We start from the raw sequence: 138,970 nt of genomic DNA on the forward strand, positions 1-138,970 counted from the left end.
TTTTCCTGCTCCCTACCTGTCCGATGCTTCATCGGATGAGCTTTTCTCTCCTTTTGCATTTGCAACCATACCTGATGCTATTGGGAACATAACATTTATGTGGATCTTGCATCCTTTTAACACTCAAATAAAGTCTTGGGACATTATTGGGATTTATTAGCTTGGGAACAGACCTTCCCTCTGTTCCTCTGCTCCTCTCCACTTCTGTCACTGCCTTGTGCAGAGCCTGTAACTGCTTGGTTAGAGGGGCTCCACGGGCTCATCTCTATTACAGTCTAAGGAAAGACGGTGCCCTACCAGCAGCCCCCTGGTTGAGGCTTTGGGTTAGGCTGGTGGGACACCCTGCGTGAGCAGGGGTTGGCCCAGACAACCTCCAGAAGCCCCCCCCCCCCCATTCTGGGATCCTGCGTCTCTGGTACAGGCATCTCCTGTTCCTAAAGCCTTCCACCGATGGGGAGGACCCAGGGCTTTGGAGTCTGCTCCCGCACCTCATTGCATTTAATCTTTTTTATTCCCACTCCTCCACCTGCCTCTTCTCCCCTGCTGACGACTTCTGCACCCGAGCCCTCCTTCCCCGTTTGCTCTCCGTGTTGAATCCCAGCCCATCGATTTCCGGACGTTTCTTCAATTTGCCACGAATTATTTGAATGCTAATCCTGCCATCTGCAGCACCGGTGACCTCAGGCAGAAGTTTTATTAGCTCCTCTTTGTCTCATTATCCGAGTTGTTAATTAAACTATCGATCGGTGCCAGAGACAGGACAGACCCTTGTGAGATTCTGCTAGATAAATCCCTTTGGGTAGGCAGGAAACTACCCGTAACCCCTGGAAGGGAAGCTTCCCAATTATGCCTGCTCTTTTCCTCCTCTCTGCCTGGTAATTTCTTATGGCTGATAATTTTATGAGAATATTTTGGGGTAGGGTCAAAATCCTTACTGCAGTCAAGATACTTCCCCAGGTGGGTCAGCTGCATGCCCAGGCGAGAAATTAAATGTTTGATGTGATCTCTCTGTGGCAATCCATGGCATTATTCTCCAAGTGCTTGCATGCTGATTAATTACTCCTTCATTGTATTTCTGGTGGTCAGGGTTAAGACGGGGGATCTGCATCTTCCTCATTTCCCAGTTCTCCCTTTCTAAGATCCTTCAGGAACCCTAACCTCTGTGAAATGTGGGGTTAATTGATAGAAGTTCAGTATTTGCTTCGCTGGTCTTCACAGTATCCTAGTGGGAATTTACGAGAACCTCCTAAACCGGGTGTTCCTCCCTTTCAGACACACGTTTATATCCTCTGCCTTCCTCCTCCCCTGATCTGGGACAGGGTTTTCTCTGGCTGCTTGCCCCCGTACCTAGCAATGCCCAGGTGCTGGGATTCTCCGTGTTTCTGCTACAAACCATTTTTTCTGATGAGCATTTTCCAGGAGCACATTTCAGGTTGCCAGAGGCAGTGTGAATAAATGCTAATGGAAACACTCAGGGGGTTGATATGGGATTATATTATTTTTTTTTGGTATTTTGTGAGCAGTGACCAAGCCCACATGGGACCATCCGTATCCCCCGTGATGGAAAACCCGCTCCTCTAACAGCAGCAGGCGAGCAGGAGAAATCCCCTGGGCTCTGATTGCCGCGGGGAGGTGGCCAGGAGCACCGCGGGGGGAGAACCAGCAGGGGTAAACAGACCGAGGGGGTGCTGGGTTATTGAAAAGCTCCAGCTTTGCTCTTTTCCAGAAGAATGAGCATCGTGCTTAGCTATAAGTAGCTCTCAGCTCCGTGAGTGCCTTGGATCAGCTCAGACAGCCAGCGAAGAACCAGGTTCACTGAACCTTTGGCAGACTCTGCTGATGGTTTTCTCCTCCTGATGCTTTCCTCCTCCAGCCCGCAGGGACTGGAGCCAACAGTGACTATTTGTGGGCTGAAGACGACAGCCTGGTGGACAAGCTATTTAGTGGGAAGGGGTTAAAACGCCATGGATGGCACCAGTGCTGCTGTCCACAGCATGCAACTTGTTGGAAACCCTCACGGAGGTGGAGGTTTGGGGTGTGGGTTCCCCTGCTGCAAGCAAGGGCTTTAATCACAGGGAAATTGGTTGAAATTGGAGCGATTACTGAGTTTGCTGCTGCATTGTGCTGCTCCCCACAGCCTCTCTCATCCCTCCCCTGTAGTCGAGCAGTGCCATGGGCATGGTGCCACCGGGTCCCCAGACTGATGGGGGCTTGGAGGCGAAGCTGTGCCCGGCTGGGTGCTGCACATGAAGAAACCAGAGGGAGCCCGGAGGTGGCAGTGGTGGATTTATTAGGTTTAGGAAACATAAGCCTGAGCGAGAGGTTGGATCTGTTGGGTTGGCTGACTCCAAAAACAGGGGAAGGCCAAAGGGTGATAGATAAATAAAAATAAAGTTGTTGTCAAGAGGAGAACAACCAGGTTTTCCCCTGTGTCCCCCAAGGAAGGGCAGGAGGAAGTGTGCTAATTTTGCAACAGAGATTTGAGCAGGCTGGTCAGCCTCATCTCACAGACAAGTATGCAATCAAGCCAGAAATCTGTGGAAAGTTCATTTCCTGGGCTAAAATAAAACCACTCAGAGGTATGAGCTGGGAACGGCCTGGGTGAGAGGGGACCCACCAAAAAGGATTACAGTGCATGCCAGGTTGAATCCAGGCCAGCAGAGCTCTCATAACGGGAAAGGCAAACCTCACGGGGGATGGTTTGTCCCCTGTACTGGCCCAGTGAGACCACGCCAGGGATGTGGTGGAAGTTTTGGGGCCCCCAGTTCAAGAGGGATGGGGAAGATCTGGAGAGGGTCTGGGGAGGACCTGGGGCACACGGTTGGTGAGAAGAGGTTGAGGAGCTGGGTCTGTGTAGGGTGCCCAAAAGGATGCTGAGGGAGATCCAAAGCCACCTGTGGCTGCCTGAAGGGCAGTGACAGAGGTGGAACTGAACTCTTCTCAGCCTCAGCAGTGGGCATGGCAGGGGAAAACAGCCACAAGGGGGGTCTGGGAGGTTCAGGAGGAGCCCTTTTCACTAGAAAGGGGGTGCAGCCCTCATCCAGTGCTGGTGCTGGTCTTGCCAGCCAGGTCTCTTACAACAGCTCTCTGATTCCTGGTCCTCAGCTGAGCACTCGATGGGCTCCTACGATGCTCTAGTTGGCAGTTATTAAAACTGGAAACTGCATTGCACTGGACGCCAGCCACTGCATTAAAAACATATGTAAAAAGAGCGTCACCATACGATGAGAAGATGCTGTCTGTAGACCACAGACGAATATGCAAGGGATTGACATAAACAGGGTGATTTAGTGGGGGTGACTCTACAGAAAAGCAGGTCTCAGCCCTGGCAATGTTCTCCTTCAGAGCTACCTGTCTCTGCTCACTGCTTTGCTGCCTTTGCTGGAGCCTGTGTCCCGTGACAGCTTCCTCCTACTTGGCAAAGCTTTCTTCCTAGTTGGGGAAATTGTCTTCCCTCCTGCTTTAAATCATCCTCTTGCCCCTGTGCAATCCTCGCTGGCCCAGGAAGCTTCGTTTTACCTTCAGGTCTGCAGCCCGTAGTGCTACAAAACACCCAGTGAATCTAGCTCCTGGTCTGGATGGCTTTGCTATACCTGTGTTGTTATAACTGATCACCTTCAGCCTCCCTGGAGCACAAAGGAGCGAGACCTGAAGTCAGTGGAGCTATGGCACAGCTGGATTGACTTGTCTTATCCTCCCCTATGCATTTTTTGGCTGCTGCCTAAGGTAGGTCCTTAAGTGGCTTGTAAATCTCTTTTAAGCCAGCTCCAGGGGGAAAACTCTGGGGAGGAGCTGGCAGAGCACAGCAGCACAAGCCCCAGATGCTGCACCTCACTTTGCTGCAAGCCCCCACCTGCTGCTTGCGCTGCATTTGATGTTCCTCCTCCTTCTCCTTCTCGTCCTCCTCCTCCTCACCTTGAGCACCTTGGCAAAAGCACCTTGCTTTTACCTCCCTCCCACTAGCAGCAGGATTGAGCCTTTCCAAGCAGCCTTCCCTTTATCTTCCCTTGCAACTCAGCCACTTCCAAGACATTTCTTAAAGAGCTCAGAAGAAAAGAAGGGGAGAGGTGTTTTTATTTCTCTTTATAGAGCCTCCAGCCCAAATTAATGGAAATTGCAGCAGAAAAAAAAGTAAAAAAAAATAAAACTAATAATAGGCCTACAGCTGATCACAAAGCTGAGAGCTGCTGTTTGCAAGTGCCTTGGCTGCTCACCCACAGAGAGCTCTCCTCTGATGGAGGGGTTATGAAGAAAGTCAGAATTTTCTCTGTACTGGACTGTGCATTGCTTGAGAAAAATCTCTGTAGGGTGTGAAAATATCGATATGATGGCCTGGCCATCGTGTGAGGGCCTTCTGCCTGCCCCAGGAGCCCAGGAAGCCTGGCCACCGCTGGGGCCGAGGGTTGGACTGATCCTTGCAGCGTGGGATGCAGCTGAAGAAACGAGCAAAAGGATGGCAGAGATGTTGCAGAAGGACCGTGCTGGTGGACCAGGACTCCTGGACCTGTGCGGTGGCCTCTGGTGCTCCCGAGCATGGTCCACAGGTGGGTGGGAGGTGCAACCTTTTGGGCTCCAGCCCCTGCCCAAATGGTTCTCCCCCCCAACCCAGGGGTACTCCTGGCTCAGCACAATGCAGCCCTCAGCTTTTCACACTGTATGAAACAAACGGTGGTGTTGTTAGCTTGCTCTGGTTTGGAAAGTACCCTGGAGCAGCTTGAGGTTGGGCTGAACAAGGCAGGAAACCGCCTGCAAGCCGAGGACTTGCACTTAGCCAGGAAAGACCCTTCTCCTCCGCTGGGTGCAGGGAGGGTGCCACAAACTCGCGGGCTGCCAGGAGCCAGAGAAACCACTCTGAACATCGTGGTCTGCCTCTTCCCTCCTCCTGTCCAAAAAAACTCATTCCTATTCCACACCTGCTGACAACTTTGGTTTGGAAGCTTGTTTTACCTAGTCATGACCTGAAAACTGAGAATAGTGCAGACCCCCCCCCGATTTTGCTTTTTGATGCTCGTGGTCAGAATCACATGGTCATGGAGCAGTTCACGTGGGCAGTGGGAAAGGTGAATAAAACCTCACCAGAGCCCAAAGCCAGGCAGGAAAGCGGGGGCTAAGCTGAGAGCCTGGAGCGGAGCCATGGGAAGGGAAAGAGCAAGAATCTCTGATAGAATTACAGAAGGGTTTGGGTTGGAAGGGACCTTAAAGCCCACCCAGTCCCCTCCTGCCATGGTCAGGCCCCCTGCCCCGAGCACACCCCAAAACGTAGTGTAGGACCAGCTGCCAGGCTGTGAGAAGTTAATGAATTTTCTCCACAGTTTATTTCTTTTTCCCTCTGCATATTTGGGCTGAACTTAGAAGTTTTGATTTTGCTACTGAATTCCAATCTGGAGCCAAAAATTACAAGGTACCAATGGTCTGTGATGGCACGCTGATGGGATCAGGCCACCAACACAATTACTCTCGGGTGGAAAGGAGCCCTGAGATGGAAAGAATGCAGAAAATAGGGGAAGCTGCACCAAAATAATACCAGGCTTGACCTTTGCCCTGTAATTAGTGCTGCCTCTGACAGTAACCCCTTCAAGGAGCACAGCCAGGCTGTCTGCTCTGTGGGCAAACACATTAACCACAGGCTCTGCCCAGTCTGCAAAAGGGCTGGACTCCCCTTCTGGTCCTGCACCCCTGGGCAAAGTTCTGCCTTTCCCAAACCAGAAGATGGGAAGGAACCTTAATGCTTATGTACTTCAACAAGGTACTGTGGCAAGCATAGATAATGCAAAAATAAGAGTTATTATTATTACTGCAAAATGCGGCTATGCTGCCAAGGTGCTATAAGCCTGCAGCTGTTGATTTTCTCTCCTGGGCTGGATCTGAGGTTCCTGCTAGTGCCCACCCATCCCCAGCACCCTCATCCCTGCCCCTTATTACACATCTACTCCTGCCAGCAAAGCATCTCCCACACAGCAGCCTGGTGAGGCACGGCTGCTGGTCCTTGCAATGGTACATAGCCTAGGCAAAAACCCCATCAGCATCATCTGGAGGTGGGTGAAGCCTTCAAGGATAGAGAACAGCTTACAAGAGCAGAAGGAACAAGAATAATTACCATTTGGGGGAGCAAGGACAGACCATCATTCAAGGGCTCACTACAAAACACTTTTTGTAAAAACCATTTATTTAAAAAAAAAAAAAAAAGCCAACAACTCTCAGGTCTCAGGCTTATGGTCAGTGCTGGCGTCATTGAGACTGTCAGCAGGAACAAACACTTTGGAGGACATAAATCCAGAAGACTGCAGTGTCCAAAGGTTAATGTGCGTGGACTACCCCACGTGAAGGTGCCACCTGCACCACTCACGTGGAGACGGATGCAGGACAGCGCGTGGACGGGCTCCCGAGGCGCTACAGAGGAAGGTGGGAAGCAGCCCCGTTGCCCATCGCTCCAAGCATCCGCCCTTCACAGTTCGAGTGCGGGGTGATTCACACAGCTTCACCTCCCTGGGCATGGATCACAATTCACATTTTTGGCATCAGACTTTGGATTCTGGGCTCTTTGTGGTGCTTTCTGCCAGTTTCTTCTTCTCCGGGTCTGTCTTTGTCTCTGGTACATTCCTGGCTTCCATCTCCTGCCTCCTGAGGATCATATACACAGTCACGAAGCACAGGAAAGCGCCCACCTCAAAGAAAAACTGGAGACCAAGATACCTGTGGTGTGGAAACACAATCAATCAGGGCGGGAAGGGCTTTGCTGTGTGCACCAAGCACCAAAACCTGACATCCCCAGGCAGCCAGAAGACACCAAGCATGGAGACGGGCTGCTCGGGCAGAGCTGGCCCCACTCAGCTGCAAGCTGGGCTCCTAAGAAGGATGGCAGAAAGAAAAGGAATAGCCATCAACCCTCTTTGGTGTTGGGTTAACAGATCACATCTCCTGGTAAAAAGGAGGCAGATAAAAATATGCCTTGGGGTTGAGGGTGAGTAGGACTTGCTGCACCTACCAGGCAAGGACTCGTTTAACAGGGGTGAATTTGCAGTTTGAATGGAAAAACACCTACAGCTCCCTTCCAGCCCCTCCAGGGTGCACAGGTCAGTTTTGGGGTCTTCTGTGTGTCTCCCTGTTGGAAGACGGACCCTAGGGTGCAAAGTATCCTACAGGGACCCCGCACCAGTTTGCAGTGTTGAGTGGTGGCGAAGGGGTTGGGAGAGGCATGGTCCTTGGCATGGTTTTGGCTCATGCTAATGACTTCCCTCGAAGCCCAGGGAATTAACAGAGGACAGAGGGATGTGAGGCCCCTGTTTGATTACCAAAGAATCAAACAGAACAGCTGCGAGTGACCTACAAAGACCATGAAGTCCAACTGCTTGACCCCTTCAGAGCTGATCATAAGAGCATCTTATTAAGGTCACTCCCATGGCATAAAAGGCCGCGTTCCCCCCACCCCTTGTCCCCACCACCAGCCCTACCTGTGCCTGAAGAGGTTGTTGTCATAGTATCTGCAGGCTGCGTTCCTGTCGCACTTCTTCTCCCAGAGGATGCAGGTGGTGTCGATGGCGCTGCCGTACAGAACGGGTCCCGGCATCCACGCTGCAAGCAGAGTGGGCTTTGTTATGGTACAGGAATGTCTGTTTGGGACAGAGCCAGCCCCATCTGGCTGCAGTTCTGGGGGCCTCTGGGTGAAAATCAATCTCACCACATGAAAAATAACCAGTGGGATCAGGGGACGTGATTTGCAGCCACCCTGATACGCAGGGGCAAACATCAGAGTATTGACACACGGCCAGAGGCTGTCCTCCTGGACCCAAACTCATTCCCTGCCCTCTTTCACTTAGCCACATAGATGCACCCCGATGGAGATTCCTCTTCTCCTCCCCACCACACACAGGTTGCGAGGCTTAGAATAGCGTGAAACTCTGAACTGAGAACGTTTCTGCAGCCCTGAGGTGGCTCAGGGATGAAATCCACATAAATCCCAAAGAGCTGCCATGATTTTCCAGGGTGGCATTTCAACGGATTTAAATTTACCTAAAATTCTCAGCAACATGAACTGTATCCCAACTGCAAACGATTTGTCTTCAGGCTGGATGCTCCTGAAAAAAAAAAATTAAAATAAAAAAAATTGAAAGCTTGCCCTCCTGAACTTATGCATGGATAATTCTCTCCCTGGCATCGCACCAAGTACAGCGCCCCCACCCAGGAAGTCACCCTCCAGCTCAACCACCAGGAACCCAGGGCAGTTCCCACTGAGGTCAGCAGAGAGGACGTTGGTTCATTCATTAGGGCTGGAAGCTCACCACAGCCTTTTCTTGGCCTGGAAAACCTACCCAGCCCTCCAAGAAACAGGGAGGAGCTCAGCCAAGTATTTTTGCTTTTAATTTAAAGAGTCTGTATGAGTAAAACCCAAACATTATAGCCACTGTCTCTGCCGAACAAGCAAAACAAGGATGGCTTTCTGTAACTGAACAAGTGATTTTCCCATTGAGGATGTGACTTTCTTTGTGATGTGTTGTCCCAGGGTATATTTTGGTGGCACCCCAGTTTTTTTCAGCCCATTTTGGGCTGTGGTTCCTGCTGGGGTCACACCGAGAGGACCCCGGGCGGCAGCACACCTTTTCCTCTCTCTCTGTCATATGCAGAGCTCACTCATGGCATAAATAGTGATTTAATATCGCCCGGGGGTCGAGGTAAAAATAGGCTTTAACCACAGCTCCTCCCTAAAAAGCAACTGTTCTGAGTGCATTAACCATGGAAATGGGCTTGAAGGTATCATTTATATATGATATGCAATTAAACCTCCTAGCTTAACACAGAGCAGCATTAAAAAGTGATTAATTAATGGTGTAGCTCGTTACTGAGGTATCAGCCATAGGTGGGGAGAAGGAGCAGGAGGGCTGCAGGACCAAAGGGGGAAGATGGACTGCCACGTGCACGGCCAGATGAGAGGAGCAGGGAAGCCCTGCTCTCCCCTAGCCCCACCAACATGTGCTAAAACCCCATAAAAACAGCAGGAGGAACTGCTCACCCCGTGCTCTGGGGGAAGCAGGGCACAAGGTGCAGTACGGGGGTGATTCGACCATCCAGTTCCCCAGAGAGACCCTTCCTCCCCGCTCCTCGGCTTCCCCAATTTCTCCCTGTCCCCAGAGGAGCACCCAGAGGTTTCACCCAGCCCCAGGCCACCCTGGTGTCCCCACCTGAGGATGAGCATGAAGGACGGTGTGTGGGACGTGCTGGCGAGGATCCCCGCCACGCAGGAGAGCACCACGAAGGGCAGGAGCAGATGGGAGCAGCCGGTGCCGCAGGTCCCGGGCTTGGCGAAGCCCCCCGGCCCGTTTCTGGAGATGCAGCTGCAGTGGGTGTAGTTCTGCAAAGAGGAGAGGAAAGCCAGAGGCTGCTTATTTGATCAAGGCAGTGGGGATGCCAGGGATAGCTGCCAGCTGTCAGAGGGAGGGCGGGTGTTTGGGTTTTGTCTGTAAATAATTAGTGGTAATTAGCACTCAACACTACTGGGAGCAGGGAAAGAAAGAGAAATAATGAATCTGACAGAGGATAGCAGACCGAGCGGATGAGGAAACGTGTTTTCCCATCCCCACATCCAGCTCCCAGCATGCTGCCTCCTCTGGAAGGCGGTCCTGGTCCCACCAGGCCCCATGGGCATCACTAGGACGTCGCAGGCGTGAGCTCATTTGGCTGATGGGGAAGCAGAGCTGGGCCCACAGTGGGGCTTTGGTCCATGTCTGTGCTTCCAGAGGCACCTGGATGTGCTCCCAACCCAGACACATCCTTGTCTTGTCCACATGAGCCCCAGCAATGCCTCCCTACCCCTGCAGTGATCCTTCTGGGCTCCTGCTCCCAGTCCTTTGATCCACGCCTGCTGTGCACTGAGGATGCTTAGGCGCAGGTTTATTTAATGCCATCATTTGTCAGCTGAATGCTTCGGCATGGTGAGTAAATCTGGACTCTTGGCACGGAACAGTCTCACCAGCAGCTGATAAAACACTCCAACCTGACGTGAGCTCACTGGCTTGCGTTATATTTTTTTGGGCAGAAAGCTCCAGGGGAGCAGCCGGGCACCATCCTGCATCCCCAGTTTGTGTCCTGCAGGGGGGTCTGGCTGTGAGAGCCTGCACCCAGGGCGATGCTGGGCAGGGCTGGCAGCCGAAGCGGGCAGAAGAGCAGCCCCCCCGCAGCTCCCAGGAGCTTTACACCCAGGCTCAGCACAGTGTTAAACCAGGAAAAACCTCCTGGGAGAAAATGCAAAACCTCACCTTTGAGAGAGGGTCATAAATAAGCAGCACTCCGTTTGCAAAGGGAGGATGCCCGGGGCAAGGCATAAGATTTTCTTCTATTTCTCCAGCTTTTAGTTACAATTCTCGTTCTTTTTTATTTATTTACTTGTTTATTTTCCCAGAAAAAAAACTCATTATTTGGAAGAGACCTTTAAATAAAGAGGGCATGATCTTGGAGTTCCCTGAGGGGAACAGACTTCCCCGCTCCCCATCGCTGCCATGCAGCATGACCAATTCCTGTACAAGGGATCCGCAAGGATCTACTCCCTGCTGAGAGCAGGGGGAAGATTTGGGATGAAAGGGGACACAGCTCCTCCTCCCACCTCCAGTAAAGAGGATTTAATATTTCAAATTAAGACTGGGATTTATCTTCTCCAGACATCGGAAGCAAGCTAAACCAAACCAGGCTCCTTCTGCAGTCATCGAGGGAGATGTGGGTCTCAAGAGGACGATCCATCCCCTCCATAGATAAGTGCCCATGATAGGAGAGATGAGTTTGGGCCAAAGCCGTTAACAAAAATGCAATTAGATAAATTAAAGCTCTTTTGATCTGTGTGATCACCACCTTTTCCAGAGAATCAGTCACAACATTTAGGGCACTTGCATAAATATAAATGGAGAAAAAGGGCTGTAGATGACTGGAGTGGAGTCCCAAAGCCATGCTCTGCCTCTCTCATCTGAACCCTCGAAGGATTTCAGAGCAGGGAGCGTAAGCCCAGCTGCAAAACCCTCCAAGCAGTGGGGAGAAGCCACAAAGCCACGGGTGGCCCATCCCCGTGAGAGTCATCGTCTGGGATGTGGTGCCATGAGGCTGCTCTGTCTGCTGGGACAACCACCGGGGCAGTGGGATGAGGAGGAAAACCGAGAGCATCCCCACAGCAGGGCTGTGAATCTGGGCAGGAAGGGGCTGCTGGGTGGCAGGCGGCCAGCCCCGGATTTGTCAGAGTGGTGTGCCCAAAAAAACATCGGGCAATTGTTTTCTTAAGAGACAGAGAGGCTCCCATCCAACTGTGCATGCTTCTCTCTTTGCTTTTCTTTATCCCCTGCTCAGACCCTGCGGCCATTCACATTTTGGGATGTCCACTGACCAGCTGGCAGTGGAGGGATGTCCCTGCTGCCACCCATGGCCACGCGTGACGGGAGCAGAGTGGGGCTCAGAAGGGCTGTATGAGAGACAAACCCCATGGCACAGAGATACCCTCAGTCCTGGGTATCATTCATGAACGACCTGGATGGCGGGGCAGGATGCACCCTGAGGGAGTCTGCAGGTGCTCAGGACTGAGGTTTGCTCTGCAGATGCCTGAGCTCAGCTCCGAGTCCAGCATGGTAAAGGAGCAGAGCCCAGCATCTGCAGCCACATCACTGCACCCCAGGGACATGTAGCACGGTCTGGATTCTCTGTGCTGGCTCAGGGCTTGGCATGTGTAACCCACGCTGGGGTGCAGTCACTCTGCGGAGGAAGCTCTCACAATTGGGTCAAGGCTCATCAATACTTGGAAGGAAGGTCTGGCAAATGATCTAAGTGCTAAAGGAGGGAATATCGCTGGCTTTCCAAAAAAGTGTTTGCATGGCACCGTAAAGGGAGCCCTTATTTTGTTGTAGCACGTGGCTATATGCAATAATACCTAAAATGACTACAGGACTGGGTGATGTTCAGGAGCAGGGGATGTCAAAGGGCTGGAGATGTCTTTCCCAAGGAAGAAGCAGTTGAAAAGGATCTGCTGTACAAAAGGCAGGCACAGGCGTGCATAAAAGCACACTTGGGACTAAGCTCTGGCAGAAAATGTAAATGTTATTAAAATGAAGTGTTGTTAATTAACAAAATGCAGCTAAAAAGTGCCCAGCCGGTCCCATGCTGCTAATATATCCTGTGCCAAGAACACGGCGGAAAACCATTTACCATATATGCATTGCTAACATTTTTCAGCTAGGTTTTTGAACTGGCAAAGATTTCCTTATTATGTATTCACTGAGCCGTATTGCCTGGAGACCCAACAGGCAATGGGCTCAGTGGAAGCCCAGCCGTGGGGGGGTTATGGCAGCGGGCAGGAGAGGGGGGCACAGGGCAGAGGAACAACCTGGTCAGGGCTGCAGCCCGAGGGGAGCCAAGAGCAGAGCACACTTCTCTGCTGAACCTCGTGCACCTGACTCGACCGCTGGAGTCGATGGATAGGATGCGTGCTGCAAGGGGATCACAGCATCTTACACTGCAATCTGCAAGCAGAAAGGTGGAATGATGTTGCCCTCAGGAGGCCCTCCTGGAATGTTCACTGAAGGTCTAAACCTAACCACTTGTCTAACACCATCCTTGAACTCACCACTTTATTTCTGTTTCAGTGCCATGGCTAATTCAGCGTTGCTGGTCCCCAACACCATATTTAGCTGTGATATGAAAAGGATAAATAAAAGACAAGTCTTCCTGGCCTGAAAGTGGGAGAGAAACCATGCTACATGTCAATGCTATGTGAGCTGGAGCAATGGTCCCTCTGGATTTGGCCTGCCCAGAGCATACAGAATTGCTACCTGAGTCCCCAAAAGTAAGATTTACCTCCTCCCTTTTCATCCCTATACACGATCTACAGGTGCCTGATGTACGGTGTAGCATGCAGCACCACTAAAAGAAGTTATATGATGGAAACACCCAGGCCATTTTTCCCACTGTAGGTTTCAGCTGTGTGTTCTGGGCTAGTATTTCACCCCTACACTTGAGGGGGGCAGTCTGAGCTAAGAGCAGTTTTGCATTTTGCTACATAAACTCCAAAGCCACAATGGCCTGGGTCAGTCCAAGCATGGTTAACATGGGTGTGCTGCACAGTTGCTGACAGCATGAGGAGAAGAAACAGAGCTAGACAGATTATTTGAAAACTCATTCACTCTAATCTTTGAGCAGCATTTTGTGTCAAGCCAAAGAAAATAGTATTGGGTAAGTCTGGGTGATACCTGCTGCAGGAAAGCAGAGGTACATGAAATTGTGCCACCTGCGTTGATATTTTGCCTTCACACCTTGCAAAAATGGAAACACTTGGACCTCAACCTGCTTCAGAGAACTTGATGCCTGAATTAGGAGCCTGGTTTCCATAGGTCCCTACTCAAGGAACACAGATGAGCCAATTCACAGCAGGAGCCTGGTGGAGGTGGGCCAGCTGACCCCATGGAGAAAGCGTCCCTCGAGTACAAGAGGTGTCACACTGGGTGACCAAAGTGCTTAGCCCTTCCCTTAGTGCACATCATCCTATGTCACCGCAGGACACACAGCTAAAGGAGGTGACCTTGTTGGTCACAGCTTAGGGTGAAGGGAAAGCAGAAGGTCCTTGTGTCACCTGTGCAAGAAGTCCACTCAAGCTCCTGGATAACAAGGGAGATGTTGCAGCTGGGTCCCTGGTGCAGAACCCGAGCTGGGGTGAAGCAGTGGATGGGCAAGGACACCTCGATGTCCTCAGAGGCTGGGTATCTGGAAGCTCTCTGCCTGCTGGTATCATCATGGGTTGTGCTAGACAGGAAAGTGCTAAGAGACACTGTCTGCAAGGGGTTTTCCTGGGACATTCTCAACCTTCCCCTGCTCATCCCACGGGGGTGACACAAACCCGGTGCAATGCTAATGAACATCAGAGGACCTGATGGACCTGGGTGCTGCACTGCTCGTCGCTCATCAGCCGTCCCAAGCCAGGACACTGGCTCGCTGGGAATGACTCACCAGGACTGAATTGTCGTCGATATTCACGACCTCGCAGCCAGCGTGGCAGGGCGAGATGTACTCGATAGCGTCAGAGCCGCAGATGGGGTTGTAGGCTTTCTCGGGGCATTTACAATGGTGGCTGCACTCCAAGGTGTGGAGTCCAATTTCAGAGCTACAACAGAAAGAACACATTAATGCGTGGTACTGAGCATCATTAACATGCATCTTATATGGGATATATACTGCATTTACATGGGGATTAGTAAAGAAACATTGACTGTTTAATGCTCCCCCATAAAAAACGACACATAGAAATTCCATTATAAACCATAGAGCCTTTGCTCAATGCCCAGGAAAAATATCCTGACCACCAATAGTCATCGGAGTCGCCCACTTCCTTCATTCTGCATTCCCAGCCCTAAATGCGGGGTGTAGGGCAGTGATGCCTCGCTGTGGGAGGTGGAGAGCGGAGGGCTGGAGCCAGCTCCCACTGCGACCATGGGATGTGCACAGATCAGCTCACAGAAACACGGATCAAGCCTTCGGAGAAGGCAGGCAGCTCAGGGAAACAGCCCTGGCTCTGAGGGTACGCTCCTAGGGCTGGCCTCTGGCCACGTTACTGGCCTCATGAGTAGCACGCCAGACTTTCCAAGATGAAATTTGTAGCCTGCACTATTCGTGCCAAAGAAAGCATTTACTCGGGTTTCACAACCAGTCAATGAAGCTAGAACATGTAAGGACACAGCAGATTCAGGCTTTATTCACAAAAATGTTAATTCCTAGCCTTGTTCTATCGCTGTTAAGCGTTTTGCAGAGGGAATAACCCCAGCCCTGGGTATATATAACCCCCTAACTCCCATCTCAGCCCCCAGGCATGCAGCTGGGGGGGTGGGCAACAGTGATGCCCCTGCCACCAGCAGTGACCCGTCCCAGCCTTGCTGGCGCTGTCAGTACCTCTCGCTGTAGGTGACACCAGCGACCTTCTGCGTGGGGCAGCCGAGGAAGAGAAGGGGGAAGGCCATGAGCAGGCAGAGCAGCATGCCCAGGACGCACATGGCGCTGCACTGCCTCAGGGACACCTGGAACCTCTTCAGGATGGCACCACCCACCACGATGCCCACCATCGCCCCAGGGATGTTCACGGCACCTGGGAAAAGACAAGTCCTACACCTTGGTGTCCATCCTCCAAGCCTTCTCAGTCCCAGAGGATTTATTGTGGGTTTTCTATTTTTCAGCATCACTGATCTGGAGGGGACCAAGGGTTTTGCAGAGAGACTGCTGGAATAATGCTAAGGTCAGAAAGCAGCTTTGCAAGGACAGTCGGCTCCCGCAGAAAACAGGCTCTGTATTGGTGCATGGAGGAGATGGAGGAGCTAGTGTAAAGCTGTAGTTAATCCAGCAAACGTGATTTTTTTCAGACAGGAGGAAATAACAAGTAAACCCAGAGAGGATATTTAATTTCTGCATAATGAAACCATTGATATAATAATGTGCCTGCTTCTGTTGTCATCATTACAAGACTCTGAACGTTTCCATGACGGACTTGGAGTTTTGAAAAACCCGCTTAGTATTGGGATACTAAAGAGGTGCAATGTGTTCAATTCATCACAAGATCAACAAGGAGGTTGCCTGCAGCCCATAAATACCCACAGAAGGAAAGGATTTCCAACTACAGAGAGCTTTTTGTATAACAGAGAACGATGAAGCAGTAGCTGGGAGAGCTACTGGATAGATCCATATGAGAAATACAGTGCACATCTTTAACACGTAACACACTTTAAAGGGTAAATCAAGCCAGGGAACCACTGCTTCAGCATTTAATCTTCCGATCTGCTTACGTTCTTCGGATTTATTTGTTAGAGACCTTAGAAGATTCTTACTCTGAGGATGCATACTGTTTGTTTAAAAATACATTTAAAATACTTCTTCGTCTGTTGTCTAGACCTCAGAATGCTCCAGCGGATCGCAAGCTTCATATTTGTGTTACCATGACAAGCTTGCACAGGCAGGTCCGAGCCCAGAGCCGTACATTCTGGGTATTGCAATGCAAGTTAAAGCAGTCTGGTCTCAGGAGAGCATATCCAGCTTACAACTTCTCCCTTTCCTTCGTAACAATGCCAACAGCAAGAAATTAGCCCAACTTTTATGAGAAATTAGTCTACTAGCAATAGTAAACATTTTGAAGAGCTTAGAGAAGATTAGCTGGTCTCTTGCTGCAAAGTGTCTCCAGAATGCATGCATGTATTTTTGTTGTTTTTCATTTTATTTGCTCTCTACTTTTTAAAAGAACCTTAACTAATGATCGATGTAAAGTAATCCCTTCCACAGAAATATGCACAACTCAAACGCGATGTTTCTTTGCTCCTTTAATGCAATGAATTCGTCTCCTCTCCTTGAATATAGTGAACTATAGATAAACATTTCCCAGGTCTTAACAGGTTTTATTTGAGCAAGGCCAGGTGGGAGGTAAAGGAAGGAAGGTAGCTAGTGCCTGAGAAGTGAGACAGGCAGGGGCCTCGTGCTGTGTCTCTCTGGAGGTGATGGAAGGAGACTGGCAGCTCCGGAGGGAGAGGTGCTCCTTCAGTCATCTCCAGATGATTTTTTAAGAGGAGCTCAGAAGCTGGCAAGCCCCTGAGCGTGACAGCAACACTTACCAATGATCATGTTGGCAAAGGACGCCGTGAGGGAGAACTGTCTCTCCAGGAACTTCCCCATGAATGTTGCTAAACCAGCGACCATGGCTGAGAGGTTGACCTGAGCCAGCACCACCAGCAGGAAGACGGGGTGGCGGAGGTTCCTCAGCAGGACCATAGGAAAGTCTGAAAGGAAAAGGGGAAATCTGCTGCATCCAGGAGAGGTGAACGGCAAAATGTTACTCTGTGGAACGTAGCAAGGCTTTGAATTTCCCTGAAATTTTTGTGCAGAATTAACTATTTAAGAGGAGTGAGCTCTTCCAAAGATTTCATTCATAAAAGGTCAGAATGTGCGCTTTCAGGGTTTGTCATTCCAGGGCTTGTGTGACAAAGTGGATACAAAGAAGTCAGGCTAAAGCTTCAGGACACTACAGAAACTGAACGCCCAAGCACTGCAAAACAAAAAATGTGGAAATTCTCCAGTTGAAAATGTTGATAAAATCAATCCTGTCCTGCACGGCATTTTGGAGTAAACAAATGAGCCATTTCTAAGGGAAAACTCTTCCCATCAGAGCATTTTTGGCTGCTTCTAGTAATCCAATAGCAGCCATAGCAAAAGCACAGCTTCGGCTGAAGACAGAGACGCAGACAAGCAGACACAGTGGGATCATTTGTTACACATAGGACAGGGACCAGGAAATCCAGTCAGCCCCCCAAAAAGAGTTTTCTGCAAATAAAGCAGCTTCCCTCTCAGCTAAGAGCAGCCATCTAACAAGACGTGTCTTGTGGGCAAGGGCTGGAGGCATCAGCAAGCTCTGAGTGAAGCATCTTGACCCAAGAAAACTGATAGCTGACCTCAACGCTTGGGCGATGTGCTCGAGCAACCCTGAGCATCTGCTAATGCAGAGGACAAATCTGTAGCAATACCTCCTGCCAGGCTCTTATTTAGAGCTGCCAGGGACCTGGGATGCCTTAGGAGGAAACCAAGTGGCTCTGGGGTAGCTTTTCAGCCTCAGCTGAACCTCTGTGCCTGTGTCTCCTGCCTCTAAAGGGCGGGCTGTCCTGAGCAAGCTGAAATCTGGATATCTGTCCCCCACTGCCCATGGGCAAGTCCTGAGGGCTGCGGCGTCGAGTGGCTGCACGCATGGCCCAAGTAAACACGGCCTCAGCTCCTTTCCCTGAAACTTTCTGGCATGGCTTCTTGTAAAAAAAAAAAATGTATGAAAAGGAGCTGGGAGGTCATTAGGAGTTAATTTATTTGTTTGCTGTGGTTGCAGTTTTAATGTCCTTTCAGTTTCAGTCGCAAAGATGCATTTTTTTGATTACAGGCAAGACAAACACCAGCAGATTCCCCTGTGGCTGAACCCTCACTGCTTAAGCAAAGACCTCTTCAGCCTGCTCCTCAAAGGCATCCACCCCGCAGGATGAGGGTTGCTGAGCGCTGACACCCTCCAGCTGCAGCTCTCCAGCCTGGAGAAATTTCTCCTTCGTGCAGAGCCTGAGCCCCCTTTCTGCTCGTGCCTCTGCTCCCCCTCATTCTGTGCCTCCTCCGTGCTCTTCATCTGGCTTTGCAGCACGCAGGCAAAGGGCAAGCATAAAGGCAACTTCCAGACAAACAGCGGATGAGCTTCCCAGATGAGGGCTCTGGAAGCCAATATGCTGGAGCAGAGATAAGGAATTAACGGGGAGGATTAATGCGAAGGCCTGCCGTAAATTAATGGTGTTAACTCTCCGCAGCTCACAAACAATTGGGACAATCTTTCTATCTGCTCCAGCAGAGGCTGCGGCAGGGAGAACCATCCGGTGCTCGCCTGGGAACTGCCCCAAGCTGTGTGTTTGTTTTAGCTCTTTTAGTCCCCAAAAGTCACACGTAGAGCAGAGACCCATTGGTGGCTGCAAGGGAATGACCCGCAGGCAGAGGCAAAGCTCATGTTTGTAGGGGCGTCGTGTCCCCAGCTCGGCTCTCTGTGCTCAGGGTTAGGCAAACAGCTCAAGGCATTGGGGAGCAACAAACCAAGGGCTCTAGGGAGGGTCCAAGGGTGCAAGGTCCAAGAGCCAAGGACCCTGAAACACCAAGATGCTGGAGAGCTGGGGGCTCTGCTGTCAACCAGGGAGGGAAGGGGCTGTGACAATATCCCAGTGCTGGACCGATGTGGACCTCAACAAAGGGAGGTGATTTTACTCTGAAGTATCAATGAAGTCTTTGGTTTTTGAAGCATATTTCCGCCTAGTTTGCATACTGGAAAATCTTACATGTATTGCAAGTATGAGACCTCCACTTGCTTGCTGAAAGATCTCCAAGAGCTAATTCAGCTTTCTTTGTGGAAGAATCATCTACAAAAAGTTTTATTTTTACCTAGAGTTTTCCAGTCTTTACCCTGTGGTCACCAGAGCAGAGCTGTAAGGCTAGGACAGCCTGCAGGTCTCCCACGGCACGGTGGGAGGCAGCAAGGTTGCTGTCCTTTGCCATCGCCCTCTTGTTACAAATTCAGTCTGTCTTATAGCTCTGGAGAGGAAGCTGGCCAGATACTAAAAGCAAGTGGAAAAAATAGTTCTAAAAACTTTAAAATAAAAAATAAAAAATCCTTGAAACCTTCTTTAGGCATCTTAGAGAAACAAACAAGTCACAAGCCCCGGGTTTTAATTGCTTTGAAGATCACCTTTAATGGATTAATTCCCAGTGTGTGCAACAGAAGCTGAACATCCTCCCAGGTGTTTTCAACAGAAGCCTAAAAATTAGCAATGGAAATGACTTCTAGCTAGCTAAATCCCACTTTCCTGATTGCTGTGAGCAGGGCTGCAGAAGGAGCACGTTGTGAGAACGAGGAGCAGGGTGCAACCCAATGTCACCCGGCGCATCTGTGCAAGAGCCAAGCCCATTCCCCACAGTGCTTTGACTTTTCTAGTTTTGAATAACTCCAGCAAGCGGAGCCTGCTCACTTCTCAGGTAATCGACCTCATTGTTTGGAAGGGTCCCCAGTGCTTTGCCTGAGTATTTATCCAGTACACAGCTCCATCCTGTTATTGCTGGTTGTGGAGGTAAAAGCTCTTCCTGTCCTTGAAGCACAGTTCCCAGGGCTTTGCAAAGTGCTCTCGCTGCTCATCACACCTTGTCCCAGAAAGATTTAAAGCCCAGTGGCTTGCAGAGAAATGGAGAACACGAAGCACCTCCTGGGATGGGCTCTAACCCATCCTCGCTTTGTTCCCAATAATATAAGTGGCAAAAATTCCTTGAAGCCTTATTTTGCTCTGTTATCTCCGTGTGCACTGAAGCAACAGAACAAATGACAAAATGCATTTCCTTCTCCATAATCATGCTCCATTTTGCATCATTTAAGCTGAACTAAGTGACTAAACAGCATTTCTGAACATCTTTCTCCTCCAGGTCAGCTTAGTAACTCAGTGCTTGCCTCTGCCAAGCCTTAAGAAAGTGATGAACTCTTAAAGGCATTCCTCATCCTTTCACTGCTCAAGGAGGAGCTTCAAGTGCTCTGCTGAATCACAGCCTGAACAGGCAGTGTCTGCCTCACCTGGAGCTTCCTTAGCCTTGGGCCAGGTTTGCAGAGGGAGCTGCATTTTCAGCAGGGGTATTTTACAACCTGCTTGTGGAGTTCAGAAAACAAGCGGAGGGAGGACTCTGTACGAGGGATGCGGGGGGAACAGGACTGAAATATCCAGGGGAAGACACGAGATGCAGATTGGAGGGCACCGCGGCTGAAAGGGCCTGCAAATCTGCTGAGCTCCATCAGTTGTCTCAGCCTGCAAAGGGAGTGTCAGAGCCAGGAGCTCGTGAAAAAATCCTGGGTCAAAAAGCACCTTTCTGCAGTCCACTCTGATGGGCACAAAGTCTGAGTCCTGCCATGACAAATGCTAGCAGCCCTTAAGAGCTCTGGGACAAACACTCGCTCCTTTATGCCTTTCCCCATGTCTCAGTGAGTCCCAGCCCTGAGCTTTATCATTGCTGCTATTAGAAAACCCAAGGGATTTCAGCAAGGTTGCTCTCCTGGCCAAAATTACAGCCACGTCATCTTTTTCCGGACTGGGACTTAGGGGATAAATTCTCAGAAATAATGAATTTATTAGCACAGCCCCGATACAAACCCTAAGCACAGGTATTTCCTTCTCTGCACCGAGGTGCAGGGAGCTCATTTTTATTCATTTTTTTTTTCAGTGGCAGAGAGCAGAGTGTTGGTGTGAAAATCCCATCTGAACACTATTAATCTGTTCCCACGCAATAGCTTCCAGCACCAGTGTGCTCGGCATGCAGCTCGGCACGCTGGTTTGCTAAATGATGGTGCAAGGTCGGTGGGGGAACAGCCTCCTGGCTTGCTCCTTTAACTCAGCATCAGGCTGCGATGAGTAAATGGTGTAAACAGCAGAACAGAAACCTGCCCACGCTTGTCTGGCCGTGCCTGCCCTCCACCGACCTTACTAAATAAATGAATAGGAAATATGGAGGAAGCTGACATGGATCGACTTTTTTTTTTTATATCCCAATAAATGAAAGGAAATATGGAGGAAGCTGACATGGATCGACTTTGTAGGGCTACTTTTCTTAAGTAATTGCCAAAGATCCAAGTATTTATTTCAAACAAATCTGACCCTTTGACATGGACCAAAGCCCAGCTGATTCCTTTCAGCTCTGAGACTCCCTGAGCCCCCTGATTTCCAGACAAGCTCATTGCACCGGATTAACACCACTCTACACAAAGATGCAGCTGATTTTAGTTGCTCCAACCCTGGCTCCAGGCAGCACTGGCCATCCTCAGCAGGACAGGCAGGGCAGCCAGGCTGTCATATCGTCACCAGCCTTGAAGGACAGGACCTGGAGAGACTTTTTTTTTGGGATTAAGAGCTACCAGGGCTGCTGGGGTGGGATTGTGAATGCCTGGAAGCTGAGCAATAGCAGCTGGTTGTACCCAAGCTGCAAACCCTGCTCTAGTTGTGTATCTGGAACGGGATCATCACTGTCCCAGGCTACCCCAAGCAGCTGGGGGTACCCCAGCCCTGGCAGTGCCCAAGGCCAGGCTGGATGTGGCTGGGGGCAGCCTGGGCTGGAGGCAGGGCATCCTGACCATGTCAGGGGGGCTGGGGAGGCTTTAGGGTCCCTTCCAACATGAATCACTCCGTGATTCTATCAGAGATTCTCTCTCTTTCCCTTCCCATGGCTCTCTGCTTGGCCCCCACTTTCCTGCCTGGCTTTGGGTTCTGGTGACGTTTTGTTCCCTTTTCCCACTGCCCACGTGAGCCACAAAGCCACGCAATGTTGAGCACTACCACTCCCAGGTGGGGAGACGGTGCTGAGCTCCCCTCGAAGGATGCTTTGATCAGCACAGGGTGCAGTCTGGGCTGTGTGCAGACCAGGGACAGAACTGAAGGTTGAATGTAACCCAGCACTATTCCCAAACTGTGTCCCGAGGGCTTATATAGGAGAAGACTAGCATTGCAACCTGCCCATTGCCAGGATGGATGGGTGTGCAAGCAGAAAAATCGTTGAATAATTTAGGTTGGAAAAGGCCTTCTAGATCATCAAGACCATCAAACAACCTGACCTACCGAGTCCCACCACTAAACCATGTCCCTCAGTGCCACATCCAGACATCTCTTAGATACCTCCAGGGACGGGGACTCCACCTCTTCCCCAGGCAGCTCGTCCCAGTGCTTGACCTTACTTACTGAGGGTGCACTCAGTTCCCTCACCCAGATCATTACCAAAATGTTAAAATCTCAGCGAAGCAGGGGGATGCACAGACTTACGTTTGATGAACTTGGTTAGAGAGAGGTTTTGCACTTGTTCAGACCTTGACCTGAGCTGGCTGAGCAGATCCTCGCTCTTCTTGCTGCCACTCTCCTTCCCACTTGTCACCTGGGGACAGACGAGAATTTGTCACTGCCAGCCTTCCCACTGAACTCGCTTCTTCCGCAGCTGCATTGCTGGAAGAAGGGAAAATCCCCCTCCTGAATCACGGCCTGGCTCTCTGCTGAAGGGAGAGGGGCAGACAGCAGCCCACGCTTCTTGCAGACGGAGCTTACAATGTCCTGGGCTCTGCCAGCAGCATCTGTGGCTTCTGGGAGAAGCCAGGCAGATGCCCTACCTCCTGTGATGCACGGCTGCTGCGTCCTGCCATCAGGATGAGAGCATCCACACAGACGTCTGGGTTACAGGGGTAAGAGCCAACTTTCTCCCCTTTCCACACAGCACTGAATCACATTTCATAAATACCCAAGGACACAGAAACTCAAGGAGAGGTGCACCTGGACCGCAGGAGAAGGTCCACCTAAAGCAGGTGAAGGACACTGCGGTTTTGGATGGAGGATGAGCATTTCCCCTGAGTCTCAGTGCTTACCGAGCTGTGCAAATGCCTTTGCCCCTGGTATCAGCAAGGAGAGCAGACTGCAATTACAAGGAAAAAAGGTGCAGACAAGGAGGGGGTCTGGGATGGAGACGCTGACACAGAGGCACCAGAGCAGGGACGTGCTCAGGGCATGGGGCAGTGCCAGGGGATTCCAGACCCCTCGCCTCTCCCAGCCCTTTTCCACGCTTTTAGATCCTGAGAATCCCAGCTGAATTCTAGCACCTCTGCTCTCTTCAATGCTTTTGGTGGTTTTTAGCCACAACTTTCCCTTGAAAAGCAGCAGTGTGGAAGGGACCTCCTGGAAGAGGCCAGATCCTGCAGCCTCCCTTCTTCCTTCTCAGGGGATCGATGCTTGGCAGCCAGAGGCCAGATGGGTCCAAGTCTGTGCTTACACCTCTCATTTAGCCTCTGCTGAGGGTTACAGCTCTGTAGGGCATCAATCCAGGTGCACCCCCGCTGTCCTGCTGCCACCTCTCCAAAGCAGAGAGGTGCTGGAGAAAGAGGAGAGGTAGAAGACGGGGATCCTGAATCACCTGAGCTCATCCCAGCCTCCTTAGGAGGTGAGTGCATGTCCAAGGGGAGCATCCAACCTTCCAGCACCAGCAAGTGGGAGGCCACGAGGGGAGTTTTTTTGGATGCATGTCGGTTCCCCTGTTCTGCAGGCTTTTAGGGGACTCACTGGGTGGAGGGCACTAACTAGATGACAAGTGATACTACACAACTATAATTGCATAGAGTGCTCAAGGGTAGTGCAGTTTTCATGGGGAAAAAAAAAAAAAAGGAAAGAAAACCCACAGTGCAATTTTAGCCAGCAACACTGAGCCAGCAGAGCCCTGTCTGACATCCCACATCAGCTCAGCCACCGCACTGCTGCAGCTCCTGACACAAACTTAACGTGAGTCAGATGAATGAGTTAATTCAATAGAAACTAGATGTTAATTCCCCCAAAGAACTGGACAGCTCATCAGCTAAAATGAGCTCTACTTCTCTGAAAACAAGAATGATTATCAAACACTGCAGAGGTCAAAATGTCCCGTGCTGTGAATACCACAATCTCTTCTCAAGAGCCTCTGCAAGGCAGCAGTGGGATTTTTATAACTCCTTTCCTGGTTGTCATTGGTAGAACTTGGAGATTCATATATATATATATTTTTATTTTTCAGATGCAAAGACAAAATCCAGCTTCCTTTCGTTTTTCCATTAGGGTGTCTCATAGGACCAGAAACGCAGGTGCTAAAACTGCAGTCCTTTCCAAAAATGCATTCAAGCTGTTACTGACTGCGGCTTCCTCAGATGCCAGCTGCTGGCATTTCGGAGGGGTAACAGCCTGCTGGGCACTGCCGGCACATGCAGGACACAACCCACATCCCCAGCACAAAACCCCCCCAGCTCGGGATGCCTCGGCATGAGCAGGACATCTCTGTGCGCATCTGCTGCCTTAGCACCGAGCAGCAGCTGCTCTCTGTGCGCGAAGCAAAGCCCTCGAGGAGAAGGCAAACTCCTCTCCCCACAGCGGCGTGGCCCCGCAATACATTTCCGCTGCCTGAATGGATCGGGAAATGCATTCCTGCAGGGTGAAGCAGGCATGTTTGGATGCTGGGAAAGCAAGCGGCGGAGGGAACGGGGTAAATCCTGCCCACTCACTGGGCACCGGCACGCTGCGCTCCTGCAGCTGGGGATTTTAGCATTACTCTGTGCTGGTGGTTTGGCACACCAGAGTCGGCAGGTGAAATAGCACCACTCGGTTGTGCGTCGCTTCCCGGCCGTCTGCGGCAGCGTCTTGTCAAACGAAAACAAATGAGTGTGGGAAGCGCCTTGCAAAACGCCCGCGTGCTTGGATTTTTCAGCATTGTTCCTTGGAGGGTTCAATGAAGGGGCCCGCACCGCATTCCTGGTTTTTGCAATCCTTTTTTATCTAACGCTCTCTGGATACATTCGGGGGGGGTGGAGGAGGCACGCTGGTTTTGGGGAGACCTTATTTGGGACCCCGAGGAAGCACCAGCCAAAGCAGATGTTTGGGAGGCTCCTAGCCTGCAGAGTCCCCCCAAGATGTGTGTCCTGGGGCCTGGTGGGCACTGAGCTGCTGGGAGCCAGCTGGGGGCCTGGAGCACCTCTGCCGTGAGGAGAGGCTGTGAGAGCTGGGGCTGCTCGGCCCGGAGAGGAGGAGGCTCCGGGGGAGCTCCCCCGCGGCTGCCGGGGCCTGCGGGGAGCTGCGCAGAGGCCGGAGCCGGGCTCTCGCCAGGGGTGCCCAGGGCCAGGAGCAGAGGCCCCGGGCCCAGCCTGGAGCCCGGGAGGTGCCCTCTGGGCCCCAGGCAGCACTGCTGTGCCGGGCGGGCGCCGGAGCCCTGGCACAGGCTGCCCGGAGAGGGGCTGGGGGCTCCTCCGCGGGGTCTCCAGCAGCCGCCGGGACGTGGGGCTGGGCGAGCGGCTCCGCGGGGCCCTGCTGGGGCAGGGGGCGAGCGGTGGCACCCAGGGGTGCCCCCAGCGTCAGGCTGCGGGGCTATGATCACATCTGGATCATGTTTGACATTGGAGGCACCTCTGGAGATCGTCTGGTCCAACCTGTGCTTGAGCAGAGCCTCCCAGAGCAGATCCCTTCCTGCAGCGCCTCAAGCACCGGGCTTTGCATTAGGAAGAGCATCCCCAGCCTGACCTTGAGTGGGGGAAATCCTCCACTTCCAAGCACAGACATGAATAAATCAGCTACAATGGAGCAGGGCTGGGAGCCAGGGGAGGAGCAGGACCTGCTCTGCAGGAAAGGCGGATGAAGGTGGCTCGCCTGTGAGCCGGGATCCTGGCTATTGCACCTGCGACAATGGCAGCATGGTTTAATTCATGTACACCACAGGAAGAAGGGATAAGTGACCTGCTCTGTGACAGAGAAATTTTCTTTGCTTGATTTGGGGATTCTGCAGAGTTCCCCTCTGGCTGTGCAGAACCTCGTGCTCCAGGCTCAGTGAAAAACAAGGTCAGTGAACCCATTTTTGTATTAAACAAACAAAATGCAAAACCTCATAGACCGAAAAAGGACTAATTTCCCTCCTGACAAGGTCGTGCTCCCTACAAACGCTCCTTTATGCCTCTTCCAGCGCATGTGGGTCCCACCAGGGCCCCTGTTTCCTAGCGTGTTAAAATAGCCAGCCCACAGCCTCGCTCAGGCAAAACTGGCTATTTTTAGCTGCCGTTTGTGCCTGTCTTTAAAGCTCCCTGGAGAAAATCTGACCATTGAGACCAATCTGTTCCAGTAAGGCAGGCACCTGCATGCCAGTGCTACTTGGCCTCCAGATGCTCCCCAGATTGTCTTTCCAAGCTGCTTTTGCCAATGCTCTGGGGGCTTTAACAGGGAAGCCTCAGAGCACCACAGCCCCGTGGCACTGAGGACAAAGCTTTCCGATAAACCCTTTGATTTCCCCACCCCAGCTCTTTAACCATTCTCCAACAGGCAGTAACACAAAGAGGAGCAAACTTCTAAGAGTTCCCTGTGGGATATTTTCCTTTTGGCTTTCCGTGTGCCCTGGGAGCATGCCAGGTCACTGCTGGATCAATGTGGGAGGGTTCGAATAAATGAGGACAATTTGTCCCAAGACAGAAACTGAAGAAGTTATTTTCACTTCCTCTCCCCAGAACTGTTGCACAATGTCCCTGCTGCACAGAAGGGGCGAGTCACTGCCACCCCAACACATGGGACCTGGGAAGTTCACACAGAGTCTGAGGCCACCGCCAGGCAGAGCTGTCGGCTGTCTGCACCCTGCAGGTACCCTCGGCGGGCTGGGGAGCTCCCAGCCAGCAGGACAGGAGGCTGTCAGCTCCTTGCAGGTCTGGGCTCACCTGTACAATCCCCTTGCAAGGCCCAGAGCAGCACCAGTGCCCATGGGGCATCTTCAGGGCGGTGCTGGCTGTGTTCTACCTGTGGGAACGTCTCCTCATCACGGACCTTCTGCTTCAGGACTTGAGGGCAGACATTCCCAAACCTCGCCAAGCAATGTCATCCCAAGCTCCTGCGGACGTCTGTAGCCAGGACACATTTTCAAGGTTTCTCCATGCACTCCCTGCTGCTGCCACCATGCAGCAGGTGCTTTTTGGGATGAAACAAGTTGATGCAGTCTGCAGGCTGCTGTCCTGGATCTGCCAGCTACATTCCCCATGGCATGAGGTGCTGCCTAGATGGATGGGTTTATCCATGGGAGACGGGGGTGACTTCCTAACCCTCTGCTCTGCCACAGAGGTCTCCAGATTGCGGCTGAAGGTCCATCTTGGTGCTCCCTTCTGTCCCCAAGCATCTCCTCAAACTATCTGGGGGTAATTAAAAGCAAAACCTGGAGAGATGATCAACAGGGGACTCATCTGCCCTAGAGACAGAGTCAAAATCCCAGGAGATGCACTTTGGGGGCCACCACAGAGCCATTGTGTTGCTGCATGCCCTGAGCACTCCTACATTTCACATCCCTTCAGCCCCACAATGAAATGTCCCCCAAAATCTGCTTCTCCATTCTGCAAAGGATTTAATCCATTGGCCATTTCCATCCTCTCCACCCTGTCTTCCAGGCGATGGACCTGCTGGCAGCAGGACGGTGCCTCCATCCACCTCTAGCAGGAGAACACAAGTGGTGGGTCCTGAACAGAAACCACGGAGCACAGTGAAGCTGTCTGTGGAGCTGAGCAGCCCATAAACATAAATGCACTGGATTTGCTGAGTTAGATGGAGTTTGCACGGATGTACACTGAGTGGTCTTCAGCTGTACCGTGAGGTTCCCTTTGGTGGCTTTCCTGTGACGTAGAGGCATGGTTCTTTTCATGTTTGTGCTTCCTTTTAGCCTTGTCTTTGCACTTCTCCAAGCCAAAGCACCATATGTGAAGCCTTGATGAAGAAGGACCCAACACGAAAGAGATGTGAACCCATTCATCTCTTCTGGTTTGCATCCCCGTGTCCCCATCTGGATGGGCAACCTTGGGTTAGGGTGGATGGATCTCAGCAGCCTGCTCTCCCTCTTCAACAGCACCCGTGTTTAAATAAGCAAAGGGAACCCAGTAGGTCTAGTCTCTCTGTGCAGCACCATATGGGAAAACAAGAGTTAAACTGGAAAACGTGAAAACTTGGAGACTAAACACAACATTGCTAAATAGGAGAAGAGGACAGAGCATCCCAGAGGGATGGACTGAGCTGCTGTGAGGTGCCAGTGGCTTCCTTAGTGGTTCAGTGCAGAATCCCCAGCTATTTTCAGCAATCCCCTTAGCACAGTAAGAAGACTTGTCATACTTCATCTTCAGAGGAGAAGGCAGATGGGAATTGTGCATACAGGAGGGGCTGGTATACCAAGCAGGAAAACCTAGGCAACTAGAGGGCTGCAATAACAGAAACCACACCTAACTCTGTGCAAAGAGCATAGCCATGTACTTTAGGGCTGAAAAACAGGAATTTCAGCTGCACGTCTGGAAATGAGGACAACAACAAATAGCTCGGGTCCATCTCCACAGAAACGTATGGTGCAGCCATGGAACACACAAGGGTGCAAGTTTCTGGAACTGTGTTCTCGGAGGTCTGGGGGTGAGCACTGGTGTAATGGACCATTATCTGATGGGGACTGAGTGACAGTAAACCAGAATTGCCAGGGCTTGGACACAACAGGGACGTGTCGACCTGCTTCCCATAAAACCACCTGAGCTGTCTCACAAAGCCTCCGTTTGCATTTAATGTGTGCTGGCATTGCAGGGGAGGCTTTGTCAGGGCGGCGAGGCAGCGCCAGCCACCCCCTTCTCACTGTGCCTGGGAGATGGTTGGCTTTGCGTGATGGCTTTGGAGCCACAAAACGAAACCCAAACAGGCAGATAATGGAGTGTGCAAGACAGGTCTTGCACGCCAGATGTACTGAACAAGGGTAATGCCTCTGCTTTTGTTCAGGGTGCTCCATATGGCACTTTTCCCTCATCGAACCCAGGTATAGATGACAGAGCACTGAGCAAACTGGCTGCGCAGGAAAATACTCAAAGGCTGTAGTTCCCCACAGTCCAGGACAAAACCCTGAGAAACGGTTCAGGATCATGGAGACGGCATTAAACTGGAATTATTAGGAAAAAACTGGTTTTGACTGGAAGCAGTTTGTCCAATAAAAGCCTGTTCCTCTTATCCTCCACCCGAGATCCTGACAACTTTATAGCTTTGCTGTGATTGTCCTCAAGTCGTGTTATTCAGGATATTTTGGTGCTAGAAACTTGCTGACGAGTTTCAAAGCAGAGGAACAAAAATGTTTGGAGTCTGGAGTGATTGATTTGTGAGAAAAGGTCAAAAGAGGGGTCTGGAGTGATTGATTTATGAGAAAAGATCAAGAGAGGGGTATGCAGTGGTTGATTTATGAGAGGAAAGATCAAAAGACTGAACTCTGTTCACATTAAGTGCAAAACGTGTTCATGTGAAGTGCAAAAGTCATTGCAGGAACTTCAAAGAAAGAAGCTGTAAAGTAAAGCCAAAGCTGAAATGTGGTTGTAGAATAAATAATATAGATCTTGGCTGATGGGAAGAGACAAATAAATCTCCAAAAAGACAGAGTTATCCAGTTTGCTGGATGATGCCCACTGAGGAGGACAGAGACCTTGGTTTGGAGAGACCACCAAGAGCTGAGCTGAGATACAACGAGTGAGCCAGGAGAGAGAAAGGAAAATGAAGGTGGGATGGGAATCAGAGAAGAGAATTAGCACTTTCAGCAGCCAGAAGGACAGAGCCACGGGCCAGCCTTTGCTACGGTGATCTTGCTTGGTGGGCTCTGCCATGGGGAAAGGTACCAGCAGCTTGCTCCCAGGCAGTTTCATCATCTACAGCCACGTGCACAGTCTGCAGGCAGCAAGCGGTGCAAGGACAGCCTGGCCGGGGGTTTGAGGTTCCCTTCTGGCCTCTGAAAAATGAAGCCCACAACAGGTGGTGCAGAAACCCCTGGGCTTCACCTTTGGCAGAGCAGAGCTGTGCTTTTCCCATGTTTTATCACGGCTGCCGTGCCTGGATGCATTGGCTGTGGGTGAGATATTGTGCCGGGGCTTTGCAAACATGGGGAAAAGTCCAAGCTGATGCCTTCAAATGCTTGCAAGTCCCACACAACTGGCAAAGCTGTTCCAGTTGGGGCAGACAAAGGCAAACCTGGGGTCAATGCTTTATTAGCATCAACCTTTGCCTGGAGACACACGTTTCCTTTCCGTGACAAATTTCTTCCCATCTCTGCCCATCCTTCCTGCAGTACATCCCCGGCTGATGCTCTGTTGTAGGGGAAGTGTTTCTCTAATGAGCTCAATGATGAGTGTAGTAATTGGGTGGCCTTAGAAATGCTGCTGCCTCCAGCTCACTGGGGAGGAAAGGTGGCTGCCCTTTGCGACAAAAAAGTGATCGTGTTTTACCTTTATTGCAGGGGCAAGCAAGTGAAAACAATATTATTATTTTTTTCTGCAATAACTCCAGAAAATCTCCCATGCAAATGCAGAATTCCTACAGAGCTCTGAACGCTTCCACAGCAGATAGAGGTTTTACCCACAACAGCTTCTGGGAAAGTTTCTAAAAAAGCATTTTTTTAAAGCAGAACCCTTTGCTGCTGCTGGCAATGCTGAGACCCTGATGGGATGGGCACAAGCCCAGCTGCTGGGTTCACCAGGCCCTGGCATTGCCCACCCTGCAAGAGGGAGGCAGAACTTTGCCATCACTTAGAGTATTTCTTTATATATCTTTTTAAACTCTAAGCAGTTTTCAAAGGCTTTCTGGGGGAAATGGTAAAATGAGGAGAAATTCAAGTAAAACCTGGGCTACAAAGAGATAAATGGATGCTCAGCCACGTGGGAGCATCCCTTACAGTTAGCAGCCAGTAGAGTGAGTGGATGTCCTGCTGGTTTTGTTGTTGTTTTTGTTTGTTGTTTGTTTGTTTTCTATATCACTATCCAGCCAATCTCTGGAAAACTCCGAAAAACTGATCACACTGATCAGAGTGCAGCACTTGTAAAAGTACAGTTGGTTTAGTATGAAGCACGTTATTTTCCCCCAAGAGCCATCCATGAAATTAATATTCTCAGCAGCCCTAATAAAGAACCTTTCTGCCAATAAGGAGTACACCCCTATTGCACACCGAGCAGGTTCTGCTAATATAGATCATCCGTAACGATTTTAAAGTGAACCAAGCTTCACAAGGATAAATCAGGCCCATTGCATTCAGTGTCACCCTCATCCTGCAAAGGATGATTTTCCACCCCGTTACCTCGCAGGACTGCAGCTGTTAGAGGAACCTGACCGCGTGTAAAACCCAGGGGTGGATCACCGTATTCCCCAGAAGTGCAAACGGTACAACAGGTTGCATTGTACAAAGTAGGTGAACCTTAAATCTTTATAAGAATCGCTCATCACTGCAGAAATTTCAGAGAAATGAGGAATTATTGTGCACCAGGCAGTGCATGTACTTGTTTAGACAAGAAAGTTTGACAGTGTTCCAAAATAAAAGATATGTGAAAGGCAATTAGACAGGCTGGAGCATGGCCAAGACATCGAGAGGAACACAGTTGCACCAGCTAAGCGCATCCAAGGAACTCCAATAACCAACAGCATTCAAAGCCTCCCTGCAAAGAGAAGGCTTCTCTAGAACAACAATTTGTTTTGAATTATTCTCCACAACATGCCATTTGCCAGAAAGGCAGGACCCGCAGCCAGCAAAGCGCTTGGGAAGCTCACGAGCCATTTCGCGTGCTGGCACAAGCCCTAACACACTCAGCAGGACTCCAAAGAGATCAAGACCCTGGTAGAAAACACAGAGGTGATGGGCAAAGCTGGATGGTGGAGCCCCATGGACAAGTGAGTGTTGAAAAGGGTTGTAGTTTGTTTTGTTTTGTTTTTTGCGGTGGAAATGAAACAAACTATCCACCAGCCTCAGTATTTCAAACACCCCCTGGCACAACCCACTTCTAAGGAAAGGCTGGTGTCCTATATGCACTATTCATATTTCCTATGAAATGGGACTGATATCCTCCTCAGGCACATGTGATCCTCCTGAAGGGAAACAAGGGCCAGCAGTGCAACAGCTGCCACCAGCTCCCAAACGAGACAAGGCAGAAGGAGCAGGACCATTGCTTCCCCAGGGAAGTGGGGAGTCCCATCTCCATGTGGGCCAGGAGAAGGCAGGACGTCCATCTGCATTGGGTTTGCCTGGTGCTGAACATTCCTACACTTCTGTGCTATTTTGGTGTGCCACCATGCAATTATCACATCCCAGAGATGAGACCAAAGCACAGCTCACAGCTGACTTTGAGGAACGCTGTATTTGAGTGCAATGCCACAAGGGCAACCCGCAACACCTCTCCTACCTCTTTTGGCATTTCCCGTGGGAAGAAGAAGTAGGGCACTGCAGACACGGCCACAAGACTGGCTGCCACCAGGAAGCCAAGCCACCAGGCGCCGACCCACCGCGGGTCCCTGTTCGTGAGCTGGACCTCATCTGCAACGCAAATGGATAGAACAGCTTTTAGTCAAGGATGACCAGAGGGACCCCAAAGGGATGTTGCTGGGTGGCCCCAGACACCCAGGACATCCGTGTGCTCCATAGCAGTGGCTCCCAACCTGAGGATCATCAGTTTTGGGGCCTGAGCAGCATTTGCACCTGGGTCATGGCATGCTGCTAAATCTCAGTTCATTTTTCAGTGTCACCAGCGTGTCTAAAACCTCACTCAGCCCTTTGGATGGGAGTAACTGGGACAAGGATGTTGTAGAGCTTCCCACTTCTTCACCCTTCAGAGGCTGATATATATGATTCTAGAGGATCTAGATGAAGTCCATCCTGGTTTCCTGCTGTCAGCTCAACAGGAGAAGGAATCCCACTCCCTGCTGCTGCATGTGGCCTGGGGAGAGCTCATCCATCATCTCTGCAGAGATACAGCGTACAGGTGTGGTGGTGAGCTTGCAGTGAAAAGCATGGCACAGTCCCAGGCAACTTTGTAAGGGTGGCAAGGGATAAGTGAAAGATCATGCCTTATAGTAAGTTTGCTTTCCCTAGCACAGATTTCCTTAGTGCATCTGGGGTTCATGGCCAGGAGTCTTCACTTGTCTGGACTCCAGAGACCTCTCTGAGGTTGACCAGCCAGTGAGGAGGATGTATTACTGCAGTAATAAGCTTGGAGGTTTTCTGATAGGAGGAGGCATTGTAAACCATGTTCTTACTTTGTAAACATCATAAAAATATAAAATCATAAAAACATACAGTGACAAAGTCCAGGTGAAGAAACCTCTGGTGGAATCCATGAGCAGGAATGAGCTTGAGGCTCCAAGAAGGAGCCAAAGCTTCACCTGCAGCACCAGCACCCACTGTTCATCCACCCTCTGCGCTGGTGCTCTGGTCACCACCCAAAGGAGCCTGTCAGTTGTTCTCTTCCTCACGTGAGGATATGCTGTATAATGTGTGTCTGCTCTGATAATAGCTGGGAAAGATCCACTTGTGCTCCAGACCAGCTTTCAACAGCAGCCAAAAAAGGAGATGACTACAAAATGTCTTGGTAACATGGTTCAGGGAGAGATAAAGCTTGTAAAGGAAATCCCTTTCATGCTCCTCTTCTGAACTACCTGGCTTTTCTCTTTTACTTATTATCACCTTCCTCCCATCCTACCTTTCCCTCTGCTTATTCCCATCTGAGTCCTGGTACCCATTCTCCACTCCTTGCCTCTTATTTCTCCCCTTCATCTTTCTCTTTCATGTTTCTCTCTGGTTTTTGCTTGTCCTCCACATCCCCCCTCCTCCCCAGTGCTGGTTGGAGGCAAGATGCTCCCACTGTTCTTTCTGGCATATGGCATAAAAATTGTAGAAGAGTGAAAATGAGGTCTGCTCTAAAAGCACAGTGAAAATGACCATCCCCCTAACCAGACCTGGCAGCAACCCAGGGCTGAGAGATCCTTTTGGGTCCCTTCCAACTCGGGATATTCTATGATTCTATGACCCTCAGGTCTGAAGGAGGAGAAAGCAATGATTAAATACAGGATTCCAGCAACTCAGGTTGGATGGGAAGGACACACACATCTGGGGCATCTGGGGCATCCACCCCAGATTTGATGAGACCTGTTCCAGAGCATCCCTGGGTGCTGGAAGCGATTTGCCAGGCGAGACAACAAGCAAAGAGAGCCAGAATATGCCCTATGGGTTGCACCCTCAGCCCCTGAGGGTCAGGCTGCCCAGCAAGGGGCTGGACTGCTGTTGGCTCAGTCACTGGGACGCAGCACGGAGGGTGATGAACAGCTCTCCAGGGGTGCCTTCACTCACCTTCGGTGACTTTGTCGATGTCGACGTAAAAACGCAGCATGGCAGAGCCCAGCATGAAGGCCACCCCCGGCCCGATGACAGTCACGGAGAACAAGATGCCTGTAGAGATCAGAGCAGAGAGGGGCTCAGCCACACATGAAGGGACCACAAGAGACACGAGGTGGCTCAAGGCAGGACCAGGGTCCACAACACCTGCCTCCAGTGTGGGCTGTTTCCCCAGCAGCTTTCTGGTCTGTCTCCTATGGGGATCTATCCTATCTATGGCAATAACAACCCCGTGCTTCCCGGGCTCCCTTTGCAGGAAAGGTTTTGCAAAACTCAGATTTTTACTGCTACTTTTCTCCAGCCTCTTAGAAAAGCTGAAATACACCCAGAAACAAGATGTGCCCCTTGACATAATAAATCTGGGAAACACAAAGTTGCTCAAGGAACTCATCATGCTGTCTGAATCACTTTCTTCAGTATCACAGTTTACTGACTCTTCATTACAGGGTAATGGAGATAAAAGTTATCAGCAAACTCTCCTATGTGAATTACTGATGAAGATATCAAACACGTTGAGGATTCCACTCCTATCTGACAGATGATCTGTTTAAATATGCTGAAAAGGTCTCCAGCGCGTACTGGAGCAAAATTTGATGTGGTACTTCCACTTTCTTAACGGTAATGACATGCTTTTGAGCCACCCTTGCTGGTCCGTTCAGTTCAAAAGGCTGTCACAGACAGCAGCTGGAAAAGAGCTCGAAGGACCTGCAAGGGCCATCTCATCCATCCCGCCACTCTGGAACATCCCTCGCAGGCTGCCCAAGCTGTTCTCCAGCTCCCCGTACGCTGAAGGATGCTTGCCCACCTCCCAGATGGTCGGTCCTCCTGATTTAGCTTCCTACCATTTACCCCATCCCTAAACAAAGTTTTAATTTCTGCATCTTAAGCCCACAGCTGCCTTCTGTGAACACAGGGAGGAGATTATTTCATTTCTCCTTGTTGAAGCCTTTTCATTGGACACGGTTGTTGTGTCTCTCTCTGGCTTTCACTCACAGGCCAAAAATCCCAGTAATCCCAAACTCTCCCCTAAATCACGTTTCCCAGCACTGGCGTCTGCAGTCTGTCCAAGCTTGGAGCAAATCCACTAATTTGGAGAAACCTTCCCGGTGCTGGATAGAGCAGAAGGGCTAGAGCAAGCTCTCATTAGTGCAAACAAGTGCTATCTGGCCTTGCTACAGAGGGCTAATTCTGGTTTCCCCTCTTTCTCCAATGTCCCCCGCCTTACCCAAATAGAGGGGGGAGTTCTGCTCGCTGGCGAAGTCATCGATGTAGGAGATCCCAAAGGGCTGGATGGGGACGCCGCCGATGCCCAGCAGCGCCTGGGCGATGAACATGACGAGGAGAACCTCGTGGTTCTCCCTGGCGGTGTGGGGGGCACAGCCAATGTCGCTGAGGTTCCACTGGGACTCCGGCCCCTCAGGCTGGCACAGGTCGGTGATGTTGCTGAACATGCCTGCAGGGACAAGGGGAGCAGGTTTAAGAGGCTCTGTCAGGAGAGAGCAGGTTTTCTGGAGACAGCAGCAAGCACATGGATGTGCACGCAACAGATGTCGGGTGGGAAACGTCGGTGAAAGGAAATCCCAAACCAAATAGACACCTATGGACAGGGAACTGGGTAGGGTCATGATGAAAGGGCACCAATGCAAAGGTTACTCTGCAGATGTTCGCAGCGAGACAGATGTGTGTGCCATGGAAAGCTACCTCCACTGAAAAAGCAGAGCTGAGATCGCTTCCAGGTTCTCTGATGGATATCACAATAAAGTGAGGAAAACTGGAGGTTTTGTGACTCACTGCTCAGGAAATGAGAACTCATTTTACCCAGAAATGGATTACAAAACTGCCTGAGTGATAGCACTGATTAGGAATCATGTAGCATCCCTATCTCCCTTAAATACCCAAGGGGAAGTGTCTATAGCAGGATTTCCATGGTTATACCCCAAATCACTTGTAACTCTGAGTGCTTGACACAGGGCCACCTGCACGAGCCACTCCTAGAATACATGGCTAATTGTTTCCAAGCTGTTGTTAGCATCTGACCCCATTGGCATCTGAGAATTATTCACCTATTAAATCTTCCTTTGTTGGCCATAGCTGAGCAAAGCAGCTGCTCTCTCTCTGATGAGCCAGAGAAAAGCCATTTATTGGAGGCTTCTAAAGGATTTGCAGGAGCTGCATGGCAGGATTTGGGGAGTAACATGAGAGATGTTTCCTCCCTCCCTCCCTTCTTTCTTTCCTTCTTATCTCTTCACCTTTCAGGAATAACATCCCAAATCTACCCTGCCCCTGTTCTCCATGAGCAACATCTACCTGTGTGTCTCCCATGAGAAGTTGATTTTTGGAGGGGGTCTAAAACTTCAAAGCTCAAGGAGATCTCAGGTGCACAGGGCAGCCAGGGGAGATGCCCCAAAGCAGGAGGGGGTGGCTGCGGGATTGCTGCTCCCTGCTGAAGACAGTGGCCCTTCACCCCTCCACTGCCCTGCTGGGTCAAGTTGGGCTCCTTGCACACCTCTTCTGATTCCTTCCTGTAAAAGGCTTCGGGTGGTAACGTTCACCACACCTTACTGAGGTCATGGAAATGAAAATAAGGAAGAAGCTGACATGAGTGAGGTCAGCTTGGCACAGCTCGTGCGAGATGAAAGCCCTGAAGTCTTGGGAAAACCGTCCTGCTACCCGGAGCTTGCCTGTAGCATGAAGGTGCAAAAGACAAGGGGAACCAGAGGCCTGTTTAATTCTTGGAAAATTAAAACTTGTTGACATTAAACCTGCAGCTGGCAGCTCCTGACACCTCAAGAGAAGATCATTTCCATTATCTGTCCCAAAAGGCATAAAATAAGTTCCTAGAGTACCTACTGGCAACGGACTGGTCGTACTCGTAGGGCCCTGTGATGAAGTGAGGGAGCGACATGAGGAACCCGGCCAAGGAGACCAGGATGGCGCCGCAGCCGATGAAGCGAGGCCTGTGCACTCGGCTCCCGAAGTAACTGATGAAGACGATCAGCAGCGTGTTCCCAACCTGCAGCGGGACACAAGCCAGAAATGCTCAGAACATTTCTGGTTTGAGGGACACAGACCTCAGAAATGCTGGGCGAGGGAATGACAGGAGGGCAGGGAGAGCGTCTGCTGGGTGGACAGGGGAAGCAAGCTGGTTTTCACCTCGTTGAAGGAAGCGAGCAGCCCTGATGTCTGGCTGGAGAGGCCGTATCGTCTCTCGATGGTGGAGATGGAGCTCTTCAGGTAGCCGGAGACCAGGAGCTGGGAGAGCTGCAGGAGCCCATGGCAGAAAACAAAGAACTGCCAAGACAAAAAGAAAGCACCCAGCACGATTACTGCAAGCTGCAACACCGTCACAAATACGTTTCCATTCAAGAAGGCCAACAGCATCCTGGCCTGTGTCAGGAGTAGTGCAGCCAGCAGGAGCAGGGAGGTGCTCGTCCCCCTGGGCTCTGCTCTGGTGAGGCCGCACCTCGAGTGCTGGGTTCAGCTTTGGGCCCCTCACTACCAGAAGGACATCGAGGCCCTGGAGCGTGTCCAGAGAAGGGCCCCGAAGCTGGGGAAGGGCCTGGGACACAAGTCCTGTGAGGAGCGGCTGAGGGACCTGGGGGGGTTTGGGCTGGGGAAGAGGAGGCTCAGGGCAGACCTTATTGCTCTCTGCAACTGCCTGAAAGGAAGGGGTGGGGAGCTGGGGGTCGGCCTCTGCTCACAGGTAACCACTGATAGGACCAGAGGGAACGGCCTCAAGTTGTGCCAGGGGAGGGTCAGGCTGGAAATGAGGAGACATTTCTTCTCAGCAAGAGCGGTCAGGCGTTGGGACGGGTTGCCCAGGGAGGTGGTGGGGTCCCCGTCCCTGGGGGTGTTCAAGGCAAGGCTGGACGTGGTGCTTGGGGACATGGTTTGGTGGGTGACAGTGGTGGTAGGGGGGTAGTTGGACCAGATGGTCTGGGAGGGCTTTTCCAACCCTAATGATTCTGTGATTCTATGATCCCTTACACAAAAGCATGGTTATGGAATACAAACTTTTTAAATACTAGCCGCGCTCCTGCCAGTGGTGGTCATCTGAAATTAGGTCACATCATTAAGTAGCCTTCTGCCAAAAGTGACAACAGGGTTAGTGCTTGTAAGGAGAGTGTAATTTCTTCAGCAGAAAAAGGCTTTGGATAAACAAATCATTTCACTTAGGCTGCTGCTAGTTTGCGTTGGCCTTGATCTGAGATCCAGCAGCAGCAGTGGAAGGTTGCACAACCTCCCCGCTCTCATCCAGCCCAACATCGGCAGCCGCCCTGTACTGGCAGATCTGCTGGGACAGGAACAAGCCCTTCCAAACACAGCAACAAACAGCATCTCTAGAGAAAGTCAGGAGAAGGTCAGGGAGGAAAATTCAGATTTCTGTTTCCTTTTTTTTCTTTTTTTCTTTTTTTTTTTTTTTTTTTACTTTAGCTCTTGCAAAGATCTGGAAGCAAAGATGTTATCTTGTACTGGAAAATGTGAGAGTTCTTCACTTCCAGAAGGAAAACTTATCAAAGACTGTCAGCTCCCAGAAAAAAAAAAAAAGAAAAAAAAAAACTGACCTCATCTCCTCCATTGTTAGGGGCATATTTTTGCATGCTTAAGTTAACGTGTGGCTCGAGCCACACAGCCTGAGGGCAGCATCCATCATCCTGCTCCTCGCGCAGAAGCATTTCTCAAGCACTGAATGAGCTGGCCCAGGAGGTATGGAGACCCCTTGCCCTTCATCCACATCTCTGCAAAGTTCTGAGCAAGGGAAGGGAGATGACAAGCATTCTCCTTCCCCGCTGCCACATGGCTCACCACAGGCATCCTTCCCTATCCTCCAAAAGAGTTAAAATAAGCTAACCAACCCAAACTGTCGCAATGCCCTAAGGAGACGGATCGCTCATCCCCCTGCAGGACAGCCTGAGTGTCCCTGATCCTTACAGACCTGCTGCCCTGGCCTTGGACACTCTGCAATGCCACAGGGTACTGCTTTTGGCAAACGTTTTCCCAGTTGTTGTGCATTGCTCTGGCTCTGCTGGCTGTGCAGCCAGCTCCCACCAGGCAGGAGTTTCACCAGACAAGCTGCTCAGCCTGGCCTGGGCTTCTGCTGTGTCTCGATCCGATCCAGGGCTGAAGCGAGGCCTCTGCCAATTTGGACTGCTCTGTGAACCAAGGGAACATCTGCAGTGCAAAAAGGGAAAAGGAGGATGGTCCGGCCCTGTTGGCTCCCTGGGAACCAGAGCAGCAGGGTATGGGTACCACCACCTTCAGCGATGTGTTATCATCCTGCAAGCAGGGTGCAAACCACGACCTTCCCCTTCCAGACTCACCAAGGGGCGCACCGTGCTGGGGCTCGGAAGATGTCACCCAGCCAAAGGAAAACCTTTCCAGAGACAGCTTCACTAAAACTCCTACAAATTGCTGGCTATGTCCAGGCACTGTTTTCTGCATTCATGAGCTCAGCTGAGAATGTCGAGGCCAAATTCTTTGTTTCCAGCTCACAGCCCAGCGGGTGTCCGAATCCAGGATCTTCACAGCACTGCTGACATCAGCTCCCTGCTCAGCAGGCCCCCAGCACTGCCCCACATCTTCAATCCAGGAGGGCAAAGTGGCTGGGAACCTGGTATTTTATTATTCCCTATCTGAAGATGGGCAGAGTAAAGCACAGAAAAGAGGGAAAAAAAAAAAAAAAAAAAAAAAAAAGAGGCCTGCACAGGACTCGCAGTGGTTTGGTGACAGCACTGGGCACGGACCCCAGTGCTTCTGGCCCTGGGGCCATTTGCTGTTAGCCACCAGATCACAGCACAGCTGGTGATCTCCCAGAAGGAGAAGGAATGGGCTCGTGGACATCAGATCTGCTGGAGGGACACATGTCCCTACTACTCAGCTGCATGCACAGCGTTGCGTTGCGTCCTGCAGCAATAGCCACTTGTTTACATTTCTGTATCTGATGAAGACATCTGGCTCTCTAAATTGTATGGTCTGGAAAGATGCTCTTCACGCCTGGAAGGAGGGACTGCAGCGTGACCCTTGTAAGGGACAGATCTCCCCGAGCACTACCAGCTGCAGAGCATCAGCTCAGCTGTGCTCCAGGGCCAGAGCATCAATGCCTGCAGCAGCTCCAGTTTCCAGGGGCCATCTGCACAGGCACGCTGACATGCATTTCTCCTGTCACAGGAGATCTCAGCAGGGAAAACCCTGCAGACAAAGCCTCCTTGCAACTAAATCCTCCCCGGCCAGCAGAACCTGAGTCTTCATACTCCCAGCAGAAGCAGCAAGAAGCTGCAGACAGCAGTGCTCTTAAGAAGGAAGACAACGGCATTAAATTAACCTTTTTCTGTTTACCAGCTCCCAGAAAACAAACATCTTGCCCTAGCCCATCCCTTCACACCTCTCAGAACACAGGCTGTGATTCCTGAACTCATTACCAGCCTAACACAGGCTGGAATGAGGGGTGTGACGCCCAGCCCTTGTGTCTCCTCCAATCCAGCTCACGGCTGCAGGCTTGGGTTTGGTTCCATCCCAAAGGCAAAGTCTGTACTTGCAAACAAAACAGGCTGGGGGCCATTCTCTGCTGCCAACATCATTGCAAGCAGAATAACCTGCATCCATCCTCCCAAACAACCTAAGCCTACAGAAAAGGTGGTTTCGTCCAAAACTCTTGCTGGGAATGGTCCCCAACCCTCAGCTTCCCATTTTTGGAAAGCAGCAGCTGGCCCTGGGGCAAGCAATCCAGAGGACATGTGCCAAGGAGGTGCCCTGATACTGCCCGGGGTCTCAGGATGCAAAACATCCTCTTGCAGGAGCTAACCTGAGGAGCAGGGGCAGCATACCAGGCTGTGCCCCTGGCCAGGGATTTTCAGAGCTCCTGGAGTTCGACACCAGCGTGGTGTTTGCATTTCTATCTGCCTTTTGGTCCTGGAGTGTGCAAATCATCATAAACAGTAGTTGCAACATAATCAAGGTTCATATTTGGAGATATTGGGACTTCTTACTGACAGAGAGAAACATATTTTCGTGGTAGCATCTGAGAATGAAGGCAGCCTTTAGAATGGGAAAACACCAGCTTTCAGGTAGCTTGTGGGCTTGTGGCACTTGAAAGCATCATTTAAACAGCAGTGTTTTGCTGCTGCTTGCAGCTCCGCTCATCCAGACCAAAACTCAGAGCTGGAAGAAGGATCCTGCTCTTTCTGCAGCCCACAGACCAAACCTACGTGTGTCCCCGTGGTCTGCTCAGGCTTGGGGACATGCTCCGAGGGGGACAAAGAGCCAGATTTGGAATGCACAGAGCTCCCTCCCTGCAATCCACAGAGCATTTTTCTAGGCTTCTCCTTACGTTTTCTGCAAGAGAAATGCAGTACTGCAGGTCCTGGCTCCGTGCAAGGGTATGAACATCCTGAGGGGATTGCAGCAGCTTAAGGGACCCAGTGGGAGCTGCTGGAGGGGCCAAAGCAAGCCCCAGGCCCCTCGGAGGGAGCAGGAGCCATAGAAGAGCTATGAAGATGACCCCCCCCCAGCATGAGCCAGCAGGATGAAGCCAAGGGAAGGAAATCCCTGCAGGCTGCCCGGCAGAGCTTCCTGAGATGGAGGAATCGATAGCAGAAGGGCTCCTTTGGTCTTTAATTAAACATTTCAACCTCTTTTCTTAAACGCCTGCCTATTTTAACATGATTGCTAACAAAGACATGAGAGGTGCTCACGTCTAACATTTCCGCGCTGTTCCTGTGTGCTGAAGTAAAGAGGTTTACACAAACCTGGAAACCCGATTGTAACTGCTCTAGATGCTGCCCAAAACATTCAGAAAGTCAAAATCAAGGCGGAAATGGTTGAAAAGGAAAAATCAAGCAGGAATGTGAGGACCGTGGCCTGCAATTTCTCCAACTTTTGCAGCAATTTTAAGTCAAATTGTTCTGGGAAAAAAAAGAAAAAAGAAAAGAAAAAAAGCTCCAGAAAAACTTGGCTTTTTGCATAATCAGCAAGAATTTCTGTGCTTCCCGTTTCTCCACCATGGGGATTTACTTTTCTTTGGTAGCAAAGTGGGAGGTCGTGCAAATAAAGCTCTGCAAAGCCAAGTCTCCTTCTTGCTCCTCAGGGAGTCTTTGTGGGCACCCACCCTGACCGTGGGGCACTTTCAGGCTGGGGAAAATTTTAGTGAATGATAAACAGAGCTGGTAATTGCCAGTGTCTGATTCCCAGTTTGCTCCCTTGCAGCTGTGGTGATGCCGGTGGGCTGTGCAGCCCCTCCTCTGGGATCTCTCATGGTTTTTGGTGCAAAAGCCCATCAGGGTTGGACAAGTGAGGACCCTGATAACACCCTACAGCTTTCTCAGCTTTTCTCCGCACCATCCTTCTGTGCCATCTAGTTACTTTTCTCAAGGACTTCTTTGAGGCTTGGGTCCCTCCATGGGGAACTGGTGGGATAATCTGACATGGGTCAGATGGGCAGCAGGACTTTGATTTCTCTAGATTTATTATTTCAGGAGCTCAGGAAGCCCCGCTATTTCAATTTATACGAAATTCAGCTGAGATGACACTCCTGCTGCTTAAAGCCATCCTCAGAAGTGGCCCTAACCACAGCTCCTCCTGCACTGAGCGTCTGCCCCAGCCACAGCAGTGTCGGGGAGCTGCAGACCATCAGAAATTGAGCTGCAGGCACCATGTCAGCAGGACAGAGCCACAGAAAGGCAGGGGCAGCCCCAGAGATTTACACTCCCAGAAGCAACCCCAAAGCCAGCTGTTTGGCAACTCTTCCATTAAGGGCCAAGCCCCGCTCCCATCCAACCTCTCCCCTAAACTGGCTGCATGAAAACAATTTAGAGAATCCAAATGAATGCTTGTGTAAATTGTAGAACTGGGGATCGAGCACCAGCATCTTCCCTTTCAATGGTCTGCAAAAATCTTCTTAGAAGGCTTCTATTGTGTTTTTAGTGTTGATCACACCGTTTGACAGCAAATCCTCCACGTAAAGTCTCTGAGAGCCACACACAGGGTCTTCCCCAGATGTCACAGGGAAGTCCCTGTCATGCCGCTTCCATTTCTTTGGGAGCCTTTTGCTGGTATTTTAAGCATAGTTTTTGTGCCTTAGCACGTGATAAAATCCCATGCACAGGGCTGCGCTTGCAGAGGGGAGGAAATGGGTCTGGGAGGAATCAGCTCATTCCAGTTTAATCACAACCAGTGGCATGTAACTGGGTGTAAGGCTCCACTACTGCACAGAACGACTTGTAACACGGGGCAGGAACAGCTCTGGTTTGCTTTTAAACTAAGGCACAGAGCAGAAGACACCAAGGGCTGAAGCCAGGGTCAGCTGCACGACTGAAGGGCAGGCACTCCCTGAGGACTGGTGCATGGCAGGTCATTGCCAGGTGGGCAAGGAGCCAGCTGGTGGGCTGGTAGCTGGGATGGTGTGGCTCCTACCGAGGGAGAGTGTCCTCAGGAAGGTTCTCGATAGCTGCAGGAGGTGGGCACGTGCACGCTGTCCCCCGAGGAGGTGTGTTGGATCGGCAGCTGTGTCCGCAAATGAGCCCGGAGGCGACCCCTGGGACGTGAAGGTCCCTGGGCACATCCTCATGGTGCAGGATGGCCACGAGCAAGGTGTGGTGGGGGGAAAACACGTGGCTGTGGTACCGTGTCGTCCCTGAGGGGCTGCTCACCTTCCCTGGGGTTTCGTCGGCACCACCACGGGCACAATGCCTGCGGACACGTGCACCTCCTGGGCAGGGTGAAACCATTGAGCAGGGACCGCATCAGCAGCCCCAGCCTCCAAATGTCCAAGTAGCCTTTCAGTTGTCCGAGTAGCCTTTCAAATGTCCCAGTAGCCTTTCCAAGAAGCCTTTCAGAGGATCCCAGTGTGCTTCTCTACGTTTTGTGCTGCCCTGCAGGGAAGCAGCTTTTCAGCTGAGTGGCTCTTCCCAGACTCGAGCATTTGGCATTAGGTGCAAAATGCTGCTCGGAGCCAAGGCAAGATGTTGGACTTCGATGGAAGCAGCAGCAGACCTGACGTTATCTGTTCTGATGGACTGCAGGAATTAGTGTCAGATAGCTTTAAAGGCTCATAGCTCATCAGCCCAGAGTGCATTCCCCAGGAGGACAGTTTGAGTTAATGCCTCTCAGTTGCATTTTGACACACGGCAATTAGTTTTCATGCCCCAGTATCTATATACATATAGAAAAGGCATTCCTCAGCCACTTCAAATGCATAAACCACATTGTGCAATTGTTTTGTGTTTCTGCAAGAACCATTCAAACCCTGGTCTTGAAGTTATCTGTTCTAAGGAAGTCATCTATTCATTTAGAAACCGGACAGGGTGACCTAACTTCTTGAAAGCCAAAAAAAACCAACACACACACACACACAAAAAAAAAAAAAAAAAAAAAAAAAAAAACAGAGAGAGATCTGAGGAAAACATCCTGTGCTAAGTACAATTGTGTACTTGTTGACATGCGTGGTCAGGTCAGCTCTGCCAGACGGGTTAGAAGAAGTCCTTCAGCAGTTCAGTGCAGAGCATAAAAGTGGAAGAGGCTTTGCTCCCCTTGGCCATGGGCTGCAGCCAGGGAAGTGCCTGGCTGTGGTTTTGTCGAGGTTGGTCCAGTGATTGCGGCTGTGTTTGTCCCTGCAGCCTTCTGAGGTGCTGCTCATACCTGAGGGGTCCGTCAGGGTTTCCCTGCTGTGCTTTCCAAGCAGAAAACCAGCTGAACGGTGCCCATGAGGAGCAGTAGTCTCCACCCATTTCCACCAAAATCTCTCACCTTCTGCCCTTCTCTGGGTGGGCTCCAGGCACCCCCCAGGAATATTTTAGCAAACATTGCCAGTTTGAGAGCAGCCCAGGTTTAACTTGCACTGATCCCTGCCAAAAGCCTCCCATCCGTCTGCCTTCACAGATGTCTCACTCAGCAAAATAGATGTGGACACTGCTCATAGACCCGTGCTGACGTTGCACCTCAGTGCCTTTAATCTTTGCCATTTCAAACCACTTTAAAATATCTTCGCAGGGAAAAAATCAATGGGATTTTATTTTTAAAGATGTTCTTGCTGGCATACAAGAAATAAAACTGCAGGGAGTCAAAAGAGGATGGGGGAGAAACCTCAGGACTGTGTGGCACCAAGCAAGCAGCGCTCCCCTCTTCCGTGCCTCCAGCCCATGCATTTCTGGTAACCCACTACCTCGGGGACTCTGAGCTCATTTTGCCTCTGCCACAAGGGAGGAGGGGGGTTAAATTCACCTACATTTATTAAAAAAATAAAATAAAATAAAAAAGAAACCCACAAAACTAAACAAATCTTCCCCACAAAAATGACAGAGAGATCTTAAGCCTTTAACACTGGCTGCTGCCTTTTGCTCTACAGCCTGATGAGACTTTAATGGTAATTGACTTCTAGCTACACTGTGTGTAGCCTTAATTTGGCAATAACACTATCGCTATAAGTAAGGCGCAATTATTCAGCCAGAGGAGCGTGAAGCAGGTGCTGAGTCCAGAGAGAGTTACACCTGGCATCTCACCAGGGTGCAGACCATGGTTCTGCAAAGAGGTCCTCAGCATGAGGACCTGTAGGAGGCACTGAGTCCAGCACAACATTTCGTTTCCAGAAGACTTCGAAGAAGCAAAGCTGGCTCTTATTTTCATTAAAATTAAATAAGAAAACAGTGCAAATTTGGTATCCCACCTGACCAAGTCACTACTGACTCTCCTAAGTCAATGATACCACTGATTCCCACACATGCTTGCAATGACTTGCTAAGAAAAGCTCATGTTAAATGATATGTATACATACTGCATGTGTACAAAGAAAATCCCCAAACCTGTGGCCACACAGTAACAGCTTGTTCTCAATTTATTCCTCCAGCAGACAGATTTCCATCTGCTGCCATGCTGCACCAACTTCAGCTCCCCCAGGCCTCTGTGTCTCAAGCACCCATTTTGTAGCCATCTGTTCCCCTAGCAAAAGTCTCTGTACCTGTCATCTCCATTTGTTTAAACAAGAGCGTCTTGAAAGTTGATCTTCACAAGCCCAATGATACACTCCTCTGAACACAGAAATTGCCATCCAGCTGGGCAAAAAGCTACCTTGGTTTTAGTTGTCTGCCTCTTTTGACATGTGAGGAAAGAGCACAAAACTTCCAACATGTCCTTTTTGCAGAAAAGGAGATAGAGATATGAACTGGTGCAAGGTGAGCACTCACTTTTTCCTGCATCACAGTGGTCTGTGATGGTTATTGCTTCCACTCTGCAGATGCTTGTCTTCTCTAAACGTTTATGCCTTTTTCTCTTTTGAGTGTCTTTGCACTGTCTTCTCCAACAGGATCTTCTCTGACAGTACCTTGTAGCAGACCACCAGTTGCACTAGTGGTACGATAACACCATCAGCGTCACATGGGATTTTTTAAACATGCCATTAGCTCTACACAAAGCAGAGGATTCCCCACCACCTCCATGAGCCATGGATCACAGCTCCTCCTTGTGCAAACTACTGCAAGCAACTTCACAAATAGGAACCGAGTAGCTCCCACAGTGCTGACACAGCCATGGGAAGGAGGCAAGAGGCAAGCCTAGGACAGGCCCCGTTGCCAGAAGATTTCAGCTTCTCCAACCTCACACCTCGTACCAGCTTCGAGAAGGGAAGAGGAAGGCACCTTCCACCAGGCTTCCCTGTGGCTCGGCACTTTGGGTGCTCCAGGGCAGAGGACACCTTGCTACCAGACACCTAAAGTTTGGAGCTTCTCCAAAGGGTTTAGGAAATGCCACACAGCTGGCTGCCTGTGCTGGGCCCCAGCATTGCTCTTGGTGAAGGTGTGGAGGAACCATCTCTTCCTTCCTTAGGAATAAACAGACAACAGCACGGCTTAAGCCAGCTAGAAGCCATTACTCACCCTTCTGCAGATGCCTCAATGGGAGCTAATGGGAGCCCAAGCTCTGCAGGCTGCTGTGTGCTGAGCCTCAAGAGCAAGCACCGATTCTCCCTCTCCACCTCTGCTGCCCCCTGTTGCGTGTATGCATTCAGCATGGATATCACAAAAAAGTTATTTCCATGAAGACTGAGGCTCGTAGCTGTGGGAGTTGTTTCTCCTGAAGGCCTGCAGTGTGCAGGGGGAGTTCCACTGCTGGGACAAAAACACTTCAAGACCTCAAAGCTAAACGTGCATCGCAGCGCTGCCGTCCCACCACGAGCTTTAGGGCAGAGGGGGCTGCTCCTCCAACAGCACGTCCACCACAGGGAGCACCCCCCAGTGCTTTTCACAGACGTTTGATAAGCGGAAATCCTCTCAATGCCTTCTGCAGGAACCTAACCTCCTCTTCTCCCAGCCAGCAACACAAAGAGGATTACTGAAATCAGGAGGTATTTACCTTGATACTGAGAAATGGGTTCCTGCAGAGTGTTTTCCTGGACCGATCCGGGTAGCTGCTCTTTGTAGCGGTACTCGTCATTCTGTCAGGTCTGCTTTATCGGCCTGCCAAAATAAATCATGCGGCACAATGCTAAGTGTCTGAATTCGCCTTGCTCAGCACAGCAAAATCCTGTCGTGCTTTGCAAACACCCACAGAACAGGCACATGGTCATCGGAAGCAGTTATTAATTATTCCTGTTTTTCATTTCTTTTAGCGCTTCACTTCTGCAAAGCAGCAAAGCAGCATGCAAAACACAAGCACGCGAATCCCAAGGGCACACTGGAGGTTCAGAATTATCAATTGTTTCACTTCAAAGCAACAAAGCACAAACAGCTTGAGTAACGAGAGCTGGGCCAGGATCCTGGTATCCCTGAATCCCAGTGGTACCAGAGGACAACTGGGGTCAGTGCTGTTTAACCATTATCTAGGCCAGTACTGATTAACATCATTATCAGTGACCTGGGTGAAGGGGCAGAGCAAGTCCTCAGCATGTTTACAAGTGACACGGAGCTTTGGGGAGCAGTTGAAACAGCCTATTGATGTGCTGGCCTCCTGAGGGATGTGGCTGGGCTGGGGAAGGGACTGCAGGAGCCTGGGGAGGCCCATCCCCATCCCAAGCGGTGCTGGGGGCACCCATCGGGGCAGCAGCCGGGCAGGAAAGGCCCTGGGGGCCTGGTGGGCACCGAGCTGGGGGCCCTCAGGCACAGAGGGCTGCGGGGGGCCTGGGTTGGACGGGGCAAAGCAGCGCCCACAGGGGCAGGGAGGGGATCCTGCCCCTCTGCTCCGCGCTGGGGAGGCCGCCCCTGGGGTGCTCCCGGGGCTAGAGAGGCCTGGAGCTGGTGGCGAGAGCCCAGTGCAGGGCCCCGAGGTGCGGGAGGGCCTGGAGCACCTCTGCCGTGAGGAGAGGCTGCGAGAGCTGGGGCTGCTCGGCCTGGGGAGGAGGAGGAGGCTCCTCCAGAGGAGGAGGGAAAATTTTACTGTGCCAAGCAATGGGGCTCTGCTTGCTCTGATTGCCCCCCTCATATCTTTGAACTCGGCAGGACATCCTCGCTTTTCTTCTGGCATCACCACACACTCTGATCAACGATCCCAATTAGTAACTGAATCTCCAGACCTCCCCTGGAGCACCAATCCCACCGTGAACACCAGCCACAAGGAGTGTCCTAGGGCCTTCATACAGTGCCTGGGGCACGATCTGGTCCCACCGTGCTCATGTAAATCCCCCCAGCCTTATGCTTCTTCCCATGGTAGTGCAGTTGCAGAAACTCCATTGCATCTCCTCCTCATTCCATACTGCTCTTGATCCCGTCAGCTTTCTAGATGTGTTTGCAATATGCATTACACAGTGACACTGTATTTGAAGATCAGTGCTGTAAAGCAAAAAAAAAAAAAAAACCACCCACATCACTGAAGAGATGGGAAGGAGAGGAAGAACATGGGTGAAACTTGTCTCAGCTCCTGAATGGTGCCGGAGCAGAGCTTGGCCAAGCATGAGGGACCTGCCTGGACACGACTATCGCAGCAAGGCAAGACCAGGCTCACCGGTTGCAGCACAGCACTGATATGCTGCCAGGTGTCCTCCTGGCCTCAAACTGGTTTCATCTCCAGCTGCCTGCACCAGGTGAGGTGCACCGAGGGGTGTGCGAGAGCCCAGGCAGCTTTGGAGTCGCTGCTTTGCAGAACTGCCTTCCCAACAGCAAGCTACAGACAGTCATTTTTCTGCCTAAAAAGGGTGGGTTTGGGGGCCCCCCTATGGGCTTAGAGGCAGGAGGCACAGGCAGGCCATCCCTCCATATGGTGGCTCAGTTGGATTAAACCTCTCCTCTCCTCCCTCTCATTTTCACCCAGTGTTTTTGCATCACACCTGGAAGCATCCTTCCCACACTCGCTTTCTGGTTACACAACCACCTAAATCTAACTGCACAAAGCAACACAAATCCATGGGAATCCATCGCCCACTCCCTACGCCACTGACCTCCCTCCCTTCGGACCAGTTCCTACACCCAGCACCACCCTCCCCACTCATTGGAGTGAGTGATGTGCTGCAGGCCGATGTCTTTGTGGGGTTTTTAGTACCCAGACTTCCTGCTCAGGAAGCTGCATTGTTTGCAGACATGTTAAACCCATTAGGCTTGGGCTTGTTGTTCAGTACAACCTAATAGAAGTTTCCATCTCAGTGAGAGTGGCATCTGCAAGCTCTGCAGCAAACGGGGTGAAAGGCTTTACATTATTATTTTTGTATAATTCTATTTTCCCTGACATGAGAAGCAAAGGAGCAGGTATCATAACCTCAAACAAATTAACAAATGTACTGGTCGATGTAAATTTGAGCAAGAAGAAGCTGTCTTAATTGTATGCTTATACAGCCCTCAAATGCACTGCACAGGAGAGGTAAATTCAAGAGCGGGACCTGCATGCCACTGACTTACAAGCTCCTTGGCATCCTCTGCAAAAAGCAATCTCTGCCCTCAGCCCCATCTCAAGAGACAAGATATTGCTACAGTGAAATACAGGATGGGATCAATAAAGTAAATCTGATCATAAATTAAAGCATCCGTGAAAAGCTCCCCCGAACCCCTGGAGAGTTAAGCAGTGCAGGAGCAAAAGCACCCGCCTGTCTCCGGACCTTGGCGTCCAATATTGCCTGTCTCACGGAGCAGCACCGTGATGAATTATTTACAGCCTCTGAGTTTGCTGCTGGAACCTCCCGAAAGATCAAGGGCGACACAGCAGGATTAAACAGGGTGCCAGGGTGGCAAAGATGAGCCCAGATTTCCGGCAGTGGGCACGGTCATGGAGCTGTTAACCACCATAGGCTTAATGCCCTTCTTTCCCTGGCTACCTCAATGTCTTTGCAAGTCCACATCACCAAAGATACACTCAGATCTACCTGCAAAGAGGGGATCCTGTGGTCTGTAGAAGTATTTTGGCAGATGCACAGCCAAGTCTGACTCTATCCCACCATACGCACCTTCATCTCACCTTCAGCAAGGTGTCCTACTTGCATTTCCCTATTCCCTTGCAGTGTGTGATGCCTATTAAACACGGTGAGCCACTGAGACCCCCAAGGGGAAGGAGGCCTGAAATGCTGCAAAATTTTCCAGCAGTTCAAAATGAGAAAAAGCTATTGCATTTAGAAACTGTTTACCAATAACGACTCTTTAAGAATAAAATGAAACAGAAAAACACTTTTATCTACAAAGGGCAACAACCAGTCCAAAGATGAAGGCAGATAAGACAACTGAAAAACCCAAACTGCTGATAGCAGCGTGCTACGATCCTGCAGGTGGGGGTGGCAGGGAAGGGAGCAGGGAAGGGACAGCAAACACCGGAAGACAAACCCACATCAGAGTGAGGAGAGGGGAAAGCAGAAAAGGGCAAAACCTAGCAGGGTTTGGGTGGTGGGGACTCGCTTGGATCCGGTCTGCAGCCAGCCCGAGCACCCTCCAGGGGCCAGGAAGAGGATGCACAGCCAGGAATTGTTATTGCTGCCCTGCTCCAGGTAGCCCTACTCATGTAACCACGGGCTTCTGCACAGGAGCATGCATGGGTAACATGATGGGAAATGGTGAGAAACAGCAAATCCCAGAGTGCCACCCCGTGATTTTGCAGGGGCTGACTCAAAGGCTCTCCCAGAGCAGCCATGGCACAGGACCGGGACCAGCTCCCAGCAAGCTGCTCCAATCTGTAAGCCTCAGTTTCCCCAAGAACAAGCCAGGGAACAGATACCACCTCCCTCTATACGGTGCTTTGGGCCCCCAGCCTGCCTGCAGCCACTGTGCTTGGTTTTCATGGTGGTGGGAGCAGGGACGGCTCCGGTGCCTCTCGCAGCTGCGGGGGGTGAGTAAGAGCCTTCCCAGAAAAGCATTTTGCAAGGCCTTCTTGCAAGCACCCGTGCCATGTCCGCAGCATTGCAATGAAAGAAACAGCCCCGGGTCTGCTGGAGGAGGCTCTGGCAGATGCTGTGCATGCAGAACACCAGAACCGTTTACAAACACAGCCATCCCACCTATCTCAATTAGTTATCCTGGAGCAATCGGGCTGTGTTTGCACAACAAGCTATGTTTATATGGTGAGCTTAATGAGTGTCACGTAATGCTGTTTGCGGGCAGGGGATGCTGTCTGGAGGCTGTCTGAAGGAGCTGTGCCTGCAGCTGCTCCCATGCACAGCCCCTGCACACGTTTGCACCCCCAGCACACTGTAGAGCTGCTATCTCAGCCCAGTGAGATATTTATTGTACCAAAGGCTTCTCTGTTGGAGCTCTCAGTGGCACATTTTCCCTTTTCTCCCCCAAATCACAGGAGTGTGAAACTCATTTTCCACGGAGATTAAACCACTGCAAGGACCCAGGGTGACAGCAGAGGCGGCAGGACCTATCACCACAGGCGATGTTGCTGGCCCTCACACGAAGACCTTCAAACCAACGCTGTGCCTTGATGAAGCAGAAAATTGCTTCCTCATACGCTTGCAAGTGGACTTGCAAGCATTTTGCTCCTTCCATAAGGCATGCAGGGACTTTCCATGCTCAGCAGCAGGGTTCAGGAGCCCAGCGAGGTGCAAGTGTGAGCAGGTCTGATGGGCAGATCCATCAGCTGATACTCTTCCAGCTTTGAATGAAGGGTTTGTCCTCAGAACCCACGAGATTGCCATTAATTACAGCCTTGCTTGCCCAACACCTCATCACCAGCCCCAGAGACCTGCCGAGTGGTTGTGGAGCCTGCCCAGAGACGTGCTGGGGTCTCCCCCTTGGAGATCTTCAAAAGCCAACGTGGCTCTGGGTGTCCCTCCTCGAGCAGGGCATTGGACCAGAAGGAGCCAGAGGTGCCTCCAACCTCAAGCACTGTGATGCAGGGGGCTGTGGTCTGGGGAGTAAGCCCCATCTGTACCGAGCTTCCTTAGATTATCTCATAGACCTCTGCAGCACAGCTTAAGATGTTCCCTCTACCCCCAAACCAACCTTTTTTTGAGACCAGGGCAGGAGAAGTACCCCCAAACCTCCCAAACATGACTGATTTCTCTAGGAATTGCACAATGATCCTGGCTGTGACAGCAGGGGACAAGGTCAGTGACACCCCAGTCACGTCCTGCTCCTGGGGACATAACCTTGTCCTAATGCCTTTATTCATAGCGGCACAGCTCTTGTTAGCTGAACGAGGGACAGCATGCACTGGGCTCGGCAGAGCTTCAGTAAATAACGGCGAATGTAACACAGCAAATTAAAGCCCAGCGGGGAGACCAAATGCCAGCAAATATCCCGTTATTTGTCTTCTTTCTGCTGAATTTCTAGACAATTTTCACTCAGCAGTGGTAAAACAGGAACAGTGTCAGTGTGCTTGTGAGTGTGCCTATGTTAGATGGGAAGCTGGTTCAGAAAATGTGGGTGGGAAGATGTTTTATAACACAGCATAAGGAAAAGGCATTGTGTACACATCATCCCCTCCTTGGAACAAGACCGAGGGAGGAAACGGATGTGTGGCTGCGCCCCAAAGCTGCATCCATCTTGCACCACGGAGCTAAAAGAAAGTGAAAATGAGATCAGCCCAGCCCAGTGATTCTTGTAATGGGATGTGTCAGGGATGACACATGGCAGAGAGCACCCAAGAATCAAAGATAAAAGGAAACGTGTTACTAAGAAGTACAGAATTTAGAAGAACAAACAGAAAATCTGTGCTGAAAGCTGAGACATGACCAGGGGTGCTGAGGGACCAGGCGGGTTCCAGGACCCAGCCCCATCCCCCTCTGACGTGCACAGGGTGACGCCCAGGTCCCCAGGTTCGTGACAAGGGGATGCTGGAGCCTTTTTGGAGGCTCCTCACCTGCCCCAGCACTGCAAGGCGTGGGGAAGGGCTTGGAGCTCGCCTGGTGGTACCGAAACGGAGACGGGAGTGCTCACCCCACCTCCAGGGAGAAAAGTCCTCACTGCAATGTGGCACCCTCCATGCCACCCCAAAAGCTGTTGAGGGGGGGTCTGTCTGTTATGGGTGGCTGCTTCTCAGAGAGCATGCAGATATTCCCACAGCTTGCCAGAGGCATCCCGTCACCCCTGTGCAGTGCAGGGACTGTCCCCATGAGACTTTTGTGGTTGTGAGCACCACCGTCACAACCTCAGGACCGAGAGAGTTTCCATTGCATGGACTGAGGTGGAATCATCACCTGCGAGAGGGGAAGGCACCGCAGAGCAAAGGGAAGGGAATGCAGAGGCTGCAGCAGGAGAGGGGAGACCTTGCAGCTGAGATCTCCAATCTCAGCAAATTACATCAGCGACGAGGCCATGTGCAATCAGAGCCACCCCTCGCAGGGTTTCATTTTCAAGGGCTCTGGAGCATCTGGGTCAGGACCCTGCAGCCCCCTGCTGCCACCACGCTCCTGCTGCTTCCCAAGCTCTCCTGCTCCGTGCAAAAACCAAAGCCTCGTTGAGCCTCGCCGCAGCTCCTGCCCTTGCTTCTTGCAACCGCCAGCCATGTGAACTCTGCATTTGTTTGTACTGGCAGTTTTACTGGGGTGAGTGCAGATCAGCTCAAGGACACTCAAGGCAACCACCACACAAGGCTTTGCATGTTTAACTTGTTCCCTGGAAGGTTTTAGGCAGCATGTTGAATAATCGATCCTCTCATCTGGATCGTGCCAGACAGCAAAGATGCTTTGCAATCCCTTACAGGGAGACAAACAGATGTGGTGTGTACCACAGCACGGTGATGTCTTGTGTCCTGGCTGGGGATTTTCTATTTTAACACTGCCTCCTGTGTGCTTAGCAAGGAAACACACCCTCCTCCGAGCAGCTGGAGACCCAAGCGTAGGAGGAAAGACAAGGAGTGAGGTGTGAAAAGCCTTTCCCACCAGGGAGCTGCCTTTCCTTCTGCAAACACAGTGCCTGAGTCTGCAGAGAAACACCTGCCAACAGCAGGCTGGAGGAAGGTGATCCTAAGCCAGAGTTTTCCTAATTTGGGTTTTTTAAACCATTTATATATTTCTGATTGTTATTTCCCCTGTGCTTCACTGAGGCTTGGGCAGAAGGAAAGACCGAGAAAAAGGCTGGAGTTTTGCTGAGTATTTACTTCTAAAGAGCTGAGTATTTATTTCTATTTGCAAGGAGCATCTGGAGGAAATGCGTGAAAGCGAGAAAAAGCCAGCATCCAGAGGGGCTCTGGATCTACCAGATGCAGACACGTTCCGATGAGAAAACTCGGCTTTTCAAAGGGGAAGCTATTGCAGAAGAAAAAGCTGGAGATGCTGCAAAACCTCACACCTCATATATGCATGAGCATGAGCAAGGGTTCCCTGGAGCAGTCTTCCACGAGCAACCCAGATATTGTCTGCTGTGTATTATCTATAACTCCTAAAAGTGACCCCAAATTGTCCATCACTGGTTGTGGATTTGAAGCCCAATGCTGAGCTGCACGAGGAGCACCTACGCACCAGCTCACTTGCTTCCTACCCCCTGACTTAGCCCGTTCAAGAGAAGCTCCTTTCTCCTTCCAGCTGGTCCCATTCTTCATGGATTAGCCACCAAAGCAAACCCAGCTTCTGGGGAGATTGCAGTAAGAGGGGCTTCGGGGGAATGGCACCAGCCACCCACATGCCAGAGGGATTCATCAGCAGGGAAATGCTGCTACAACAAGAACAGGGAAGTGAGAGTAGAGCTTAGGAGAAGTGAGAAATGTCAGCCAGCAAAAGACAGGCTGAGAGGAGCTGCTTATAAATACCCAAGAGGAAACACTGTGGGCGATATCATGGGGCAATGATGGGACGAGGAGCAAGGGTTGGAGCAAGGCAGGGCTGGTGGAGAGGGCAGCCCCAGCCCGGTGCAGCAACTGAGTGCTAGAACCAGCCAGGGAAGGGGGGAAAAAACAAATAATATTTTGGGAAAACTCAGGAAGCAGAGCTCCTCTGGTCCCAGGTGGTGCCAGGCAAGGTTTGGACCGAGCATTCGGGAGAATTTCTTCATGGAGAGGGTGGTGGAGCACTGGGCCAGGGAGGTGGTGGAGTCCCCATCCCTGGGGGCATTTCAGAGACACGAGGACGTGGCACTGAGGGACACGGTTTGGTGATGCGACTCAGTAGGTCAGGTTGGTGGTTGGGCTTGGTGACCTTGAAGGTCTTTCCGAACCTGATTCCATGATTCCGTAAGTGCTGGGAGCATTGCCCAAGAGAAAAAAAGCTCAGCCTGGGGTTGAGTGCCTGGACATGCCCAAAGGGTCCGAGAGGGCTCCTCACACCAGAGCAGCCTTGGCAGCAGCGTGAGGCCACGTCTCAGCTTGGCTGCCTCCAGGGCACAGGTTTTCAGCTCAAATTCATCTCCTCCATGGGTCATTCGTGGCTGGTCAGGAGCCAAGCACCATCACAGGTAGGACTGCAGTGTTTGAATCACGATTCAAGCCAGAAATTCCCTGCATTGCATGCTGCTCTGCAGCATTGTAACACCATGTCTCCGGTGGCTGGATGGTTGCTCTCGAAGAGTTGTGGTCAGCAGCTCAATGTCCAGGTGGAGATCAGCAACGAGCGGTGTTCCTCAGGGGTCGGTATTGGGACCGGTGCTGCTTAACATTCTGTGATTCTATGATTTCATTTTCAAAATTAGCATTTTCCAAAGCCTGGAGGTTAATGACAGGTCCCAAGGTGAGTCATGAGGCTCTCCAGCCACTCCTCAAGTCCATGTTTAGTGAGGTAAAGGCTCAAGACACCAAGTATTTGATCCGTGGGTGGCTCAGGATGTGGCACATGCAGCAGGTTCAGAATGAAACCAGGACGTGCTGCCAAACTGCAGCAAGAGCGGATGGACCAGCACCAGGGAGGCACCAGGACCGAACCAGGAGCCAGGAGCTGCAGAGGGGAATTTGGGCTCCTGTTTTGGCCCAAGCAGGATCCCAGAGATCCCTGGATGTCACAGAAGAGGCAGCACACCCCGCATCCCAACACGGCTGGGTTGGGAGTGCTAAGGGGAGCCAGGACGAGGTGTTTCAGAGCCAGGGAACCAAAAGCGAGAAAAATGGAAGAATAGGAGAAAATGGGAAACTGAAGAGAAATTAGAGCACGTTGTGAAACAACTAAATCACACCCAATAGAGCCAGGAGGATGGGATTCAGGAGGGCTCTCACAACCAGCTTAGTGCCAGCGGTTTCCCTTACAGCCCTTCACCAGCTTTTGGAGCAAACTGTCCAAAGCACAGCACGGTTTGGGGGGGGGCCTCTGCAAACAAGGCTGCACGGCCTTTCAGCATGGCTGTGTTTCAGGGAATTGCAGAGCAGAAGGATGCCACAAGTGGGCCCGACACATGGGCACAGCAAGGGAAGATGTTTCTTCTCCTGCTTTTCACCTTTCTGACGTCTTCCATCTGAGCACAGGACGCCATAGATCAGTGCAGGGCAGAGAGTGAAAAAAAAAAAAAAAAAAACACAACACATGGTCATGAAATTTCTGCAGGCAGCTGATAAAAAGCCCTTGAGAGCAGATCGATATGGCTTGCACCAGTGGTGAGAAATCATATCCTGATGGGAGCTCAGATAAAGGATGCTCCATCACCCGCTGGAGCTGTACCAGCGACCACGGGGCGATGGATGCTCCAGGAGGTTATCACACACGGCGGAGGGGATGAAATATAGACGTGGATTCTGATAAGCTCCTGAAGCAGCTCAGCCCTGGCCTCTTTGTATTGCTGGGTAGCCTTGGTGCTGCCCAGCTGCTCACAACCAGCCCTGAGCATCTCTCTGTCCTATTTGCCCTTGTCCTTTAATTTACTCCAACGTCCTTGACTGGCATTTTGCTTCTCACCGTGGACCTGGAGCACTAAGAGCAGCAGCGCATGGTTTGGAGCCTGCCCGGGTTGGATACGAAGCAGCAGGACCTGAAAATATCACGGTACGGAAATCCCACCCGTTTCCTAGCTCCAGGTTCTGCTCCAGCTTCTCCACCATGAAGAAGATGGGGAGAAGCAGGGTTTTATATGTGATTTGCTTGCTGGAGGAAGCCCGCGGTGCTGCTGCAAAGCGATGCTCGCTGTGAGAGCTGCCTCGGACACACCAGGTGTGACGAGAGGAGCCATATGCCCTTTGGACAGCAGCACTTCCCCAAAAGCACCAGAAGGATTCCAGGGTTCATCCTCGAGGTGTATCACATGCCTCTTGAGCAAAAAAGAAACCAGCTCAGCACGGGAGGGGTAACAGGTTTTACAGCTTCCATGGCTGGACAGAGATGAGGGCTGAAAGAATCTGCTCCTGGAAAGGGGCAGGTCTGGGGAGACTCGTCCCCAGGGGGTTGACATTCCCCCTCTAGCCAGCACAGCCATCCCCATTGTCCCTGTGCCCACGGGGAAAATTCCAGCTGAAAGCTGGCAGAAGGAGCAAACACAGGCACAAATAGCAGGGCTGCACGAAGCACCGCGCCTTCTCCCGGTGTTTTGGGTCTCCAGGGAGGACGGGCTGGCGCTAGAGCTGGAAACCAGGATGCTCTGGGGATTTAAGGGACCGCACAAACCACCTCCCCCGTTTGCAAGCTCACAAAGAAGCATGTTTCACCCCAGAAACGTGTTTTACCCCAGAGCAGTTCAGCAAGGATCTGGCCGGGACCCGTGTCACCCAGTGCCCACAGGGCTTCCCCCAGGCGCCTCTCACGAGCCACAAACGCCCATCACGAGCAGCAGGGATGCAGCCAGTGCCCCGTCTGCAGGCACTGCATCTTCACCCAGCCCTGCAGAGCTGCACCAACGCTTCCACCCTGCCCTGCACCTTCCCCGCTGCCTGCCACCCCTTCCCTCTGGAGGTCCCATCAGCTTTCTGCAAGCAGGACAGTGATCCATCCTCCTTGAATTGGTGCAGAGCGGCTCCTCTCCCAAGCAATGCCCAGCCCAAGAAACTCCAGGCTGGGCAAGGTCCCCAGGTTCCACCGCCGCTGTCACCAGCTCTCAGGGATCCGGGGCTACCTGGCAGAGCTCCCCAAAGCCAGCCAGGATAGGGGGTGAGAAGAGGTGTTCCCATAAACAGCGGAGCAAAGCTGCAAGAGAAAGGAGCCCTGGCAGCCTTGGGGACAGGGAAACTTGCTGGAAAGTGAGAAGTAAGTGGAAGCCTTAGGGATAAGGAAACTGCAAAGTGAGCAATAAGTGGAGCTGCTTCACTGGAAAAAGGGGTTTAAGTAAGCGGGAGCAGAGAGGGAGCAACAAAAACGTGCAGAAAGCCCTTGCAGAACTGGCAGTGCAAAACATTTGCAATCACTCCTTTTTTTCCCCCCTTTTTTCTCTCTCTCTCTTTTTTTTTTTTTCTTTTCCTCCCTTTAGCTTTTTTTTTTTCTATGCCACTAGAGAAATCCAGCCCAGGAACCAAGCAGGTTCAAGGAGCCGTGCAAAAGAAGGCAGTGAAGAAAGCAGCATGAGGAACTTCGCCGCCACCGACCTGCGAAGCACGGGGCAGACGCGAGAGCCCGGCCACTGCTGCCGTACTCACAGTTGTAGGATTTGCCCCGTCCCCGTCCCTGTCCCCGTCCTTCTGGGCTGGGAGCAAAAGTTTTCCTCTGGCGGCAGCTGCCCTGGCCATTCGGTGCTTTTACTTCCCAGCCCGGAGGTGGGGATGGGTGTGCGGAGGTGGGGCTTGGGCTCCATGTCAAAAGCCAGAGCACATTTTAACTCAAACTTTTGCAATCGTCTCTTTTGGTAGGATTTTATTTTTCTTTTGTCCCGTAAGCTGCAATCCGAGCGATTAAAGCGCCGCCGATGTGGTTTGCTGATGCAGGGCTTTGCAAACTCTGTGCATGGTCCCGGCACAAGCTGGGTTTGCTTTTTTTTTTTTTTTTTTTTTTTTTTTTTTTTCCCTTTTCTCAAGGGTCCCATCCTTAGCAGGCTTTTTTGTTACATCCATTTTCTTATTCCAGTTTCTGCCTTTGAAGCTGTGGTGCTGTCCTGGGGTTTGCGATCGGGAGTTTGTATAACCCCGTGCTATTTACTTTTCTGCACTGTTTTTTGCACTAATCTGCATTTTCAGATAAGGAACTGAGGAATTAATGCACAGGCAGCCCCAGTTCAATATACCAAGAGAAAAAGGGGATTTGTCCCGGTGGCTTTGCATGTTTTGGGTTGTGGGACGGGGACGGCTGCGAGGGAGCATTGGGGATCCCCTCTCCTTGTTGTGACTGCGGGGTTTGCTCCCTCTGCAGCACCTCGGCCATCGCCCCGGGCTGGGGAAGGAGCTTGCCCTGGTGCAGAGACATGATGGCAAATCCTTCGAGGCTCGGAGATGCCGTTGGTCCAGGGGAGCCCTGGTTTGGCAGCCCTGATGCAGCTTTCGGCTTCTTGGAGCTTCAGATGGGATGAAGAAGGCAAAGCAAGGCTGCTGAGAGATGCTGGGCCTGGGCTATTAATTTCGAAGGTGTCGTACTGCTTTGCTTGATAACCCATGGTCTCCAGAGATGACGTTTTCAGGATTAAATGCCATAAAACACCACGAGCTTCTGCTCTCAATGGATTGCACGCCTTAATCCTGCACGCACTTTTTCATGTTCACATTACAGTCCTCATAGAAGTCACTTGTGTGCACCTTGAGATTGAATTGCTGCATCAGGCACTGCACGGGTGGCGGAGCTTTACACCAGACAAGTTATCTCAGACCCCAAAAAACCTGTGTTTCAGATGATTTCAGAGCCCTGGATGTCTGAGCCCGGCCCTTCTCCTGCTGCTTGCCCAAAATGCTGCACCAGCTGCCCTCCCTGGCTATGCTGGGTGCCCATGGCCCCCTCAGCAAGGTCCCAGAGGCAAGAGGCGGAAACTCCAACGGGGATTTTTCCCTACCCAGGGCTGTGGTTTAGCAGCAGCCAGGAGATCCACAACCACATTTTCCTCCTGGCAGTTCCTGCTGGGGTCTCACAGACTGGAAACGGGGTGCAACGGGCACAGGGACTTGATGTTTCCAAAGCAGAGATTATCTGCTGTCCGTGCAAAAGCTCATTAAATAATAATTAAACGCCCGCCTCATTAGCCCTATCAGCAGAGATACATTTTGCTCAGTAGGAGACAGCCGAATTGGTGCGTTCAGAAATACTCCTCGCCCAAGTGACCCTGAGCTGTCCTCCCAGGCAGGGCTGCATCAGGCAGATAATGCACTGCAGAGAAAATAAACTTTATCAGCTCTCATGGGCTCTGCGATCTCTCAGGAAGGAGTTATTAGATCTTAAAAAAAAAAAAAAGAAAAGAAAAGTATTAATATTTCACAGCTGCATAAGTCCTATCTTTCCAGAGAATCTTTGCAGAGGGCACAGGCAGCCCCCTAGGACCCACAAAATGTGGTTAATTTGGGGCCGGAGCTCCTGGATGGGAGGGTAGAGGAGGCTCAGCTGTGAAGCAGCAAGGGGCAGGCACCCAAATCAGCACGGGGGTCTCAACCCCATGCCCGGAGGTGGATACCCCTGCCTGCAGCCCCGCGCTGCGGCGTTGCACAAAAGAAGAGCACCATCTATTGATTCCTCTTGCTCAGCACCTCTCTCTAGCTGGCGTGAGCCGCAGCAAGTTTTGCAAGGGCTCGGGCTGCTGCTGCACCCCAGAGCATGGCCATTTGCTGGGACACCCCCGGCTGGAGATGTGCATCGTGTCCCTAGCATGGTGCCCTTATGGGGTGCAAGCAGACCCCGGCAGAGCGCTGAGCTCTGGGAAGCCAAAGGGGCTTTTGGCTCTAAGGGAATAAACACCGCTGGCTGCAAACTCTCAGGGTCTGATTCTGCACCCCTCTGCGTGTTGCATGGTCCCCTGCATGAGAAAGGAGGGGAGGAATCAAGCAATAGGGGAGATAAGGTTATGGTACACTTCTGCGCGCTCCTGCTTGCAGGACGCCCACCGTTGCAATCACAAATAAAAATGCAGCTTCACTGAGATGCTTCTCTGAGCCTGTGCTCTTGGCTGCAGATCACTTCTCACACCTCGGGCTGCAAATTCACATGGTGCTGTGCAGGGAAGGGATGCTGGAAAAAAAAAAAGCCCCTGGGTGCCTTGAAGCTGGAGCATCCCTGCAGGTGCGCCAGCCCTGCGGCTGCAGCACGGGGCCATCTCCTGCCCACTGCTGCCGCTCTCCGACCAGGAGCCTTCCTGCAGCTCGCTCAGCTTCATGCCTTCTGCCTCCAGAAAGTCGGGCACACGTCGCTTTACAGGCCGTGAGTGCACAGCATGGAAGCGAAAAGGGTAAATCCTTCCGAAAGCCAAGCACTAGGAAATCCATATCGAATAAGACCTGTAAAGGCTACGTGAAATGTTTGAAGAAAAGGAAATAAAAGGTCTCATTACGGTCGGTTCAATGGTGTTAAACTCTCTGGAGGATGTGGTGGAGGGATGATTCCTCGGAACAATTAAAACCAGTGAGCAGCAAGCAATAGAAGTACTTATCTCGTGCAAAGAGGCTGTAAAATGTCATGTGTCTGAGATTACAAATGCCCACAGATGAAGAAATTGGGCTTTTCCAAAGGGCTCACAGCCTGGAAGCAGCTACATGGGTAAGCCTGCAGCTGCCTGGCTCTGCTGGTTGCTCTGACTCTGCTCTGGGCCCAAGATACAAAGGCGGAAGATTTCCCACACTGGCAATGGGATTCAGTTCTTGTGGGGAGGAGGCTGGTCCTTTTCCAGACTTGGGGTTAGGCAAAAAATCTGGATTTTAGGGCTGGGACTTTACCTCTGGGCTTTGCTGACATCTCTTAGAGAGCCAGCCAAACTCCCAAAGAACTATTTTGAATGCTGCAGGAACTGTTTGCAGGGCTGGGATCCAGCCTGCGTGGCCAGCATCCTCCTGAGGGCAGCTCCCTGTCCCCGTCCTGCCCCTGCAGCACCCTCCGAGCTCAGCAAGGCAAGGACCTGAAGGAAAAACAGAGGCTGAACTCGTGGTTCCTGTCCCTCGACCAAGGGACTTTCCTTTCTGTCCTAAAGAGGAATCTTGTGGGCTGTGCAAGTGCAAGGAGAAATATCCTCATTATCCTGCCGATTGCATTCATCCTGAAATTCTTCCATAGGAGCAGAGGAGGGAAATCTCAAGGCTTATATTCAACTGAAATTTGGATTCTCATGAATGATCGGTGCTACAGAGACACACAAGGGAACAAATTGTGACAGAGGAGGTTTCAACATCCATAGGAATAGCTAGGAAAGGGCAGAGAGAAATCCTGCACTGGGAAAAGAGGAAAGCAAGAGAAAGGGAAAAGTGCAACTTTCCCCCATTCTGTTTTTCAGAAACAGCCACTGGGTGTAACCTCTGCTTTGTCACTGCTTCGGAACAGCTCTGCCTGCAATGTGTGACATGCCTTCGGTCTTGGAAAATCTTTCAAAATACAAGAATGTTTTTATGAATAACACAGAAGGAATAATCCAGCTGGGGATTAACGTGGCGCTCAGTGGCTGCCTGAGCCGAGAGCATTTGTGTTGCTGCATAATTGCACAAGGTTTGCTCATCCAAGTGTTTCAAGTCTATTATGCGCTTCGCTCCTCGGGGACGCAGCGCCAGAGAGGCTGTGATTTATGGGCAGAGGCCACAGCACTGAGCACCTTTGTAATTCAGCTAGGAAAACAGGTTGCAAGTCATGGTGCTCCACCATCCGGTCCAGATTTCCACCCCTCGCCATGTCTGAGTGCGAGGTGTTACTTAGGAGACCTGAGGTCAAGATATAGAGGCAAGTAGCTAAAACCCAAATATGCACAGAGTGCTGAGAAACATCTGCTTTTCTATTTTCTTTTCTTTTATGAAATGCATCACACAAGCCTGAGCATGGTGGAAAACAAGGTCTTTCTTCATGGAGGATGTCAGCTGGGTGAGCACTTACACTCTCCATCCTTTCAGCATAGCTCCCAGGTGCAGAAGGTGCTTGGCAATGCCCATAGGTCCCCCTCATTGTCCACACAGGCTCTAGGTTTCCCACGGAGGCTGCAAGGAGATGCTCTCTAGCAGCAGTGGGAGCAGGGCAGTGATCTATGGGAACAGCTCCCTGTCCATGCCGGCCAGGGGCAGCTTTCTCCAAACCTTGTGGGGAGAGGTCCTGCCCTCGCATGCCATTCCCTAAACCCTTCCCGTCCCTGCGGGCTCAGAATTAGTCTTAATTGCTTCTAATGACCTGAACGCCAACAGCAACACTATGCAGAGGGGGGAGTTTCTCCTAAGAAGGAGGATCTTACTGAAAAGTAATTAGTCACCGAGCCAGACTGCGCAGCCGAGCCCAACGTGGGCACTGCTGGGTGCTTAATAATTGAAAGGCTTCCTGCTTCTTGGAAGCATTTGTAATTTGCAGCTGTTATTGAAGTGAGACTTCACATGGATTTATACAGAAACCCTCCGAGCTGTTCCTTTATCAGCCCTCAGAGTTATCTGAATAATAATACATTTTGTCTTTACTAGAGCAGGCTAAATAAATTGCTATGCACCCAAATGTTATGATAGCTCTGATAAACCACTGCATTTTTCCCATTTGCACCACTATCCTCACACTTTTCCACCCTATTTTTTTTTTTTTGAAGATGTTTGCTATCACCTCACAATTGAAACGTAATCCCACAGAGCCCAGACGCAGCCAAACCTAAAGGGGTGAGAAATAATTTTGGTTGGTTTCTCTAAAGGAAAAGTCACTGGGAAGGACAGCGAGGCTGTGGGGGCCAGCAAGGAGAGGCGCACTGCTTGGGCAAGGTGATTTAAAAATAACTTTGACATTACAACAGAAAAGTCCATTTGGGAAAATTTCGGTTGAAACTCTGTGGGACCAAGCAGCCCTAGAAGTAAATGAGATATGAAAACCCTCAGCTGACAAAAGAGCTCAGGGATTTTGCTCTCTGCAACGCCACAGAGGTGGCTGAAATGGGAGAGCGATGCTGCAAGGACACGGGAAGGCAGAGCCTCTCCAGGACCCCAAGCAGGGTTTCCCCAAAGCTGGATGCTGCAGGTTAAAGGTGTTTTTGTTCTTGTTTTTTGTTTGTTTGTTTGTTTTTACCATTTCACCACCTGCAGAACCCAACAAGAACAAAAATGGTCCTGGATGTGCTCTGTCCTGGCAGAGGTGTGGGCAGGGAGGTGGCTGGTGGGGACGTGAGGAGCAGGTCCCTGCAGGGAGGCTCGCTGGCTTCCACCAACAATTCCGAGCGAGGAGCAGAGGCAGCAGGCAGGGAGGGACCAGACAAGGGCCCACAGCCACGCAGGGGCAGGTTTAGCCCTAGAGGGGTAGAAAAGTGGACTGCAGATGGTGCTGGGCCACTGAGCCCACCTGCATGATCATGCAAGAAGGGTGCTGAGAAATAGGATGAGCTGGAAGCCTGAGCGCAGCCCCACCAGAAACACACAGTTGTCTGGGTAACTAGAATATTAATTTTAAAGAATGAATAACTTTTCTGGGAAGGACTGGAGCGAGAGAGGAGCGTGATGCTTTCTCTACTACCACGGAGGTGTTTTTTATTTGGAGATTCAGACCACGGGGGGAGTTTGGCTGCAAGCCTGGAGGAGACGGGAGAGGAAAATGAATGCTGTCGTGTGGGACCAGGTGGAGGAAGCTCTTATGGGAAGCTGGAGCTTACAGAAACGGGGGATTTTCAGCTGAAGGGATGGGAGGGAAGCATTATGAGGGTGCTGTGGCTCCTTGGTCTCAAGGAAGGAAGGAAACACAGAGCAGAGGGGCTACCGAAGGGCAGTGTGAGCACCTGGGGGAGATGCAGCCAGTGAGGATGGGCACTGGTGCAGTGCATGGGAGGCCAGAGGCACAGCAGGGACGTCTCGGCTGCTCTGTGGTGGCAGTGCCAGCCTGGGCTGACAAAAGGTTGTGCACATCACTGCTCAGCGAAAGGTCGCCGCAGCTGCGAGCAAGGCAGACACCCGCGATGAAGGGGAGTGCGCAGAGCCTTAAAGCGGTGTAAGAGGAGGTTAGGGGGTGCCTAGATAACCTCAATATTGTAAAATTGGCTGAGGCTCGTTTTGGAGGGAGCCCTGCCAGGGCAAGCTGAGAAGGAGCAGTGTCACTGGGATAAGAAGGGATGGTGTCACTGCGATGCTCAGCCAGCTGCCGAGTGCCCCCCAACAGCTCCTGCCTCAGCAGCAAGACAGGGGACAGCCTCAAAGTAGGGAATTTGACCTTTTTGCCAGGATTTCTCAAAGGCTTCAGGAGCAATTGGAGAAGGGGCACCCCTATCCAGAGGGCCAGCAGCCTGCCTTGCCCATGAGGTGGCCCCACAGCAGCCCTGGGAGGACAACCATCCACATCTCAGTGCTCCCCGGGGTCAGGAATGGCTTCAGATGTTTAGAAACCCTCCAGAATTTGTCTCCCAAGTCCTTCCTTGAATGTATGTCAGCTTTTCTGCACTCACAGCACCCCACAGGAGGGAGTTTCGTGGAGGGAAGGGATGCCACATGAAGCGCCACCTCCTCTTTTTGCTTTGCAGCATCTCCTGGCAGCTTTTTGGGTGTCCCCGGAGTCACGGTATGAACATAGGCGTTGAACATGGGGTTTGCAGAGCCCTGACCTGCCCACATCTCATGGTAGGGCTGGGATTCACCCAGCCATGTGGAGTTTTCCACCTCCAGGTACATTCCCCAGGCATGGCTGTGATGACTTCGTCCCCAGCTCTTTCCCGCATCCTTTCTTGTCTCCTAGCACTGCACTAGGGAGTATTAAGAGGGTATAAAATGGAGTCACAGCCCAACGTAAATCACAAATCCACCTGAGCACCACCTGAGATGAGGGATTTGCCAGTCCCTTGGGCTGTGCGTCCCCCAGAAATAAGTAGCTGGGGGCTGTTCGCCTGCTGGAAAGCTGGTGGGAACGCAAGGGGCTGTGATGGAGCAGTCAGCTGGTGGCTACCACTGCAGCTCAGGACGGATGGATGGACAGATGGATGGATGGAAGGATGGATGGACAGACAACCTCCTCCACTGCGAGCAAAGAGGAGTGGTGCTGGGGACGCTGGGAGCCGTGTCCAGCTGCGCAGCGAGGTGGCAGTGTTAGAGCAGGGAAGGGGGAAGCTCCTTGCACTGCGAGCAGCCAGCCAAGTCCCAGGGCCCTGAGCCCGAGCATCCTCCAGCTGCAGCTCTCCAGAGCACCCCTGGACTAATTTCATCTCTGTGCCCACCCCTGGGCAAGGGGAGGAAATAAAAAATAAATAAAAAATAATAATAATAAAAAAAAATTCACCTGAAAACCTGAGCTAGGCAAAAAGAGTGACCCAACAGCTGGGCAGAGCTTGGCACAAGTGAGCACTGCACCTTGAGCGGGGTCCCCACCGTGTCCCACCCCACAAGCACCCAGTTTAACAAGGTCCCAAGTAGGTCTGCAGCCTACAGAGCTGCACTGTGCTGGCTCTGCTCTGGGTTTTGGTGTCGTGGCAATGCAGGTGGGTGGCTGAAGGCTGTTCTCCGTGCAGGTTGGCCATGGGGCCCCTCCTGGCATAGCAGAGGGCCCAGCATTTGTGGGACCCCTCAGAGCACCCCACGTCACCCCCCCGTAACAGCCTGCTCCCATATGCAGATGTCATATAGCATTTTCCATTGATTTAAGCCCACCTAACCACAGCATTATCACTGGCATGGGTGTTCCAGGACCTGAACTACACCCTCACTTGTGGCACAGACCCACTGCTGGCCTCAGGCACATCCCGGCTTTCTGCTGGCCTCAGCCCTGCAGTGGGGAGGATGGCTTCATCCTCATCCTGCCCTGACACCCCTCTGCCCTTCTGCCTGTAATAACTTGAGATGAGAGATTTATACAGAATCCATGTGCTTTAGGGAAACGCATTCATGTGGCATCCAAACACTGTTTAGATCTGCAGCTTATTAGCCGTGTCAGTCACCTTGTTCACAGCATATCCTTTTATTAATCTCCCTTTATTTATCTGCTTTATTAGGAATCAATTGTGCATGCTTGGGGGGGGGAATTGAGTAGCTGACTGGCATTTCATGTGCATGAAGAGAAACGAGCATTTCCCTGCCCAGAAATTCTGACGTTTGAAGCCTGTGGTGTGGTCAGGGGTCTCTTAAAATGGGGCAGGTCGAGTTTGTTATTCCAAAAGCACTGCTCGCTCCCATATAGGATCCCTCCCAGCCTGAGCAGGGATGAAGCCGAGGTGGATGCAGAGCTGGCACTCAAACCCCATCTTTTCTCTCTAAACCTGGCCTATATGTGAAAAGGAAGGTGTTTCCAGCAAGTCAGAAGTAGAATTAATGTACTCATTGTGCTAGCCTGGGACATTCGCAGGGCACAGCAGTCTCTCTGACACAGGAAAACAAGAAGTGGCTCTGGGACGGCTTCCCACGTCTGCAGAGCTGATCTTTTCCATCCACCTGTGGCCACTTCGCTGAAGTGCAAATCTCCTGCTTGTGACATCTCGAAGAGGCTGCCGAGCTTGGTCAAGCCAGAGAACTATCACATGTTCCTGCTCTTTCATGTAGGGACAGCTGAGGCCATGACAAGGAGACTTGGAAAAACCGAAGCGACTTTATGTCCACTGGAAAGATGCTGAAGGGATCAGGAGCACGACCAGTGTTCTCCTCAAGCCTCCCAGTTGGAGACTGGGACCCGAGGAGGAGGTGGCATACGTGAATGCCTGGTTGTGCAGCTGGTGCCATGCTCGGGGTCTTGGGTTCTGTGATCTCAGGCAGGCTTTTGAGACTCCAGGCATGCTGACACGGGGTGGGAAGCACATGAACAAGTGGGGCAAGAGGGTTTGGGACAGCAAGCTGGCCAGACTAATTAGCAGAGCTTTAAACTAGATGCAGCAGGGAAAGGGGATGTGCCTCTAAGTGACTCAGAAGAACCACTGAATGCCAATACTTTAGGAAACAGCAGGGAAACACCTGTGAATTGTCCCATAGGAATTAGGAAGGACTCCTCTAAAAAGGTGATGTGGCCCATAGCCTAGATGAAGGGCCTCTATACCGATGCATGCAGCATGGGAAACAAGCAAGAGGAGTTGGAAGCAATTAGAAAACTATGATCTAATGACTGTCACGGAAACATGGTGGGACAAATCACACAGCTGGAGCACTGGAACAGAGGGCTGCAAGCTTTACAGGAGAGACAGGCAGGGAGGGAAAGGTGGAGATGTTGCCCTCTACGTTAAGAAATGGATAGGTTGTGAAGAATTCCCTCTGAGAAACAGCCACGAGCAGGATGAGAGCCTGTGGGTAAAAATTAAAGACCAACAAAGGACATTTTGTGGTTGGGGTCTACTACAGGCACCCAACAAAAAAGGGAGCCTGCAGATGAGGCCTTCTTGCTCCAGCTACAAGAAGCATCGTGCTCATGGGCTCTCATCCTCCTGGGGGATTTCAAGCACTCTGAACTTCAGAAGAGCCAACTTCAAAGAATAAGTGTACGCGATCCCATGGGACACAGTCCTTAGGGACAGAGGGTCTGATTGGAGCTGGCAACTCTTTAGGGATATTTTCCTCAGAGTGCAGGACCTTTCTATTCCCATATGCAATAAATCAAGCAGGGAAGGTAGGAAACCGGCATGGCTGAACAAGGACCTGCTGGTCAAACTTAGGCAAAAGAAGGAAATGCACAGATGGTGGAAACAGGCCCATGTGCCCTGGCAAAAGTACAGAAATGCTGTCCTGATGTGCAGGGACGGGATGAGGAAAGCCAAGGTACTGACAGAGCTAAACTTGGTGAGGGATGCGAAGAATAACAAGAAGGTTTTCTCCAGGTACATTGGCCGCAAAAGAAAGACTAGGGAGAGTGTATTGCCTCTGACAAATGAAGATGGAGGACTGGTAACAATAGATATGGAGAAGGCAGAAGTACTTAACAACTTCTTTGCCTTGGTCTTCACTGGTGGTCAGGCTTCCCATGTCTCTTGAGTCCCCAAAACTCTAGGCGAGGGCTGGGGGAGCAGAGTCCCTCCCACTGTAAGTGAAGAGCAAGTTTGGGACCTCCTGATGCAACTTAACAACTACAGGGCTTTGGGGCCTGACGCCATGCATCCCAGGGTCCTGAGGGAACTGACTGATGGAGTCGCCAAGCCTATCTCCATCATATTTGAAAAGTCCTGGCAGTCAGGTGAAGTCCCCAGTGACTGGAAGAAGGGAAACATCACTCCCATTTTTAAAAAGGGTAGAAAGGAGAAGCCAGGGAACTACAGACCAGTGAGCCTCACCTCTGTGCCTGGGAACGTCATGGAACAGGTCCTTCTGGAAGCAATGTCAAGGCACATGCAAGACAAAGAGATGATCCAGGACAGCCAGCATGGCTTCACCGAGGGTAAATCATGCCTGACTGATCAAGTGGCCTTCTGTGATGGAGTGACTGCATCAGTTAACAAGGGAAGACTGACTGATGTCATCTACTTGGACAACTGTAAGGCCTTTGACAAGCTCCCATATGACATCCTGGTCTTCAAATTGGAGAGATTTGGATTCAGTGGGTGGACCATTCAGTGGATAAGGAGTTGGCTTGAAGGTCTCACCCAGAGAGTGGTGGTCAATGGCTCCATGTCCAGGTGGAGGCCGGTGACGAGTGGTGTACCTCAGGGGTCTGTCTTGGGACCGGTACTGTTTAATATCTTTATCGTTGACATAGATGATGGGATCGAGTGCACCCTCAGAAGTTTGCAGATGACACCAAGCTGAGCAGTGCAGTCAATACACCAGAAGGAAGGGATGCCATCCAGAGGGACCTGGACAGGCTGGAGAAGTGGGCCCAGGTGAACCTCATGAGGTTCAACAAGTCTGAGTGCAAGGTGCTGCACCTGAGCCAGGGCAATCCCAGACATGAGCACAGACTGGGGGAAGAACTCACTGAGAGCAGCCCTGCAGAGAAGGACTTGGGGGTTCTGGGGGACGAAAAGCTTGACGTGAGCCGGCAGTGTGTGCCTGCAGCCCAGAAGGGCAACTGCGTCCTGGGCTGCATCACCAGAGGGGTGGCAGCAGGGGAGGGAGGGGATTGTGCCCCTCTGCTCTGCCCTCGTGAGGCCCCACTTGGAGTGCTGCTTCCAGGTCTGAGGCCCCCAGCACAAGAAGGGTGTGGGGCTGTGAGAGTGGGTCCAGAGGAGGCCATGTGGATGATCAAGGGGCTGGAGCACCTCTCCTGTGAAGACTGAGAGAGCTGAGGATGTTCAACCTGGAGGAAAGGCGGCTCAGGGGAGACCTCATTGTGGCCTTTCAGTACTTAAAGTGGTCTTATAAGAAGAATGGAGAGGGACTCTTTACTTGGGTAGATAATGATAAGACAAGGGGAAATGGTCTTAAACTTAAAGAAGATAGATTTAGACTAGACATTAGGAGGAAATCCTTCACTCAGAGGGTGGTGAGGCCCTGGCACAGGTTGCCCAGAGAAGCTGTGGATGCCCCATCCCTGAAGGTGTTCAAGGCCAGGTTGGATGGGGCCTTGACCAACCTGATCTAGTGGGTGGCATCCCCACCCATGGCAGGGAATTGGACTTGCATGGTTGGACCCACTACAATGGTCTTTAAGGCCCCTTCCAACCCAAGCCATTCTATGACTCTATGACGATTCTACACACCTGTAGGTTGTTTTGCATGTGAAATTCAGCCATTTGCCAAAATGTGCATTATGTGGGTTTGGGTGACAACCAACCTATGGAAAAGCATGTTCCCACAGCTCTAGGCTCAAACCCACAGCTGAGACCTCACGTCTCCATGCTGCGCTTGAAGTATAGCCCAAGGTACAACCTGTCTCCATAGACCAAGTTGCCCCGAGCTTCTTAGCACAGCAAGGCTGCGAAGCCACCAGATTTCAGCGTTTAAGCCCCTTGTGACCCCCAGAGCGTCCCCAGGCACCCTGTGGCTCACCAGCCCCCATGCAATCTGAGGCTTGGGTACCCTGAGGCTTCAGTGCACCCCAGCGCGGGTCATGCAAGCCCTGATTACACCAGCCCTGGGTATTAATTATGATGGAAAACATCAATAAAGCCCCCAGGAGCTGCTACCGCCGAGAGACCAATTTGTGCTGTTTTCATTGGCATTGCCACCCAAGCGTAAGAATTAGAACTTCAAAACAAACATGTTTGGAAGTGCAACTTTTCCTGAATGCTTACGGGAGTATTTTTAACAAGGGTGCCCAGGAGCTCTGCTATCAGAGGCCCCACATCTGTTCAGATGGGATCAGAGATTCAAGTGGGAAATTGCTCCGGAACATGTAATTTAGGAAATGTGTGGAAATGAGCACAGTGGCTACCTGTCCTGTTTGCAGGAACCCACAGGAACCCAGTGGGACTCACAGAGCCTGGAGGTGAAGCAGTGCAGGAGCTGGAGGAGCAGAGCATGGCCATGGGTGGTGGTAGCGTGGGCACCTCTGAGGGCAAGGGGAAGGAGGGAGGAGAAAAGTCGATGAAAAGAAAAGTCTTAAGGGCTGTAAGCAATGAACTGGGCTGAATCAGTGTGGGGTTTGGCTCTTCCACCATCCCAGCACGGGGTCCCAGCCAGGAAGGTCAGAAGCTCTCAGGTGGAAGGACCTGGCCCTCAAGGGGATCCGTGGTCTCATTTGGGAAGCCTGGTTGGCTCCTGATGCCCCAGCATAGGGTGCGTGCCCACCCCACAGCTGGCCAGGTGTGATCAAGCTCTGCTGAGGGTATAAGCATTTGGGATGGAGGGTGCAAGCTCCTTGTCCTCCCCCTGCCATGGCCACCCCACTTGGGACAACCACTCGACGGCGGTGACAGCACCATGGTCCTGGGAGCAGATGTCTGATACCACCAGATATTGGCATGCTCAAGACCATACAACATCCAAATCTGCAGCAGCTCTTAGCCCTGACTGCATGGGTGCTTCCCAGAATTGGGCAGTTCAGTAAAACTGCCGGCCTGGAGAAGGGATCGTTGTCCTGTAACACGCTTTTCCACTGATTTGTTGAGAAAGAACAGAGCTTAGATAGCCCCAGGATCTTATATTGTGGGTATATCTGAAGCTATTTGTAATTAAAACTTAAATCATAGCTGACAAGACAAGATCACAGCTTGAATGATTTATAATCAGCACTGAGTTCCTCCCTGTGCCCTGCAAGAGGCATCTGGTTACCTGTTTTCTTAGAGGAGTATTGGGACTAAACTCCCAGATGACTAAATGGAAGGGAGACTTTTCTTACCCATAGTCTAAACTCAGGCAGCCACAGTTCTGTGGGTTCTGCTTGGAAATGTGGCCGGGCCCTGGAGCAGGAGGTGGACGGCAGGATAACAGCCCCAGAAATGGGATGGAGAAGGTGTGACACCACCAGAAATGGGATGGAGAAGGTGTGACACCTGTAGTGCGCACGTCCCCGTTTCTATCCATGACACAAGCGGCGAATGGCATGGGGCGAGATAATCCTGAAAACACACCTAGGATACAAAGACGCACGCAACCCACCCGTTACAGAAAAAGCTTATTTCAGAGGTTCTGTTTAAGGCCAGCTGGCTCAGCCTGGCACCAGTCCCACCTCGGCTGCACAAACCAAACCCAGCTGGAGGTCCTCCTTGTGCCAGCAGGCTCCCAGCAGGGTCAGGCACTTGCCAAGCCCCCAGGGATGCTCTGCTGCCCCAATCTGCTCCCCTCCAAGGGTTCAGATCCAGGGTGGTGGACCCAAGGGATTGATCCCAAACCTGCATTCTGGCTTGTCTTCTCCTCCCAGGGAGTATCCTCGGCAAAATGGCCTGGAGGAAATCCCACCAGACCCCTCCACCAGCAGACCCCTCCAGCTCTTTTTTTGTATTAAAGACATGACTGCAATTGGGATGAACAGATGGGTCTGAGGAGCGCAGATGGGCATGGTTTGTTTTTTTGTGGAGTGTCTCTATATGCTCCTGGGGTGCAGGTGGGTGCATCGTTCAAGATAAAAATGCAATCAAATCTTTATTTTTCTGCATGTCACCCAGGGATGAATCCTGCACTGCAGGCACCTTAGAGCCTCAGAGCCTATTTACACAGGATGGGAAGGATTTACCCCTTTCAGATTGCCACCCAACAGCTTTCTCTTAGGGATGGTTAGGGACCCTTGTGTAGGCAGGTGGCGTCTGTAGGCTCCCTGCACTGTCAGTGCAGAGAAAAAGGCCATGAGGTGGCCAACAGACCCATCTGCAACAAAATACTAGTGGTCCTTGGGCTCCTGCCAAAGGGAATTAGGAACCAGGCGCTGACCTACAGTGGTGGCACGGGGGTTCTGCAGGGGGGAGAGGGAGATGTCCCAATTCCATGCCTTCCATAGCATGACGATGCCATCGAAAGGGCTGGCGCTGAACCAGAGCTGGTCACGAAAGGCTGTTTCCCTCGGGGGTCATGCCCCAAGCCCCAGCCCAACAGCCCGCCTTCGCCACACCATGAACTTTGGGTGGCAAAACCTCCTGCCTTGCTGTTCCGGATTACACAAAATTACACAAATCCGTCGTTCCTCCGGATTACACAAAATTACACCAAACTGTCGTGCGTAATTCCCGACCACTGCAAAGTGTGGCGAGCAGCAGGGGGATTCAGATCTGTTCAGGGGGCTATCAGCAGAATAAGCATGGAGAACCAGGTCTGTTAGGAGAAGAAATGTGGAGAATCGAGGCCACCAGGAGAATAAAGGCAAGAAAACAGCCCCCAGAGCATCGCTGGGGAGAGGGCTGGGAGCAGGGCAGCGCGCCCGGTGCCAGCGGATTTATTGTGGGGTTTGTCACTTGTCACTGAGGATGACATTAAGGAAGGGGCAGACCTTGTTATAGCTTCAAACTGCAAGTGAGTTATCGCTGATGTTATTCTGTTAATGCGATAATATTTTTTTGTCAGCCTAATTAAGTGTTTCGTGTTGATTTACTTTTTTCTCGTGGAGCCCAGGATGGAAAAATATGATTGTAATATATGTCAACAGGCTCGGAAGAATGGGAATTTGATCTACAGTGTCTGAAAACAACTTCAAATCAATGCTAATTTTAAGGACATTACATGCTGGCAGTTTTAATTCAGTGCAATATATTATGTAGCTTTTTTTTATAGCACAGCATTGTTTGTACAAATTATATCCTCAGAGCTTACCAGTTTGGAAAAAAATAATGAGAAGGAGAAATGGAGAGGGGTAGATTAGATGAGAGGAAAGAGTAAGCAAAATATCAATTGTATTTAAATCTCAATGGGGTAGAAAATCTATTTATTTGTAATATTAAATGGATCTCTTCTATACGGTTATGGAGATGACTTTCTGGGTGAAAGGTAAAACTATCTGAAAATTACCAGAGATTTAATAATGTTAGGAAATTGCATGAGACCAGCCATCACTCTCAACTACTTGAGGCTGAGCAACAAATATTTCCAATTTTCCTTCTCTTAAATTGGGATAAAGAAACCAAAAAAAGGCACAAAAACTTAATTAAGCTTCATTTGTCCTTCTTTTTCTTTTTTTTTTTTTTTTTTTAGTATAAACCTAATGAAAACAAGGGTGTTTTTTAATGTGTGGGGGTTGTTTATTTTTTTCTGAACATTATTTTGGTTTTGATTTTCCTGGTACTAGATAAAATAGATACATTCTACAGGAATTTGTGCCTATGAAAGTGAAGGAGCGGTTTTGTGGCTCGAGCAGAAGATGATAGAAGTTTCCAAAATGGTGTTTTATTTTGCCACAGCAAACAAACATATTTCATAGGGCAGGATAGTCCTTTTTAATTGGCATTAAATCTTTATGAGCAACCAAGGAAGTATTTCTGTTGAGAGGAAAAATGTCCTTGTAACTCAGAAACCTTAAAAGCACAGAGACCTGTGAAATAAATGGAAAACTGTGGCACGCACCTTCTGGCGTTTCCTGGAAAAATCCAGGAAGTGTCACAAGCTTATTTGAATAACGTAATTGTAGGGCTATACTATGTAAAATAAAGATATGTAAGGGCTGAAAGCCGTCACATAGTGTGGGCCAGGCCATCTGAGATGAAGGCACTGACTGATACTTGTTTCTAGTTTTTTATTATTGTCTTTGAACTTATTGAATCTCTAAAGCATTTCTTACAATAGTAAAAGACATGATGCTGACCTAGATCAGCCAAAAAAAAAAAAAAAAGTTTTGAAAATGCCCTTGTTTTTATGTCCCAAAAAAAACAAATTGGAAGTCAAAAGAAATTCTGCATTTTTATGAATGCCCCATTGGGGGCTCAGCACAGCCTCAATGGGGCTCAGCACAGAATGGGGCAGAGGAGCCACGTCCCCAAAACGTCCCCCATGGACCAGAAAGGGACCCCAGAGGAGCAGTGCAGATGGAGACCACCCACAGCTGGGTGAGACGAGTCCTGCCCTTCGTGTCCTGAGCTGGAGAGCATGTCTTCTACTGACTCGGACGTGATCATCGTCATCAATGTATAATTCAAATCACCTTCATTGCTGGCGAGAGACCAGAGGGGCTGAGCTGTGTGCTGCGACGTGCTCAGCTCTGTGTGATTTCCCCAGTGTGTGTTCTCCTTGCAGAACCTCTCAAAGATCCTCAGAGTAATATGATGCGTTACCAATCCCCATTTCCTTGCATCCTCTTCGTCCTTGCAGATGCTTTGACCAGCCCCGCCATGGAGAGCTGCAGCAGCAACGCTTCCGCTAAAGACTTTTTCCTGGTGGGTTTCCCAGCTCTCCAGGATTTCCAGACCCCCCTTTTCTTTGTCTTCTTGCTGTTCTACCTGCTGATCCTGGTCGGCAATGCCATAATCATCACCGTGGTGGTGGTCGACCGCACACTCCACAAACCCATGTACTTTTTCCTGGTTAACCTCTCCGTGCTCGACGTGCTCTTCACAACCACCACCATTCCCAAGATGCTGGCCATGTTCCTGGCCAACGCTAAAACCATCTCGTTTCGGGGCTGCTTTCTGCAGATGTACAGCTTCCATGGGCTGACGGTAACGGAGGCGCTGATCCTGGTCGTTATGGCTTATGACCGCTATGAAGCCATCTGCAACCCGCTGCGCTACGCGGCCAGGATGACGAGGAGAGCAAACGCAGCGCTGGCGGCGGGCGCCTGGATAACCGCGCTGCTGATACCCGTGCCCGTCATCGTGCAGACCTCTCGGCTGGCCTTCAGGGAGGCAGCCAGGGTTCGACACTGCTTCTGTGACCACCTGGCAGTCGTTCAAGCAGCGTGCTCCGACTTCAGGGCCGATTTCCAGAATTTCTTGGGGTTCTCCATCGCTATGACGGTGTCGGTCGTCCCTCTGTTGCTCGTCACCCTCTCCTACGTCCATATCATCCTCTCTGTACTAAAGATCAGCTCCAAAGAAGGACGAGCAAAGGCTTTTTCAACGTGCACTTCCCACCTGCTCGTGGTGGGCACTTACTACTCCTCCATCGCTGTGGCATACGTCTCCTACAGGGCAGACATCCCCGTTGACGTCCATGTCATGAGCAACGTTGTCTTCTGCATTTTGACCCCCTTGCTAAACCCCATCATCTACACCTTGCGGAACAAGGAAGTAAAATCTGCGGTTAGAAAGCGTATCTTTCCGAAAACGTCTTCCCTGTCTAAAAAAAATTAACTTATTTGCATAAAATTTACAGCTCTGCAGAAGCCTCATGCTAGTTTCTGTTTCATTCCACTGGTTAATTAATATATCATCGCCTTTAGAGTCTGTTTGGGTCCCCTGAACTGTGGTATATCCTATGCTAATGTATTTCAGCCTATTTATGTGAAGTTTTTAATACACTTGCATGAAATATTTACAATTTTTGTTTGGTTTATATCCTCTCAGTGACTAAATCACTGATGCACTAAATAAAGCTGAACTGGAGTGGCACCACATTTCTTTACACTTCCCCCTCCGCATTGCACCGTGGAGAATTCATTAATTAAATTCCTCCATTTACGAGTTCCAGAGGTGGTAGCTGTTATTTTCCCAACACATGGCAGAGGTGACCCTGGGATGTTATTCCTAGGTGAGAAAACTGGAAAATTACTTTACGGGACTGCAGAACTGGGGGAAAAGTTAAAGAGAAATTTCAAACACAGCTCAAGGAAGCGGTGTCTGCATGCAGCCCAGCGCTATCGACTGCCTCTTTTATCAAGCAGCCTGATTCACAGGTTCTTGTACTATGAAAGCTAATGTGGAGCAACAGCCAATATAGCACGATGGACCTCAGACTTAAGGCAGAGATGTTATTAAGTATCAGTCAGCGTGTATGTTTATCTGGAATTTAATTCATGTTTTTTTCCTCCACAGCAGGCAGACAGTCTGGTACAAATGAGCTTCTGACCTTCTGAGCCATGCCTGACTTTTCCCAACATTAACACACTGAAATACATGTCTTTCCTACGGCGTCTGTTTAACAGACCCTTTCAAAGCTCACAGATATATTGGGGTCTCCAACAGAGGTTTGGGGAAGACTTGGGCTGTCTCCTCACTCACTCTTCCATTAAGATGTTGAACTCAAGACTGATTTGACCCAGACTCAACCCATTGCTCTGATTGCCCAGGCAAGACTAGAGGGGTCTTTTCCATGGAACAAAGGTCTTCCCCCCATGACACTCCTGCCCTGCCCCGAGAAGAGGGCTGGAGAGGAGAAGACCCTGCCAGGTGCAGGATGCGGCCGCTGTGTTTGGTGTATGCGGAGCAGCTCAGCCGCTGCCCACCACCAAAACATGCACATAGCCTGGGGCTTAATCAGAAGAAAGTTAAGAAATAATTCATCTAAGCACAACAGTTGGGTTAGGCAGAAGATGTTTTTTTTTTAAGGTGTTTTTTATTGTTCCCTCTGAACTGAGTCCCTAATGTGCAGCAGCAGGAGATGGAGCAGGGATGTTCCCCGAGGGAAACGGGGCGGGGGGGCTGAGCCTTGGTGCCCTGCTCACGAGGTAGAAGATCCATGCACGTATTAAAAACGAGGTGGGGAAATCTTTGTCTCCACCAGGGATCTTGTGGAGCAGAAGCTTAGGTGCCTGAAGAGCCTTCCTGGGACCAGGAGGTCTCAAATCCATTTTTAAGACTTCCAGGATTAGACTGCGTTACAGTGGGCTCCACGAATCATAAAAACAAGTTTTCCTTGGTCCCAGCGTGTGCAGTCTGTGGCCCTGGAGCTGGGATGGCTGACGTTTCCTCGCAGCACAGAGCTCCATCACATCTGCCTGCCTGCAGCAGAGTTTTGTTGAAATCCCCTCCTAACAAAGTGCACGGCAGCGAGGGACCCTTCACAGCACCCAGTTAAACGTTCTGTTTGTTTTCATTACTCTTAATGTTAAAAACCTAAGCCTTACTTCATGTTAAAAGCCTAAGCCTTACTTCGACGTTACTCATTTCCAGTCATAAGATAAATTTCTTTTTTTTTTTTTTGTCTGGCACCAGCTCCCTGTTGGCCACGTAAATTCACGTACGAGATGATCAAACTCTTCCTTGTGAAATAAGTGCCTGGAGGCTCTCACTGTAATCTATATTTTCCAAACTTGTAACCATTCCCACGACTCTTCTCCCAGCCCTCTCTGTGTTTTAAAATTCTTCAAGGATGATCATTAAAAAATTGACATAATCATCCCGTATTGGCTGCTCCATCATCAGACACAGAGCTTATCTCTGCCTAATGCTGCCAGCATTCCCCTGCTGATATACCCAGAAGCCAGTCCCACACCTCCCAGCACCTCCCAGCACCTTCTGTCAGGTGCTGTTGGGGATTGGGGTGCTAGAAAAGGGTCCAAAATCCATTGAAATCCAAAGGATGACTGAGCACGGTCTGCGAGGTAATGGGGAGTGCTGCACTCTCTCCTTGGCTGGTCAATGGGAAAAGAAAAATTAAGCCATGGAGAAACGGTGCACTTGGTTTCCCCCATTGCCACTGGGTAGGATGCTGCCAGCTGCCATAATAATTCTGTGGGGGTCTTGGGTGATGGCTCATTATCACAAAGCACAGTGGGAAATCAGCCTGGTGCTGGAGAAAAAAACACTACAGCTGGTGGGATGAGCCGCTGAGACCCACCAGCAGCACCGCTCCTCCTCTGAGACCACAGCTGGGGTGAAAAAATAATTAAAATAAAATAAAATAAAATAAAATAAAAATAAAATAAAATAATAAATGAAATGAAATGAAATGAAATAAAATAAAATAAAATAAATAAAATAAAATAAAATAAAATAAATACCACCTCTCACTTCTCAGAAGTTTGTTTTATCATAAGAGAATAAACCTCCCATGTGTCCCCCTTGTGTCCTTCTCAGGGTCCATCTACAGGAGCTGCTCCCAGCGCATGCCTTTAGCTGGGGAAATAACCAAGATAAAGGCATTGCTTGGCCTTTGGTCCCCCCCTGCACACTGCAGAGCTGCTGGGGCTCATCCTCAAAGGGCTATCGCTGAGCAGCCAGCACTTTGTGGAACCCAGAAAGGTTTTTCCTGAGCAGTGCCCAATGCTGGAGGATGCTCAAGGGGAAGCAGAGACCTGGGTCAGCTCCAAAGGCTCCTTGCAGTCACCCGGGCACCTGCATGCAGGGGAAGGATTGCAGCAGGCAGGGTAGAGAGGCTTGCAAGCAGCATTCGGAAAATCATTATGGAAAATAACTGCAAAGATAGGATGCTAAAGCCTTCTGCACTTCCCTCATTCATCACATTTGACGATATAATCATTTTGCCTAACAGCTAGAAACCATTTCCAGCTAACACTATCTGTTATTTGCAGCAATAGCATTATAATAGTATCTAGAGGGTTATGCAGCTGCCTTTTACAAGACATTGTATTCACATAATACATTTTCTGCTCCAAACCTTCCACTGTTTTTTTTAAGAAACAAAAAATAAATAAGAATTACGTCGAGCATAAGAAACCGCAGGCTCTGAGCATCGCTTTTCCAGGTGGAGCTAAGTATTGCTGAGCCATGGGAAGAGATCTGCAAATGAAAATGAACCCCAAATCCTTCCCAGACCATGTGCTTAATTTGTGTGTCAGCCAGAACAGCACTGCACAGCACTTTACTCCTCATCCAACTTCTCTTACCCAGTGCCCGTTACTGCCATTAAATGGCTCCAGGTCTCCCCACCTCGCCGTGGGGAGGGCAGCCCCCTTCTGCAGCCCCTCCAGGGGTTGGATTGCTCTCCTTCCTCTACTACAGACTTGCAGGAAAACCATTATTTTATTTTATTTTATTTTATTTATTTTATTTTATTTTATTTTTTATTTTATTTTATTTATTTTATATTTTATTTTGTTTATTTTACTTAATTTCTTTTCATTTCTTTTCATTTTCATTTTCATTGTTTCATTTCAAAATGAAAGAAAGCCAGAAAATAGACAGGAAGTGGAATCAAATCAATCAAAAGATCTCAGGTTTTGCATCCATAAAAAATATAAGCACCCCAAAGAACTTACCAGAGCCTACTTTTATTTCCTGATCTCCTCTCCCTCGTGAGAGCCCTCTCCCCCTTCACCTGCTGCCTCCTCCTGCCCAAGGTGTCCTCCCAAGCCAAGAGCTTGTCTCTCATGGAAATTCTGCACACATGGAAGCAAAGCAAAGGCCAGGTTGTTTCAAGTAATAACTGCAAAGGACGTAAGAGTTTATGTAATCTATTTGAGAATCAGAATTCTTCTACTTAAAGTTCCTATAAAAGTAGATGGTTTTTTTTCCATGGTTTCTCACCATTTCCTTTATACTCGTCATCGAACACAAAAAACTTCAAAATAGATTTGTTTTTGTACATTTGTTTTCGCTTATTTATTTTTACATGGCACCAAGTGAAACCTCTCCATGCTCACCACGGTACTCCATGGAGAAGGCACCCAAGGGTGGCTACCTGCTTCTCCATCCCCCTGAGACACCCAAAAGCCTCCAAAGAAACATGAGCACTGTAAGCAAGAATGAACTCATCTCCTTGACGGTTTTAGGCCGTTTTTCATAGTTTAGTTTTCATAGTTTTTACTTTGCCTTGGCAAATTATTCCTTCCAGGCTGGTGGGAGCAGGGACACCCCGTGCCCAGAGCTTGCTCCTTGTTCCTTCCAAGGAAGGAGTCTCATCATGAACCAGATCCTCTGACATCTGCTATTGGAAAGGATGGGGTTTGGGGCATCTTGTAACAAACCATCAAGACAAAAAACAAGTAGCAGCATCCTTCTGTAGCTGCTCTGTGAGTCGCTTGGTGCAATCCCACAGCTCAGTGTCCATGCCAGGGGATTACTGCTCTGCAAAACCACCCAGATCCCAATTTCCTGGGGCTTTCAAGCTTTGTGAGCAAGATGACCTCATCCTGTCTTTGTGCCACTTCTCAGCCCTCAGGTTTATTGTCCCCGATGGTCACTGCATCTCTTCTCCCCCGGGGAAGCTTTTGTTCTTCCCAGCAGGTGAGTGCATTTTGCAGGTAATTGCAGGAAGGGTTTTCTGGTCAAGCCTCAATCTGTAACCAGGTTAAGTGTCTGTGGCACTTTGTGTTTGGGTGTATTTAAGATGTGTTGGTAGTGTCAGCCCTCTGCTTGATAGATGTGCTTGTGCTGGCTTGGCTTTGCAATTAAAATGCGATGTTCCCTTCAGCCACAGGCCGGAGGGATGGAAATGCAGAGACACGTTTGTTGGTGACGCAGGTTTCTTATTCATAGCGTTGTTTGTGGCTCTAGGAGTAACTGTCTCAGTCGGGTGAAAATTATACCAGCTAACGTTTATCAAATTCATTGCTAAGGCAGGAGGATGAAGGTGAATTTAAAACAAGACCTAGGAAAAGCTCAGGAGTCCTCAGCATGCAAACATCAGACTTGCTGCCTGTGGTTCATTTTGAACAAACTGGGAACTGCGGTTCATTTTGAACACAGGGACAAGCCAAGGAACCTCCACGGTGCATGCATCCGTCTTCCTGCTCAAATAGAAATCCGTGGACGTTTGTACCTGGGAGGCATTCAAGGAACTGAGCCTGGGCACTAGCCCTACAAGCAGCTTCTCCCATCCTTGCCACCTCCCCATCCCTTCTCCTGCACCCCATCCGTTCTCCTGACCCTCTAGCCCTTCTCCTTCCCCTTCCCTTCTCCTGCTCCCCAGCCCTTCTCCTGCTCCCCAGCCCTTATCCTGGCCCTCCAGCCCTTCCCCTTCCCTTCTCATCCAGCCCTGTCCCCCTGGTCTGTGCAGCTGGAGGCATGAAGAAAAGCAGTGAGCAAACATCACTGTGTTTTTGGCAGTGTGAGCAATGCAGGAACAGGACCCTCCTTCCTCTTGCAGTTCTGCTGCACAGCTGGAACAAGGCAGGAGCAGCACGTGGCTGCACGTTTTTCCTGATTTCTGGCTGTTTTTTAACTTTTCAGGTGTTAAGGAACACTCATTGATGAGCAAGCCCTTGCACAAGGCTTTATCTTGCAGGAAAGCTGAGGGTTTCTGCCCACACCTGGGAAGCTCGGCATGAGCTCAGTGCCTTGGGGCACAGATGCTTCCTTTCCTCATCACATCTAGAAAGAAGTATGATTATCATACCCAAATCACCCTTCCACTGGTGGATGAGACCTAACTTTCAGCCTATTTCTCACCTTCTGGCTTTCTACACTAGTGTGACCTCCCTGCTGCTGCAGCTTCTCGCATCAGCCGTATCCTTTGGTTCTTCCCCGGACACCTTGGTTTTGCTTATTTTAAGCTTACCTTCCTTTGGCTGTTTGCAAATCAGCCAGTGTTTCTATTTCACAGACCAACAGATGTCTGCCAGCGGTCTCTGTGTATTGTTCCTCCTTCTTCATGCTTGAATAGTCATTGCTCTCTGTCTTTTAATATCCCCCAAAATCCCCCCCAAAATAATATATATATATATATATATATGACAAAGCTAGCATGGGTTACAAGAAATTTTCTCCTATAAATCAGGGATGGAAATCAGAGGGAAGAGAGCCAGGCATTGCCCTTCAGTCCCACATAGTTTGCAAATGCCCCGATCCTGCATCCCCATGCAATGGGGCAGCCCTTGCACGTCGGCGCTGGTGAACAGCCAAACCAATGACATGCACTAACAAGGTCAAAATTAGGTGTTATCACCCGAGAAAGGGCACAAAGCAAGGGAAGGGGCAGCTGGAGGGAGCACAGGGAGATGCTGCTCTGAGCAGGATGCAGTGCAAACACTGAGGCCATAGCTGGGCATTCAGGTAGCATGCCTAAATCATCCCCAGTTGGCCACATTCTGCACCAAGCACAGGGAAACTGAGAACCTTGTTGGCCCAGCACCTTGCTGGGCTCTGCAGTACTTCGATAAGGAGCTACCAGACCCAGCGAGGAACGTCGTGGATGGGCTGGGATCTGGGGGAACTCATGTTGCAGGGAAAGGACGACGAGGTTGGGCATTTCTGGGGCTTGGGACATTCCTGGGGCTTGGGACTGGCAGCTCAGCTCCTGCTGGTGCCTGCACAACAGGCAGCAAGCAGGGATTGCTGCTTGGGGAATGAGGCAGCAGAGCAATAGGACGTGCTGAGGGGATATAAGCACCTTCTCCCACTGCTGACAAAGCTTTCTCGGCTCTGTTTGCAGACATCTCCTTGCATTTCAGTGTTCTGCACACAGCTGCAATTACCCTCTGTCCCGTACGCCTCCTCTTCCTTGGCACGGTTCGACGGGGCAAGTGCTGGCGCAGAGGCTCTGAATTGGGGCTGCAGTTGTGCAGAAGGGAAAGGAGTCAGCAGAAACAGCCCCGAAGGTGCAAGCAGCTCAGAGGCAGCTCCAAGTCTGCTCTCGGATCAGCACCAGGCATGGATGGCAGCTCGCTGGTGCCAGCCACGAGTCGTGCTCTGGCAGCTGCTGTCCGGGGGCTGCCCGTGGGTTTTCAGGGTGAATCTGCTCATTTCTCACACTGAAGATGATAAAAAGGGGAGATTTGCTGAAATACATCCTTGCCATGGGCTGTGCCAAACCTGACCAGGGCCCTCCAGCCCCGTGCCCCTGGGAGGATGGAGGGATGAGAGCAGGGGGGTGGACACGTGCATTGCAAAGTTTCTGTTCAAACAATCACAATTTGGGCATTAATGGCCAAATGGCCATTAATGGGATGGGGATGGGGATGGGGATGGGATGGGGATGGGATGGGGATGGGATGGGATGGGATGGGGAGGGATGGGGATGGGATGGGGATGGGGATGGGGATGGGATGGGATGGGATGGGATGGGATGGGATGGGATGGGGAGGGATGGGGATGGGATGGGGATGGGATGGGGATGGGGATGGGGATGGGATGGGATGGGATGGGATGGGATGGGATGGGATGGGATGGGATGGGATGGGATGGGGAGGGATGGGGATGGGATGGGGATGGGGATGGGGATGGGATGGGATGGGATGGGATGGGATGGGATGGGATGGGATGGGATGGGATGGGATGGGGAGGGATGGGGAGGGGATGGGATGGGATCGGATGGGGGTGGAGGGGAATGGGATGGGGAGTTGGAGAGGGGGGAAGGGGATGGGTTGGATTGGGATGAGAGGGAATGGGATGGGGAGAAGCAGGAGGAGGGAAGGGGAAGAGAGAGGGGGAAGGGGAGGGGAATGGGGAGGGGCAGGGGGAAGAAGAGGGGATGGGGTGGGGGGCAATGGGATGGGATGCGGATAGGTGGCAGGTGGAGGAGGGATGGTGGCAGTTGGAGGTGAGAGCAGAGTGGTGGGAGGTGGTGGAACAGGCCCAGGTGGCAGTTGGAGAAGGCATGGCCGTGGCAATGAGGGGGATGGGACAATATGGGATGGGATGGGATAAGGATAGGGATGGGATGGTATAGGGTGGGATGAGACATGATGGGGTAGCAGGTGGAGGGGTTCCAGGTAGTGGAAGGTGGCAGCTGGAGCCCAGGCGGCAGTTGGAGGCAGGGCTGGGTGTCAGCGGGGTGGGGGCAGGACAGGTCCCTGTGGGGTGGGACATGGAGAGGCCCCACTGAGGGGTGACAGTGGGAGAGGCTGGGAACAGGGCCTTGGGGGCAGCTGGGGGGCCTGGGGCTCTGGTGGCAACTGGGGGAGCCCAGCAAGGGGCTGGGGGAGCTGGGGAGGGGGCCTGGCTGACTCTGTGTCCCTGCAGGCCACGAGGGGCACAGGGATGGGGACGGGGCTGTGCCCACCCCTGAGGGGCACGGGGGTCGCGGGACTGATCCTGCTCCTCTGCCCAGGTGAGGGGTAGGGAGATGGGGGGCAGGGGCACTGGGATGGGGCAGGGAGAGGGGTGGGATGGGGATGGGGATGGGATGGGATGGGATGGGGATGGGGATAGGATGCGATGGGATGGGATGGGGATGGGGATGGGGATGGGGATGGGGATGGGATGGGGGCGAGGTTGGGAATGGGGAATGGGGATGGGCAACAGGGATGAGGGGACATAGGCTGGGGGGCATGGGCTGGGGGAATGAGCAGAAGAATGTGCGCTTGGCTCAGCATCTTGAAATTCTGGAAATCATATAATTTCTCCCCTTTTCAAAAGTTCTCCAGAGTTTCTTGTACCTAAACTTCATTAGAAGTTGGCATTAGCAGTGAAGAGAACTGCTCAACCCCCTCTTTTATGCCTCTCCTTGAAGAATCTGCAATTTTACATATGCCAGATTTTTAAAATTTCCCGCTTAAAACCCTCCTTCTGCACTGCAGAGGTGGGAAATCCTCCCAGCCTGGTGTGAGCCACGTCCCTGCTCCCTAACCTCAGAACCTTTCCAGGGTTTACTGGAGCATCGAGCATCGTCTACTCCGAAGTGACGGTGCCGAGGCAGCTGGAGCCAAGGCACGGGGCTGTCACAGAGGTCAGGTGCTGGTTTGGAAATGGTTTTGGAAACACTTTTTAGCCCCCAGATGCCAGACCCAACCCTGTCTCTGCCCAGGGGGATGCTGCAGGGGGGACGGGGAGATGGGAGGGATGCGGCTCCGGCCCCCTAAACCAGCCTGCAGACAGGGCTTCTACAGGGAAGGCAGGGACCATGGAAAATAAATAAATACCCCAAATATTAACATGCATTGCGTTACAGGAGGACAAGGCTTATTTAATCATGGCAGAAGGAAATTACCACGTCATCCACCTGACGCAGGCAAAGTAAGGCTCTTCAGTTCTCCGTCCTCCTGCACAGGTCCGTGGCGGAGCTCAGCCCGCCCTGAGAAATTCTGCTTTGCCTTCCAGAAATCTGGTAGCCAAGGACCTCCCGGTTTTCACTTATGGTGCAGAGGGGGAGCTGATAACCGAGTTTCCGTACATTCAGGTGAGGGCTGGGGTCTGCCTGGGGTGCCCGGGGGACAGAAGCAGATGCCCCCCTTCACAGGGCCACTCATATGCACCAAAGCGAGGGGATCAAACAGTGAGGGGATGCTGTTTTTGAAAACATCCTTTTTTTTTTTTCACTATTTGTTTACAAAAGGAAGGAAATTGTACAAAGACTTGCTAAAACCTGGGAAAACAAATTGAGATTGATCAGAACACTTGGTTTTCCCTTCCAACTTTTAATGTTTTTTTTTATACAATTTTACTCCATCAAAAGAAAAACTGAGGAATCTGAAAAATATCCCCCCAAAATTCATTATTATCCAAATATTCCCTTTTCTATTAGCACTGGAGGCAGCACTGATCCTGCCACACTCCCTCAGCCTGCTGCAGCCTCCTCCATCCCACTCATCCTCCTGCCTTTTCCCTGCTTACCTCCCGCACCTTTTATTTTCGTACACAAAGCTCCTGCTCCAAGTGGAAGGACAGATGTTTTTGAAGGCTGTTTTCTCGTGTTTCCCTTTACGGATGCATTTTCTGAGCCCTGGTGCAGAAGCTTTTCCCGAGGCTGAGGCCCTGCTTGCCCCTTGCAGGATGACTGCTTCTACCAGGGGTTCGTGGAGGGCTCCCCGGGCTCTGTCGTCTCCGTCAGCACGTGCTTTGGGATCAGGTAGGGTGCTGTGGGGTTTTGGTGCCAAGGTTGCTGTGCCAGGGTTTTGTGTCCCTCTGCAGAGCAGGTGATCCCCCTTCTGCCTGCTTTCTGCTCCATCCTGTGGCTAGCACCCAAATCCTCCGATACAGCTGAGAAAATACAGGAGCAACTTTTACCATAGGGATCTAAAAGGTGCATAGATAAATGAAAATTAGGCGCAGAGGTAAAAAACTCATAGAAAATCAGATTTTAATGAAACGTTTGGCCAATAAATGAGTTTTACATACCTCTGGCAGGCTGTAGGCAGGTAGCAGGTTTTACATGCCAAAACACTTGCACTTGCACTCAAAAAGCTCATAGTGAGCAAGCGCTGCTGGGGACATCTTCCTCTACAGGTGCACCCCATGTCTGGGGTATTTTCTGGGATATTTTCATGTCTGACAGTGCCTGCTCCAAACGTACAGAAAGCCGCCTCTGTAGGGGCGTTTGGTTGCTCTTTCAAGGCTGTCTTATGTACACTAAGCCTTGGGCACGACACTTTTTCCCATAGAAGGTGTTTTAGGTGAGCTCTGTGTGTCATCTCACTGCATCCCTGCCCACAGGACCAGTGATATGAAAGAGCTAAAATGAACCTTTCCTATCCCCTATTTCCAAAACCACATGAAATGCTGGCTCGTCCCAAGAGCCCTGAACCCCCGAGAATGCTCCTGGGGCTCCCAGTTGATGGCATAAGCTCCTGAGGGCTGCCCAGCACCTCCAGCACTTTGGGTCTTTTTGCGCTTCTTAAATAATTTAAGAAGCCATCTCCTTCATGTCTCTTACCTCCCTCTCTGTTGGAACATCCTCAGCGGAGTCCTGCAAATCGGAGACCTGAGCTACCAGATCCAGCCGGTGGAGAACTCCTCGACCTTTCAGCACCTCATTTTCCGAAAGGCGCCGGCAGGAGGCTCGCCCCCGCTCTGCCAGGTGCCCAGGGAGCACCAGGACCGCCTGCCCGCAGAGGGAGAAATCACAAATGGGAGCAGGAAAATCCTGGTTATCGAGGTAAGGGCTCCCCGTCCGCTGGTTTACGGTGGTGTAAAGGTGTGGGGCAAGGCAAACGCTGGGCATGATGCGACCACAGGTCTGGAAGGAGAGGATTTCGGCATCATGCCTGCGAGCCAGGTGCCTCCCACCCAGCAGGAATTTTTGCTCAAGTCGACATTGAAGTTTCTGATCCGGGTCTGACTCCCTTGGCACTGCATTTAATGCATCTTTGCATCTGGGCAATGCACAGCAGCAGTTCTCCGTGTCCCCAGTTTTCACCTCACAATAAGCACAGCTGGGCTGTACCGACCTGGTTGGCTTAAATTACACGGGAAAAGCTTTAATGATGTCAAAACACACACATCTGCTGCTTCTCTTCTGTTCAGGAACACTGTTTCCGTGTTATCAGAGGAAATGAGTTTGTTCTGGCTTCATTTGTTACGGGACCTTGCTGATGTGCTCGTTTTCAGAAACACCTTGGTCAAAAAAATTATTTGCTTTGATTTGCCAACGCTTCCAGAGCTTGTGGGGACTTTTGTCATTGCTGTCCCTGCTGTCAAAAGAGCTGAGATAAAGTGTTATTTCTGTACCTACAAGTGTGGATTATTTATAGCCACAGCCTGGCCGATGCCAGTGTGCTATGATTGCATTCAGTGAAAGAAATAAAGAGTGACATTCAGAGATGCTGCCTTATGATAATAATACAAAACACTTAGATGAAAGAATTACTTATCAGCTCCCATGGCGGAAATACAGTTTTTTTAATTGCTACAATTTCACTGAATTTACTGAGAGCCTGCCAGAGAGAGGATAATTTATAATAATAATAAAGTGGTATCTGTTCATCAGAGAAGAGAGACGAGTCCCCACGCTTAAATGGGTCTTAAGCAAGAGCAGTTTTGTGGCCATGCATAGCTGTGCAGCAGCCAAGACAGTTGTTGTGTTTCTGAGAGCAAAGATCTTCTCCTCCTCTTCTTCCTCCTCCTCCTGCTCCTCCTCCTCTCCCAGGTGGGAAGGGCTGCCCTTGCTCTCAGGGAATTACTAATGCCAGGAATTGTCCCCAGAGCCCAGTGCAGTGAGAGAGGCTTTTGCTTGCCACTGGCTTGCAGCCCAGCTCTGCGGACTATGCTGCAGCATTCTGGCATGCCAACGAGTAAATTCCGTTTCTTAAAAGCAAAATTTTGAACCCAGAGATGGCATTCTGGGGTTGGGAAGTCCCCATACTGCAGTGAAACCTGACTGCATGCTGATACTATAAAACATGGGACAGCGCTGCCACTAAGGCTGCTGATGACCCTGAAGGTCCTTCCCAACCTAGATGGTTCTGTGATTCCGTGACTCTATACTGATGCAGTAACTGACTGAAACCACCAGTTACCTTGCTGAGTGTACAAAATGTAGAGGCAGAGGCAAGAAATGCCCACAACCACATTTCCAGAACCTGCTGGAGCCCAGGCACCGCACGTGGGGCTTTCACTGCTTGGGTTCCCTGAGCTGCGTTACGTCGGTGTACTGGGGAAAATGAAACAAAGCCAAGCAAGAGCTATTTATGTGGCTTTCCTGTGGCTTGAGCAACTTCAGTCCAGGACCACTTTGCCCCAGCAATGAGCTGCTGACGTCCCTTTTCTTGCCATTCATGCTGGATGCTGGAACAGTGCTGGCCCCACTCTATCCTCCCTGTGATGCAGAGCAGTGTTTGTGTGGCACCAAAATTATGGTTAAAAATGGTCTGAGCCACAGGACAATCATGCAAAATTTGCAGCGTATAGGCAGTTTAATGTGAGCAATGCCCTGCTACCAGGAAGCCCCAGCCTACAGCCATGTTCTGTGTCTGAATCTCTCTGCTCTGTCCCTGATTACCTGCGGCACCTTTTCCTGCTCCAAGATACTTGCCATGTTCTTGTACCAGGGAAATTCTGGACCATGTTGAGTAACAGCACCTCATTTTTTGCAATGTGGTGAAAAAAACAGCACCCCACAGTGTGTGACCTGTGGCATTTGCTCACTTGCAGGAGGTCCCCGGGCTTCACAGCCTGCCCGTGCCCACCAGGTACCTGGAATTGGCTCTTGTCGCCAACCAGGAGCTGGTAAGTGCCAGAACTCAGCGCCGTGGTGCTTTGCTACAGCTGCTGCATTGTACTGGAGGCTCTTCTTTGCTCTGAGCCCCATTTATGCAATCAGGGGGCTCTAATGCCCGTGCTGAGAGGAGAAGGGGGGCACCCGCCACTGGTTCTCAGCACCTGAGGGAATCAAAGCACGTCGCTGGGCAGCATGCCTCTTGCCACGGGAAGGGGCTGCTGGTGCTCAGCCCGTGTGAGGGCACTGCTGTGATTTGAGGCCGAGGGAAGAAATGGTTTTAAAACAAGTGATGAGGTCTGACTGCTGTAACACGCTCAGGGACAGACCTAAGCAGCCGTTTCTGGGATAATTGGAGCGTTTTGAAAACTACTCTGGTATTTATTTGAATAGAACGAAACGGTGCGAAATGGTCCCATGGGAATACACGTCCTGGAAAGGCAGCAAAGCCCCGGAGCCGTGCCCCCTCTCCAACCCCACGAGAGGTGGTGATTCAGCCTTCCCACCACCCCAAAGCACCAGCTCTGCTCTGTGGGACTGGGCTTTTGTTTAATGAAAGCAGATAACAAGCACGCCTCTCCCTGCATCATCCTATTGAATGAGCAGGGACAGGGGGCTCCTGTCAGTGCCAAGAGCCATCCTCTCGAAATAGCAGAGCCCCAGTGGGGTGAGAAATCCCACTGTGGGTCCATCTGATGTGGTTGATTAGGATTTTAGCTGGGGAAGGGCTGGTGCAGACACATGGGGGGCAGGTGCTGGGCTGTGTAAGGTGCAAGGGGAGCGACCGCTGCTCCCCACACTGGCATCGCGAGGCTGTAACGCATCCCCTCTCCCCTTTCAGTTCAAAGCTAACAGCTACAACGAAACCCTCATGCTGCACCTCTTCATTTCCATTAGCAACCTCCTGAACACGGTGAGCACGCACGCGGTCACGACGATGGTGGTTGCCCTGGGAAGGGACGGGCGCTCATCCTCTGACTGCAGCCATTCTTGGGGAAGTGATGGGCTCCCGAGTGATGTAACTCCCACCCCTAAAAAATCCCTTCACGTGTGAGTGAAGCCGGTCTAAAAATTATTACGAAATTATCCCTTTAAGCTGTTTAATGGAATATGCATTATTGGTGCTGAGTGCTTCCTGGTATCTCATTATGATCTCCACTTCATCATCGCCCTGCTCTGAGACCTAGGAAGGAGCACTGGGTGTTCCTCTGCTGATTCCTCTGTGTGCATACACAGACAGGGTGCTGGGGCATCAGCCCAAGCTCAGCCACTCCAAAATGAGCTGCACAGAAAGACCTATTAAATTACTATATCTCATGGAAATAAAGAAAATGCTCATCTGTTTCAGTGTGAGCGAGAACCTGGGTCTTGCACAAATCACATAAAAAGAAGTGCAGAGCCCGGGGTCATAGATCATAGAGTCATTTAGGTGGAAAAATGTCACCAAGCCAACTACCGAGTCCCATCACCAAACCACGTCCCTCAGTGCCACATCCACACGTCTCCCAAACACCCCCAGGGACAGGGACCCCCCACCACCTCCCTGGGCAGCCTGTCCCATGCCTGGCCACCCTCTCCACGAAGAAATTCTCCCTCATCCCCAATCCAAACCTCCCCTGCTGCCACTTGAGGCCACCTCCTCGCATCCCACTGCTCGCCACCCCCAGGTGTACAGGCGCATGAAGCTGCAGGTCGTCATCAGCGCGGTGGAGGTGTGGACCAGGGGGGACCAGGTGACGGCCACCCACAGCCTGGCCCAGACGCTGCAGTTCTTCACCACCTGGTGCCAGAGGGACGCTGCAGGGCGCATCGAGTACGACCACGTGGAGCTGCTGCTGTAAGAGCCCGCGAGAGGGATAAGCAGGAGCAGGGGCACCTCCATCCCCTTCCCCTTCCACTTCTTGCACTCATACGCTGATGCGCTTTCTGTCCTGGTGATATCTCACGGAAGAAAATGTTTTGGCTTAATCAGTCCGTGTACTAATCAGCACTCATTTGTCATGTAAATTGGTACAAGGAGGATTTTAAGTACATTGCCCTTCCTTTTCCTTGTCCTCTTTTGTATTTTCCTGAACACGCAGAGTGTATATCGCATTTCCAATTCTCATACCGTTGTCTGTAACTGAATTATTATAATCTCATTTTTAATGTTAACCATTTTATATAGATTAACCACTCATTTTTAGATGTCTTAATTCATTGGCGTGTGGTTTACAACACAATATTTGAATTAAATTGTTTTGCTAGGAGGGGGAAGTTAGATCGCACACTGTTGATGCACTCACTTAAGCACTTCATTCATTCATTCGCTTTTTAACACCTAGTACATTGTTTCTGTTTTGACTGCTCCTTTTACTTTCCTTTGACAGGAAACAAAGCCTCTGCACACTAAAATCTATGATGTGTGTGTATAAATATGCATTTAGTCTATAAGACAGTCACTGCACACAGGGAAACCTTGCTGAGCAGTGCCTGCAATCAGCCCCAGAGCTCAGAGGGAAGCCGAAGGGATCCCCATTGATTCCTTCAAGGAAGGAGATCCCCATTGGTATAGATCTTCAGGAAAGGAGTTCCTTGCTGCCTGAAGCCATTATTTTCCAGCTGTAATTCCTGCAGGGCATCCTGTTATTATGATGATGTTTTTGCTTTCCTTTAACACCCAAACGTCTCTGCTGCAGCGGCCAGCACTACGCGGAGCGGGGCTTTGCCTGGAAGGGGATGATGTGCCAGCCCAACTCTGTCGGTGTTGTCTCGGTAAGGGGAGACCTCGCAGGCTGTAACGGTGCCCCCATAACTCATCCTCCCCCATAGCACCTGTAATGTCACAGAACCCCAGAATCCCAGAAGGGTTGAGGCTGGAGGCACCTCTGGGTCCATCCGGTGCCAGCCCTGCTCCAGCAGGGACACCCAGAGCAGGAGCCCAGCACCACGTCCTGGCAGCTTTTGGAGACGTGAGTGATGGCAGATGCCAGGCTGCTTTGGATGCCATCCCCCAGCTTGGGATCCTGCAGCCTGAGCCCAACACCGAGCGGTGTTCGCAGGCTCCAGCTGCTTGGCCAAAGGAGAGCACCTTCCATTCACAAATTTCCTTTTGAAGTCAGCATTAACCTGAGTTATGCCCAGATTTTGCTGTAGCAGAGGAAGTAGATCTCTCCGGACACCTGGGCAGATTGCAGACACCTCTCCTAAGATGCAAAGAAGACATTCAGGCATTCAAGATGCTCGGCGACTTCCAGCCAGCTGCTGGGACATGGATTTTCCTGGGTTGTTTTAATGTCTGTCAGTGTACACAAATGCAGTGTAAAGCTCAAGATAACTTACACAGCAAAGGTGATCATTGCTCAGTGTTATTACAGAAAGACAGTTCCAGAAAAAAAAAAAAAATCAGAAAAAATAAACTTGTCATATTCACAGTGAACCCTGTGATTTAATTCCGTGTAACTCCTGGGTTCAGGTTTATCAGCAGATAACATCTAAACTGGGCATCTAAAGGAGGTGATGTTGGTCTTGTTTTTGTTGTTGCTTGAAGAAGAGGTGGTGAAGGAACGATTCCCCAGTGCTTCCCCGGTACAATTCTCTTTAGGGGTTTTGGTTTCCCTAACTGGTTGTTTGCAGTGCAAGTCTCCAGCTAGCACAAATTGTACGATTGCTGAGCAAAATGCAGGAATTCTGGACCTGAACTTGCCCACATCAACATCCCCTGCTTAGGAAAGCGTGGACCTGTGTTTTTTCTCCCTGGCTGCAGTTCCCTGGCCAGGACACCATCAGCGATGTGATGACCCTGGCGCACGAGATCGGCCACAGCCTGGGCTTCGACCACGACGACGCAAAACAATTCCACGACCAATTCTGTAACTGCAACTGCACCCACAGAGGATGCATCATGCGATCATCCCCGGGGTGAGTAAAGCTCGGTTCTCCCGACATCATTTTGGGTGAAAATCGGGTCATTGCCTCCTGCTGCCCCGCTCTGAGCAGCTGCTGGGTCGCTGTAGGGGCGTGCGTCTGCCTGTTCCTCCACAACATCTTTTAATTCCTCTGTTCCAGCAGCCACTTGGCATCTAAGCTGGCCCTGGTGGTAGAACCAGGGACTGCCAATTTAAGTCCCTTCCAGTTTAAATTGCTCTACCATTCTTTATCAAGTTCTTAACAAGGTTGTGAGAATAGGTTTTTAGATAAGACAAGACTCCAGCTCTCCTTGACACACAAATTCACAGCAAACTCAGCTTCCTTGGTCCCACTGGTGACAGAATAATTTTTTATTCATTTTCCATTTGCTTTCTCCAAGTGCTGCTTGCTGTTGGCTTCTTCACGGCTGGGTCGAATGCCTCCTGCAGACCTAGGGGTTACTGCACCCCTCCTCTTGCACTGCCTGTGTAGGGTTGCTACCTTTGAAAGTAAATCTTCCAGAAAAGTTGCCTTGCATGGGGCAGGAGCTGCTGCTCATACCTGCTCCCTCATTATATAACCACAATGAAGAAAAAATAATTGCACTAATTAACTAATATTTGCTGAAACCTGTGAAGGATATCTGGCAGATGTCAGCCCCCGTTTTTTCAGCATCAAAGAAACCATACAATATTCCAAGAGCATCCCTGTGGTCAGCTCCCAGCACTCCAATAACACTGCTGTTAAAATGCCTCGTTCCTCTTCGCTCCGGAGGCTCTCCCAACATGCAGTGAACATCGGCAGGCAGGGAAGGCTGCTTCATTGCAGATTCTTCTGCTTCCAAATCCCAAGATCCTTTTCTCAGGGTGAAGAAATCTCTGATTCACTTTCTTAAATGCACAAGCTGCATCAACCAGAAGGACACAGGCTCCTGGCTTAATGCTGATGAACAGTATCAGACCTTTTTGTTACAAAGACCCACTGAGCCTCCCTGAAGACATTAAGGGTTTAAGAAACCAGTCTCCTACCAGACATGTCTGTGCTTCCAGTAAGATCAGCAAGGAAACAGGCACTTCGGTGGGTGAGCAGTGGTCCTGCTTCTGCCCGTGGCGGTGCCTCTCCTCCGCTCCACCTGGGAGCCACCCAAAGGGGATCAAGGACCCAGCACACAAGGGCTGGGGTGAAAACCTCAGCAAGTCAGAACACTGCATCTCGTGGCTCCCTGCTCCTTCAGCTTCTGCTGTCAGCTCTTGGATAATAACCTCATTATCCCGAGGGACCAATTAAACTTATTTGTCTCCAACCTCTGACTTTAGGCAATAGTTCTTCCAGAACTCCTGCAGCGATTCTCATGCCCATACTCACATTTCCATGTGCACATCACCAGCACTTCTCTCTCTGACTCATTCGACCTGCCATCCGCTGTGCTGCTGAGCTATGCCATGGTGTCACCCCCTGCTCCTCATCAGTCCCGTCCAGCCATCTGTCACCCTAAAGGCATGCAAGCACTTAGGGGATGGCTGCAGAGCCTTGCTCCTTGCTCAAGTTGCTCCAATGTCCCAGCAGTGCTGCCTGATATCACACTTACCACAAGCTCTCATTTTTGTTTCGGGCCACATCAACATTTTCTTTGATACTGGCATCATGCTCACAACCTTGCCATCTTACTTCAGCTTTCCTCCTAATCCATATAATTACAAACTCTATTTAGTTTCTCTATAAAATCCTCTGCACGAGATGACTTAGCTTCACTTTTGGAAATCCTCACGCCCACACTCCTGCATTGCTCACCAGTAGATGTCATTTACTTGAGCAGCCAGGCATGAAGTCACCCTATTTCTACCCTGGTTACTTTGCATGTTCCAGGCTGTTTTGTAGCGGTCACAGGAAAGCAAGCAGATCCCTTTCACCCCCGTGATCTGCTTTGCACACTGCGGTTTGTAATAAATCACACTGCATCTCGTGCCTCCTGCCCTCCACCTCCACCTTTCCAAGGCCAAAGCACTTTCAAAGCCACTTTGTGGTCTCTTCCTTTCTCCTTCCAGGCAGCTATTGCTGTCTCCCATGTCTTTATACAAGAAAAAAGGAGAGAAAAAAAAAAAAGAAGAAAAAAAAAAAAAGCCTTGTTTCCCCTAAATTTTCCCATATTCCTCTTTGTTAGTTAATCTCTCTGTTATTCTTTGACTCCACCAATTACTTTATGTATATGGTATGGTTTTATATATATATATATATATATAAAATCAATATTTTTCTTGCAGATCTTGCTTGGCATTCAGTAACTGTACTATGAGAGAATACTACGATGAAGTAATAAGAAAAAATAAGCCTTGTCTGTTCAACATACCATCTTTAAAACCATTTCTTTTTGAACTCTGTGGCAACGGTGTCTTGGAAAAAGGCGAAGAATGCGACTGCGGCACTGACGAGGTTAGCAATTAAATATTTCACTGCAATCTACAGGATAGAATGGTGTTAATAAAACTGTAGAGTTTTTGCAACTATAAATGCTCACCAGTTCCTGGGAAGGAGTAACACTGAAGGGTTACACGTCCAAATGAGCCCATTGGCTCCCACTTCCATGGGCACCCGTCAAGTGGGGTTTTACCCAAACATGGCTTTATTTGTGTGCAGAATACATGTGATTTGCGTAAAATTTAGAGGTAGCTTAACTGTTGTTCCCTAGCTGTGGAGGGACCTTTCTCAGCAGACAGTGCAGAGCTAAGGGCGAGTTCGTGTTGCGAGGGGGCTCTGGCTGCGAGGGGCTGGCCAGGAGCTGCTGGGAGGGAGATGAGATGGCTCCACACCTTGTCCACTTGGAAAGGTTTTTGCCTTCTGGCTGCGCTGATATTCATAGAAATGAGGGGTCTGCAGACAAGAAAACTGAGTCAGAATTCAAAGTCCACAGAAGGGGCACGTCCTTGCCTCCGAGAAGCTCTATAGGCAAATTATTGCCACTTGCCCTCTTCTTGTCTATAAAACCAGAGTTTTTCTCTTCTTTATTCTAATAAATTTACCCTGAAGTCAGTGGAAGAGTTTTCTAAAAGTGCTTTTAAGAGCGCTTGCATGTGGGTATCTCCACTGCTGTAACGCTAGGACGTGCAGTCGTGGCTCGCCAGGAAGGTTACGTTTTCCAGCAAGAATCTCGTTTGCAATTTGTGAAGTTGTTCTTCATACAGAGCTTCTGCAGCCTGGTTAAGCCTGCTGAGCAAGAACAAGTGTGCTGAGCAGAAGCCCCTCTTATCACCCCCTTTAACCTCTCACTTCTCCATTTCCCACATTTGTTCCTCCCCAGTCCACCTTAGGCTCTCCCTTTCCCCCACTCTGGTCCTTCTCCCAGCCATCCCATTTGGCACATCCTCACAATCCCCTTAAAACACCCCACAATAAGTTTTACAAAGTCGTCCCTTGCCTCTCAAATACCACATTACAAGTCTGGTCTCTCCAGAAGGCCCAAAGAAAATCTTGTTTTCTGTCAGTTATCTCCTCTTCCTTAGGGTTTGTGTACCGGTGTGGTAATTCATTACTGCTCCTGTTTCCTTTCATTGTTATTATGCTAAAAAGCTATTGATCAGCTCTTCTTACAAAGCAGATATCCCTACATTCCAGGTACCCTTAAAATCTCAGTAATTTATTTTGTTTACGGGACAAAGTTCAGAGTCTGTCAGCGCCTTGACTGGTCTGGGGCAGGGAATTTGAACTTTTAAGGAATTGGTAGGTTATTGCTAGGAGCACTGAAAAAGGGAAGGAAAGTACAAAAGAAGGGGAAAAATGACAGAAAAGGAGAACAATCTCTCCTGTTGGTCTCAGAGAAGTTTCCAAGCACTCTGGAAACATTAGTGAGCCTATTCTTGGAGCACCCATGTGAAGCAGGCAGGTTGGCTGATGAGCAGAGAAGATGAGGTGGAAGCATTAGTCCCGAGGGAACAACGGGCACGGTTTCAAAAGCGGAGTTCCCTGCGACACACAGCTCCACAGCTGAGGAGCAGCAGAAAACAGTAGACCTTTCCCCTGAATTTCCTGCAATTTCACGTCTCTTAAGCTAGAGAGGATCACCTGAGTGAGAACCTGTCTGTAATAGCGGGATGTTCTGGTGTTTCACTCCCAGGCATGCCTCGAGTCGGGATGCTGCTTCTCCTCCAGCTGCTTGCTCGCACCGGGGGCTTCTTGTTACAGAGGCGAATGCTGTCACAAGTGTCAGGTGAGTTACAGCAGGACCTGCTGCTACTTGAAAAGTAGGGTAACTAATGCCTTAGCTGTTTGTCAGAGCTGTTTGTTCGGTGCTATCATGTTTATTTCCTGTATTTCTCAGTATATTTGGTCTGAAAATATGCATAAACAGGATTCGAATCTGCTCGTGCTTCCACAGAGAACAAATAGTTCTGAAACAGTGAAATTATGTCAGAGGAAAACCATCAGCAGGAGCAGCAAACGAGGGTGCAGGGACAGCACCGCACCCACCAGCCAGCCACAGACATTGGCAGTCCTGGACCAGACATCCCACAGACACAAGTGTGGCCAAAAGGAAAGCTTTTAGGGAAGATCTAGCAGCAGGGTACCTCTAGAGGCATTTCTGACTTGTTCAGCCTGAAATGCATGAATAAAACCACGTTTCTCTGCTGGGATGCCAACAATCGCCCCTTGCACTCTCCCAGCAGGACAGCAAGGACCTGAGACCCTCACGCCCTCCTCCACTCCTTGCTCTGCCTGATGTTTTGCAAATTTAAGTTATTCTTCATCTTACACTTTTGGGCCATTCCCTAACATTTTGCCACGTTGATTTGAATAATTTGGACCAGCCATTCTGGAAGAAAAATTCCATTCCAAACTTGTTTCATGTGCTTTTTTTTTTTTCTTTTTTTTTTTTTTTATAGTTTCAGCCTGCAGGAAAAGTCTGCAGAGAATATAGGAGCACGTGTGACCTGCCGGAGTACTGCAACGGCTCCTCGGCCACCTGCCCCGTGGACGTGTTCAAGCAGGACGGGACGCCCTGCGGCGACAACGACCGCTGCTACGAGGGGCAGTGCCACAGCCACAAGGCACAGTGCAAGGCTTTGTTCGGCAAAGGTGAGCCACGTTTGTGATGGTAGCACATCGCCCGACCCAGAATTAGCTCCTGCCTTATAACTCCTGCATCCTCCCTTCTCCCTGCCTTCTGCTTTGAAAAAGTCCATTTTTTTTCCACGGTCCCTGAAAATTCATTGTTTGCTCTTTGTAAGGCAGGCAGGCTTAGATATCTGGAGGGGTTACCTAAGAATAGAAGTACTTGCATAGAAAAATCACAGAATCACACAGAATCATCTAGGTTGGAAGAGACCTCCAAGATCACCAAGTCCAACCTCTGACCTAACACTTACAAGTCCTCCACTAAACCGTATCACTAAGCTCTACATCTAAATGTCTTTTAAAGACCTCCAGGGATGGTGACTCAACCACTTCCCTGGGCAGCCCATTCCAATGCCTAACAATGCCCTTTTGGTAAAGTTCTTCCTAATATCCAACCTAAACCTCCCCTGGCAGGGGAAATATTACGGAATACTTTTGAAATACCCCATGATTTTGCATCATAACTGTATAGATGAAACAATATGTATATAAATATAGTATAATATATTCTTTTTCAATAGTTAGGGTATCAGAAAAGAGGTTTTCTCAGGCAGTAGTGGTTGCAGTGCTGTTTAGGACCACTCCATGCTCTGCGTGCCATGGGAATGGCTGACATTTGCCCGTAGAGAGACCCAGAAGTAAAGGTGTGCTGGCAAGAGTCAGTGAGACCACCCTTACGCTGTTGAAAGCAATAGCACCCCCAATTTGTGCATCCAAACTTCCCCCAGTTCAAACTTGAAGCCTACAAGCGATTTTGGAATACTTGCCCACATCCTCTCCGAGATTATTTCAGTTCTGTAGGAAGTGCCCAACTTCCCCAGAGCGTGCCCTGGGCTGTGGCAGGGTGATTATGTTCTGCACTTCCCCATCAGCAACAACAGCAATCGTCAGGATTTGAGCTGTAGATCTCGTTATGAACATATGCAGGTCCTCTGTAAATAAAGCCAGGTTCCTCTGTGTTCTGCCACGTTTCTGAGAAGTTTGGAGTCTCTGGGAAGCCGTAACCCTTGCACATGAAGGTGGTAGCGCTTCTCATGAAGGGCGCTGCTGGAGAAGACAAGGATATCGATAAGGCAGAATATTTCTGTCATCATCTTGGCATGGGACACTCAGGGAACTGTCATGTGAAGGGCTGATACGGCCACCAGAGCAATCTCAGCCTTCTCTGCAGGACCACTGGGAAGTTCAGCACTTGGTTTTACACTGAGAAGGTTCTGGATCCTTCAAAATTTGTAAGAAAGCCCAGTGGGAGCCCTGCATTGACCACAGGCTCTTTCCCCTTAGTGCTCTGTCACCTGTATACAACACTGGTAAATACGAAGATATTCTGAAAACAACAGAAGTTCCCTGGGTTGGAAATGGCTCTGCCTTGCTGGAACGCAGTGCTGTGAGCTGTGTCTGGTGTCTGACGGGATCAGTGCTGCTGGTACTGAACGTAATGGTGGTGATTCTGGTTTTAGGATGAATGCAAGACCTGTGTTATACAGCAAGTTAGAATTAAAGGGGAAAAAAAAATAGGCTTGGGAAAGATTTGCAGTCTGTATTCTCATCTTCTGCTCCAGGTTGTTCTGGATAAATGACCACGGTCCGTTCTCTGACCGTTGGTTGATCTCTCGGTGGCAGATCTCTTCATGTAGCCACTTCATTCTCACATTGATCGTTCTGGTTCAAAAAAGAACTGGGAGAAAATAAATTAAAAAATCCGTAGAACATGGCAGGCCCTTTCAGGACGATCACACGGATCAGCAGGAGGGGTTAGAGGGTGCAGGTATGCACCTCGCCACGAACACCTCCTTTTTTCTCTCTCTCTGCAGCTGCCCACCGTGCCCCACTGAGCTGCTTCAGGGAAGTGAACGTCCGAGGCGACCGCTGCGGGAACTGCGGCTGGAACGGGACCTACTACACCAAGTGCCGGGAGGAGTGAGTGCCACCAGCACCTGGCTGCTCAGCGGGAGCGGGACATCGCCCTGTGCGAGGGGCGTGCAGCCCCAGCACCCTTTCCAAGAAATCTTCAGCCTGATTTCAGTGGTGTTGGGTTTAGGCACAATGCGTTCCCAGCTTTCCCTCTCTAAGGGGTCATCCCAGCAGCGGGTCGGGGCTGGGTTTTCCTGTTCTGTTTGATAACTGGGTCACTAACCCCCTTTTTTTTCCTTTAGCATTAATTCTTGTCATGTTGCTGCCATGTGCAGCGGCCATCAGCCAGCACATCTCCAAAGCCCCGTCTTTCTGCAAATCCTTTTTCTAGGATATGAATGTGGGTATGGATAATGGTCCAAAAGGATGGAGTTTTGGTCACCTTGGAGATTTGCTGCCCATGTGCACATTAATAGTCACTCAAAAATACGCAGGCACTAGTACCTGACCTTTCCTCATGCTTGCACTTGGCAGTTCACCAAGGACTGGGACATTGCTGTCACCAGAGCAGACACTAGAGTGCAAATTCAGAATTTGAGCTTATTTCCTATTTTCCCGCTGAACACTGCACAGGCAGAACTTGAGCTTCACTGTTGCCATCTCTGAGCACAGAGACGAGCTTCTGAAGAACTCTACCTAATTCCTCCTGGCATAAATATCAGTATTTCTCATACAGTATTAAAAAAAATGGCAAAACATGAAATTTGAGGGTCAAAAAGACAAACAGATGTGTCTCTGCTGCTTCTGGAGAGATACACCCAAGGGCTGTGCCTACATGTCCCATGGCACCGACGCCACCTGGCAGCATAGGGTCTGTGTCAGTGCTAGTCAAACACCTCCAAAAAGGGCTGGTTGGATGGGAACTGCCTACAGGGATCAGCCCTGGACAGCCGTAACCTCTGACCGTGCCCGGGTTGCTCCAAGGGTGTGAGCTGGGAGAGGCCAAATTCATAGCAGGGTGTTCAAACAGTCGGCAGCACAGTTGTCCACCAGCACCACGGGTCAGCACAACCTCCGATGTCTCTACAAGCCTTGCAGCAGTCTGTCTGTCTGTCTGTCCGTCGCAGGAACATCCTCTGCGGAAGAGTGCAGTGTGCTAACATTAAAAAAGTGCCAGTCCGGCAAGACGGTGAGACCGTGGTTCAGACCACCGTGAACAACGAGCTCTGCTGGGGACTCGAATTCCACCTGCCCCTGGACACGCCTGACGACGGATCGGTGAAAGACGGCACGTCGTGCGGAAGGAACAAGGTACCCATAGAGGCCCAGGGAGATACAGGGATAGAATAGGATGGAGGCTAAATGGAAGGATTTTGTTCCTAAAGAAAATGTTCATGATCTCCAAGATAAGCCCCAAAGTGTTAAAGCCTCCTTTAGAGGCGGCAAAATCGCAGCACATCACTTTGGCTTTTGCTGTTGGCTTTTTTTTTCTTCCTCTCAGGCATAAAAGATTCTCCTCTTCTTTTGAAGCTACTAACCAAAGTCAAAGCTTATCTGTTGCACATAAAAAAGAATTTCAAATGTTCTTCCAAGAACAGGGCTCACTCCTTCCCTTTGACCTACACAGAAGGCTGAAGTCCTGTCAAGCTGGTGGCAGACTAAAGGATCGGTTTCCTGCTACCATGTGGCAGCAAAAATACCTCTAAGAAAAGCGCAGGTGCTGAGTTCCACCAAAAGGGAAGGAGCTCATCAGTGCTGGCTTCAGTAGAGTTCCCCTTTCAGGAGAGATGGGTCTCATACCACCCACCAAATGCAAATAGTCTTTCCAAAACTAACTAATTTGCAAGGCAAAACGCCGAAAGTGTAACTCCTCCAGTCTCCTCCTGCCCAGAGGAGATACTTGTGTGCCTCCTGGATATATGAGGATGCTCCACGTTACTCACTGAGCAAACAAAACACCTTCTGTAGTTCCAAGGCCTTGTTCATGTTATATGGGCTGGACAGGCTGAGACAGGATTTCCCAAGCCACCAACTGCTGGGCTCTGCAGAGCATGCTGAGAAAATAGGGTTGTGTGTGTGTGCAAAGATTGGGATGGTTGTGTGGGGTCAGTCCTAAAGCCCATCCAGCCCAGGATTCCCCTCCAGCCTCGGGCAGGTACCAAAGGACAGGTATGAACAGAGCAGGCACATGGGGTACTTCCTACTAAGACTGGCATAACCCAGTGGTTTTTTTTCAGTTCTGAATTACTCCTGAGGTAGAAGTGGTTTCTGTGCATTTTGTAGCCCTCAGTGGGTTTGTTCCATCCCCCTTTTGTTTGTCTTTTTTTCCATCTCTTTGGTTTGTCTGGACCCTGGAACCAAAGACCTTCATTTTATGTTCCCCTGATGCTTGTTTGGAGAGAGGGGATGAAAAGCCTCGGATGAAATGAAATGAGTGAGAAGACTTGCCAGGCTGTTCCTCAGTAATTTTATCCCAATTCGGCAGTCAATGCCCTTTCCTGGCATCTGTCATTGTTCCTTTTCACCAATGTAGGTCTGTCTCTTTCTGCAGATATGTATTAACAGGACGTGTGTCAGTGCAGCTTTTCTCAACAGCGACTGTACAGAGAAACGGTGCAATGGCAAAGGGGTAGGTAGAAAACCTCTAAGTATCCTTTGAAGAGTAGCATATACGAAATGTAAATTTGTCTCTCAATAACAATGGTAGAAGTCCATAATGGTTTCCAGCTCAGCAGCACAAAAAATATTTCGGTTTTCACCCATGGTTTCCTCCCAGATTGTGCTCTGACGGTCCACAGCTCTTCATAGCAGTGTTCATCAGTTACTTCTACCGTTTGTCTTCTTTGTTCACTCAAATATTGTAAAAGCTGACTTCTACATCGTAACGCTTCATCCTTCATTGCACCTGTCAGTGCTACTGAATTTAAATTAGCTGGGGTTGGAGAGATCTTCTAAAAGATGCATGCTCAGTTATATAACGCTGTTTTCCGTGCAAGTAGCACAGAAATGGCAGATTTTGTATGACATGGACTGCACTAAATCTTATATAAAACCTATTTTTCAGACGCTAATATTGGCAGAACTATTTCAAATGTCAGTTTTTCTATGATGTCACTTTCAGGGTACCTGTCCCTCTTTCCAGATAGACGTTTGTAGGTGAGCAGCAGATGTGTCTGGGCGTTACTGTGGGTGCTAAGGGAGAGTCTGGGGAAGATTTGCTGTTGTGGGGCCTTTAGCTGTAATATCAGTGGGAATCTGTAAGAAAAGTCACACTGGAAACTTGGCAACCCGCAGCTGGAGGGATCTGCTGTCCCCTTTTCTTCTGCTCTGCCACCAGCTGCAGCTAGCTGGGTCCACCCGCAGTTATGTTCTTGGTAGCAATGCAGTTGGAATAACCATGTCTTTTTGCTGTCTCCGGAGAGAGAAGGGTTACGACCCCAAAAGACACATGCTTTTTCCTTGGGAAGCAGTTCTCCAAACTAAGCATCCTTGAAATGTAATAATTATTGCTCTGTATGGCTCAGGCTGCAAAGTGAAGAAAGCAAGCCTCCACCCTGCCACCCCAGGGAAGGGGAGAGAAACGTCACTCGAAGCCCAGCCGCTGTGTTTGTGCCTTTGCCTGGGAAAGCGAGCAAATTTGGGATGTGGGGCAGCAGAGCTCTGGGTCCGTACTGCCAAACAGCATCACAACCCCGGGCTAACAACAAACCATACAAAATCAGCCAGCTAGCAACTAAAGGGAGGTAAAACAGCTCACCTCGCACCGGCTGGCCCTGCAGCACGACCCAGCTTCCGTGTGAGGTCCCATCTGGTGAGCAGTCCAGCCTGCACAGCACGAATGTGCAGCCAAGGGAGTCGGGGCCCTATTTGGTAGCAAAAGCCATGATTTTTGAGTCACATGAAGGTGACAAATTCATTTTGGACGTGTTTGTGACATTTCACGTTGTCATCACAGAAATAGGGACAGTGTTCGCAAGAGCAGGGTAAATCTGTGGTCAATAAGGACTACAAAAGTGCTTTCCAATTCTGCAATGAAAACAGCTTGAGCAATGCAAAAAGCACTCCCACCAAGCTGGCAAAAAGGCAAACGTAACCATCTTTCACCTTCTGCGTGCTGTCATCTCCTCCCTGCTGTGCCTGCAGCCTGTCTCAGCGGGACCATCGCCGCCGTGATGGGTTGGGGACTCCCACTGCCCTCACGTCACCGATGCAGCAGACACCTAATGATAGGTACAAGCCACGAAGCCCCTGACAGCCCGTGGAGTGCCTGTCTATCAGCTGCACACAAAGCAGGCTGAGCATTTCTATGCTGGCAGCTAAAAGAGAGGAGCAAATTTATCCCAGGCTGTGGATCTCATCCTGCCCTTCGCTGCTGGTCCTGCCGAGATGCTGCGCTGGCGGCTGACTCCCTGGAAAAACGCAGTGGCGCCACATGACTTCTGTATCTTTCATGCCATAAAATATTTATTTATTTTCTTTTAGGTGTGCAACAACAAGAAAAACTGCCACTGCGATTTTGGGTGGGCCCCTCCAGACTGCAAGCTGGAAGGATTTGGAGGCAGCGTTGACAGCGGCCCACCTCCTTCGTACTACTGTAAGCGCGGTGGGGTGGGACCGCTCTGCACGTCGCACGGCCTCTCTTAGCATTATTTTCTCTTGAACAAGCTCAGCAGTTCCCCACCTATACTTCCAAATCATTTCGGACTTGGTTCAGTGGCATCTCTTTCTCCCTTCCTATTTAAATACATCAGATTTGGGCTTGCTGGTCTTTGTAGGTCCCTTCCAACTGAACTGTTCTGTTCTGTTCTGTTCTAATTTATTCTACTCTAATTTATTCTATTTTTTTCTCTTATCTCACTTCTTTTTACCCCTCCAGTTGTGCTTGCCTTGCCTGCCTCTCTCTGACTACTCTCAGGGCACCCAGAGGAACTGCAGATCGATTCCATTAAGCACAGGGGCCAACGAGCCAGCACACGGTTCATTAAGACAGCTGATGAGGAGTGTCTTTTGAGCTCATCAAAACCCTCTTAGGAGAATCTTCCTTTCCTCTTAACAGAGATCTCCAGCAGAGTTTCACTCCTAGGAGAACAGGGCATAAATAAATATTTTCCTGGCACGTACCCCTGAGAGATGCACTTCTGCTTTCCTATATATTATGTGCAATAACTTGCTGATGAGCAGAACGCCACAGTCACTCAGCAGCACTCCCAAACCCACCAGCACCCGACTGCTGGCAGCTTTCAGGCTCTTCCCTGACCCTCTTTGCTCATCAGTTCTGCTGCTGATGAAGAATGATGAGATCTTTCTGCTGCTTATTTGACCAGGCAAATGGCAAGTTGCTTGAGCGGTAATAGGCCAAATGGCACTACAGAAATCAAGCTCTTCTGGGCAGTTAACATCTTGTATGCTGAATCAGCTGTTCCTGAAATATCAGCCCATCGTGATATTTCACCTGCTGGCATGGCGGTGAAGATACCCAAGCGGCAATGCTGTGCTCCTCCCAGTTCATGGAGAAAGGCAAACGCCAAGTTCTAGGATTCTGCTCGTCTTCCTGGTGGCTGCCCAGGTGTGCTGGGAGGAGCGAACCCCTTTCTACTTCCCCTAAGAACAACCTCCCATTCTTATCCAGACACTAACTACACGCTGGAGCCGCAGCCATTAGCAGATGTTCAGCTCAAATTGCTTATCTGCTATATCTGGGTATTTCTTCATCTGTGCGCCCTTATCAGGGAACAACCTAGGAAGCTTTCCTGTTTTTTTCCAACCTCACTGGTTGTCCTCGAGCTCCTTACCTCGCCGTCCCAAAGAGAATCCCTGCTTCCAGGCCTATGTAGCATTACTTTACTCACTGTGCTGAGTACCTCAGCGCTTTTGATTGTTTCTGAGAATGATGCTAACGTTGGTGGCTCCCAAGCAGGCAGTGGTGGCGGTGCCTCGGAAACGTGAGCAGCAGGGATGGATTACGCACGAGAGCATCAGGTCGTCTGGAGCCGAGTGCGTGCACCCAGGAATTCCTGTGCATGTGTGACAAGCTGCCATTTCTTCTTCATTTCTTCACTTTTGGTGCCAGAAACATCTGGTGTGCGCAGAGTGTAACGTTCTCTCTTTCTGTCTTCCTTTCCAATCAGGGGGAGCTGTAAAGAATATGGGAAAAGCGGTTGGGACGCTGGTTTTAATCTTCTTGGTTTTGGGCATTTTGGTGTACAAGAGGGCTGAAATTGCCGAGTACATCCAAAGGTAGGTGACACTCCAACAATTAACAACTTCTAACCAAGGTTCTCGGCATTTCTTTGTTCACTGCACAATACTGGCCACCTCTCTTGCGAACCAGGTTTCTTTTGGTTCAAAGACAACGCGCGGAGGAATGCAAGCAGGAGTGCTCCGAGCTGGGAACAAAGCCTTGTCACAGCTACCTCGTGTCCAGAAATGGCAGCAAGAGCTTAACACTTTTTAATCCATTCTGGCATTTTTTAAAAGGTTTCCATAGAAATTTTGAAATGAAAATTGTTGTCTACCTTCAGGGTAATTTTTCATATAGTTCTGTGGTTTTTTTTCAAAGTGTCTCTTCCCTTTTTCTCTTTTGAAATTTATAGTTCAATTCATTTACTTTTTCCTTCAAGGTTTGGGGAAAAAAAAAAAAAGGCAAACAAAAGTTGAAAAAGAGAAGGATTTTAAAATAGTGTGCAGAGGATAAATGCTGTCTTATCCTCTTACTGTTTTGCACATTTTTCCCAGGTCAGATGGCTTTATAAGCTTAACCGAAAGAATATGGGAATATGACTACAGGCAGGGAGAACGTTCCAAATCCCACACCAGAAAATGAAAGCTGGCATTCCCCTCGATGGTCTCTGCACATCCACATGCTTCAGATTTGCTGGGCTAATTTATTGTGCCAAGAAGCAGGATGAACAGAAGTTCGTTCTGCTCTTGGCAGCGGGACTGCCTAGCACCCAGCCACCTCCTGCACAACCAGTTTGGGTATCTCCACCCCATGCTGGAGTCCCCAGAGCAGCCCTAAGAAATGCTTCCCCCTTGCCCCGGTGATCTGTGGTGTCTCTGGATCTTAGGTAGGAGATGGGATTTAACTTCACAGTTCTGCTCTCTTGTCGTTTTACATATCCATGCCACAGACCATGATTTCAGATAAACAGCGTTTCTCGTAAGGTACCTGCACCTTCTTCTGCATGAAATCCCTGCCCAAAGCTCTGTTCACTGAGAACTTTGACTTTCCCTCCTAGGTGGCAACTCAGAAGACAGGAAAAAAAACGTGATACCACTCCTCCTCCTTCAAAAGAGGTAAGTGGGCCTCCCGTCCCCAGTTAAAAACAACACTCGTGAAGGGGTTTGGAGCACTGCAACTTCTCCGTACTCTCCTCACATCTTTTTCCTTTCTCAGTAAGTGTTGCTCCCCCTCTTCTCTCAGTGCAAGTTGAAAGGTGCCAGGGAGGACAAAAACGGAGTACAAATACTCAGCAGTGTAACTACAGAAAATTGTTTTGGTTTAGGTCAAAAGACAGTTTAATGTAAAAATATCAAGTTCCTACAAATAGAAACGTATTCAGACCGATTGCTTCAAGAGCTGACATCAGCGTCACAACACAGCTGCAGAAAGCCCAAACAAAATACTAGGACTTGTCAGAAAACAAGAATTATGTCTACCTTGGAACAAATACAAGATCTCTGCCAAAACGACAAAAATCAGACATCGCAGTGGGCGGGCAGGGAGCTGCCAGGCAGGAGAGCCAGGTGCAAACCTCTGCTCTGGTTGTGCCCGTGGGGTTTTCCCGCAGTGCCCACGGCTGCTCGGCGAGGCGGCTGTGCAGCAACGTGGCTCGTCTGAACCAAGTCAAAGCTGCTGCAGCTTCATCAGATCAGCTTTTCCAAGGAAAAGCTCCCTCGCTAAATAAATGAATAAATCCCGCCTCGTCTAGTTACGAATGCAGAAGGAAAAGGGAAGGAACTGGAAAAGAGAAAACAGAAGGAAGAAGGAAAAAAAATGATGGCCTCGACTCAAGCCACGTGCGCAGGAGGCTGAGAAGAGCCCTGGGGTCAGAAACTCATGGTCTTCAGGAAAAAACTGGAAGATGCTGGTTCTATCATTTGAAGAGGTGACTGAGGGGCATTATATTGGGTAATAACCCCCACGTACATCCAAGGCAACCACAATTCAGACCTTATTTTTTAGGTTTATTGTGGGCAGAACAAAAAGTGACATGACTAAAGTGCAACATGAGATTTCAGGTATGAAAAAGTGAAAAAAATGCTGAATTTCTTTTTAAATTGCACTGAAGAATCTACTACATCTTATAGAACAAGCAAACTTTGACACATAGATGGGAAAAATTACTTTTTCCTGTCGATAGTTAATTAAAGTATGGCAGTCATAGTCTCGAGATGCTGACGAAACCCAGCACTGAACACAATGCAAAGGAGACTGGATAGAAAACATGATTACCCAAAATTTTAGCAGAGTATGAGCATGACCTACAAAACAGACAAGAGGAGAGCAGAAAAGGGAGGCTAGGGAAGGTATGCTGCCTGCCGTCTTTGTTGCTAATCCATCATAGGTGGACTCCAAACATGTCACAGGAGTCTAGAAGTGACAGATTTGATAAAACGCATGTATATAAATTCTGTTGAGGACATGCAGTTTAAGAATTGTGCTACAGTTTTGCACACTCTATGAATAAGAAAAGCCATTAAACACAGGAGAATACCAGGGAAACACTGAGATGCCAGGGAAGAGGTTGGAAAGTGCAGCCCAGGGAACAGAAGCAAAGACAGGAGGTGCCTGGCAGGTAATATTCTGAGGAACGCAATATCCCAAGAAACGTCCTCTCATATAAAGTTATACACACAGCACAGCAATGAACTGGCTCAGATCGAGGCCCATCAAAGCAGCACCTTCTCTCCAGCATGCAGTAACAGCCTGGGGAAAGCCTCGCTGCCAGGACACATTGCCATCCTTGTCCCAAGAAGCTCTGCCGATGGCCACCGCTTGCATCCAGACCACTGCATTTAGAGGTCTTTTTGGATCCACCCTCCACAAATGTGCCCGCTCTGAACCTGCTCCTCCTCCTGTGAGTCCCAGGGCTGTGAAATTCACAAAAAAAGTCTTCACTTGCTCTCTGAAGTGCATCTTTCCAAACAATACAACCGTTCCATTATATATTTCTTAAAACTGTAAGCACTGGCCTCTGTATCATCAGCTTGCTAACAAAATAACCTCCAAACAAGTAGAATAACTTGCACTGACATTCACATTTTATTTTTCAGGAGAGTCTAGCAGAGGCAGATGAAAGTCCTACAGATTAAGCCAGAGCACTGGCTCTTTGCAGGACACAAGACCCCGAAGGATGGGAACAGCCTGCACAGGGCTCTGAAAGCAGCCCCACGTACCGCTGGCTTTGTGGGAACTGGCCGTGCTTCCCAAACCTGTCACATTAGTTTTGGTTTTGTTCCGCTTTAAATAACATTACCTTCACTGAAATAAACAGTTTTTCTTCCTATTTCTCTTTATGGTAAATCCCTCATTTGCAAGGAGGCTGGGCTCCAGGCATCTCAGAGGTTTCCGTCTCTGCTTCCCAAGCGGCGTGTGTCTACTGCGGCAGCGGTCCGGTCATCGTTTTATGGGCCCTGCAGACTGCAGGCAGGCACACGGCAGGCTGTGTCTCAGCGGTTTTGAATTTTATAGGCTGTGTTGAGATTTGTGAGCCCAGAGCAGCTGGCTGCAGACACACAGCCCTGGATGATGCAGACCTCCCCCCGCCCGCGGCCGCTACGTGTCGGTGTGTGCCTGGAAGGAAGCACGGACGGCCAGGACAGATGGATCCGGGGCTCCTGGGGACTCCTCATCCTCTCCTGGTGGGCTGGCTGATGGAGAGGCCACCTCCCTGCTCCCTGCTTGCAGATGTAGTCAGCAGTGACCTGGAGAAGGTGAAAGAAACAACAGCCGCACCATTTATTTGACCCCATAGACATACAAGAAGACAAAAAATGCTGCGTTTCTCTTTGAAATGCTCATCCCTGAACACACGGAGCCATGCAGCTGCCTTGTGTGGGTCTGCCTTGCAGTGGGCTGTGGCCATAGAAATGTCCACGAGGTCTCCTGCGTTCAAAAGCTGAACGAGAACAAAGAACGGGAAACAATATTGTGTCTGCACTTCACCCACACAGGCAGCGTGTTTGCCACGAGCGATCTGACACAAACTGGTGGCAGCAATTCCTGTTCCGACTTTCAGCCGATCGTCTCCCAAAGGCAATGGGAGATCTGACAAACTACAATCCTGCAGCCCGATGAGCTTGCCTGGCCATAAAGGCAGCCACCCTGCAGGCTGTGTTCCTGAGCAAAGCGTATAACCACGTGCATACTCATCCTTTATATTTCCAGCCTTTTTTTTTTCTCCCAAATCCTTCAGGTACTGTCCCTTTTTAAGGAAGGAGCCCTCACTCCTAAACCCTCGTCCCAAAACCAGCCTGCAAGAAGGCAGGCCTACCAAACTTCCCAGGAATTCCTCTACGCATCTTTGAAGGTTGCTAAAAGACTAGGAGGGGTGATGACTCTTGGTGTGCAGCCCACGGGAACAAGAAAGGGTGCTGAGTACCTGCAGCTTGAGGAACCGCTTTCTTCAGCAGGTACCTCATCGTACCCCTCAGAGAAGCAGCTCTGGGCGTCACATCTACTGTCCCCAAGACAACAGCGCATTTAGGAACTTCTTCATGAAATAATGGATGTTCTTAAGATCCCTGGGGTACTAAACAGGAAAAAAAAAATCTTTAACTGTTGGATAAATACAAAAAAAAAGCATACAAAAATCAGTTCTCGCTTACTAGAAGAACGTTGGAGCAAGTAAAACAGCAGCAACAGTGCCTTCAAAAACACAAATAGTAGGTACCCCTGTGTACCTTCAGAGGAGTCACACACATCCAGTCCCAGAAGCATTAGTAGCAGCTTCTCGGAGGATTTTGTCTTAGAAACAACCTTGGTGAGGCACCCCAGGGTGTCTCAAAGCCTTCTCAGCTCCCATTCTCCTTCTCCACCTGCCTGCAGGGAGTCTGGGGTGACAAATCAGAACAGAATAAACCAGACCCACTTCTGTGTCTGGAGCAGCACAAATGCCATCTCTATGTAGAGCGAACGGATTGCTTCCACGCTGCAGGCTGACTGAACAGATGGGTGGCTTCAGCCATAAATCAGGAACGATAACCTCAGCCTTCACTAACTTCATCCTCAGACTTCAAGGCTGAGCAGTACATTTTCATGGATAAGCACACCCTTCACACAACAAGTCTCTGAAAATCCACCTAGTAAAATCTCTTTGATGAATAGCGAGTCTTTCCTCCAGCCTTTCATCAGCTCTCGGTTTTCAGCAAGCTTTCGGCAGGGATAGTCACTCTCCCCCGAGGACTGCAGCGTGCCCACACCTCAATTAACTGAAGAGAAGCTGTCACAGCAGCCAAAGGGCTCTGCCAGATCTTGCACCTCCCCACGTGAAGATTAAGGATCAGAAAGGAGGTTGTTTCTCTCATGAGTTCAGAGAACAGAGCTGAAAGCAGCAGCTCCAGATTTCACAAAACCAAGGACTTGCCTCGTCAGGAGGGGTTCACTGAGCTTTTTTGTGGGGCTCAGCAGCCAGGCTCAGCCCCCAGCAGCGGAGCTGCTGCACCTTGGCCCTTGAGGTCAGCTGGCAGCCTGCACGTGGATCACAGACTGCCAAACTTCTTCCCCCCGCACTCGAAGTGTGATAAAAACGAGTATCTGCCCACAGATATCACTTGTGCATGACAGTACCGATTCTCAGGAAAGCCTTATTGAACTGAGGGGAGGATTTTTTCCACATATGCAAAGGCGTATCATTTTCTGCATCGCCATCTGGGGCAATGCTCATGTCAGATAATCCCACAGCCACACACAGTGCCTGCAGACTCAGGCTCTCTCGAGCTCTGGAAGAGTTTTCCCATAAATACCCAGACCTCAAGAGCTGCTCATTTTGCTTTGTTAGTGTTTCTTCCTGGCCATGAAAGCTGAAGATTTCACCCCGTGCTATTCCAGTTCTGAGGAAGGGCTGATATGTGGATCTGCACAGCAGACTCGAACTCTTTGGGTGGCACTGCCAGTCTCTTCTGATCCACCGGGTCCTTGCTTCAGCAGCGCCAAAACTGGAACACAAGTGGGCAACACTTCATTAACAAAAAAGGTAACTCACCCTGCAGCACTGTTCCTTCACAATTCCTTCCAATTTAAGCAGCTTCTGGGGTACAGCAACAGCAGCAGTCTGTGTGGGGCTGCACATACACGTGTGCACTCCATGTGGGGACAGATTCCAGTTTGCGTAGAAAAGCTACAGGGAATTAAGTCCAAATAATGTTCTGTGCCTCTTTTCAAGCTTCCGAGGGTGGCTTATCTATCGAAATAGCAACTGGAAATAGTATTTTTATCCTTGTGAATAACTACTGTGTAACATTCAGACTGAAGACGGCTTCGACATCCAGTAGGCAAATACCATCTCATCTTATTTAAAGAGTATGTCAGGTCTCACACTCAGTATTTCCATTCCTAGGTCTTTCACAGCTTTCTTCCTCAACCTACGTGTCTCCGAGGCTGCCCAAACCCTGAAACAGTGCTAAGTCTGTGGGCAGGGAGAAGCAGCTAAGGCTGTTGTGTACTCTGAGTCTCCCTCACTTTGCCAGGCTCTCTGCTCTCCCTCACCCATTCCTTTGCCATTTCTCCTCCTCTCTGCTCTCACGTCCTGCTGGAAGAGCACCGTGCGCTGACTTGCGCAGTTGTCCATCTCAGGCTAAGCTCCTGTCCTGCAGCTAATACACACAGATGAGAAGAGAGTTAATGGCACAAGGTGATGAAGGGATGAGCTCTGAACCCACTGACTGCCACATCTCTTGTATTCTCAAATGCAGCTGATATTATTACAGCTTTAATTGAAATTTAATCTAGACAGGTTCACATAAAAAAATAAAATTAAAAAAAAATCAGAGTACTCTGTTTCAGATTCTTCACAGGATGCTACATCAAAACTTTATTCTTGAATTATAGCACGTAGAAAGAATAGGTAAGACAAGGTTCTTAGGGAATTCGAGACTGTTTAGCTATTTTACAAAAATAATGTGAATGAAAAACCTTTTCCTCTGTAAACGAGAATTCTCGCCACTCTTTCTCCAAACAGTTATAACACCAGCATATCTCAAAGTGACAAAGTGGAGATGTCAGGAATGTAACCACAGGTGAGAAGTGTCGACCAGATCCAGTCACTGTTTGCAGAGCAGAGCACAGCCTTTTGGCTGAAGGCAGGGGTCTGGCTTTCTGTCCTTGTTTTCACAGCTTTTCTGCCTTTCTACCTGCTCTCGTTGCTTCTTCCTCGCTCAGTTCTCTACTGACAGCTCAATCCTCTAATGACGGCACAGCTCACTCAGACTGCAGCAGCCTGAAGGGATCGTGTCACCCGGGGTGTCCTGCCACCTCTCCGAGCACGCCAAGGTCCCAGGAAACTGCCCAAAGCGTCCTCATTCCTCTGACAACTGGTGCAGGACTGGCATTGATGGCCTGCTGAAAAGCGAGGCGAAAATAAATGACACAGAACATCAGATAATACAGGAGGCACTGTACAGATTAGAAGATTCACATTCAGATGTATTTGTGTAGAAGCGGTTGTTTTTCTGATTACTCCACAGCCACCTCAGAAGCCGTAGGCTGCCACCTTGCAGTGTTACAGAAAATAGACGCTGCTTGCCTCACGGCACCATGAGTGCCAGCTAAACCCTGGCCAGAGGACAGAAAAAGCACAGTCTGTATCCTCAACAAGCTTCAAATTATTGCGAGTGATCCTGAAGCATCACTGCTACAAACAGCAAGCCCACAGCTGGAAGCAAGCTCCAAACCCCCGGCACCTGATCGGAACTTGTGCTTGAAGTAAATGAATTTATCGGGGAGAAATCGACCATCTTCTGACACAGTCAGCTCACAGTGAGGCCCAGCTCCGCAGTCTCTATTCGGACAGCATCCTCTTGGCACGGGCACCAAAATCTGTGGTAAAACGCAGCACTTCTGGCAGGAAAATAGCAAAGTACTTAACGGTGACTGACGTATTTGTCAAAAACAAAAAAAGCAGCACCAGTAAGGAAGTGCTGGCTGGAAACCAGCACATAACCCTCACATTACACACAGAGGAACTGGTGTAAAGGGCAGAGGTTAGGCTGGGTTTGCAACTCATAAGGACTTGGCAGGCTTCTGAAATTATCCCCACACCTGCGTGTGGATGTTGAGGTATTTGTGGAGGACATATAGCTGTGGGTACTGAGGTGTTTGTGAAAAGAGGCCACATAGCTGTGGATATAGCTTTGACCACACGAAGCTGGGAGGAGTGGCTGATACCCCAGAGGGCTGTGCTGCCATACAGAGGAACCTCAACAGGCTGGAGGGTTGGGACGAGAGGAACCTTATGAAGTTCAACAAGGGCAAGTGCAGGGTCCTGCACCTAGGGAGGAATAACCCTAAGCACCAGTACAGGCTGGGGGCTGACCTGCTGGAAAGCAGCTCTGCAGAAAAGGACTGGGGATTATTCTGGTGGACAGCAGGCTGACCATGTGCCTTTGTGGCCAAGAAGGCCAACAGGATCCTGGGGTGCATTCCAAAGAGTGGTGCCACCAGGTCAAGGGAGGTGATCGTCCCCCTCTACTCAGCCCTGTTGAGGCCACACCTGGAGTATTGTGCCCAGTTCTGGGCTCTGCAGTACCAGAGGGACATAGAACTACTGGAGTGAGTTCAGAGGAGGGCTACTTAGATGATGAGAGGATTGGAGCACCAGTATGAGGACAGGCTGAGAGAGCTGGGCCTACTTAGCTTGGAAAAGAGAAGACTGAGAGGAGATCTCATCGACGTGTATAAGTATCTGAGGGAGGGTGTTGAGAGGATGGAGCCAGTCTCCTTTCAGTTGTGCCCAGCGACAGGACGAGCGGCAACAGGAACAAACTGAAACACAGGAGGTTCCGGCTGAATATGAGGGGACACTTCTTTACTGGGAGGGTGACAGAGCACTGGAGCAGGTTGCCCAGAGAGGCTGTGCAGTCTCCTTCTCCGGAGATATTCAAAACCCACCTGGGTGCCATCCTGCACAACATTCTCTGGGTGATTCTGCTCGGCAGTGGGGTTGGACTAGATGATCTTCAGAGGTCCCTGCCAACCTCAGCCATTCGGGGATTCTGTGATACCATGGTGTTTGTGAAGGGACATACAGCTGTGGGCACTGCGGTGTTTATGAAGGGACACGTAGCTGTGGGTATTGTGGTGTTTGTGAAGGGACACATAGCTGTGGGTATTGTGTTTATAAGAGGGTAATATTGAGGTGTTTGTGAAGTGACATATAGCAGTGGGCACTGCAGTGTCTGTGAAGGAACATATAGCTGTGGGCATTGCGGTGTTTGTGAAGGGACACATAGCTGTGAGTACTGTGTTTATAAGAGGGGAAAGACACAGCTGTGGATATTGAGGCGTTTGTGAAGGGACATATAGCTGTGGGCACTGCGGTGTTTGTGAAGGGACACATAGCTGCGGGTATTGCGTCTCTGAAGGGGCACATAGCTGTGGGCACTGTGGTGTTTGTAAGAGAGGAATACTGAGGTGTTTGTGAAGGGACATATAGCAGTGGGCACTGCAGGAAGTTCCTTCACTGTCTGTGAAGGAACATATAGCTGTGGGCACTGTGGTGTTTGTGAAGGGACACATGGCTGTGGGTATTGTTTGCGAAGGGACATATAGCTGTGGGTATTGTGGTGTTTGTAAGAGGGGAATATTGAGGTGTTTGTGAAGGGACATATAGCAGGGGGCAGTGCAGTCCCTCCGAAGGAACACACGGCTGCGGAAACTGAAATGTTTGTGAACAGGACACAGCGCTACGGGCGCGGCCATGCCCCGTCGGCCGCCGCCCCTCCCATCCCCGGCCGGCGCCAACCGCCCGCGACCGGTCCCGGGGGAGGGAGGGGGAGCCGCGCCCACCTCCCACCCCCGCCCCGCCTCCCGGGGCGGTGACGTCACCACCGCGCGCCGCGGCGTGACGTCACACTGGCGCGACGGGCGGGCGTTGCCATGGAGGCGGCGGGGCCCGTGGGCGAGGAGGAGGAGGAGGAGGAGGAGGAGGAGTGGGAGGAAGACGAATGGCTGCTGAGCTCCTTGCGCCTGTGAGACGGGCCCTGGGCCCTCAGCCTCCTCTCCCCTGCCTCCCCGTCCCGCCCAGCCTTCCCCTGCCCCCTCAGCCTCCTCCCCCACAAGCATCTTCCCCCCCAGGCCTACCCCTACCCCCTCCCCTCAGCCTCCCCCCTGTCCCCGCAGGTACGAGGCTCTCCACACCTTCGAGCTCCAGGCTCCCACCCGCGTCATCGAATGGGCCCTGGGGAACCGTGAGTGCGGGGGTGGGGGGGGCAGTGGGGGAGGGCTGGGGGGTAGGAGAGGCTGGGGGGGGCCTGGCCGGGGTCGTGAGTGGCCGGGCAGGGGGGCTGGGGGTTGAGGGAGGCCTGGCCAGGCTGTGCTGGGGTCCTGAGGGGAGAATGGGGGCTGTATCACCAGGCTGGGAGGCTGGGGAAGTGGGAGAGGGGCTGCACTGGGGTCCTGGGGGGAAGGAGGGGGAGCCAAGGGGCTGGGGGCATACTGGGGTTCAGCCTGGGGCCGTGCTGCAATGTGGGGGTCTGGCCCAAGGTGAGTGGGGTGGGGGATCGCTCACCGTGTCCCTGGTTCCTCACCCCACAGGTGTCTGTGTGGCCGGGTACGGGTGCTCCGACAGGAACGAGATCCTGCAGCTGCTCCCCCCGCCGACGCTGCAGGCGAAGGAGACCCAGGTGGGTGCTGCGGCTGGGGTGACGCCAGAGCCGGCGTGTTCCGACAGCAGCTTGGCCAGCTTCGGAGCAGTTTCTGACCAGAAGCTGAAGCACGTAGACCACCCGGCTGCTGTCCAGCTGAGGTAGTGCAGGTTGGCAGTCCGGTCGTGTAATCCTGCTGCCCTGCGGACAGCGTGCGCCATGGAAGCTCTGTCTCCAGATGCGTGAATGAAAGCGTTTCCTGGGGAAATAGGAGAGGTGAGGAGACCCAGGCGAATGAAGAAGGGACTGGCTGAGATGCCTGAGCCTGGGGAACCGTGCTGCTGAACAGCGATATTGGCTCTTGAATAGGTGGTGTCCGAGCTAAAGTAAGAGGTGGTGTTTGGCCAGGCACGCACAGCCAGCAGCAAACCCAGGCAGAGTGCTTGGCACGAGCTTTATCTGTATTTTTTTCCCCGATCATCAAGGGTCCTTCAACCTTATAGCTCCTGTCGAAAGAAGCATTTAGTGGACAGGCAAGAGCTCCACCGTGCCAGAACGTCTCTCATGCCTCTGTCTTTTTTGGTGTTAACTGACCGTACCACTTTATGCAGCATTAAATGTGAAGAAATGACTTTTCCTTTTGATTTCCAGGGCCTGTGTCCAGAGAGAGACTTCAAGGTGGAATGTGGTGGGTTTTCAAACCGCCCGGTGTACAGCCTGAAGCACGTGCCAGACACCAGGTACGGCCACGGGGTCCTAGCAGAGGAAAGCAGGAGGACTAGCAGAGAAAAAACAGTGACGGAGAGGAGCCTGGTGACTTCTGCCAGGGGGAATATTGACGGAATGTTTGCACCTCCTCATTCCTGGGTGCTTTTAGAGCACTCCCTGTAGCAGGGAAGCTGAAGCTGTTGGCACAGGCTGCTGGAATATTTGAGCTGGGTTACGAGAAGTGAGCAGCAGGGGCTGCTGGCATCGTGGCAGTTCACCAGGGATCCCTCCCTACCTCACTTCGGAGCAGGGGAGGGCTGTGTAGCTTCCCTGCACTGCCTTTTTCCATCCTTTCCTTCCGCATCTGGCGCCGCGTGGAGGTGCCCAGCAGGCAGAGCAGGTGGCGGCTGCCACTGCTCCGTAGGTTCCTGCGGACGCAGGTTCGGAAGGCTTTAACTGGCGTTGGTTGTAGCAAACGCGCTTCCCTCTGGCTGATTCGTTTCGGTTGCTCAGCTCTCACCTCCTACACCAGCCCCCGGTGCTGCTCTGGGGCTCTCCGCGCCATTCCTAGTCTGGCGCTTTCGGAAAATGTGCTAATGGAATGCCATCGCCTGGGGCTGGGCTGTGCGGAGCACCCTGGCGTGAGGAGTTCTGGGACTGCAGCCCTGACGGCTCCTGCACAGCCACGCTCGTCCTCCCCAGTTTGTTCGGGGCAGGGGAGGAAGGCTGTTCTCTGCTCCCGACGAGCTGTGTGGGGTTTTTTTTTCTTTTGCTTCCTTAGCTTGCTGGTGACGAGCGGCCCGCCCGACGGCTCCCTCCACGTCTGGCAGGTGTCAGGAGAGGACTCGGGTAAGGGAACGCGCTTCTGACTGTGAGTAGTTTCTCAGCGTGGACCGTGTGTCAAGCACCTCTAGCTTCCTCTGCTTCTGGGGTGTAAAATGGGGAGAAAAATCCCAGTCCCACCCGGTGAGTGAGCGTCCTTGTGCGGCAGGGGCTGGGCACGATGGCTTGGAAAGGTGTTCGCCCCACAGCCCAAACCCCGTAAGGGAGCTAGGAGGTTTCGGCCCGTCGCTGTGGCTTTCCGCTTTCTCTTACCTGTGAGCTCTTACGTGAACAAAAATCCTGCCTGTGTGGTTAGCACAAGGATCCCTTAATAACTCAGGGGCAAGAAACAAATTGCTCCACACCTCCCCTTTTGGGAGGCACCGGGAGCCACCTCAGTTCTCCAAGCCTGCGTCTGCCTGCTTCTAGAAGAGGATTGACGTTGCTTTGTCTCTTCTTGTGAAACACCACCAGAAAGGAAGTACGGAGCGCTACTAGAGTTTTCTTATCCTTTTCTACTGAAAATAAACGCCTCGATTCACAACCTTATTTGGGTTTTCCCAGATTTTCAAGGGTTTGATGTTGGTCCTTGCTGGATGGGTCGGAAAGAGTGGTTCTATTCTGGAGACAAAGCTGTAATTTGATTTCTCGTTGGTGTAGTGGGTTGCAAGGCGTCTCTGTGAAGCAACTTGGCCTTGCGGATTACTCGCTTCCTGACGTGTTTTACAGCTGCTTATCTCTCTTTGAAACAGATGTTATCAAACCTGTAAGTGCCATACCTGCAGAAAATAGCGCCGGGCAGGCTTGGGCTAAAATTGCAACGATTTCGACGAAAGCCCCGTGGGTCCTTCACGGCTCAAGAGTCGACAGCGTCCAGATCACAGAGGTCGAATCACAGAAAAACGTCTACGTGGCAGGTACCCAAACGAAGCCTGAGCGTGCCTGGCTTTGGAGAGCTGGGGTTTGGGTGAGGCGAGGATAACTGCTCGAGCGGCAAACGTTTCGTTAGGTGGGGTGCTTTCAGACACGTGCCGAAGGGCGTAAAGATACTCGCATAAATATTGAGGACAGGTGGAAATGCGCTCGTCCATCTCCAGCGTCTCACCGCTGCCCTCGGCAGCGAGTTCTCAGGCTTCTGCCTCAGATCCGTGTCCTGAGAGCTCCGCAGATGGTTTCAGTGCGAAGAATCGAGTTAGCAGTGGGCCACAGTGTGTTCTGTCCCAGGTGAGGGAGGCTGATGTCTGCAGCAGTTTGGCTCTGAGCTCGCTCTGTGTCCCAGCTGCGTGATCTGTCCACAGGGTGGGAGGACAAGGCTAGAAACCCGCTTTCTCAGGCAAATTGGCAGCAGAGCCCCGTCGTGCAAATGCTCCCACGACATCCGGAACCTTCTTGTCTTTTCCAGCTTCCAGAAGCAGCGAGGAGCTCAGCGGCGTGGCGTTCCTGGACTGCAACACCTTCCTCCTGTGCTGCGCCAAGGGGCAGCTGGGGCTGGCTGACGTCCGGCAGCCCCAGAGCCCCGTGGAGGCTGCGGCCGTCCCCTCGGCGCCGCGTGGCGAGCGGTGGTGCATGGGGGTCGGGCCCGGAGCTCCAGGCTCCGATTTAAGCTCCCAGCCCGTGGCTTGCCTCTCGAGCGGAGGGCGCCTCGTCCTAGCAGATGTGAGGAAAACCTCCGAGCCCTTGGCCTCGGCCAAGTGCAGAGTTCCCTCTCCCAGCTCAGGGGCAGAGTTCCTGTGCGTCTCCTGGGCTCCCGCCCTGGAAGGCTGCCTTGCTGTCTCAGGTACGTGCGCTGGGCTGAGACATCCTTTTCTGGAAGCTGTTTTGGTCTTTGCATCGAGACCCGGCTGACCCCACCTCACTTTAACACCCCAGCTGGGGAGTGGTTGTTCAGAGACCTCGGGGAGGTGAGCTGATCATCCCCCGCAGCTCACCTTTAGCTACTGCAGGAGCCCGAAGCCTAGATCAGGTCTGGGGGGCTCGCAGCTTCCCTTCTCTAAACAAAGCCCTTAGCAAACACCGTTAGTGCCAGCGGCAGCCTGGCCACAGGGGTGTGCGTCCGTCAGGCCGCTTGGGCAGCGAGGCTGTCTCCTGGCCAAATCCGGACTCGGGAATGTGGTGCAGGCTTCGTGGATCTAGCTCGTGTTTTCCCTGGCAGCTCCTTTAGCTTCAGGCAAACTCCTGGGCTCTTGGGTGCTCTGCTGTCACTCTGGGCTCTTGCAGCCCTGTAGGGAGGCAGCTGTGAGCCCAGTGGGAATTGGTAACTCCCTCAGTCTCTCCATTCCCTTTTATTCCAGGCTTTGATGGGACCGTGCAGGTGTACGACACGCAGGGCTGGGACCGCTCCGGCAGGGAAGCAGAGCCGCTCTTCGTCCACAAAGGCCACGCGTTCGGCGGGCAGGATGGCAGCGCGGGCCCTCCCCTGCTCACGGTGCACACGTGGCACCCGCAGAAACCCAGAACTTTGCTGTCAGCAGCCAGCGATGGCTCCCTGCACATTTGGGACTGGGTTCAGTCTTGTGGGAGCTGTGGGTAGGTCACGCTTTCGGTGAGATGTGGTGTTGCTTCCTGCCTGCGCCCCGGCTTGCGTGGGCCGTGAGGTTATCCGTTTGCTTGAAGTGACTGTTTTGAAACAGGTGTAGCTAACAGACACGACTATAAAGAACTGTTTTTTTTTCTTAATATAGCAAGAATTCTGCTTGTGTTACTCGTTCTCATGTTTACCAGCCTCCAAACCCAGCCGTGACTGCGCAGTAGCCTTGTAGTTCTCACCGTGTCCGCTAGCAGAGAACATCCTGCTGTCATTTCGTCACCCGCCCGTGTCGTGCTTGCACCGTGCCCTTCAGACGAAAAAGATTAAAAAAAAATAAAAATAAAAAAAGAAAAAAGCAGGAGTACAATCTGAGGAAATAGGCTGCTCTGTGGCACAGTTAACCTCCCGGTTTCCGTCCCCAGGCACCAGTCGGATGGCTGCACACCCCGCAGGGTGTTGGCATTTCATCACGTGCGCCTGTCGGGAGCGGTGGCCTCTGCTACAGGAAGCTGCAGCGTGGAGGCAGCCCGCTGGTGACAGCGGCGCAGCCTGCACAGGAACAGCCCTTCCGCCCCGGCCTGCTGCGAGCTCTGCCCTGCCCCTGTGTAACTGGAGAGCCCCCGGCCTAAGAAAAGGCCTTCGTATCTCGTGGGCCTCTTTCTTCCAGTGGAAAGTTTAAATTTGGGTGAGCTTGTGGCTTTTCTGGGCCTGAGGAGACTGGGCAGTGACTCCTAAGGGCCCTGCGTGTTACAAGGCGGTGCCTGGGGGCAGGGGGAGCTGGCTGCCCTTTGTCCCCCACCCAAAGGGCAGGACGTTTCGCTGAGGAGCTGGGGAGGGAGGCAGGTGCTGTGAGACAGCCTGAGTGGGCAGGGGGCGCGCACCTGGAAAACAGAGACCCCAGCGCTGCGGGATGCTCACGACGGAGCAGGCAGCGTGGATCTCGCAGTGCAAACGCGTGCACCGGGTCTGCCTCCGCTCCTGATCGCGGCATCCAGCGCCGGCCGTCCCCTCGTGCCCGTAAGCACCCCCACACGGTTACTTCTCCAGGAACTGCTGCTCCGCTTCCTCAGAGGAGGGGTGCAAAGGGCTTCCTGCTTCGCCGTGTTTACGCAGCGGCGAGAGGAGGGTTGAGGACAGGCGAGGCAGGTGGGGACAGCGGGGTGAGCTGGGGCCAAGGTTGCGCTCGGGCCGTGCGGCGCTTCAAGGGGCGTAGGAAATGTCGGGAATGCGATGTTCTGACCTGTGCTGTGCCATGGCAACAGCTGTTTGCCTGCGGGGTGCTAACGCCGAAACCTGTTCCCGTGTATGTGATAAAACGGAGAGGCTCGCACTGCTCACCTCGCAGGTCTCCTCCCAGCACAGGCCATCCGAGCTTCCCGGCAGGTGACACCCGAAATAGCCCCCGCTTACGTGGCGGCGCGTGAGAGAGGCAGCGCGCCCCGCCTGAGGCCGCGAGGGGTGGATGCCTCGTTATCTGCTCGAGCTCTAAGGCCGTGTCATCACCGGCAGCAGGGCCCAGGTGGAGCTGAGCGCTCCTGCGGGAATTCCTGGTCCTCCTTTCCACCCCTGGAGGGTCCCGAAGGAAACCAGGCCGGCTATGCGAACATCGGAGCGGTGCGAGGAGGGTCTGGGCAGGTGCTCGGGCAGATTTCCGCCCCCGTGAGGGGCAGCTGGGAGGGCTCTTGGCTTTCCAGTCCCTCTCCACCTGCCCGTCCTTCCCCCTGTGGGGCAGCGCGCTGTGCCCTTCCCCGGCGCCGAGCCCCGCAGGCTCACGTGCCCCGGCTGAGGGGCTTGGGGTGCGGAGCGACGGTGGCATCCCGCAGCCCGGGGGATCTTTCTCAAGCACCCCTGGGAGCGGGAGATTTGGCAACCCGGGTTACGCAGCTCAGCCGCCGCGGTTCCCCCAGCTCCCCGGCAGCAGGCAGCCGTCAGGGGGGGATCACCCCACGGGTGGGTGCTGAGCCCCAGGGGAGCGCTGCAGGCCCCGGCCTCCTCTTCCTCCCCGTCTCCTCTGCAGGGACGTGGTGGAGGAGCTGGCGAGCAGCAGAGCCGAGCCTGCTTCACGTCACGGTGCTGCTGGTAGTGCAGGGAGAGGGAAGCAAATTTGCTTGGCTTTCTAGGGAAATGGTGCTTAAGCAATAGCACTGTTTAGTCATCTAAACTTCCTCTCTCTTTTTTTTTTTTTTTTTTCACCCCAAAATAACTTAAGCCTTCTTGTCCAGCTTGAACCAGATCTGACAGAGGCCTGGAGATGTCCGAAATGTTAAGTACTAACAGCTGGGTTTGTGCAGAGGAGGGTTCTCCCTGGGGACACGGTGCTGGACAACTCACACGGGCTGGTGAGGGCATTTCTCACGTAACCACACCACGCAGCCCTTCTGGCAATGCCCAACGTCTGGGGTGCCTGGTGCAGAGCCCCCTGAGCCGGCACAACTTGAGGGCAGTCCCCCCCCCCCCCTCTTCCTCACGTCACCAACGTGGCAAAGGGCAGCTCACGTGCACGTGTGGCCACGGAAAGGTCCTCCAGGACCCTCGTCTGCACCTAACCCCAAGCACGTTACTGCAGCTGGGGACAGTCAGTGGCTGGCACAGAATTAAATAATTAGGGTTGGAAAAGGCCTCTAGGATCATCTGGTCCTGCCACCACCGTCACCCGCCAAACCGTGTCCCCAGGCACCACGTCCAACCTTGCCTTGAACGCCCCCAGGGACGGGGACCCCACCACCTCCCTGGGCAACCCGTCCCTGCACGCAGGGCTGGAGGTGGATCCGGAATGGTGCTGTGGGTGCTGACCAGAGCAAGCCATGCTCAGGGTTCCTGCTCCTTCCTTTGGTGTCACCCTGGGGGAACAGATGTGAGCAGGGGACGACCCCCAGCCCTTCCCCTGGGGGCCGTCCCCCAGTTCAAGCCCAGAACTAGGGGGTTATCGGGCTTGTCCCCCCGTCCTGGTTCCTCCTGCCCCCCATCAGGACGCCTGCCCAGCACCACGCACGGACTTGCCACGTGCGGGGACGTGCAGATGTGGTCTTGTGCAACGCCGGGGCTGTTCCCGCGGCTGAAACGCTGATGCTTGCAGTACTGCTGCTGGCGGTGCTTTCGGAGGGCGCCTGGGCGTTTTTAGGGAGCGCTTGCTTGGTGGTTTGAGGGTCTGCGCTGCTCTCTAACGCTGCCAGGCTGTGCTTGTGGGGAAAAGATGGGCAGGGGCTGTCCTCGGCTGGGTTTAGCAGCCGGGGCTTGGGTTTTCCTGCTTCCCCCAGCAGCTGGAGGTTGTGGCACGGCTGGGAAACGTCCCCTGCTCCTGGAGATGCTGGGACAGCTCCTTCTGCACCACAGGCGATCCAAGTCACTACTCCTAGCCCACCGCCACACAGATCTGTGCCCAGCATCCCTGGGCGTTGCTCCTCACGTGTTACCCGGGGTACAAACGTGCAGCAGCAGCGCTGTGGCTCTGGAGCAAGCCCAGCTCGGTCTTCGTGCCCACGGGCACCAGTTCCTTTCTCGAGCCCTGCGGCACCAGCTTTAGGATGCAACCCCTTAAACCAGCAGCCACGAGGAGCGTCAGCAGGGTGCAGGCCGGACACGGCTTGTTTAACCAGCAGCCCGTCAGCCCACCGTGCTCCAAAGGCACCGCCTGGCCTTGCACTTTGCTGCCAAACCTCGTTCTGGTCCCTGCTGCTGGCCCCGAAACCTCCGGCCCTTTGGCACAGGTCCTGCCGAAGCATCCACGTGCTTGCACGCCTGTGGGAAGGTCGTGGGTGGTGCTGTGGGGGTGTGAAGGCATCGAGGGGCCGGAGCAGCACCCACGGGGATGGCTGTGGGCTGTGTCCGTCCGTGCTGGTCGTGTTGGACATGCCCCAGCCGACGGAGAGAGCCGCAAGCGTTCGTGCAGCGGGGCGCAGCCCGCTGCTGGCGACGCGCATGGGTTCGATGCCTCGTCTGTGCTGGCAGGCAGCCCGGGCAGGGCGAGCCGCCGTCCTTTTTCACCATTCCTCACCCAAGCAACCAAAAATTCAGCGTTAGCCGAGAGCAGCGAGGCTGCTGGGGCCGGGGGGGGGCGGCAGGAGCTGTGCCAGGGCTCCCCTGCGTGAGCAGCGGCTGGGTGCGCGGCCTTGGGCGCGGTGGCATCGATCTGCGGCTCCCGCTGCAGCCCCAAGCGCTGTGCTGAGCGCACGCACGTGGACAGCTGGTGGAAGCCGAGGGCGGGCGCCAAGCCCGTATTTACCCGCGGCGTCTGTGAGGGCTTGGAAGCCCGGGCACGCTGGGGAGGTGATGGCCAGCGCGTCCCACAGCCAAAAAATGAGGGGCTGGGGGGGGCAGCCGAGGCAGACGCTGAGTGCCGGGGGCCAGGCAGCGTGTCCCAGTGCCGGCGTACAGGCAGGGAGCTGGAAACGCCAGGGTTGAGCATTGGGATGGTGGAGGTTTACGTCTGTGTTAATGCACGGTGAATCACTGCTGGGGTGGGACGGGGCAGGGCACACGCAGGGAGCCCCCCATTCCCCCCCGCAGCACCACCAGCGGGTGCCCCAGGGCTGGGCCGGGTCCCCTGCCCTGAGCCAACAGAAGTGTCCAGGCGCCGGGACTGTGTTTTTTTCAGGTTTCGTTTTTGTTTTTGGTTTTGTTTTTTTTTTCTGAGTTTAATAAACTAGAATAATTTATTTGACAGAACACAGAAACATCACAGATACGGTGGAGAAACCAAAGAAGCAGGTATCCATGAACAGTACAAAGAAACCACTTTACAAAAAGAAGTACCACGCTGCCCGTCAGCTCTACCCAAAAACAAGGGGGCTCAGCTCTGCGCCCCCCCCCCCCCCCCCCTCCCCGGGCAGGGGGACAGAGCTCTCCGATGACAACACCGACCGCAACGGCACGACAAACGGTGGCGAGGATCTCCCGGGCACTGTGGGAGACCCGAGCCCCCAGCATGGGTTGGGGGGGACCATGGCACGGGCCGGGTCCCCGGGCACGATCCGTCCTGGGGACCCAACAGGGTCCTGCAAGGGGGTAAGGGGGGGGAGGTCCCGGGACCGGCACCCCCCCAACCCGGGAGGCACAAGCATCTGGTGAAACACGGGTTAGGGCAGCGAATGCTGTGCTCCCCTTCTCCGCCCCCCCCAGCCCCGAAGAGGTGCTTTAGCCCATGCAGGCACAGAGAGGGGGGAGAAGCATCGATTTGGGGACGGGGTGGGGCAAAGCATCCCTGGTGGAAGCCCAGGGGGAAGCCGAGGGCACTGACCCACGGGAGCTGCAGGTCCCTTCCCCAGCCCCGGCACGGCTCCATCAGCATGTTAAGAGCCAAATCCCCGGGGCTGGATGCTTTAGGAGGATTTGGGGTAGGAGCAGGGGGGAGTGCTCCTATTCCTCCTAGCCCTGCGCCAGGCTCAGCCCCGGGCAGCATCCGAGGGTCCAAGCCAGGCTCGTGCACCCCGGGGCGGGGGGGAAACGCATGCAGCGGGGCCAGGCATGGGACAGGCCGTGGGCAGGAGGTGGGGGACAGACGAGGCGCACGGGTGCCCTTTCCCATGAGCAGGCTGCCTAGAAAAGCTCCCCCCCCCCCCCCGCCCCGTTCTTCTGCAGCCCCCCCCCCTCCCCGCACCCTCCCCGTAGCAAACCGGTGTTGAGAGCGGACGATATAAAATGCGTAAAAGAGGCAGCTCATAGGAAAGGGCTCGGGGTGCACGAGGAAGGGGCTGGACGGGGAGGGAGGGCCGGGGGTGCTGAGCCACCCCCCCCCCCCAGCCCCAGCACCCCCTGGGGACGTGCCCACAGACCTGCACGGGACACAGCAGCTGGATGAAGAGTGACAACACGGCACAGCGGGAAGGTTATAATTGCTGTCGCGATCGGGTGATCCATAGGCTCCCGGTACAGGTAGAAAACAAAATTAATAATCATACAAAAGAGAAGAAGCCTAATGCACGGGTGTTACTGGCGCACGCCGGCCCAGCCGGGGGGGGTGGGCTTGGAGAGGGGGGGGGGGGCCGCTTATCTGTCGTTGAGCTGCGGGGAGTTTGTACGCTCCTCCTCGTCCTCCTTGTCGTCCTTCATGCCTTTGAGCCGCTGCCGGGCGAAGTCTTCGAACACGATGTCGTCGTCACTGGCGGAGACACAAGGGACGGGGGCTTTATGGGGGACGGGGGGCGCGGGGGGACCGGGATTCAGGGCACCGGGTACCCGCTGCGGGGCTCCGCGGTTGTGCCCAGCCTGCAGCGTCCGCGGTGCTTCCAGCAGCCTGGGGGCTCTTAAACTCCCCCCCCCCCCCCCAACATCAGCAGCCAGCCTCGTTTCTCCAAGCACCCCCTAAATCAGTCGGTGCCTCGGTGTTTGCTCGCTGAAAAGCGCGGGGATGAGGTGGGAAATGCTCCGGAGAGCAGCGGCTGCAGCCCCGGGGGTGTACGTGCCATGCACGGGGACCGTGGGGTTCGCTCCCCGGGGACAGCAGACCCGCAGCAAAGCCTCCCCCCGAAGCACCCACGGCAGCACAGGCACAGAGCTGGGGATTAACCGGGGGGGTGCAGCGCGGCCACGGCATCGCCAGCCCCGGGGGACGCCGCGGGGACACGGCGGGGACACACCGCGGCGCGCGATCCCGGCGGGCGCTTCCTTACTGTGATTCTCCTGCTCGGAAAGACACGCAGGGAGGTGGCAAGGTTGGGGGGGGGGGGGGTGGGGGGAGAGGCAGAAAAAAAAAAAAACAACAGGCACGGCATGCGTTAGGGGGTACGTGCACGGGGTTAGTCAGCGGCAGCCGTCCCCGCACGGCACGGCACGGCACGCGTTAGTGGGTTAGGGGCCAACATGCAGCCGTGCCGACCGCTGCCAAGCCGCACGGCGCCGCCGCGCGTTCCCGCACAGCCCCCCCGGGGCGTTTCTCTTACTTTGTGTCGAGCTCTATCAGGTTGGTATCTATGGGAGCTTCGTTCTCTGGAACTGAACGCAGGCACAGGGTCAGTCACCGCGGGCTGGGGGGGGGGGGGGGGGGGGCGGGGGGCGCATCGCCGCCGCGCCGGCAGCACCCCTTGGGGACCTCCCCCCCCCCCCCCCCCCAAATTGTTCTCACCCCAGGATTGCCGACGGGGCGCCACGGGGTCCCAAATGCCCATCGGGCGCCCCCACAGCCCGGTTGGTGTGAATCCAGGGCTGCGGCAGAGCCCCGTGCCCCCCACCCCTGAGGGGGATCTGCCCCGCGCGCCCCGGCCGGGCGGACACTCACCGTCCCGGTGCGCCGGCTCCTCCCTGGGCTTGGGGTGCATCAGCGTGAAGGGGAGCTCCACCGCTACGTCGCTGCGAGAAGGGGACCGAGGCCGGGGTGAGGCAGAGCGGGGGGGGGGGTGGGGCTGTGGTTTTAGGATCCCTCTGGTTTGGGATCCGCCCCCCCCCCAGGAGCTCCCCCTCTCCGGGCTACCCAAGGGCGGGCACGCGCTCAGGGGCACGAGGGAGGAGATGGGCGCAGGAAATCTGCCTTTTCGCAGCTCGCCGGCATCTGGGGCTAAAATCCCGTGGGTTTAGGGGAGGATGGGGGGGTGCTGAGCTCCCCAGAGGGCATGGAGACAACAGAAATGAGGCAGGACAAAGCTCTGCCTCCACCACCCGCACCAAACCCAGGGGATCGGGGCTGCTGCGCGGGCACGGGGTGCCACGGGGAAGGGGCTGCTGCGTGCACGGGGCTGGCCCTGGGGGGCTGGGGTGGGCATGGAGGGGACAGAGGGGACAGGGTGACACGGTGGGACGAGTGGGGTGGCACACGCAGGCATTACCTGGAGGCGAGGTCTCCCAGCAGGCTGGTGTGGGTTAAATGAGACGAGAAATTAGTCGCTGCTCCCCACCAACGCATGTACCCCCCCCACCTTGTACAGCCCCCATGCAGATGGGGACGAGGGGACTGTCCCCGTGGGTGACAGCCACAACCCCGCTAACCCCTGGCTCTGTCCCAAGGGGTATTTTTTTTGGGGGGGGGGGGGGGTCACGGGCAAACCAGCCCCATTTGCAGCCTGGCTGGGGCTGCAAGCAGGGCCTCATCCTGCAAATGATGCTGCAGCGAAGAGAAGGGGGGGGGCGAGGGGGGTTGTTTTATGGGTTAATAAAATCCCCAAATGGGATTTTTGCCCCCAAAAGGGACAAAGGCAGCTGGGCTCTGACCGGACCTTCCCCATCCCATCCGGTCCCGGAGCTGCAGAGTGCTGGCCCACCCCGGAGGGCGGCGGGGGGGGGGGGGGGATGCACTGAGAAGGAGAGCAAGGGAAAAGGGGCCGCAGCCCCCCGGGGGGGGTCCCCGCACTCACCCTCCTCGCGACACCACCAGCTTCACCTTCACCTTGTAGGACACGATGATGCCCAGGATCTCCTTGTTGGCTCCATCCCTCAGCCTGCGGGAAGGGGATGGGGGGGAGACATCAGCACGGGAGGGTGTCCCGCCGGGTCTGCCCCACTTGGGGTGGCACCGAGGGGGTGGGGGGGGACACGGGCGGCTCACAGCGTGCTGGAGGCCAGGTTGGTGTCCTCGTGCTTCAGCTTGCCGTCCAGCGCCAGCCCGCGCTTCTCCCGGTTGTTGGCGAGGAAGGGGGTCAGGGTGTACACCTTGCAGAAGGTCGAGCTCGGGGCCACCATGTCGCTGGGGGTGACAGCGGCGGGGGGGGGGCGGGGGTCAGCCCCGGAGCCGCCGTGCTGCCCCCCCCCCCCCCCCCGGAGGGCTGGCGGGGTTGGGGAGGATCCCGGCAGGCTGGAAAACGCGGCGAAACCCCGCAATTTTGGCTCTGCGCCCGCTCGCCGAGGGTTTGGTGTGCCAGCACCACGACCCCCGTGGGCAGCGCCCCCGGGCCATTGGCAGCCCCCACGAGCAGCCCCCGTGGGGCCGGAGTTTGCCATCAAAAATGGCCAGATTTTCTCACAAAAAAAAAAAAAAATAATAATAATATTTTTTTCCATAAGGTCAGGGTTAGGGTTAGGGTTAGGGTCAGGGTTAGGGTTAGGGTTAAAAATTTCCATCTCCCCGCTGGTCCCAGCGAGCCGTGCACGCTGGATACATCCCCCTGCTGACCCCAAATGATTGAGTTCGGGCAGGAGACCTCCCCCAGGGACTGGGCGCCCCGCGGTGTCCCCTAGCAGCCCCCTGAACCCCCCCCTGGGACCCCAGCCCCGCGTCACTCACTCGGCGTCCTCCACGGCCACGGGGCACTTGTACTGGGCGGTGTTGAAGAGGCAGATGTCGGCGTACTGGCGCACTGGGGCGGGAGATGGAGAGCGGGGGGGGGGGGGTCACTGTGTGTGGGGGGGGGTCACAACCCCACCTGGCAGCCCCCGGGGGGTCCCCAACCCTCACCTGAGATTTTGATCTTCTTCACCGTCTTGTTGGTGTTGTTGGTGACGTGCACGTTGACGCTGATGGGCTCCCCGTGGTAGTAGATCTGCGGGGAGCGGGGAGGGGGACGTGAGCTCGCCGCCCCCCCCCCCCCCCCCCCCGGAGACACCCCCCACGACCACCAGCCCCGACCCCACCTCCTTGTCCAGGGACGCCTCGAGGTGCAGCGGCTTGTCCGACATGAGGAACTGCCGGGTGGTCTCCGCCATGGGCTGGGGGCCGGGCCGCTCCGGGGCGTACTGCACCTTGCGGATGACCAAGCGCACCGAGTTCCTGCGGGGACAAGGGCACGGCACGGGCAGCTCTTCCCGTATCATTTTGGGCCCGTTTGGGGTCAAATCCCTCTTTTCTGATGTCCCAGGTTGGCCCCACCGAGGGGCTCGCCCAGCCGCCAGGGGCAGCCCCACGGCCACGCCATCCTCACCCCATCCCAAAGGACATCTCCATCCCAACCCCATCCCAGAGGACATCTCCATCCTCACCCCATCCCGAAGGACATCTCCATCCCCGCCCCATCCCAAAAGATGTCTCCCTCCCCGCCCCATCCCACCCACTGTGGGCTACCAAAGCCAGGTGCCCCCTCCCCGCCACTGCTCGCAGCCCTGCCAGCCCCGTGCCCCCCACCTGGGCACCCTCAGCCCCTGCCGGCGTCCTCCCCCCTCACCTCTTGTGGATTTTCTCCTCCAGGTTCTCCGCACAGAAAGCTTTGACCTCATAGTCCACACCGCAGGCCTGGAAAGCAGGAGGGGGCAGAGGAGGAGGCCGATAAACCCCTCTGCGCCCCAAAACCCATGCACGACACCCTGGCACAGCCCGAGGCCGATGTCCCAGCGTGTGCCCCTGGGGGACAATCCCCATCCCCAGACGTGTCCCCTGTCCAGGGACATCATCTTTTGGGCTCCCTGGGGCGATTTCACCCTGGTTCAAGAGCCGGGCTTTGCTGGGAAGGGACAAGGGGGATGCCCAGGAGGGTGCCACGGGCCCGTGGGACACGGCAGGGTGACACCAGGACGCAGAGGTGCTCCTTACCTTCCCCGTGTCCTCGGGGCCCGGCTGCAGCGTGACGGAGCAAGGCAGGTTGGGGGGAATCTGAAGCAGAAAATAGGGTTAGGAGCAGGTCTGGGACCCCTGCCCCAAATCCCCCTCCCCAGGAGGCTGCGGCATCCCGGGCATCGGGGAGGGGATGGGCAGGGGGACGTCGTGCTGCCCTTCCCCTTTTGGCCAGGGTTAATCCGAAGAGACCCAAGAGACCCAAGCCCCAAGGAGTTACGAGCCGCGCTAATGCGCATTTTTTTTTATTATTATTATTTTTTTTCGGTTTAATCCGGGGGATTTGGAGGAATTAAGGTTGTTTTGCAAGGGCTCGCGCCTGGTTGTGATCCCGCTGATCCCGGGGGGTTTAGCTGAGAGCTCACGCCTGGAAAACGGCACCGGGTCCCCCGGGGGGCTCCGCCAAAAGCCACGCCGGGGCCGGGGGGGCTCAGGGTGCCCGTGCCCCTGGCTAAGGGGGCGGTTTGCCCCCCGTTATCTGCCGAAGCCCCTCATTTTGCTGCCCACCATCAGCTCGGGAGGGCTGCGATGGAAATTTCCTCCCGCTCCTCCCCGGCTCCCAGACAAGGCTGGAATTAACGCAGCTAATTACCGCCGCAATTAAAGCGTGGCGGGGAGGAACAGCTTCGATCCCCCGCGCTGACGCTAACGGCACAGACGCAGCAGGGGGCTCCCCGGGGCTCTAGGGCTCCCCGGGGCTCTGCTTCGCTCGGGGGAAGCCCCCCGGGGCCGTGTCACCGCCTGGCCATGGACCCCCTGCGCCACCAGGCAGCGGGGCCGCCCCTGCCTCAGTTTCCCCACTGGCTGCACTGCACAGAGGCTGCTTTCCTCCGGTGCAAGAGCATCCAGAAGCCACCGCGTCTTCACCCAGCACCCATTTGGCCACCCCCAGATTCCCCCGGGGATGCTGTGCCCGCGTGCAGGACCCCAAAAAGCCCCACGCCCCAGCACCCAGCACCCGCACGGGTGATGCTGCGCCCCAGGGCTGGGCTCGGGAGTTGCAGCACCCCGATTTCTCCCCCCCGCGGGGGGCGAGAGGAAGAGGAGGGGTCCCCACCTCGAAGGTGAAGGGGTAGGCGTGCTCGCCCAGCTTCTTGATCAGCCGCTCCTGCAGCCGCGTCAGGGGCTTCTTCTCCTCGGGGACCGGGGGGAAGGCCTGCACGTTGGCCACGAACAGGTCCTTGCGGAACGTCAGCCCCAGCACGTCCAGGTCCTCGCGGCCGTAGCGGAAGGCGCAGGTCAGCGTCACGAAGACTGGAGGGCGGCAAAGGTGGGCACGGTGGCACCACGGCACAGTGGCATCACGGCACGGTGGCACCATGGCATGGTGGCATCATGGCACAGTGGCATCATGGCACAGTGGCATCATGGCATGGTGACACCACGGCATGGTGGCATGGCACTGCAGCACGGTGGCACCATGGCACGCTAGCACCATGGCACAGTGGCACCATGGCATGGTGGCATCACGGCGTGGTGGCACCATGGCACAGAGGCACCATGGCACAGCGACATCACGGCATGGTGGCACCATGGCATGGCGGCATCACGGCACGGTGGCCAAGGCACAGTGGCATCATGGCACAGTGGCACCCCAGCATGGTGGCACCATGGCATGGTGGCATCACGGCACAGCGGCACCATGGCACAGTAGCATCAAGGCACAGTGACACCATGGCACGGTGGCACCGTGGCACGGTAGCATCAAGGCACGGTGGCACCACAGCAGGGTGGCACCACGGCATGGTGGCACCACGGCACGGTGACACCACAGCACAATGGCGCTGCAGCACGGTGGCACCCCAGCTCATCCCAGCCCCACCAGTTTCAACCCAGGTGGCACCGGGATGCAGCGGTGGCACCCGGGAGGTGCCGTGATGGGGAGCTGGGGACAAGCGGCACTGGTTGGGTCCCCGTGGGACAGGGACAGGGATGGGGATGTGACCTCAGGGCAGCCACCACAGAGCAGGGGGGGGCTGGAAAACCTCACCCAAGGGCCCAGCAAACCCCAGCACCAGGTGGGACCATGCAAGGGGGGAGACCATCGTCCCCTGTGGGTGCCACCCCCCTGTCCCCAGGCGTCAGGCCCCCCCCCCGACGTTACCTTTTCTCTCCTTCAGGTACTCGGGATCCACCAGCACCACTCCGTCTGCAAGGGAAGAGCAGCAGGGTGGGGGGGACGTGCCAGCAAGGCGGGGGGCGGGGGGGGGACACGCAGGGACCCCTGGAACACCCCTGCCACCACCCTGGGGCCACCAGCACGGGGACACCCGGCCCCACTCACCCACGGGGTCCACCACGTCGATGTGGTCCACGAAGTCCCGCTTCCCCAGGTAGACCGTGAGCTGCGGGGACACGAGAGGGACACCGGGGTGAGGGCTCGATCCCGGTCCCCACCTCGCCATCCATCACCCCTCTCAGGGCCGGCACCCCCCTGCCTCCCCAGGGCTTTGGGGGGCTTCTCCTGGTGGGGAAACTGAGGCACGGGGTGCACGGGCATCACCCGGAGCTGGGCTGGAGGAGGAAATGGGGGCACGCTGGGGAGGTCCCCGAGCACACACATCGTTACTGACCCCCCAGCGGGGACTGCCCGGGACCCTTTGCAGCCCCCTGGCGCAGGGACCATGCCCAGGATGCTCCCCCGGTTTGGGAGAGGCTCTGCGGTGAGGATGGGGGCTGCAGGGGCAGGTTTGGGGCAGGGGAGCTGGGCTCCCAGTTTTGCGCCCCCCCCCCCCCCGGGGACACCGCTGTCCCCGTCCTTTCCGCCACGCGGACCCAGCTGCGAAACCAAGAGGCCGCAGCAAGAACCTGCAGGGGCTGCGAGGAGGGAGCGGGGCCAACGAGCCCGGGATGCCGCCGAGCATCTCCACCCGGGGGACCCAGCGATTTGGGGGGGGGGGGGGGGACAGTCACAGCGGGGCCACCCCCTCAAACCCTGGAGGGGACGCTGGGCACAGTGCTGAGGGAGAAGCAACGCCAGGGGCTGCAGAGCGGCGGCTGCATGCTCCCGGCAGCCGCTGCCTGGATCCGTCCCCACGGCCCTCGCCACAAATCCGATTTGCGCCGCCCCAGCTGGAGCTCGTTAGACCCCAGCCTCATCCCATTAGGCTCCCGGGGGAGCGCCCCCCCCCCCCCCCCCCCCCTCCGGCCCCGCAGCCTGGCTCAGCCCCCACCAGCACCACCAGCCGAAAGCATCCCCGTGGGGCGTGCAGGACCCCTGCAGCCCCGGGGGTCGCAGCCCCCCGATTAAACCCCTGACCATGGGCACGGGCACGTCCCCCCGGCCCTGCCGTGCCTCAGTTTCCCTGCTGGGGGAAGGGGGACCCCCGCGGCGGCGCTTACCTTCCCGTTGGGACTCGCCTTCTTGAACACCCTGCAAAAAAGCCAAGGGGAAGGCGCGTTAGGGGGCACCGGGATGGGACGGGGGCCGCGGGCTGAGCTCCCAGCCCCCTGCCTCAGTTTCCCATTGGGGCTGGAAGGGGGCCGGAGCCAGCCAGGTCCCACCGCAGGGCCCTCGCTCCTGGCTCTTGGCAGCCTCGCCACGGCTGGCAGCCCGAGGTTTTTCCCACTTAATTCCCCCCCAGGGAAGCTTTTCCTATAAATCCGGCCGCGCCGGCGGTGTCGCCTTACAGCTGCTGGCCCGCAGCGAGCGCTCGGGGCTGGGCAAGGCGCTGGTCCTGGTGCTGCACCACAGCCCCAGGCTGCTCGCCGAGCCACGGGTGGGGGATCGGGGGGCTCCAACAGGCCCCCCCACCCCCATCCAGCTGCGCAAGGTGCAGTGCAAGGTGCTGGTGCTGTGGAAGGAGCTGTGCAAGGTGTTGGTGCAAGGTGCCGTGCAAAGGCCCTGTGCCAGGTAAGCCGCTGTGCAAGGTGCTGCGCGAGGTGCTGCCGCTGTGCAAGGTGTTGGTGCAAGGTGCTGTGCAAAGGCCGTGTCATGCAAGGTGCTGCCACTGTGCAAGGTGCTCTGCCAAGTGCCGGTGCTGTGCAAGGTGCTGTGCAAGGGGTTGTGCAAACACCCTGCTACGGCAGGTGCCACGCAACGGCCCCGCTGTTCAGGGAGTTGTGCGAGGCGCTGTGCAAAGGCCCTGCTGTGCAAAATGCTGTGCACGGTGCCGGTGCTGTGCAAAGTGTCAGTGCTGTGCAAGGTGCCAGTGCTGTGCAAGGTGCCAGGGCTGTGCAAGGTGCCAGGGCTGTGCAAGGTGTTGTGCGAGTGCCACGCAAAGGCCCTGCTGTGCAAGGTGCTCTGCGAAGTGCTCTGCAGTACGAGGCACTGTGCAAAGGCCCTGTTCAAGGCGTTGTGCAAGGCGTTGTGCAAAGGCCCTGCTGTGCAAGGTGTCTGCAAGATGCCGGTGCTGTGCAAGATGCCAGTGCTGAGCAAGTTGCTGTGCAAAGTGCCGTGCACAGGCCCTGCTGTGCCAGGTGCTGTGCAAGAAGCCAATGCTGAGCAAGGTGCCCTGCAAGGCACCGTGCAAAGGCCCTGCTGTGCAAGGTGCTCTGTGAAGTGCTCTGCAGTATGAGGCACTGTGCAAGGGCCCTGTTCAAGGCGTTGTGCAAGGCGTTGTGCTAAGGCCCTGCTGTGCAAGGTGTCTGCAAGATGCCAGTGCTGAGCAAGGCACTGTACAAGGTGCCGTGCAAGGTGCCGTGCAAGGTGCCGTGCAAAGGCCCTGCTGCGCAAGTTGCTGTGCAAGATGCCAGTGCTGTGCAAGGTGCCATACAAGGCACCGTGCGCAGGCCCTGCTGCGCAAGGTGCTGTGCAAGGCGCTCTGCAAAGCGCCGCTGCAATGCAAAGTGCCACGCAGAGGCCCTGCAGCGCGATGCGTTGTGCAAGGTGCAGCCCAAGGAGTTGTGCAAGGAGTTGTGCAAGGTGCCGCGCCACGCACGGCCAGGCTCCCTGCAAGCTGGGAACAGCGGGGCACAGAGGGGCAGGGTCCGGGGGGGGTCCCCGGCCAACCCTCGTGCAGCGGAGCGCAGGGGGCAGGCGCCCAGACGCCACGGTGATGGGCGGCCGCACGCTCCCCGGGCGCTGGGGAGGCAGCACGAAGCCTCCCAGAGGCTTCCTCGCCCTTCCCAGCTTTTGCTGGTTCCCAAATATCCGAAGGGAACCCAAAAAAAAACCAAGCTTTGCAGGCGGGGGGTGCCAGCGGGGTGCCCCTCCCCGCCTCCCCTGGCGCACAGCCACCCGTAATGGGCTCTCCCCGGATAATCTGCGCTCGCCGTGAAATTCTATTAAAGCTGCCCTGGAAGATTATCAGCGGCGTTTCAGGCCGGGAAAACAATTAAAGACAAACGCCGGGCGCTCGGCACGGCTCGGCCAAAAAGGCAGGAGGAGGCTCCCGGTGGCACAGGAGGGCCGGGGACGTCGGCGTCCTGCCCAGCCTGGGGACGGGGACAGCCCCGGGGGCGCCTTGTGGAAAAGCGTCCCCAAAACGCAGGAGGGTTGGGGGGGATTTGGGGGGAACAACCCCAAAGCAAGGTGGGGTGGGTCTGGGGGCGCAGCAGATTTCCCCGGCTGGAAAACCAGCAGCGGCTGGGGCGGGGGGGGGGGGGGGGGGGGGGGGAGACAGGAGAAAGCTGCTGAAACCCCGCGCTTTTGGGGCAGGCGAAAACGTGCGGTTTTGCCAGGAAGCGACGTTCATTCATTTGGTTCCAGAAGGCAGAGCGGGGCCACCAAAACCGCCCTGGGCGTGCTTTCCGCCCCCAAAACCGCCCCGCAGCGGCCCCCGGCCCTTCCTGCAGCACAGCACCGGGGTCCACAGGGACCCTCCAGCCCCTGCTGGAGGTCGGGGGGACACAACACTGCCCCCCTGCGCCTCCGGGGACTTTTTGGGGTGCCGGGGTGCCCCGCAGGAGGGAGGATGCTGCGGCGCTGGGGGCGGCTGACGGCCCGGCCACGGCTCTGGGTGGGGGCACGGGGAACCACGAGTGTCCTGGCGTCCTCGTCCGGTTCCCAAGGTCTCCGTGTCCCTGCATGTGTCCCAGGGTCCCCGTATCTGTCCCCTGGTGGCTCTGCCCCAGTGTCCCCATGTCCCTGCAGCCGTGCCCCAGGGTCTCTGGGTCCCTGCATCCCTGCCCCAATGTCCCTATGTCCCCATGTCCCCACGTCATGGCCCAGGAGGGTCACAGGAGCCACCCCCAACAGGCAAAGGGACATTGGGCTCGGGGCCACCAGGGCGATGGCCAAGGACATCCCACGGCAAGCAGGGGGGTGCGGGGGCCGGGGGCGTTTCCTTGACCCCGCGTTAGCAGCAGGGAGATGGGGGCATGGAGAAACCCTTTGCCAGGGCCACCAACACCCTGGGGCTCCTCGGGGACCTCCCGGGTGCCCTCCGGGAGCAAAGCCACCGGTGGGACCGGGGTGGACGTGGGACACAAGGGGACCCAGGGGACCGAGCGCAGCAGCGCGGCCCCGCAGAGCGAGCGAAGCTGGCGTTAACGGGCGTGCTACCGGCGTGCAAAAACAGGGGGGGCGGGGGGGGAAGGTGCAGTGCCAC

The 138,970-nt window shown here is 52.5% G+C and overlaps 5 protein-coding genes across 7 annotated transcripts in view; 3 read left to right on the forward strand and 2 right to left on the reverse strand.

The window, feature by feature from the left end:
- Positions 1-6,136: 6,136 nt before the first annotated feature.
- SLCO2B1 (solute carrier organic anion transporter family member 2B1) lies at positions 6,137-59,153 on the reverse strand. 2 transcript variants are annotated; one of them, XM_035571342.2, is made up of 15 exons: positions 59,053-59,153; positions 47,578-47,681; positions 37,396-37,533; positions 37,093-37,255; positions 35,468-35,695; positions 34,198-34,296; positions 32,258-32,388; positions 22,338-22,446; positions 16,602-16,766; positions 14,902-15,094; positions 13,966-14,119; positions 9,177-9,346; positions 8,011-8,075; positions 7,452-7,572; positions 6,137-6,693 (listed from the first exon to the last, which is right to left on the reverse strand). In XM_035571342.2, exons 2-15 carry the CDS (start codon positions 47,656-47,658, stop codon positions 6,519-6,521), a joined length of 1,992 nt encoding a protein of 663 aa, XP_035427235.1. In that variant the 5' UTR covers positions 47,659-47,681; positions 59,053-59,153; the 3' UTR covers positions 6,137-6,518. The 2 variants fall into 2 exon arrangements, with proteins under 2 accessions (XP_035427235.1, XP_050570870.1); XM_050714913.1 differs by having other exon boundaries at positions 6,154-6,693; positions 59,002-59,124.
- Positions 59,154-74,687: 15,534 nt separating this feature from the next.
- On the forward strand, positions 74,688-77,006 carry LOC126913504 (olfactory receptor 2AT4). The gene is made up of 2 exons (XM_050714029.1): positions 74,688-74,712; positions 75,952-77,006. The coding sequence occupies exons 1-2, from the start codon at positions 74,688-74,690 to the stop codon at positions 77,004-77,006; spliced, it is 1,080 nt and encodes a 359-aa protein (XP_050569986.1).
- Positions 77,007-85,472: 8,466 nt separating this feature from the next.
- LOC118260835 (disintegrin and metalloproteinase domain-containing protein 9-like) lies at positions 85,473-110,597 on the forward strand. Its single transcript, XM_050714052.1, has 21 exons — positions 85,473-85,542; positions 86,078-86,160; positions 86,383-86,447; positions 86,532-86,610; positions 87,203-87,279; positions 88,110-88,305; positions 90,300-90,374; positions 91,205-91,276; positions 92,031-92,200; positions 93,042-93,117; positions 94,109-94,263; positions 96,513-96,681; positions 98,360-98,452; positions 99,126-99,318; positions 101,172-101,277; positions 102,339-102,522; positions 103,763-103,840; positions 105,694-105,805; positions 107,346-107,448; positions 108,450-108,507; positions 110,488-110,597. The coding sequence occupies exons 1-21, from the start codon at positions 85,473-85,475 to the stop codon at positions 110,524-110,526; spliced, it is 2,253 nt and encodes a 750-aa protein (XP_050570009.1). The 3' UTR covers positions 110,527-110,597.
- Positions 110,598-117,263: 6,666 nt separating this feature from the next.
- Positions 117,264-122,240, forward strand: WDR73 (WD repeat domain 73). 2 transcript variants are annotated; one of them, XM_035571345.2, is made up of 8 exons: positions 117,264-117,399; positions 117,551-117,618; positions 117,965-118,053; positions 118,666-118,754; positions 119,504-119,571; positions 120,297-120,461; positions 120,947-121,321; positions 121,836-122,240. In XM_035571345.2, the coding sequence occupies exons 1-8, from the start codon at positions 117,308-117,310 to the stop codon at positions 122,072-122,074; spliced, it is 1,185 nt and encodes a 394-aa protein (XP_035427238.1). In that variant the 5' UTR covers positions 117,264-117,307; the 3' UTR covers positions 122,075-122,240. The 2 variants fall into 2 exon arrangements, with proteins under 2 accessions (XP_035427238.1, XP_035427240.1); XM_035571347.2 differs by lacking the exons at positions 117,264-117,399; positions 117,551-117,618; positions 117,965-118,053 and adding an exon at positions 118,115-118,290.
- Positions 122,241-127,882: 5,642 nt separating this feature from the next.
- The window catches only part of ARRB1 (arrestin beta 1), a 15,568-nt gene continuing 4,480 nt past the window's right edge, over positions 127,883-138,970 (reverse strand). Inside the window, exons 2-16 of the mRNA XM_035571350.2 lie at positions 135,822-135,852; positions 134,764-134,824; positions 134,584-134,628; positions 133,537-133,733; positions 132,459-132,518; positions 132,094-132,161; positions 131,567-131,702; positions 131,391-131,475; positions 131,220-131,292; positions 130,545-130,682; positions 130,354-130,437; positions 129,829-129,852; positions 129,285-129,355; positions 128,950-129,001; positions 127,883-128,168 (exon numbers count right to left, since the gene is read on the reverse strand). Coding sequence (XP_035427243.1) covers positions 128,057-128,168; positions 128,950-129,001; positions 129,285-129,355; positions 129,829-129,852; positions 130,354-130,437; positions 130,545-130,682; positions 131,220-131,292; positions 131,391-131,475; positions 131,567-131,702; positions 132,094-132,161; positions 132,459-132,518; positions 133,537-133,733; positions 134,584-134,628; positions 134,764-134,824; positions 135,822-135,852 — 1,237 coding nt within the window. The 3' untranslated portion in view covers positions 127,883-128,056. The remainder of the gene's footprint in view (positions 128,169-128,949; positions 129,002-129,284; positions 129,356-129,828; positions 129,853-130,353; positions 130,438-130,544; positions 130,683-131,219; positions 131,293-131,390; positions 131,476-131,566; positions 131,703-132,093; positions 132,162-132,458; positions 132,519-133,536; positions 133,734-134,583; positions 134,629-134,763; positions 134,825-135,821; positions 135,853-138,970) is intronic.

The sequence above is a fragment of the Cygnus atratus genome, chromosome 1 (assembly GCF_013377495.2).
Source record: "Cygnus atratus isolate AKBS03 ecotype Queensland, Australia chromosome 1, CAtr_DNAZoo_HiC_assembly, whole genome shotgun sequence".
NCBI classification, from domain to species: Eukaryota; Metazoa; Chordata; class Aves; order Anseriformes; family Anatidae; genus Cygnus; species Cygnus atratus.

What these genes read in the sequence shown, in the direction of transcription:
- SLCO2B1 (XM_035571342.2), bottom strand. Translation starts at nt 47,658, where the DNA reads ATGACGAGTACCGCTACAAAGAGCAGCTACCCGGATCGGTCCAGGAAA. An exon ending in GAACTCCCCCCTCTATTTGG is followed by an intron (nt 34,297 to 35,467) that starts GTAAGGCGGGGG and finishes TGATCTCTACAG; the next exon opens with GCATCTTGTTCTCCGTGACT. An exon ending in AACAACCTCTTCAGGCACAG is followed by an intron (nt 6,694 to 7,451) that starts GTAGGGCTGGTG and finishes TCCACACCACAG; the next exon opens with GTATCTTGGTCTCCAGTTTT.
- LOC126913504 (XM_050714029.1), top strand. Translation starts at nt 74,688, where the DNA reads ATGGAGATGACTTTCTGGGTGAAAG. An exon ending in GATGACTTTCTGGGTGAAAG is followed by an intron (nt 74,713 to 75,951) that starts GTAAAACTATCT and finishes TTCTCCTTGCAG; the next exon opens with AACCTCTCAAAGATCCTCAG.
- LOC118260835 (XM_050714052.1), top strand. Translation starts at nt 85,473, where the DNA reads ATGGGGACGGGGCTGTGCCCACCCCTGAGGGGCACGGGGGTCGCGGGA. An exon ending in ATCCACCTGACGCAGGCAAA is followed by an intron (nt 86,448 to 86,531) that starts GTAAGGCTCTTC and finishes TTTGCCTTCCAG; the next exon opens with AAATCTGGTAGCCAAGGACC. An exon ending in GCGACTGCGGCACTGACGAG is followed by an intron (nt 96,682 to 98,359) that starts GTTAGCAATTAA and finishes TTTCACTCCCAG; the next exon opens with GCATGCCTCGAGTCGGGATG.
- WDR73 (XM_035571345.2), top strand. Translation starts at nt 117,308, where the DNA reads ATGGAGGCGGCGGGGCCCGTGGGCGAGGAGGAGGAGGAGGAGGAGGAG. An exon ending in AAGCACGTGCCAGACACCAG is followed by an intron (nt 118,755 to 119,503) that starts GTACGGCCACGG and finishes TTGCTTCCTTAG; the next exon opens with CTTGCTGGTGACGAGCGGCC. An exon ending in GGTGTCAGGAGAGGACTCGG is followed by an intron (nt 119,572 to 120,296) that starts GTAAGGGAACGC and finishes TCTTTGAAACAG; the next exon opens with ATGTTATCAAACCTGTAAGT.